The sequence below is a fragment of the Geotrypetes seraphini genome, chromosome 5, assembly GCF_902459505.1.
Source record: "Geotrypetes seraphini chromosome 5, aGeoSer1.1, whole genome shotgun sequence".
Taxonomy (NCBI): Eukaryota; Metazoa; Chordata; class Amphibia; order Gymnophiona; family Dermophiidae; genus Geotrypetes; species Geotrypetes seraphini.
Window position 1 is genome coordinate 245,826,546 of NC_047088.1, and position 121,896 is coordinate 245,948,441.

Below are 121,896 nucleotides of genomic sequence, written 5' to 3' on the forward strand. Positions count from 1 at the left end.
AGGCGGTTAACGCGCGGAATACCGCACGTTCAACCGCCTGCCGCGCTAGACGCTAACGCCTCCATTGACGAGGCGTTAGTTTTTAGGCTTGCCGCGGGGGTTAGCACATGATGAAATGTCTGACGCGCTAACCCCCGTAGCGCGCCTTGATAAAAAGAGCCCTAAGAGTTCATTAGAATATCACTGCACCAAAGCGCGCTCCCACTCGGTACTGCTCAGCGGCTGAAGACGGAACGGGTTAGCAGCGGGATAGGAGCACGGAAAGCTTGCTCCTGCCCGCTACACTTCTAGACCACCGGGGATTCCAGCAGCAGAGGAGGTAAGATGGACAAGGCAGGGAGGGGGGGATGGGATGCAAAGCCCGACGGAGGCCTGCAATGAGTCTGGGAGGGAGGGCGGGTGCGCGCTGGATGCTGGCCCGAATATAAACTGGGACCCGGGCCAATTTTTTGGCCCAAAATCCTGGTTTATATGCAAGTACATGCTGTCTGTTTTAATATTATATATGTTCTTATGGAAACTGCTTAGAGTTAAGCGATCTATAAATTATAAAAATAAATAAATAAATAATAAAACCCGGATAAACTCCCGGATTTTGGAAATCCTCCAGGCACCGAGACAGTCCTCTAAAACAGGGTTTCTAAACTCGGTCTCCCTTGCCAGTCTGGTTTTCAGGATATCCGCAGTGAATATGCGGGAAAGAAATTTGCATATAATGGAGGCATTGTATGCAAATTTCTTTCAAGCGTAATCATTGTGGGATTGGTGGAGAGGGAGAGATGGGGGGTCGCCATCAGAGTTTGTTGAGGTTGTTGCCATCTTTTTTAGCTGGTGGAGACTGAGAATTACACCAATTGTGTTGGGTTTGCTGCTGCTAAGCCTGAAGGAAAAAACCAGAAGTAAGGACATCTTTTCCGGGCTGTGTGTAGTCATGGGCGGTAAAGAAATGGTGGACTGGAAAAATTATCTCTAAGGGCCACAGTTGGGGGAGGCCTTGTTCAGAAGAAAGAGGAGCAAATACGACGAAAAAGTAAACAGACTAGGCTTCATCAGCTTGAAAAAGAGAGTGAGAAGGAATATGATAGAGGTTTATAGTATAGAATCCTGGAGTGGTGTGGACTAAGACAATAGGGAACCGTTTTATCCATGAAAGTAAGTGGCAGCAAATTTAAAAACTAGTTTTTGTTGTCAGAGTGCATATTAACTAAAGGTTAATAGGATGAAGAATGAACTTTATTGGATGCAGTATATATAACCTGGTGTGCAACGGTTGACCTCCCAATGTTAAAACCAAACCTTCTTATTTATTCTTTCAAACGAAAGTTAAGATGTATTTTTTTGAGAGCCTGCTGGATAGGTTATGATTAATGGTCTGGATTGGGAGAAGGAGTTAGGTTGGCTTAGATTGATGAGGGGTTATAATGAATTGTTTGCCTGCATTTGGGGGGGGGGTGTTAGAATTAATGTCTGGCCTGGATTTGGGGGAGGAGTTATAATTAATAATTAGTTTGGCATCCTATACCAAGAGGTATTCGTCTCTTTTTGAAGCGTGCACTACTGTTGGGCAAAAAGTCTATTTTGGTTCATTGGATGGCTGTTACTCCCCCAACATTGTCGCAGTGGCGATCTTTGATGATTTTTCAATTAAAGATGGAACGTTTGAACATTCCTGAGATGGATTCTGTTCAGGGACATAATTTACAGCTTATTTGTGAGCCTTTTTGGGCCTCCTTGACCGGGTATGCTCGTAGCCATGTCTTGAATATTTGATTGCATATATTTTGTGGCATCAATTCATTTGCTCTTATGTTGCCCCATGCCTCTTTTTTTTTGAGGGGGGGGGGGGGCCAGAGGGTGGTTGTTGAACTATTATAAAACTTGGTCAGTGTTACTTGTTCTTTTGCATTTGGATAGTGTTTTTGACCAATAAGCAGTTTTGAACATAATAATTAGTTTGGGTTGGAAAGAAAAATATATCATTGGTCTGGATTGGGGGAGGGGTTTCTGATGTTGAAACATTGATATCAGGATAAATTGATTAGTTAGGAGTTCCTGTATTCGTATTGTTGTTTTATTTTGTTTTCATGCATTTTTGCTTGCACATTCATGGTCTGTATTGTGCAACTTTCCTTGGGTTTAGGTTTCCAGATAACTTGGAGTCAGCCTCCATTGGGCTGTAGTGCAGGAACCTGTGGCATAGCTGTGAGAAGGCCTGGGTAGCCCACCCACTTCAGGCTCAGATTCATCCAAAATCAGCACACCCTTGCTGTGGCTAACGTGGATCCCCCAAACCTGCTAGCTAAAAACCTCCTCCTCTGGCAGCCAGAACTTGTCCAAGCTAAGCAGCCAGTGACAATGTCCCTGAACCACCACCATCACACCCCTCCTACCCCCATTGCAATCATGAGCATATACTGGGGAGGGGGGGGGGTGCTGGGGGGAGCACAGCTTAAAGCCTAAACTCGAACAGTTTGTTTTGAGTATTTTGGCTTTAAACTGTGCATTGTAAATCACAAAAACAGGTTTATTGTACAGCAGTAAAAAATAAATCCTTGCTCTTTCCTGGTGTGATGGATTGTGAGGGCTCACGATTGAACGGAGTCAAAATACCCTTGACACAAGCCAGGCCGCAGCAGGACAAGGAAGTAACTGGATGTGGAATGCAATTCTGCCCTTTCCCTTTCATAATTTTTAATTATACAGATTATTCTTGTGGACACTTCACCTTCACTGCTAGCGCAAGCTGGATCAAAGCCAAGCTGAAGAACATAGCATGTGAAACTGTAGTCATGGTTTGGCATTCGAGGGCTGTACAAAAGTATCAGACCTTAATTTTTCTTGCTTAAACAAATAAAGCTAGGGAGGCGTGGTATGGTGCATGTATGTAGGTGACCCTAATGCGCATGCTTGAATTTTTTTTCACGCCTGCAGAAGCTGTCAGTCGCCGGCAGACCGCCGATGAGTGAGGAAGTGTAAGTGAGCGCCGTCGGATTTTCTTTTTTGACAAAATGACAGAAAAAGTTGAACAACGCTACTGCATTAAATTTTGCATAAAGCTTGGCGATTCCCAAGTGGAAACGATCCGCAAGATTCAACAGGCCTTCGGGGACGAAGCAATGGGCACCACACAGATAAAGGAGTGGTACAACCGCTTCAGAGATGGCCGCACATCAGTGGAGAGTGAAGCGCGTTCTGGTAGGCCCTCAACGTCCAGAAATGAGATCGTCATTGACCAAGTGAGGACTCTGGTGATGCAGGATCGTTGAACCACCAAGGGGTACTACCAAGAGTTTCTGCGTCGCCTTCATAACGCTGTAAGAAGCAAACGGCCGGACCTGTGGGCATCGGGCAATTGGCAGCTCCATCACGATAACGCACCTGTCCATTCTTCACAGTTGATACGGAGTTTCCTGGCCAAACACAGCACACCTGTGATTCCTCAGGCTCCCTACTCTCCCGACCTGGCTCCGTGTGACTTCTGGCTTGTCCCCAAGCTGAAAAAGCCCCTGAAAGGGACCAGATTTCAGAATGCAGAATGTGACGGACCAGTTGCGAGCAATCTCAAAAGAGGCGTTCCAGCGCTGCTTCCGGCAGTGGCAGAACCGTTGGAAGAAGTGTGTGGCAGCCCAAGGAGACTACTTTGAAGGAGATTCGTATAAGATTGTTGTATCTGAATAGGAGTATTTTTTTTATGAATAAAGGTCTGATACTTTCTTTTTTTAAAAAAAATTCTTTATTGATTTTCTAAACTTCAAAAGTGCAATACACAAATCTATATCATATAATAAGTCTGATACTTTCTGAACAGCCCTCGTATTTCAATTGTGCAATGCAATATGGGAGTAATTTCATAAAGGTTTTCTTACATATAAAGTTTGTTTCACACATGGATGAAGCCTTTTTTTTTAAATAAAAAAAGAAGCTTGTAGGTATCGGGCATAAGAAGTGTGTGCACTGAAAGATTGTGTGTACTTTTATTAGGACAGGAAGTGGCATTTTCTGAGGATAATCTTGGCAGGAAACTGTGGTACATATGTGGTAAATATACAGTACATTTAGATGAACACAGAACATGTGCAAACATTTACACAAGTGGAGGAGGGGCGGGACCATGGCGCAGGAAGCAGCGCCTAAGCAGCACAGGGATCGCTGACGCTGACTTCGTGATCCTGCTGCGGCTGCTTCATAGGTGGTGCGGGGAGGCCAGGGGGGCGAGCGGTCCTTCGGGGTGGGTCGGGGCATCAGGCCTTCAGGGTGGGGCGGGCGGGCAGGCAGGCAGGCTTTCAAGGGGGAGGGGGGTGATAGGCAGGCAGGCAGGCCTTCAAGGGGGGACAGGCCTTCGGGGGGGGGGTGCAGACCTTCAAGGGGTGCAGACCTTCAAGGGGGGGGCAGGCAGGCCTTCAGGGGGGGTGCAGGCCTTCGGGGGGGGTGTAGGCCTTTGGGGGTGTGCAGACCTTCAAGGGGGTGCAGGCCTTCAAGGGGGGAAAGGCAGGCAGGCCTTCAAGAGGGGGGAAAGGCCTACAAGGGGGGACAGGCCTACAAGGGGGGGACAGGCCTTCGGGGGTGTGCAGACCTTCAAGGGAGTGCAGGCCTTCAAGTGGGGGACAGGCCTTCGGGGGGGTGCAGGCCTTCGGGGGGTGCAGACCTTCAAGGGGGGGACAGGCAGGCAGGCCTTCAAGGGGGGGACAGGCCTACAAGGGGATGGGACAGGCCTTCAAGGGGGGTGCAGGCCTTCAAGGGGGGACAGGCAGACCTATAAGGGGGGACAGGCCTTTGGGGGGGGACCATGATTTAGAAGTACACGGAGGGAAGGGGGTGTTCAAAGAGACGTGCATATGCCAAACTTTGGGGGGGGGGAAGAAATAATGGGTCTGAAAATAGAGGAGAGGGAGAGAGATGATGGACCATGGGATTTAGGAAGGGAAGGAACAGAAAGGGAGAGAAATTGGACACAAGGGATGGTGTGGAGGAGGGATAGAGATACTGGATAGGAGGGTAATTAGGAAAAGAAAGGGAGAGATGGTGGATTCTGGGGTGGGGGGGAAGGAGGGAGAGATGCCGGATGAAAGGGTATTTAAGAAAAGGTGGATCTGTGGAGGGAGATGAAAAAAAGGAAAGATACCAGACTTCCTGGGAAGGGAAGGGAAATGGAAAGGGAGGACAGAGTTGGCAGATAGATGGTTAACATGCAGAAAGAAGGAGACCCTGGCAAGCAAGTTATCAGAAGAAAACCAGAGCCTTGGACCAACAAGATTTGAAATATAATCAGACAACAAAAGGTAGAAAAATTAATTTTATTTTCTGTTTTGTGATTATAATATGTCAGATTTGAAATGTGTATCCTGCCAGAGCTGGTGTTGGACTGCAAACGTGAGCTAGGATTTAACAGAGAGAGGAAAAGTCCTTTTTGTTTCTTTATTTTATTTACACCACAGCGCCAGTGTGGTTAGGAGAAGCCAAAGGGGGTGAAAAAGCTATAAAACCCACCAGGAGTTTTGAAAAAAATCACCCAACTGGGCAGGAAAATCGAATTGAAAAACCAATTCAATAGGCCAGGAGTGTCCAATGTCGGTCCTCGAGGGCCGCAATCCAGTCGGGTTTTCAGGATTTCCCCAATGAATATGCATGAGATCTGTGTGCATGCACTGCTTTCAATGCATATTCATTGGGGAAATCCTGAAAACCCGACTGGATTGCGGCCCTCGAGGACCGACATTGGACACCCCTGCGAATAGGCTGAATTGAATCAAAAATTTTTTTCCTGAATCTGGTAGCATTAGTTTGCGCTACTGTCTTAGACATTAGGACCTGGGATTGGGGAGAGATGGCATCCTCAGTACTTTATAATGCAAGTGAAACGAGGATTTGGTTAGACTTTTGAAGGGTCTGCAGAAAAAAAATATTGTATAGGCTGGGGACATGAGACAGCAGGAAATGGGAACTTTTCTTCCTTCTATTTTTGTGAATGGAAAGGCTGAGGATGTCAGAGAGTTCAGTTAAAATATGTGTTTTATAAGAAAATATAATAATGTGTTTTATAAAGTTTATAGCATAGCTGGCCTACCCAGTGAGGTGTTCCTAGTGGTGGTGGTGGCAGCGTGTCAATGTGTTGAGAGGAAGAGGTGGTCTGGGAAATTCTGCTGAGCAAACTCCGGGCCCATTTCCACCCCCCAGTTAGTCCACTCCACTCAACTGGTTCACACACTGAGTGGGTCTTTGGGTGTTGTTTTGGGATCTCTTCCAGTGGTTTATCTCCTTCTGGTCCAAGGAAGGAAACTTTGTTATCCTTAGCATTGACCTACAGCATATGTTTGTAACAGCGCTGCTTGTGTGGCATTAGGCTATGTAGTGATCGAAAGAAAAAAACAGACCTTTGCACATTTTTGCACTATATGGTGGGTGTATAAGGAGATTCACATTTCCTGCACAGCTAAGTCCATGTGAAGTTACCTTGTGCTGTATTTAACATCTAGCAAGGTCTCTGTTTGAAAGGAAAGATCTAAACTTAAAAATGAAGTGGCCAGAAGTTATGGTAAAAGCAGATAGTGTAGCTGGTTTTAAGAAAGATTTGGACAAATTCCTGGAGGAAAAGTCCATAATCTGTTATTAAGACATGGGGGAAGTGTCTGCTTGCCCTGGATCGGTAGCATGGAATGTTGCTACTCTTTGGGTTTTGACCAGGTATTAGTGTCCTGGATTGGCTACCATGAGAATGGGCTACTGGGCATGATGGACCATTGGTCTGACCCAGTTAGGCTATTCTTATGTTATGTTCTCATCTGTAGGGGCCTTTGTTTTCACTTCTTATTTTAATGTATTTTTTTTCTGGGAACTTATCAGTGTTTTTTATAATGGGAACAAAAATGGAAGAGAATTAATGTGTGTGGGATGAGGGTGTAACTAATTTCTTCAGCTAAATAATTCAATCCACTTCAAACAGACATAGGAGAACTCACGCACCATTCACACACCCTCCAACCAAAAACGTCAAAAGAAAAAAACTGTTCGACAACCTCCTAGCCATTCGAGCTGCAACACTCGACCCCCAACTCTACAACCAATTGACATCGACCACAGACTGCAAAACCTTCAAAAAGAAATAAAAACCCTTCTATTCAAAAAACACATAAAACCGAACTAACACAATCAGAACTGTCCCAAGCATCACCTGCAACTACTCCATATGTACTTCTGATGTCATGACAATTCAGACATAATTTATGTTATGTTATGTTTGGAATATAAGAAAATTTTCACTGCCTGTTTCTATTCTGACCATTTATTCTGTTTCATGGTCATTACAAAAAATATTTTTTTACATGGGGGGGGGGGTGTCAAAAAATGATGGGCCCCGGGTGCCACATACCCTAGGTACGCCACTGCAACACACAATATTTCAGCCATGAGGTTTCCCAGGAAGTAGTAATGAGTGCCAAAATACAGGCTAGTCATTTAGATCAGAGTCAATGCAATGCTTAAGTTTTTACATATTGATACTAATCTCAAGTTTTTAGAGAATGACATGGGGACAAAGTGTGTCTCTGTCCCCAAGGGCTCTGTCCCTATCCTTGCCCCATCCCTGCAGGCTCTGTCTCTGTCCCCGCCCCACAGTTAACCACGGGAGAGCATCTGCCCTCTTTCTCTGTCCCTTCCATTTTTCTCTGTCTCCTATCCTTTCCCCATGCTCTGGCATCTCTGTCTTCTCCTTTCTTTCCCTCCTTCCCACCCCAACTCACCCCATGGTCTGACATCTGCTTCTCTTTCCTCATGCCCTGGGATTGCTCTTCTCTCTTCTCCTTCCATCTCCTCCTCTCCTTCCATGCTCTGGTATCTCCTTTCCTTCCTTTCTCTTCATCCCTTCCTTCCCGATGGTCTGGCATCTCAGTCTCCGTGACATTCTCTATTTTATATACACGCATATTGCAAAACACTTTAGCAAATAAAGAAACGATCAGGGGGATAGCAACATGGAGGAAACAACAGGTTACCCTCCACTTAGAACAAGATAGAGTGAATTCACAACAAATACAAAGAAAGAGTAACATATGACATATGGAAACTATAATAATACTATAAATACATAGATGGTATATACTGTATAAGTAAGATATACATATATTTAGCTCATGTATTGTAACACCATTATTGAAGCTCTTGTATTGTAACAGCTTTATTGAAGCTCATGCAAACTGCTCTGAATTGACTCCTCAGTCATTAGTAGCGGTATTGAAGTTTCCAATAAGCACGAACAAACATAAATATTATGTACCACCGAGTAACGCAGAACATCTGGGACTTTTTTACGAGGACTACATTGCTTGACAGTATGAGATGATAGATACGGTATCAAAGGAAAGAGCTGTAAAGGATGTCATTCTTTTCTGCCAAAGTCCAAGTTAATGATGAAAATAATTCATTCACCTGCACCTAAGACATGCCATGATCATAAAAGAACTATTTTTGTCATTTTTACAGTTTAATTGGCAATTCTGTTTGCGTAAACTGTTAGGCCTAGTTTTCTAAAGGACACACTGGAGGGGGATGGGGTTTGACATACCACCTTTCTGTGACAACAAAGTGGTTTGCAAATTATGGAAAGATACTTGTTTTGTACTTGGGGGCAATGGAGGGCTACGTGATTTGCCCAGAGTCACAAGGAGCTGCAACGGGAACTGAACCCAGTTCCCAAAATGAACGTGAAGATAAGTTGTTTCAAAGAGGAGCAGTATCAGACCCACATCAGCTGTCTACCAGTGCTGCCAATGGGCCGCTAGTCCAAGCATCTATCACCCTCCAAGTAAAGAAACATTTCCTCATTTCCTAGAATTAAAGGCTCTAAGATGAGACCTTGTATTGGACTAACTTCATATATTTCTTTGGAAAAACTTAGTTTTAAAGAGCTCCGAAGCAGGGTGTGAGTGGGGAACCCTCCCACTTTACTGTATAGTGTTCGCACTGCTGTTGGGGGTGGGGGTGGGGGTTGAAACCCTCCATTATAGAGAAAACTGAACTTTTTCCAATTTGGGGGGGGGAAGTTCTGTTTTCTCTATAATGTGGGGGGTTGCACCCCCACACACCCTGAACGGTAGCGCAAACACTATACAGTAAGGTGGGGGGTTCCCCCGCACTCCCCCATCGGAGCTCTTTAAAACTAAGTTTTCCTGCAGTGCGCTGGTGTCTAGCAAGCGATTATCCTGTCACCGACTCGGGTGTCACTAATAGCCATTACAGCTAAAGATGGAGTTTCTCTTTTCAGGCCCCTAGTGCAGGGTAGTTCCACCCTCTACAGTCTTAGGGCAAAGTTGTTCCAGCTGAGTATCCAATTGGGATACGCCCAAGGGAGAAGTTATCTGGAGGTTCTTTATATTATTTAAGGCCCCCAGTTTTGGAGGGAAAGTGTTTTTCTTCTGCCTTTTTACTGGTTAGGATGTGGCCATGGGTTGTGGCTCACTGGAAGAGTGGTTTCTTTGCAAGCAGAAAGATCAAGGTTCAGTCCCTAGCAGAGAAGGAACCCTGTCCGAAGTATGAATAAGTGCTATCAATTAATATAACCAATAAAACCAATAGGAGGAAATATTTTTTCACTCGGAGAATAGTTAAGCTCTGAAATGTATTGCCAGAGATTGTGGTAAGAGTGGATAGTGTAGCTGGTTTTAAGAAGGGTTTGGACAATTTCCTGGAGGAAAAGTCCATAGTTTGTTATTGAGAAAGACAAGGAGGAAGCCACTGCTTGCTCTGGATTGGTAACATGGAATGTTGCTATTCTTTGGGGTTCTAGAATCTTGTTACTCTCTGGGATTCCGGAATCTTGCTATTCTTTGAGATTCTGCATGGAATGTTGCTACTCCTTGGGTTTTGGCCAGGTACTAGTGACCTGGATTGGCCGCAGTGAGAACGGGCTACTGGGCTTGATGGACCATTGGTCTGACCCAGTAAGGCTATTCTTATGTTCTTATATCTTGTATTCTTATGTTCTTATATCTTGTATTCTTATATCTTGTATTTACAGTTTCTTTTATTGTAAACCGCCTAGAAGTTGCAAGATTACTGGCGGTATATAAGAATAAAGTTATTATTATTATTATATCTATTCTTTTTTTTTTTTTTTCTACCTCCAGTGACTGAGGAACAGGAACTTTCAGAAGAGAGAACAGAAAAGCAGGCTGCTCTCCGAAGCACCACAGAAATAAATCTTATTTTGCCTTATTTTGTTGGCGGGTGTAACTTTTTCTTACTTTGACCTTAAACAGATATCAGATTTTTTTGATAGCTAAAGAGGAGATTAGGGTGGCTGTATGATATTCCTATGGGGTGGGGAAAAAATCTTGCCGTTCTCGGGCTGAGACAATGATGTGGGAAAGCCTCCAGGAAATGATTTTCTTTTTTTTTCTTCTTTATTAATTATTTCTTGATATCTTGCATCTTGTTTCCGATAATTTGTGGACTGTGTGAACATCATTTTCTTTTCCTGATATTTTGATTATTTTTTTTTCATTTCTGTAATTTCATTATCATGGATATATTGAAGTGATTGTAAATTTGAAACATAAAAAAAAAAAAAAAAAAAGTTTAAAAATAAATAAATAAATCTTACATTAGAATGGTGCACCAAGCTTTGACATACAGCATTCTAAAGCATGCATTGGAAAACAGGATACTGGAGCTCTGGGTTCCGTAACAGAAGCACGGAGAACATTGGTACGCTGACAATCCTGCGCAGGACTTATGTGTGCCGCCTTAAAACAGTTCCTGTTAGTGCTGTGAGGGGGGGCTTGGGAGGGAACCCCCCCCCCAGTAAACCTCCCCCTCAGTAAACTTACAAGTGTGTGCTCTCCCATTGGGAGGGGAGTAGGGGGGTGGGGGAGGGAAACCCCCATTACACTGGAAACTGCTGTTTTCCTTCGGTTTTGGGGTATTTGGCAGTTTTTAGTGTAGTGGGGGGAACCCCAACGTGAGCATGAACACTTGTAAGTTTAGTGGGGGGTTCCCCCTCAACACACCCCCTCAGAGCGCTAACAGGAACTGTTTTAAGACGGTGCGTATAAGTCCTCCACCAATGTTCTGTGCGCTTTTGACGGGTCACTGAGCTCTGATGCAGTAAACTAATGTAAATGGCCAGGAAAAAAAGCGCACCCCACCCCCCAGAAATCTGCCACATCTTTCTGCATTGGGCATAAGAGCTGTCTTCCTTCCCTTTGGTGCCTGAGCAGGGACTGGCTCTTGTACCTACAGGAATTAAACAATTAAAATGCCAGTCAAAATTCAGGGGTGGCCCAGAGGGCCTCAGACCCCTGATCCCTACTCCTCAAATATCTCTTGGTGGCTCAGTTGACCCTGACCCTCCATCCCCACTCATAAACCTACCCTGGTGGGAGGGTGGGGGCCAAGATGTCTGGGAGATGAACCTTTCCTCCCCATTCTTTCTGGTGAGTCCCCCCCCCCCCGAAGTTGTCCAGTGGTGTCTTCCCATTATCATCTTCCAAAATAGCAGTTTCTGATTCTAGTGGTGTGTTGGGAAGCCCCAAATAAGCGAAGCAAATGGGATTGTAAAGAATTCTATGAGCTGGGGGGAGGGGCGGTATTTTCAATAGGATGAGTCCGCAAGTGGACGTTTTTGCCAGGATGTCCAAAAGTCGGGTCCAGAAAGCAATCATTTTTGAAACTGCAAGATGTCCCCCCCCCTCTCTCTGAAAATCATTTATCTAGATATCATTGCCTTTAGGACATTTAAGTTTGTTTGGCATTTTCAAACAGAAAAATGTCCAAATGCAAAAATGTCCATAAATAAGCCATTTGGATTTAGGTGGGGGCCATGTTTTATATTACACTGGCCATACGGACATACCGGAAGAGCAGTGGGACACCTTACAGGGCACTGCTGTGAACTTTACATCAAGGGTACCATCTCACCATAACCCCCGTTAGAATGTATGGGAAGCCCCCCAAAGCCTACTGTATCCTCCTGTGTACCACCACAATAGCCTTTATGGGTGCAGGTGTCACCTATATGGCAGTAATTCTGCGTCATTTTTAGCGAACGCTTTTTCTAGTGCATGCCTAAGCAATGTTAGGGCATTGATCGGGGTGCTCATTTAAATATTAATGATCTCATTTTAATATTAATATGGTTGTTTGCTTGGCAGAGTCGGAGGCTGTAACAAACACACAGAAAAGCCCGCAGTGAACCATTGTGGACATTGGTCGGTAACTTACGACCGCGGCTAAACCGGTTCAGCTGATGTAGCCACGATTGTTACCTGCATGGTGAGTTTAGTGCATCCATGTCTGGATTTTTGGGGAGAGTCACTGAGTGTGTGCTTGTGGATAATAGAACATCGTGGGAGGAGTTAGAGGCCCCCTTGCATGAGTGGGAAGGGGAACAGTATAAATGAGGAGTGAGGAGTGAAATCTAGGCTTTTGGTTATCCAGATCTCCCATCGGAGCCCTAAGACTGAAGGAGAGTCCTGAAGTATTGACTGCTTCTGGAGAGAAAGTCTGAGAGGGTTTGCCAGACGAGCAGACAACAGAAGGGGAGGGTGGTCTACCCCGGGCGCTGTTTTGGTGAGGATGCAGGCATCTGTCCTCTTCTCCGCCCCTTCTCCACCCCACCCCCATCCACTGCCTGCCGCACATGTATGCTGCTTCCCTCCCCCCGTACCTCTGTAACGTTCCTGGTGTGAGCAGCAACACCCAACCTGCTGTCACGCCAGTGTCTGCTCTTCCTTTGATGTCATTTCCTGGACCCGAACCTAGGTTAAGGCCTGACCCTATAATAGGCTAAGACCTGACCCTACTTGGTTAGACCTGACTCTATAATAGGTTAAGACCTGACCTTACTTGGTTAGACCTGACCCTATAATAGGCTAAGACCTGACCCTACTTGGTTAGGCCTGACCCTATAATAGGTTAAGACCTGACCCTACTTGGTTAGACCTGACCCTATAATAGGTTAAGACCTGACCCTACTTGGTTAGGCCTGATCCTATAATAGGTTAAGACCTGACCCTACTTGCCATGCCCTGAGGACCTTAGCTACAGAGGTGTAATATGACAGCAATGGCTGAACTGGCAAGTAGGCCGACCCATCAGGAAAAACTTTGTAGAGGTAGTAGATAAGTTCCACTCCAGAAAATATTACAATGTGACCCAGTTCTTTCGAGGGGGCTCCTTAGTGAAGAAGCCTGATCCTGTTTGGTATGGATGAAGAGACGATTCTGAACTCTTGGGATACCCTGTTGGTACAGTTTATTTGAATAGAGGGTAATAATTGGAAAAGAGAGGATTCGGGTTCTCTCCCTGAGTTTAGGTTAAGAGAAAATGTATAACAATGTGCTACCTCATAATCAAGAAAAAGATTCACATATTTTGCTTAAAGAATAAGGATAATGGTATTTATGTGTTAAGTAATAAAGTGAAGAAGCATTATTTGGAGAAACAATGAACAAAGAAGAGTAATGATGTATTTGACACAAAGTTAAGTGTTGGAGAAATGCTACTTTAGAATAATGTAGTAGATTTAAAGAAAACCAGAGAATATAGTTCTTCACACAGTGTATAATTAAACTCTGGAATTCATTGCCGGAGAATGTGGTGATATCAGTTAGAATATAAGAACATAAGAACAAACTTACTGGGTCAGACCAATAATCCATCAAGCCCAGTAGCCCGTTCTCATGGTGGCCAATTCAGGTCCCTAGTACATGGCCAAAACCCAAGGAGTAGCAACATTCCATACAGAATCTCAAAGAATAGCAAGATTCTGGAATCCGGAATCCCAGAGGGTAACAAAATTCTAGAACCCCAAAGAGTAGCAACACTCCAAGCAGTGGCTTCCCTATGTTTTTCTCAATAACAGACTATGGACTTTTCCTCCAGGAACTTGTCCAAACCTTTCTTAAAACCAGCGAAGCTATCCGCTCTTACCACAACCTCTAGCAATGTGTTTCAGAGCTTACTATTCTCTGAGTGAAAAAAAATTTCCTCCTGTATTGGCTTGTTAGAGTGTTTTTCGTTTGGACTTTTTATTTTTTGAAGATGGTCAAAAAAGATAGATGCACTAAAGGCGATCATGTCTAGAAAAGTCATTAAAAAAAAAGATAGATGTTTTTCTGACTTGAAAATGACCATTTTCTCTACTGGATTCTTGGACGCACTTCTCAAAATCTCCAAACTCAGACTTAGATGTCATATTGAAAATGTCCCTCTATATATTGTTTGACCTGATGAAGAATTGGGGATTTTTAGTATAAAACATATCCTCTAAAGCAGTGGTCTCAAACTCAAATCATTTGCAGGGCCACATTTTGGATTTGTAGGTACTTGGAGGGCCTCAGAAAAAAATAGTTAATATCTTATTAAAGAAATGACAATTTTGCATGAGGTAAAACTCTTTATAGTTTATAAATCTTTCCTTTTGGCTAAATCTTAATAATAATATTGTCATTTATAGCTAAAAAAACAAATGATCAAGAAACGGTTTTATTTTACTTTTGTGATTGTGATAAACATACCGAGGGCCTCAAAATAGGACCTGGCGGGCCGCATGTGGCCCCTGGGCCGCGAGTTGAGACCACTGCTCTAAAGGTAATCTGGAATATCATTATTAAGTGACTTGAAATTTCTATGTGGGTATATTTGTATGGCGAAGAGCATGGATGCTACTATCATAAACATTTATGTATGCAATAAGAAAAGACTGTCAACACCTACGTTATAGAATTCTCTTCCATGTAATTAGCTAGATTGTAGCTGCAATTCACCTAAATTTACTAGACTAAACATAGCCGGCTAGATTTAAGCCAGGTACCCTGTACAGAGGGCTGGCCTAACTTATCCAGCTAGCACAGAAAATTAGTTCTAGCTGGTTAAGTTACTGACCCCAACAATGTCCCCAGGTCAATCTACATCTGGTTGAACATTGGCTCCATGTAGGTTAAAGGATACTGAGATGAGGTATATGTTATAACTGCTGCCCTATGTTATAATTCCATGCAGGACAGACAATATGATCTCATTGTTTGTTCTTCATTTCGCATATAATGAACAAGTCTTTCAGGAAGCAAAATCCTGTAAGTAAAACCTTGCATGTTTAGTCATTACTGAGCAAGAACCAAGGGATCAGGAAGAAGGTGTAATATTATATTTAAATGACTTTTTATACTTCTGACGTCAACTAGAAGATGAACTCTGGACCTTTTATGATGATATTAAGCAAGGCAGCCTTGGGACGGAAAGCAGTTTCCTTTAGGATTACCTCTGGGCAACGAAAAAATGAGGGGCAGATTTTTACTTCTGTTGTGTAACCTGGCGTTTTGTTTGCAAGGTAAGAAATCTTAGCAGGTGCTTCGAGCTAGCAGCCAAGTCCATTCAATTCTGTGAAGTAGGAAGAGGGCAACTAGTTCAGCCTTGCATTTGCTTTGCTACCTGCAGTCTCTTCCTTCTGATTTCTATGGCGCTGCCAGACGCATGAACCATGATGACGAGACAATCCCTGCTGTGCTTGGTAATCTGGTTAACTGGGAATCAACCGTTTCTTGTTTTGGCTGAACGAAATCTGAAGGTATATGGCCCAGTGACTTTGGAAGCCCCTCACTGTTTCACTGTTAAAAACTGGTGAGCGAGTGTGCACCCACTTCCTGGCTGGACCGCAGCAAAGTTGCTGCCAGGTAGAGAGCCTGCCAGGGATCAGAAGGGGCTGAAGCACCCCAAGTTGGCTGACTCGACTCTTCACGGGAGATGGGGGAAATGTTCCAGCGTAGTGAAAACTGAGTTGGAGCCAAGTTCAACCACCTTTCAAATAAATTAGCTTTTAATTTTCAATAAAAATAGATCACATTTTCCAACCAGAAAAGCTTAATACAGCGTTAGAGATATTAACATTTTCAATTAAAGAGTTAGTATTGGTATATATATATATATATTTTTTTTTTCCTTGAAAATATCAGTCTACCAGCTGCTCGGTGCATATGTGAGCAAGTACTTACGTGTTCATGTAGTTTAATATGTGGTCTCTTAGACAAGGACTTGGGGGTCAAACTGATGGTCCAGGGGCTGCGCTATGCTAGGTCTAGGTTCTTCTCCTCAAACTAATTTGGGCTGAAGGTATGACAGAGGCAGCATTCCCTGAGGGACAAGAGCCTCAGCTGTTGTTCAACATAGACACCTAATGACTGGACTTAGGTTCACAACAGTAGGATTCTGGATGGAGCCCTGGTATATGACCCTCAGCTGAGGACCGTCACCAGAGTAACTGATCTCAGTTGGAAGCTGGATATAAAATAGAAAAAAAAAATCACCCCCATCTCAGGATAAGCTTGCAGATGGGTTAATTGCATAGGAATTTGTGGTGTTATTATTCTTGAACATATGATGCGATAATTTACAATAAACTGGCACTTTGTGGCATTACAATAGAGGTATCAGTCTCTGGACTTAGGTAGAACTCGTAAGGCTGTCAATTTTGAGGTCAGACAGTTGATTTTGGGATTTAAAAAAATGGTTGAATGGGAGGCACCAAAGAGTAGTGATAAATGGAGTATACTCCAAAGAAAGGAATGCTACCAGTGGTGTGCCACAGGGTTGAGTCCTCGGTACTTTTCAATAGTTTTTGTGTTCAATAATGTGGAAAGAGTGTCGGAAAATTTAGAAACCAAAATATGTAACAGAGTAAACTTTCTGGATGGTGTGGATAATACGAGGAAGAATCTAGAAATGTCCGAGGAATGGCAGCTAAGATTTAATACTTAAAAACGTAGGGTCGTGAATATAGACAGCAAAATCCGAAGGGAGTGGTTCACTCTAGGCGATTAAGTTCTGTGCATGAAAGAAAAGCAGGGTCTGGGGGGTAAATGTGTGATGGATGTAAGATGGCCAAACCGGTACGGTAAATAAGAAATGGTAAAGACAGAAGGATGCTCAGGTGGATAGGGAGAGGAATAACCAGCAGGAAAAAAGAGGCGGTAGTACTTCTTTTGGAGTTTGTGTATAGTTCTGGAGGTCGCACCTTCAGAAGGATATAAATCAGATGGAATCAGTTCAGAGGGCAGAATGGTCTTTGTCATAAAATATATGAGGACAGACGTAAAGATCTAAACATGTATATGCTGGAAGAAGTTGGGGCTAAGAGAAACATGATAGAGAAATTCAGATTCCCGCAGGGTATAAATACACAGGAGGTGGACCTCTCTCAACAGATATGAAGCCTGGGATCTTTGAGGGAAAAGAAGAAGAGATTGTAGAGTAGGGGCTGATATGCACAGCCAGACTGCATAGGCCATGCTTCTGTGTTGGCATGCATTGCACAAATGCACTTGTTATACCGACTGAAACCAATGTTAGTGCCATGTGATTTTTGAACTGTTTGTTCAGGCTATGGTTTTGTCGAGACTTGATTACATTACATTACATTAGTGATTTCTATTCCGACATTACCTTGCGGTTCGAGGCGGATTACATAAGAATTGTTATGACATTAAGCAGAACTTTAAGGAATAGTTTGAACATTTTGTGATTTGCCAAGAGGAGTTTGGAACATGTCTGGTTGTGTTATATTGGTTTTATGTATTTTTTGAAGAATAGGGTTTTTGTTTCTTTTTTGAAGGTTTTGAAGTCTGTAGTCGAGATCAGCAGATTATGTTCTTATGTTATTAGTGAGTTTTCGGTCCAGTTTCGCTGCTCTTGTGGCCAGTAGGTTGTCGTACATTTTTCTTCATTTGACGTTTTTGGTTGGTGGGTGTGTGGGTTCTCCTGTGTCTGGTTGAGGTGGATTGAATTAGTTGATTGTTCCAGTATGTTGGGCTGTCTCTGTTTATAGCTTTAAATAGTAGGAATTTGAAGTGTATTCTGGCTTGTATTGGGAGCCAGTGTGAGTCGTGGTATGCCTCTGTGATGTGGTCGTATTTTTTCACTGAATAGATAAGTCTTAAGGCTGTGTTTTGTATTGTTTGTAGTTGTTATCATGGTTGCTGGGCAATGCCCTGTACCTTGGAATAACAAAAGCAAGATGCAGGGCATTGCAGGTTATACAAAACGCAGCAGCACGATTGATAGTGGGATTATCTATATTTGATCATATTTCACCCATATCTCCAAAAATTGCATTGGCTTCCAGTCGCCTTCAGCGTACAATATAAAGCAGTGATGATTTGCCATCAATTCTTGTACGGAAACATCCCAGAATTGTTTAAGAATAATCTACTCAGCCATATACCAAAAAGATCTCGGCGTTCCGAGAATTTAGTTTTACTGAGGACGTCTGTGAAGCCAAGATTTGTCGAGACCGGTAAAATGACCTTCTGCTGCGCAGGAGTTAAGTTATGGAACTCCTTGGTGGGTCAGATAAGGAATTGCTGTGAAAAGGGCAGGTTTAGAAATCTACTCAAGACCCAGTTATTTGTACATGCCTTTTTATAAGCTTTTTCTGATAAAGTTGATGAATTATCCACGATTTTTATTATCTAACCTATGGTATCTTTCTGAGGATTGTTTGCATGTTTGTTTTATCAGATGTCTATTTTATTATGTATTTGTTTTATCATGTGTCTATTTTAAATACTACTAAGTATGTAAATTGTGTAAACCGCTTAGTTTTAAATCAGTGGTCTCAAACTTGCGGCCCAGTTTCTTGATCATATGTCTCTTTAGCTATAAATGACAATATTATTATTAAGACTTAACCGAAAGGAAAGATTTATAAACTATAAAGGAGTTTTACCTCAAGCAAAATTGTCATTTCTTTAATAAGACATTAACTATTTTTTCTGAGGCCCTCTAAGTACCTACAAATCCAAAAGGTAGCCCTAAGTAGATTAGAAACCTCTTACGCAGTTTTGTGAAAGGGGAGGGGGGTAATTTTTTTAATTGGCTTAATGGCTTAATCGGCACTGATAATGGAAAGCACCATTAAAAACCAATGTAAAAACTTCAAGGTAGGTGCTTACTGGCTAGTAGGCATGGTTAGGGGCAGATTTGGGGTGGATTTTGGGTGTGGTTTCACTTAGGCGTACGTATCTAGGCCATGAAAAACCTGAACTAAATGGCAGTGCACCTAATGTTTTAATACCTACTGGTGCCTAACAATGCTTAGGGTGCCTAATGGGTGATTGGTACCTGAGCTCAAGGGCACCAAGGTGCAAGGTGCTGTTTATAGAATCAGGGCCATTCTGGTCGCTGTATCTCAAAAAAGATATAACGGAATTAGAAAAGGTACAGAGAAGGGCGACGGAAATGATAAAAGGTCTGAAACGACTTCCCTATGAGGAGAGGCTAAAGCAACTAGGGCTTTTCAGCTTGGAGAGGAGATGGCTCGGGGTGATATGAAAGAGGTCTATAAAATAATGAGTGGAGTGGAAAGGGTAGATATGAATCGCTTGTTCATTCTTTCCAAAAATACCAGGACTAGGGGGATACGCGACGAAGTTACTAAGTAGTAGATTTAAAACAAACTGGAGAAAATATTTCTTCGCACAACGTGTAATGAAACTCTGGAATTCGTTGCCAGAGAATGTGGTGAAATCAGTTAGCTTAGCGGGATTTTAAAAAAGTCTCGATTCCCAAATATGAAAGGATTACACCTTACTTTGTTCAGTTTCTGTTAGGATCACTTATAAGGTCAATGTATTGGTTTTTAATATTTTACATGGCCTAGCTCCTCCTTATTGGTTGGATTTAGTTTCCTTAATGATTGGTAGACAACGAAATCAATTCTGTTTACAGTTTTCATTGCCTAAATCAATTAAGCTATTCCGTCAACTTAGTGCTTCATCTAGTTATCAAGCTCTGACTATTTGGAATAAACTTCCTCTCACTGTTAGATCAGAAACTAATTATTTAGTTTTTAGAAAGCTGTAAAAATAGTTTTATTTAAGAAATTTTTGAACTGTTTATTTTTATGATTTTTTTCAATATGTGCCTGTTGAACCAGGGTTGTTTCCAGTCATCTGCTTTATTGTAATCCGTCTGGAACTCGAAAGGGCTATGGTGGAATATAAAAAATGTAATGTAATAATTTCCTAAAAGAGAAGTCCACAGGCCATTATTGAGATGGCTTGGAGAAATCCACTGCTTATTCTAGGATAAGCAGCATAAAATCTGTTTTACTACTTGGGATCTAGCTAAGTTCTTGGGACCTGGGTTGGCCAATGTTAGAAACAGGATACTGGTCTTGAAGGACCTTCGGTCTGTCCCAGGATGCCAATTCTTATGTGAGGCCATCTTGGATCTCGTGAGCTCAAATTGTAAATAAAAGCAACCCTGAGGGTAGAAAAAACTGGCGCCAGCTCTGTCCTTTACTGTATGGGAGCACAGGAAAAAAAGACTCAGTTCTTGGAGACTTGCTATTTCCTGCTCCAGGGAAATCACCTTGGTTGCCATAAAACTTAATGATGACCTTCAGACCTCTCTCTGTGTTGAATTAGAGACGGAAATATAACATTGATAAACTGAGAATGCTGTACTTTGGTCACTGCCCAGAGATCGATCTCCAACCATAATTGAAATCTGAGAGTGACGTGACCAAAGGTGGCAAGACATCTGCAGGTGAGATCAACAGAAATTTGAAACGAAGGGAGTAGCTCAAAGGATCACTTTACTGACTGCCAAAGCCAAATAAGACAACCTAGAGAGGAAGTAAGAATTAGAATCAATTACACTAGTGCACATCTGTAGGGATATGCTCTGTGAATCAGTGTGTAATGGAAGAATTGGGCACTGTGTGATCTGACCTTGACCCAATGGGCATCTGTCCGTTGCGTGGTAATCCACACACAGACTGATCTCCGGCGTTCATCATTGTACAGGCTATAGTTTGTTTGCGGTTTCATTTGATCCCTTTACAACCTGGTACCCCTGATGAAGGCGTGTTTACTGAAACACGGACCGTGTTGGGTCCCCTTTTTTTTTTTGTTTTAAGGTGTTGTTTTTAACCGCATTTATTTATTTGATATAATAAATTCAGCCTGCATCATTGTACGTGTGTCTGCAGTTTTCTTTGTTTTGCACTGACGTGGAGGGGCATAATCAAAAGATGTAGGGATGTAGGGTGCTAGTTGCCCAAAGTCGGCAGCAGCAAAATGTCCATTCTGAAAAAGTATGTCCAAAATATTTTTTTGCCGGAAATCATCTACTTCTGCTTCCAGCCATTTGATCATATAGACAGCTAGTATGTCTATCTTTATACCACATTCTCATCCAAAAAATTGTCCAAGTCAAAAATGCCTAGAACAAGACCTTTAGGACGTGGGAAGGACCAGCAAAGCGATGGACTGGAGACACAGACATGGCAACAGAGTAGTGGGACACCTTATAGGGCACTGCTGTGAACTTCACAAAAAGGGTGTCATCAGAACTCCCCTGCAGGTCATGGTGAGCCCCCCCCAAAACCCACTATACTCATTTGTCTACAACCCCAATAGACATTATGGCTGCAGGTGGCACCTATATGGCAGTACAGTAGGGTTGGGGGGGGTTTGGTGGGCACACATTTTCCACTATGAATGTAGTGATTAGAGTGGCTTATGGGCCTGGGTCCTCCTCTATGATTCACTAGCCCACCCCCTAGACTACTTAAGCCATCTCTGTTCAGCTCTACTAGGCTTTCTTATGCCAAGTGCTGATGTTCCAGAGGCAGGTATGTACGTTTTTATTCTGAACTTTGTGGAGGGTGCGACATAGTCAGTGAACATGGGGTGTGTGTTTGTGGGTTTTTACTTTGCCCCTGCAGTGATTATCTGGTCACTTTGGATACCTTTTGGGCACTCATACCTGGTTTTAGATCACTTAAGTCGCAACTTATAAGTTCCGTCTAGGCAGCCTCGTCAAACTTTTGATTATCCCTGTAGTACGACTAAGTCTAGGTCGGCCCACATCCCACCCTAACCACTCATCCAAAAACGTTCCTTTCAGATCTAGGCACACAGCGGGATTCAGAGGCCTAAAAAGTCTCTGGATATGGCTATAAACCCGTTTTGATTATCGCCACTTGGACGACGTGTCTTTCAGATCGTCCAAGTGTCGACTTGGACGGATCTTTAGACATATTTTTGTTTTGATTATGAGCCCCTTAGTGCTTAAAGGAGAGCTTACTTCCAAATAATGGTGGAAAGTGCATTGTTTATAGGAGAAAGGGTCGAATCAAATAATAATAATAATAATAATTATTTATTTTTATATACCGCCAAACCATCAATTCGTGGCGGTTTACACAATGGTATTACACTAGGGAATAGAAATGCAAAGTCATAAAACAATTTTTTAAAATAGAAGAAAACACAATTTGGAATAAAAGTACTAGGAAAAAAATGCAACCTTGTCAAACTTGTAGAAGATAGTGATTACACAGTGCAATTAATTACAATATAGTAAATAGAAATTACACAAAACAGTTGATTGTACGAATAATCATAAATTGATTCGAAGCTTAATACCTTAATAAATTTAAAAAATAAAATCAATTTTGTATTTCATATTTTTTGAATAAATAAGTTTTAAGATCAGATTTATCATGCATCTTCAATGGAAGCTGAAGGTAAAGTACAGAGTAACACAAAAGACATATTAGGTTTAATATAAAATCATAAAATATACATCTTAAAAGCATATCAGAAGTCATAGAATATATACAGTAAAGAATAGTTATTAAAAAGACATGAATCACAAGGTACGCTGTTCACAGTGAGATAAGAAGCAGTCAGATTAATGAAAATAAAAAGATTATCAGGTCAATGCTTAAATTTCATAGACAGCATTTGCGTTGTTTTATTTAAATTCAGATAGCGAGCAGTGCTGACTATCTGTACAGAGCAGGGCGTACCACAGCTATCCTGATAGCAGCGATATCCAAACTATTATGGTGAGTTTTGGGGCCTATAATCTATTTGGAAGTTAGGTCAAATTAGGCTTTGCTACACAGCTGTCCAGATGACTGTATTTTATTAAAGAGAATTAAGCTGTCAGCAATACTGATCCCAGCTGGTATATCAAAGAACATTTCAACGTGGAGCTGGACTGTTTCTTCTTGGTGAGATCATGGGACAGAAAAACGATGGTGCCAGGTCCTTTAGGTCATGATGTTTTTGGACATTTATGTCCACCCGTGAAGGTGATCAGAGGGTATAAACATATCAGAATCTGAACACCTAACTAGATACGATTAGGACAGCAATATGTCTGTCCTACCTTTATCCAGGTAGCTATCTAGATAGCGGTCTGAATATCACCATTTTTTGGATAACTATTGGCTCCGCCCAAGCACCACTGTCTGGCTAGTGGTGATATGCATATATACTGCAGCGCTACCACCTATATGTTAGGTTAATCAAGTTTCAAGTTTATTAGGTTTTTTATATACCGCCGTATCAAGATTATCTAAGCGGTTTTTACAATCAGGTGCTCAAGTATTTTTCCCTATCTGTCCCGGTGGGCTCACAATCTATCTAATGTACCTGAGGCTATGGAGGACTGAGTGACTTGCCCAGGGTCACAAGGAGCAGAACGGGGTTTGAACCCACAACCCCAGGGTGCCGAGGCTGTAGCTTCAACCACTGTGTCACACCTTTAACTATTCAGGTCAAGGTTGGATTACATTACAAGAGGTTGGATCAGTTACCCAGGAAGTTACAATGGACAGATTGATGTGGACATTCAATAGGGTTGCTAGTATTTTCCCAACTTTACAAAGCCGCACTAGCATTGTTAGCGCCGACCTTGGCGGTAAGAACTCCAACACTCATAGAATTCCTCTGATCATTGGAGTCCTTACCGCGGTGGCCGGCACTAAAAATGCTAGCATGGCTTTGTAAAGGAGGGGGATAGGTAGATCAGTATAAGTATTAATACAGTTAAGTCATAGTTTCAGCTATATAGTTACAACTACAAGTAGGTCATTGTTGGCTACCATTTATTTTTTTATTTTATTTTAAATCTTTATTGATTTTCCTACTAACAAAAAGTGCAACACAATATTCGTATCAGTAACACTAACAGATAAGCACTTAAATACAATCAGTAGCAATGCAATAATATAAGCCCCCCCACCCCACAATTATATCAAGGAATCACACTAAAGATATATCCCTCCCCTCCCTCCCCGCCCCGGATGTGTCTGAATTATACCAATGAAAAGAAGAATAAAAGAACTATAACAATTGTACAAAGGACGTCAATGGACCCCCAAACTAAGTTAAATATCTTAGAATGCCCTAATATGTCAGCATTCATTTTCTATAGCTTAAACATAAGCTCGCCCGCCAAAAATAAAAATTAAGTTTTTCCAATTACAAGTTATCATCTCTATGGCTATCTCAGTCATACTCAGAAAAAGCTGGCATTTATAACGATCCATGGGGGGCTTAACATACAAAAGTGTTCCACATATAACTACCTCATATGTCAAATGAATTACAGATTCCAGAATGAGATTAATCTGTCCCCATATTGACTTCCAAAAGTTGAGTATCAAAGGACAATAGAACAACAGATGATCCAATGTCCCAATGTCTAGATCAATGGTATTCAACCCAGTCCTCAGGGACCACCTGCCCAGTCGGGTTTTCAAAGTCTCTGTCATCCGTATTCATTGTGGATATCCTGAAAACCCGACTGGCCAGGTGGTCCATGAGGACTGGGTTGAATACCACTGGTCTAGATGACAGTGCCAGCATCTATTAGATTTAGAACTGTCTAACTTTTATAACCTAACCGGGCTACCATTTCACTCTCTAATGCACATACCACTTACATCCCCCATCCCACATGACATATTCACACCCATAACCACCCCTTGTACACCCCTCCAACAGCCTCCCTGTAGATCCAAACAGCTTCTGTTATTCTACTGAGACATACTACCAGAGCCTTCCCACTGAGTCCTTCATACCAACATGCCAACAATGGAAGGGGGCATTCACCCTTCTGTCAAATTGTAAATGTGCATGTCCAGTTCATTACATTTTTAAATTGTTCCTGCAGTCTTGTTCAGAAGAGCCTTGCAGGTTGCTTGGTGCGTTTGCCTCACACACTCCATCTGATCATTATTTGATTTCTTATATACCACTATACCGTGAGGTTCAAAGCGGTTTACAATGAAGATAGATTAAAGATACATTAAAATAAAATAATAAAAGTGGTGCTTTGGATTTCCCTAGCTATAACAAACTTTGATAGGGTGAACTTCCCATGAGGCATACTAGGTAACTAGGGACAGATGCTGTTTCACCAAATGTGTTCTGGCAGCTGTGCCATCATACATCTCCACAAAAGTGGAAGTAAGGAAGAAGTAGGGAACTATAGGCCAGTAAGCTACGGAGTAATCTGAGGAAATACTTTTTTTACGGAAAGGGTGGTAGATGCGTGGAACAGTCTCCCGGAAGAAGTGGTGGAAACAGAGACTGTGTCTGAATTCAAGAGGGCCTGGGATAGGCACGTGGGATCTCTCGGAGAGAGAAAGAGATAATGGTTACTGCGGATGGGCAGACTAGATGGGCCATTTGGCCTTTATCTGCCGTCATGTTCCTCTGTTTCTATAACCATAAAGTTCTATGACATCACAATGCAGGTGTAAGAGCCTTAGCCTATAAGAAGAGGAGATGCAAATCTTAGGAACCTCAGCCAATCGGGAGAGAGATAATGGTTACTGCGGATGGGCAGACTAGATGGGCCGTTTGGCCTTTATCTGCCGTTATATTTCTATGTTTCTATGTATATATTCGAATATAACTGAGAATTTGGGGCCAAAAAAGGCCCAAAAGTGGGGGTCTTGGTTCATGGTCAAGCATCTTTTTTGATGAGGGTGCTTTTATTCCTTCCCTTCCCACCTCTGATGTCCCAAACGACTGTACTCTTAAAGATGTTTATCTGACTCGCTCCCTGTGCATGATTCAGGCTCCAAGTGTCTGCTAAGCCAGAACAATTAAACTAGAAGCATCTCACTGTACCCATATTGCCTTAGTCTTCTGTGTCTTGTTGTTAATTGTGATGTGCCTTCTTTGCTAACTATTATATATGTTACCATATAAGCCGTTCTGAGCTCCTTGGGGAAGACGAGATATAAATAAGGGCTCATGGACACACTCAGGTTGGCCATGATTTAGCTCTTTAAATGCCCACTGGGAGCAGGGTGCAGTAAGCACATAATTGTGTTCAAGGATGTGAAAAAAAAGAAGTGCTTACTTTTCAATAAGAGCATAAGAATTCCCATACTGGGAAAGGCCGAAGTTCCATCAAGCCCAGTATCCTGTTTCTAACAGTGGGTAACCCGGGTCAAAGATACCTGGCAAGATCACAAGGAGAAAAGCAGATTTTATGCTGCTTATCCTAGGAATAAGCAGTGGATTTCCTTAAGCCATTATCTAGGGACTTTTCTTTTAGGAAATTATCCAAACCTTTTTTTAAACCCTGCTATGCTAACTGATTTCACAGGTCAATATTCAACTAGGGCAGTCAACATTTTTAAAATGCCAGCCATCACAGATGAATTAAATCTGGATACTCAGAATCACGAGTTGAAAATTTGAACTCAAAGTCTTAACTAACAAACTGAAGTAACATTCATCTTCTAGATGCATTTTTAAAAGATATTAAAGAAATGCATGTTAAGATACGTTTTATTCTCTTCAAGGTCTCCACGCAACTAGCAGCACTGCAAGCACTAGCAAAGCTACTACAACATTGAACTCAGGTAAGAGGAATACTAAAAAAGACCCATTACAAAATGAAATGATTGGAATAGTTTGTGATGGTGTTTCAACTGAGGGGAAGAAAAGACTAACGGCTTTGGCTTATTTTGAGAGCAAACATGTTTGGTTTCAACCAGAGCTACATATTCCCATGCAATAATCCTAAAGAGCCCGTTGAAAATACAGATTTAGCAGTGACTAGTGCCATTCTCCAGATAGCAGTGATATTGAGCCTGCTATCCAAATAGCAAACCGGATAAAGCGACGATAGCTGTGTTCATGTCCTCTCTGGACAGTTCCTTACAAAATATAAAAAGTGCTCAGAACCAAATGAATGGTAAAAAAAAAAAAAAAAAAAAATCACAAACGGGGTTTTACCCCGTAAGCTGTGCCTTTTGTGTTCAGTCACTGCACTTTAATCGCTTAAGTGGTCGCTAAGCGATCCAAGATTTGTACTCATCTTAAAGAAGGTATCCGATTCCTCTGGGTTCTGGCACGTTTCGCCAGACCGGCTTCCTCAGAGAACCCACTGATGAATACTTAAATACGAATGTGATCTCATGTCCTTCAAAGTTTCAAAGAGGAAGTGAAACATTGGAGGACATGAGAGCCGGTCTGGCGAAACGTGTCAGAACCCAGAGGAATTGGATAACTTCTTTCTGGTAGGCACCTTTGATTGGTGTGATTATACAGTTCACCAATAAATTATAACGTGCAAATTTGAAATGATATTTGGGAAAGAGGGTAGCCTTCATCTTGTCAACAGATTCCATAAATGAGACACCTCAGTAACACACTTAAGAAATTGTTTGCAACTAAGTCCACCTTATCCTTCTTGGATCTAATTTTGAGGACTTGAGCTGAATTTAAGCTAAAAATTTTATTTTATTTTACTTGATTACCATGTATTTTACTTTTGAGTATTATTTTCCTGCTTTTCTTCAACTTTCTGTACAAGTGGATACTTGATTTATAACATGTAAAAATTTGATAAATAAATAATTAAAAAAAAAGAAATTGTTTGCAGTTACTACATCGAGTGGGCTTGATTGAAATGAACACATTTACAGGATTTGAAGAGTATTTCAGGCAGCTGTTTGAAACATAGAAACATGATGGCAGCCCAAATGCAAGACCTTGCGTTTCTTAGCATTAAACCATAGCGCCAAATTTCAGACCATTCTTCAAACTTCACTAGGTCCTTCCTCGTGCTATTCACACCATCAGGGGTGTCTACTCTATTGCAGATTTTGGTCTGATCCGCAAAGAGGCAAATCTTACCTGACAATCCTTCAGCAAAAAAATGTTAAAAAGAACAGGCCCATGAACCAAACCTTGAGGCACACCACTGGTAATATCCCTTTCCTCAGAGTGATCGCCATTGATCACTACCCTTTGACGCCTTACACTTAACCAGTTCTTGACCCAGCCTGTCACTTTGGGACCCACCCTGAGAGCACTCAGTTTATTTATTAGACGTCTGTGTGGAATACTGTGAAAGGCTTTGCTAAAATCTAAATACACCACATCTAACGCACTCCCTCTATCCAATTCTCTGCTCACCCAATCAAAGAAATTGATCAGATTTGTCTAACAAGACCTGCTTCTAGTGAGACCATGTTGCCTTGGGTCCTGTAATCCACTGGATTCCAGAAACTTTACTATTTGTTTTAAAAGTGTTTCCATGAATTTACCTACCACAGAAGTCGGTCTTACTGGCCTCCCTACTTCTTCCTTACTTCCATTTTTCCCTTCTCCAGTCCTATGGTACCACTCCTGATTCAAAAGAAGCATTGAAAAGGTTAGCCAGCAGAAATACCAGAACTTCCCTAGGTTCCTTCAGTACCCTCAGATGTACATCATCTGGCCCCATTGCTTTGTCCACCTTCCGTTTAACTAACTCCTCACGAACACAATCCTCTGAAAATCGATCAGGGTCTACCACACTTCTATCACTATGTGTGTTTGTCTTCTATGGTCCTGCTTCCGGCGCTTCAGCTGTGAATAAAGAACAGAAATATTTGTTAAGCAATTCAGCCTTATCTTTAACAGCTTCTCCATATTTCTCCCCTTCACCTTTGAGTCTCACCATGCCACTTTTGCACTTATTCCTATCACTAATATATCTTAAACTTGTCTCCGCTTTTTATCATGTCAGCTATTTTTTCTTCCATTTGTGTCTTTGCTTTCCTGACTACTTGACCAGCTTCTCTTTACTTTTCCAGATATTTTTGCCTCTCTTCCTCTTTCGGCAATCTTTTGTAGTTTACGAAAGCTTACCTCTTTTTCTTTACCTTCTCAGTGGCCTTTTTGTCCTCTTACGTTTACTTATTTTCCATACAAAATGGTTTGAGGGCCTCAATGAAGGACTTCAGGGGGCCAAGCGTTGGAAACCATTGATCTTACCTGTTTTGAGCAACATGTTTTTCATACATTAATCCTAAACAAACAGAGCATCATATCGGTACCTAACTTGAGCAACAGGATTCATCGGTGCTGATATTGGCACTCAGCACCTCACAATCAGCTTCAATTGGACAACTGAATGTTAGGCGCCTAACTTGAATAACTCAATTCTATAAAAAGTAGGCACCTAGCTCAAAGCGCCTCACTAAAAGTGGAGATGGTTGGGTTGCAGATCATGGGCGTGTTTTTGAGTTTGGAGCCTCTTTGTGAATTAGATGCTGCTGGGCTCTGATATCCTCACCTAACTTTAGGTGAAAAAAACCCAGGCATAAATTGGGGGCATCAAAGTGTTAGCATGTTGAGCAATGCCTAAGCATACTTAGCCAGTTCTAAGCGTGATTCTATAATGGGCGCCTTTGTTTTATAGAATCGGTGCCGATATCCGCACCTAACTTTGGGTGGACTTTATTGAATCAAGGCCAGAGGAGGGCGATGAAAATGATAGGAGGCTTGTGCCAGAAGACGTTTGAGGAGAGACTGGAAGCCCTGAATATGTATACTCTAGAGCAGGGGTGTCCAACCTTTTGGCTTTCCGGGGCTGCATCAGCCCCCAAAAAATTTTCTGGGGCCGCGCAAATGCTGCAGCAAGACAGAGGAGGGAGCCCTCAACTGGAGCCGAACAAAATATTTCACGGGGCCGCAGGTTGGACACCCCTGCTCTAGAGGAAAGGAGGGACAGGGGAGATATGATTCAGACGTTCAAATACTTGAAGGGTATTAACGTAGAACTAAATCTTTTCCAGAGAAAGGAAAATGGTAAAACCAGAGGACATGATTTGAGGTTGAGGGGTGATAGATTCAAAGGCAATGTTAGGAAATTCTACTTTACGGAGAGGGTAGTGGATGCCTGGAATGCACTCCTGAGAGAGGTGGTGGAGAGGAAAATGATGACGGAGTTCAAAGAAGAAAATAATATTAAAAATTGAACTAAGGCCAGTACTGGGCAGACTTGCATGGTCTGTGTCTGTGTATGGCCATTTGGTGGAGGATGGGCTGGGGAGGGCTTCAATGGCTGGGACAGTGTAGATGGGCTGGAGTCGGTTTTGACAGAGATTTCGGCAGTTGGAACCCAAGCACAGTACCGGGTAGAGCTTTGGATTCTTGCCCAGAAATAGCTAAGAAGAAAAAAAATTTAAATTGAATCAGGTTGGGCCGACTGGATGGACCATTCGGGTCTTTATCTGCCGTCATTTACTATCTAATATAATAAAATGATAGGCCGCGCATGCGCACTAAAAAAACGTGTTCCCTGGTCCGTCGCGAAAACACGAGTGCGCATGCGCGGGTTTCACGTCACAGCCACCTCACAATACGGAAGTTTCTTTACACGCTGACGATCGCCTTCACAAGCCTGCTCCGAGCCAGCCGACGATCGCCTCCACAAGCCGACTGGGGTACAAAGACCGCCTCCTCACCCCCCCCGGGACGATCCGAAAAGCTAACCCCGCCGCCCGGGACCCAAGTCCTTTGCCACCCCACCCTTCCCTTCCCGCGGACCCCAGGAGGAGTTGGTTTCCGTGTAAGCCAGATCGTCGTCGTCATCGCCCCCATCCCCCCCGGCGCACACGAACCCCTTCACGCTGTCTGACCGCTACCCTTACTCCCTTGCCGCCCCCCCCTTCACACGGTCCCCACAAACCTCTCGCCTCTAGCAGCGGCCGCAGCACTCTACACACGCTGCTTCACGCCCTTCAACTGCCCTGATTGCTCCACCGCGTCCCTGATGACATCATCAGAGATGCGGCAAATCAAATCAGGGCAGTTGAAGGCCGTGAAGCAGCGTGTGTAGAGTGCTGCGGCCGCTGCTACAGGCGAGAGATTTGTGAAGAGTTGCTGCTGACCAGGGGAACAGGAAAGAGAGACAGGGGAGCAGGGAAGATGTGCTGCTGAGCGGGGGATCAGGGAAGAGGGACCAGGGGAGCAGGGAAGAGGTACTGCTGAGCATGGAAGAGGTGCTGCTGACCAGGGGAGCATGGAAGAGGTGCTGCTGACCGGTGGAGCAGGAAAGAGGGACCGGGAGAGCAGGGAAGATGTGCTGCTGAGCGGGGGATCAGGGAAGAGGGACCAGGGGAGCAGGGAAGAGGTACTGCTGAGCATGGAAGAGGTGCTGCTGACCAGGGGAGCATGGAAGAGGTGCTGCTGACCGGTGGAGCAGGAAAGAGGGACCGGGAGAGCAGGGAAGATGTGCTGCTGACCGGGGGATCAGAGAAGAGGGACCGGGGGAGCAGGGAAGAGGTCCTGCTGACCAGGGGAGCATGGAAGAGGTACTGCTGACCAGGGGGAGCAGGGAAGATGTGCTGCTGACTGGGGAAGCAGGGAAGAGGAACCGGGGGAGCTGGAAAGAGGTGCTGCTGACCAGGGAAGCAGGGAAGAGGTGCTGCTGACCGGGGGAGCAGGGAAGAGGTGCTGCTGATCGGGGGCGCAGGGAAGAGGTGCTGTTGGACCGTGGTGGGAGGGAGGGGCGTAAAAATGGGTTTGGAGCTGGGGCTGAAAATAGGGCACATGTGAGGGAAGGAGGCTCTACTAGCACCCGTTAATGTAACGGGCTTAAACACTAGCGTTACTATGTTACCTGTGCGTAACTTTGAGCACCAGACTAATGCCTGGTGAAACGTGGTGTAATTCCCAGCAGCCAAGAGGAGCACAGAGATCCTTTATTCCGTAACCCTGAGCTGAATTTCTCAGAACACCCCTGACTTGCTGATGCCCCTACTTTTTGGGTTGCCTGCTTTGGCAATGGAACAGCAGGCGGGCAGAGGCACATGCAAATCAAAATTATTGGCAATTAACATCAATGATTCATTTGTTCACATCAATTAATCGATGTCAAATGTCTTATTAAACAATTTATTTGCATGCACATCTTTGATCCACACTGAAATTTCAGTGTCTATATTTGAGTGTCATATGTAGGATTCTGGGGGTAAGCGTGTATTTCTTTTTCATTTGAAGGCCGATGTGCTAAGATGCACATTTTTCAGTGTGTTCTATGCATGTTTAAATGTGCAAAACAGCCCAGAATCTACAAAAGGCTTTAAAATGAAAGGGGGGGGGGGGGTGTATTGCATACATGTATAGGGTTTGCAAACACTATTGTATAGCTGTTACATATGAAAGTGGAGTTAAATTAATTATTGCTGGATTTTTATGATGCAAAATCCTGCAAAGCAGTTAGGGAATCTTTTACAAAGCCATGGTAGTGATGCTGCTGTGGTGAGTACTGTCCATTCAATTCCTAAGGGTTTCGGTGCATTCAACTCGGCAGCATCCTTGCTGCAGCATTGCGAAAGGGACACTTAGGGCTTCTTTTATCAAGCCACGCTAGCGGTTTATCGCGCATAATAGCGCACGTTAAACCGCCGGCCGTGCTAGCAGCTAACGTCTGCCTTGAGCAGGCGGTAGTTTTTTGGCCAGCGCGGGGGTTAGCGCGTGATTAAAAGTCGCGTGCGCTAAACCCGCTAGCGCAGTTTGATAAAAGGAGCCTTTAGTTCATAATGAATTCTGTAGAGCTGTTTTCTCATAAAAGCTGAAATTTGGTTGAAAAAGAAGAATAAAATTTTCAAGTTATACAGTTCACCAATAACGTGCAAATTTGAAATGATAATTGGGAAAGAGGGTAGCCTTCACCTTGAGAATGCATTTTAAAATGTACTAAAGAAATAATGCAATTGTTCAAATGTCTTTCTTATACAGAAACAACTGTTTCTACAGCAGCTGGTAATGTAACCTCTGCAACAAGCAAGCCAGGTATGATTAATAAACAAATGTGTCATCATAAAATGAAATGGTTGGAATAGTGTGAAACGGGAGACAGACAATTGGTAGGACAAAAATTGGTAGGAAGACAATTGGTAGGATGTGAGAATTGGTAAGAAGTCAATTGGTAGAACAAACTGTATGCTTCAAAACGGCTAAAGAGCTTTATTTTTGTTCAAAAGTTGATTGTAAGTCCTACAACACCTGGTATTACAACCTCCACACCAAGCAAGCCAGATATGATTAATAAACAAAGGAGCATCGGAGCAGAGCGGAGCATTCAGTGCACTGGCTGGCGTTAAACATTGCATGCACGGTTGTATAAAAGGGGGATATGTTAAGTGCTTAACTTTATAAGCAATTTTTAATAATGCACTTTTTGTAGAATTTTCCCCAGATTGTTCAAACATTGGTGTGCACTATAGTTGTTACATATGAAATTTAAATTTAAATTAATTATACCTGGGCTTTTATGATGCTAAATCCTGCAAATCCATTAGTTAATAATAAGTTCGGAAAAAAAAACAGACACACGGAAAACACTTTCGGCCTCTTTAGCAAAGCCGCGCGGCAACAGCCCCAAAGCCCTTTAAATCTCTATGGGCTCAGGGTCGTGAGAGTAGCGCAGCAGCTAGCGCGGCGTTGTAAAAGAGGCCGTTTGTAGAGCTGTTTTCCCCAAAAAAGTTGATTAGTCCTCCACAGCTGACCTTTAGCAAAGAAATTAGAGTAAAATTACTAATTATACTTGCTGATCAGCAGCTCAACATGAAATTATAACATGCAAATTTGAAATAATAATTGGGAAAGAGGGTAGCCTTCATCTTGAGGATGCATTTTAAAATGTACTAAAGAAATAATGCAATTGTTCAAATGTCTTTCTTATACAGAAACAACTGTTTCTACAGCAGCTGGTAATGTAACCTCTGCAACAAGCAAGCCAGGTATGATTAATAAACAAATGTGTCATCATAAAATGAAATGGTTGGAATAGTGTGAAACGGGAGACAGACAATTGGTAGGACAAAAATTGGTAGGAAGACAATTGGTAGGATGTGAGAATTGGTAAGAAGTCAATTGGTAGAACAAACTGTATGCTTCAAAACGGCTAAAGAGCTTTATTTTTGTTCAAAAGTTGATTGTAAGTCCTACAACACCTGGTATTACAACCTCCACACCAAGCAAGCCAGATATGATTAATAAACAAAGGAGCATTGGAGCAGAGCGGAGCATTCAGTGCACTGGCTGGCGTTAAACATTGCATGCACGGTTGTATAAAAGGGGGATATGTTAAGTGCTTAACTTTATAAGCAATTTTTAATAATGCACTTTTTGTAGAATTTTCCCCAGATTGTTCAAACATTGGTGTGCACTGTAGTTGTTACATATGAAATTTAAATTTAAATTAATTATACCTGGGCTTTTATGATGCTAAATCCTGCAAATCCATTAGTTAATAATAAGTTCGGAAAAAAAACAGACACACGGAAAACACTTTCGGCCTCTTTAGCAAAGCCGCGCGGCAACAGCCCCAAAGCCCTTTAAATCTCTATGGGCTCAGGGTCGTGAGAGTAGCGCAGCAGCTAGTGCGGCGTTGTAAAAGAGGCCGTTTGTAGAGCTGTTTTCCCCAAAAAAGTTGACTAGTCCTCCACAGCTGACCTTTAGCAAAGAAATTAGAGTAAAATTACTAATTATACTTGCTGATCAGCAGCTCAACATGAAATTATAACATGCAAATTTGAAATAATAATTGGGAAAGAGGGTAGCCTTCATCTTGAGGATGCATTTTAAAATGTACTAAAGAAATAATGCAATTGTTCAAATGTCTTTCTTATACAGAAACAACTGTTTCTACAGCAGCTGGTAATGTAACCTCTCCACCAAGCAAGCCAGGTATGATTAATAAACAAATGCGTCATCATAAAATGAAATGGTTGGAATAGTGTGAAACGGGAGACAGACAATTGGTAGGACAAAAATTGGTAGGAAGACAATTGGTAGAACAAACTGTATGCTTCAAAACACCTAAAGAACTTTATTTTTGTTCAAAAGTTGATTGTAAGTCCTAGTATTTAAAAAAAGAAATTTAATAATATGTTTATTACAAATATTTTGAGGACAAATGTCTAGGCAGATTATGACAAAATTGACCCAAGGAATAAATTTTTGCATTGCGAGTTTGGAACAACTATAAATAAGCTTTGAACCATTTACCTTGATCAAATAATTCAGTTGAGGTATGGCATTGTCGCTTTCATTCCTTAGTTTGTTGTGATCACCCAACTATTTGGTGTCTGATTGCTGCTCTCAAAAGCGTACAGGCATATTTTGAACACAGAAATGAACAATTGTTAACGGGCCAGCAAGAAGAAAGGAAAAGGAAGTATGTTGACCTTGATAAGCACATTGTCCTCCTTACTTTGCTAGCTGTCAGCATTTTCTCTTGGCCTAACCAATGTCAGCAAAGGCCTATGGGAAATTTACCTAAATAAGATCTGATCCTTGGCATGTAGATGCAGATAAACCTTGGGCCTCCAGGTCATTAAGTCTCAGGCAAGACATTGGAATGACTTCTAAATTACCAATACTTAAGACTGACAAAGAGCCCTGACAGAAAGCTGAGTTGATCCACAGTTTTAATGGATGTGCTAAGGTCTGGTGCTTAAGGTCTTAAAAGACAGATAGTTATGGTCAATCAAGAGCCATTGTCACAGAAAGATACTGGAAACTACCAGAGTCTCAAATCTATGAGAGACAGGCCTTTAGTAAGATTTATGGTCCACTAATCAGTTACATAAACATATACATGCATGTTAGTTTCTAGGGAAGTCCATAATATCTCATCCAGGTTCAGCTTGCTTAGCCTACTTACACGACCAGACCCAGGCTAATGAGAAATACTTTTATTATGAAAATAGAAAAATATAATTCACAAGCCAGCAGCAATATCTAATTATTGTTCACAAAATTTCCGATTACATATATGAAACTCAGTACACAATTATCACAACACACTTGCTAGATAAATAAGTAAAACTAATTCTTACACTCTAAACAACTCCTTATAATAATAATTCCTGATTAGTAGCAATCTATTACAGTTATCACAGAGAGTAGCTTTACAAGCCTAATCCTATATCACAATTGGATACTTTATCTAACCCTAGCTGAAAGATAGATAAGTTCCTTATTCTCACCATACAATTAGGCCTTGGCACAAAATTAGGTGAAATGGAAGACGTCTCTCCTCAGCTTAGCAGATATAGAAATCCTTCTGTTACAGGAACAAGAGTTCGTCAGCCACTGGTACAGCTGTAATTTATGTTGGCAGCAAAGGTTTCCTTCATGTGATGGAATCTAGATCTGTTTAAGGTCTGATTCGGTTTCTCTCAAGCAGAGAGACACACGAGGTAACTTTTCAGGTCTTAATTATTATAAAAGATGTGCGTGAAGAACACCTGTGATGAGATGCCAGCTCCCTCACATCCTGGCACAGACTAAATTATAATTAGCACATTTCCCTTGGAACTCGTCAGATGACCTCTTCAGACAATCCAGAAACAGAACTTAGATGAATAGCCTTTCTGTATAAAGTCTCGAACTATCTGGGAGACAGAGGCTGCTTTGATAGATAAGCACAGCATAGGAGTATGCCTCCCCCAAGATTCACATGGGCAGATCACATAGGCATAGCTGGATGTCCTTGACTAGAATACAGTTCTGGTACATACCCAGAAGGCATCAAGCAGAAACAGCAAAGATGTGTTCTTCTTGCTAGGTTCAGGCTGGAATAATTTCTTGCAAATAATGGTTCAGGCTTGATGATGTCAGAGAGGCCTAACCTTCAGGTGCAAATAAGGAAACACCCCTACAGGCCCACTCCTGTTTTCCCTCTCTTTCTCGTCTCCTCTAGCCTTTTCACACCTCATACCTCTCCACCCATGCAGGTACATACACAGTATACAGATAAAACCTCTTGCCTACTTTTGACCTGCCGTTCTATCTTCAGCTTCATACACACAAATCTTCCCTTATCTCTTTCATTTCTCTCTCTTCCCATACACATCACTTTACCTATCCAGAAACACAAAGAAACAGGAATAAGGTTCCATGTTATGGTGAGTGAGGCCTAGAATTAGTAACTAGCCAATTTAATAATTAACCCCCACTTTTACAAAACCGCACAAGCAGGTTTTAGCACTGGCCAGCACCCTGTATGCTCTGCGCAGCTCCGATGCTCTTTGCAGTGTGTTGGCTGGCGCTAAAATCCACTTGTACAGTTTTACAAAAGGGGGATATGTTAAGTGCTTAACTTTATTTATGCACTTTTTATAGAATTTCTCAAAAACATAGGTATATAGTTGTTAAATATGAAAGCCGAATTTAAATTAATTATACCTTAACTTTTTTGATGCTAAATCCTCCAAAAACACTTTGTAGAGCTGTTTTCTCAACAAAGATGAGTAGTTCTCCACAGCTGACCTTTAACAAAGAAATCAGAGTAAAATTTCAAATTATACTTGCTGATCAGCAGCTCAACAACAAATTATAACATGCATATTTGAAATAATAATTGGGAAACAGGATAGCCTTCATCTTGAGGATGCATTTTAAAATGTACTAAAGAAATAATGCAATTGTTCAAATGTCTTTCTTATACAGAAACAACTACAGCAGCTGGTAATGAAACCTCTCCACCAAGCAAGCCAGGTATGATTAATAAACATATGTATTATCATAAAATGAAATGGTTGGAATAGTGTGAAACGGAAGACAGACAATTGGTAGGACGAAAATTGGTAGGAAGACAATTGGTAGGATGAAAGAATTGGCAAGAAGTCTTGATAGAACAAACTATACGCTTCAAAACTCCTAAAGAACTCTAATTTGTTCAAAAGTTGATTGTAAGACCAAGTATTTTAAAAGAGCGAATTTAATAATATATTTATTACAAATATTTTGAGGACAAATATCTAGGCAAATTATGACAAAATCAACCCAGGAAATAAATTTTTGCATTGCAAGTTTGGAACAATTATAAATAAGTTTTGAACCATTTATCCAGATCAAATAATTCATTCCTTAGTTTGTTGTGATCACACAACTATTTGGTGTCTGATTGTTGCTCTAAAAAGCAAACAAGCATATTTGGAACACAGAATTGAACAATTGTTAGCTGGCCAGCAGGAAGAAAGGGAAAGGAAGTATGTTGACCTTGATAAGCACATTGTCAGCCTTACTTTGTTAGCTGTCAGCATTTTCTCTTGGCCTAACCAATGTCAGCAAAGGCCTATGGGAAATTTATATAAAATAAGGTCTGATCCTTGGCATGTGGGTGCAGATAAAACATAGGCCTACTGGTCATTCAGTCTCAGACAAGACATTGAAATGACTTCTAAATTACCAATACTTAAGAATGACAAAGAGCCCTGACAGAAGGCTGGGTTCATCCACAGTTTTAACTGATTTCTTTGCTTAAGGTCTTAAAAGACAGTTAGTTATGGTCAATCAAGAGCCATTGTCACAGAAAGATACTGGAAACTACCAGAGTCTCAATTCTATGAGGGACAGGCCTTTAGTAAGAATTATGGTCCACTAATCAGTTACATAAACAAATACATGCATGTTAGTTTCTAGGGAAGTCCATAATATCTCATCCAGGTTCAGCTTGCTTAGCCTACTTATACGACCAGACCCAGGCTAATGAGAAATACTTTTATTATGAAAATAGAAAAATATAATTCACAAGCCAGCAGCAATATCTAATTATTGTTCACAAAATATCCAATTATATATATGAAACTCAGTACACAATTATCACACCACACTTGCTAGATAAATAAGTAAAACTAATTCTTACACTCTAAACAATTCCTTATAATAATAATTCCTGATTAGCAGCAATTTATTACAGTTATCACCAAGAGTAGCTTTACAAGCCTTATCCTATATCACAATAGGATACGTTATCTAACCCTAGCTGAAAGATAGATAAGTTCCTTATTCTCACCATACAATTAGGCCTTGGCACAAAATCAGGTGAAATGGAAGACGTCTCACCTCAGCTTAGCAGAAATAGAAATCCTTCTGTTATAGGAACAAGAGTTCATCAGCCACTGGTACAGCTGTAATTTATGTTGGCAGCAAAGGTTTCCTTGATGTGATGGAATCTAGATCTGTTTAAGGTCTGATTCGGTTTCTCTCAAGCAGAGAGACAGACAAGGTAACTTTTCAGGTCTTAATTATTATAAAAGATGTGCGTGGAGAACACCTGTGATGAGATGCCAGCTCCCTCACATCCTGGCACAGACTAAATTATAGTCTGTGCCAGGATGTGAGCACATTTCCCTTGGAACTCGTCAGATGACCTCTTCGGAACAAATCAGAAACAGAACTTAGATGAATAGCCTTTCTGTATAAAGTCTCGTACTATCTGGGAGACAGAGGCGGCTTTGATAGATAAGCACAGCATAGGAGTATGCCTCCCCCAAGATTCACATGGGCAGATCACATAGGCATAGCTGGATGTCCTTGACTAGAATACAGTTCTGGTACATACCCAGAAGGCATCAGGCAGAAACAGCAAAGATGTGTTCTTCTTTCTCTTCTTGCTAGGTTCAGGCTGGAATGATTTCTTGCAAATAATGGTTCAGGCTTGATGATGTCAGAGAGGCCTAACCTTCAGGTGCAAATAAGGAAACACCCCTACAGGCCCACTCTTGTTTTCCCTCTCTTTCTCGTCTCCTCTAGCCTTTTCACACCTCATACCCCTTCACCCATGCAGGTACACACACAGTATACAGATAAAACCTCTTGCCTACTTTTGACCTGTCCTTCTATCTTCAGCTTGATACATACAAATCTTCCCTTATCTCTTTCATTTCTCTCTCTTCCCATACACAGCACCTTACCTATCCAGAAACACAAAGAAACAGGAATAAGGTTTCATGTTATGGTGAGTGAGGCCTAGAATTAGTAACTAGCCAATTTAATAATTAACCCCCACTTTTACAAAACCGCACAAGCAGGTTTTAGCACCGGACAGCGCCCTGTATGCTCTGCGGAGCTCCGATGCTCTTTGCAGTGTGTTGGCTGGCGCTAAACTCCACTTGTACAGTTTTACAAAAGGGGGATATGTTAAGTGCTTAACTTTATTTACACACTGTTTATAGAATTTCTCAAAAACATTGGTATATAGTTGTTAAATATGAAAGCTGAATTTAAATTAATTATACCTCAACTTTTATGATGCTAAATCCTGCAAAAACACTTTGTAGAGCCCTTTTCTCAACAAAGATGAGTAGGCCTCCACAGCTGACCTTTAGCAAAGAAATCAGAGTAAAATTTCAAATTATACCGTACTTGCTGACCAGCAGCTCAACAATAAATTATAACATGCAAATTTGAAATAATAATTGGAAAACAGGATAGCCTTCATCTTGAGGATGCATTTTAAAATGTACTAAAGAAATAATGCAATTGTTCAAATGTTTTTCTTATACAGAAACAACTGTTTCTACAGGAGTTGGTAATGAAACTTCTCCACCAAGCAAGCCAGGTATGATAAGTAAACAAATGCATTATCACTAAATGTAATGGTTGGAATAGTGGAAAACATGAGACAGACAATTGGTAGGATGTGACAATTGGTAAGAAGTCAATTGGTAGAACAAACTGTATGCTTCAAAACACCTAAAGAACTCTATTTTTGTTCAAAAGTTGATTGTAAGTCTTAGTATATAAAAAAAATAATTTAATAATATATTTATTACAAATATTTTGAGGACAAATATCTAGGCAGAATATGACAGAATCGACCCAGGGAAGTAATTTTTGCATTGCGAGTTTGATGATGTCAGAGAGGCCTAACCTTCAGGTGCAAATAAGGAAACACTCCTACAGGCCCACTCCTGTTTTCCCTCTCTTTCTCGTCTCCTCTAGCCTTTTCACACCTCATACCCCTCCACCCATGCAGGTATACACACAGTATACAGATAAAACCTCTTGCCTACTTTTGACCTGTCCTTCTATCTTCAGCTTGATTCATACAAATCTTCCCTTATCTCTTTCATTTCTCTCTCTTTCCATACACATTACCTTACCTATCCAGAAACACAAAGAAACAGGAATAAGGTTTCATGTTATGGTGAGTGAGGCCTAGAATTAGTAACTAGCCAATTTAATAATTAACCCCCACTTTTACAAAACCGCACAAGCAGGTTTTAGCACCGGACAGCGCCCTGTATGCTCTGCGGAGCTCCGATGCTCTTTGCAGTGTGTTGGCTGGCGCTAAACTCCACTTGTACAGTTTTACAAAAGGGGGATATGTTAAGTGCTTAACTTTATTTACACACTGTTTATAGAATTTCTCAAAAACATTGGTATATAGTTGTTAAATATGAAAGCTGAATTTAAATTAATTATACCTCAGCTTTTATGATGCTAAATCCTGCAAAAACATTTTGTAGAGCCCTTTTCTCAACAAAGATGAGTAGGCCTCCACAGCTGACCTTTAGCAAAGAAATCAGAGTAAAATTTCAAATTATACCGTACTTGCTGACCAGCAGCTCAACAATAAATTATAACATGCAAATTTGAAATAATAATTGGAAAACAGGATAGCCTTCATCTTGAGGATGCATTTTAAAATGTACTAAAGAAATAATGCAATTGTTCAAATGTTTTTCTTATACAGAAACAACTGTTTCTACAGGAGTTGGTAATGAAACTTCTCCACCAAGCAAGCCAGGTATGATTAGTAAACAAATGCATTATCACTAAATGTAATGGTTGGAATAGTGTAAAACATGAGACAGACAATTGGTAGGATGTGACAATTGGTAAGAAGTCAATTGGTAGAACAAACTGTATGCTTCAAAACACCTAAAGAACTCTATTTTTGTTCAAAAGTTGATTGTAAGTCTTAGTATATAAAAAAAATAATTTAATAATATATTTATTACAAATATTTTGAGGACAAATATCTAGGCAGAATATGACAGAATCGACCCAGGGAAGTAATTTTTGCATTGCGAGTTTGAAACACCTATAAATAAGCTTTGAACCATTTACCTTGATCAAATAATTCAGTTGAGGTATGACATTGTCGCTTTCATTCCTTAGTTTGTTGTGATCACCCAACTATTTGGCGTCTGATTGCTGCTCTCCAAGGTCCAAAAGGCCATCTTCTCAATAACAAAACACGTATTCTCATCATCACGAATCCAATGCATTCCCAGAAAAGAACCTAGACTGCAAATCCCTCTCCACCTTCTTCTACCACAAAATATCAAAGATACGCGCAAATCGGGACTTAGAGTCCAAAGCACTCCCATACATCCCAGAGACCACCCAAGATGACAATCCACTCAAGACGGAAACCTTGAACAGTTTCAAACCGATCTACCACAACAACCTCAAAACCATAATCAACTCCGTCCGCTCCGTAACCTTGATCCTGGACTCATGTCCCTCCACTACACTCCTGGACACAAATGAGGTATTCCTGGAATCCATGCTATCCCTAATTATCGAGTCCCTTACAACAGGTGTAGTTCCACAGAGATGGAAATATGCTATAGTAAAACCACTCCTGAAAAAAACAACCATGGACCCAGACAACCCAAGCAGCTTCAGATCTGTCTCAAACCTCCCATTCATCTCAAAAATATTGGAAAAGACAGTACTCATGCAATTGCAAGATTTCGTGGAGACAAACGTCACACTCTCCAACTTCCAATCGGGCTTCAGGAAACACCACAGCACAGAAACTGTGCTTTTGGACATCCTAGATGACTGCTGGAAAATCCTAGACATCGAAAATGATGCATTGCTGGTACTATTAGACCTCAGTCAATAAATAACACATTCACAAAAGAAATGTGGAAAGTGAATAAAGCTACAGCACAAGTCAGACCGGCTCTACCGGGAGAAAAAGCCTCAAACAAAGCCCTCCCACCACCACAACTGTGGTTCAAGGTGTTCAGGCGGAGAACCTCATCGGCATAAAAACCTCCCAAAGGGGTGTTGAGCAAAACCTAGCAAAAATCAATAAGTGAATTGAATAAATCTATCACTAGATGGTCACATTTTCATAAATAATTTGACTCAAAAACTTATATTTTGTAATGAGCTTGGTCGGAATACCAACTATGGCCAGTGTTTCACATAAAGCTGCCTCAGGGTTTACCTTCTGATCATAAGCTCTTAAAATGGGACAAGAACTCTGTCGTCTTCTTATGATCGGAAGGTACTCCCTGAGGTAGCCTTATGTGAAACGCTGGCAATAGTTGGTGTTCCAACCAAGTTCATTACAAAAGATAAGTTTATTGAGTCAAATTATTTATTGAAATGTGACCACCGGGTGATAGATTTATTCAATTCACTTATTGATTTTTGCACAACACAGAGCATTTGGCCCTCTGGGAGGTTTTTATGCCGATGAGGTTCTCTGCCTGAACACCTTGAACCACAGTTGTGGTGGTGGGAGGGCTTTGTCTGACACTTTTGCTCCCGATAGAGTCGGTATGACTCGTGCTGTAGCTTTATTCACCTTCCACATTTCTTTTGTGAATGTGTTATTTATTGATATTATAAGTGGAAGTTCGCAGTTTCTGAGTTCTTGATACTATTAGACCTCAGTGCCACCTTCGACACCATCGACCACTCTCTCCTCTTGTCCAGGCTAAAGTCCATCGGAATCCGTGACAATGCACTTCAATGGTTCTCTTAATTCCTGACCAACAGATCGCAGAGAGACTACTAGTTAAATCCTTAGCTGAACCCAAACCACTCTACTATGGAGTGCCTCAGGGAGCCTTACTATCACATCTCCTCTTCAACCTCTATGTCAAACCAATACTGGACATAGCGGGATAAATACCGAATCAGAATCCACTCTTTCGCTGACGACCTACAACTCTATCTTCCCCTAGGTCGTCACCGAGACACACAAATCTATAACCTCCAATCTTGTTTAACTGAAATAAAGACCTGGATGACCGGGAACAAGTTACAGTTAAATGAATCCAAGACAGAAATTCTCTGGATCCACAAAAATCTATGTGTATATCCCCGCCCATCTTTTTCATGGGGCACAAACACCTTACACCCAAAGACAATGTCCGCAGCCTAGGAGTAATTCTTGACTCTAACTTATCAATGACAGATCACTTATCCAAATTAGCATCATCCTCCTTCTACTACCTCCGCCAGCTAAAACCAATACGTGCATACTTCTCAGAACCTGAATTTGCCCAATTACTCTATGCTTTTGTACTATCCCACGTAGACTATTGTAACACTCTAGTAGTGGGCCTGCCTACCAAAACTCTCTCCCGCCTCCAAAGGGTACAAAACGCTGCAATCCACCTTCTGAAAAACCTAGACATCCGCGACCATGTTACCTCTGCATTAGCTTCCATGCACTGGCTGCCCATTCAAAAACGCTGCACCTTCAAGGCCCTGACCCCGCTTTTAAAACCTTCCATGAAACGATTCCGTACTACATGAAAACTAAACTACAAATCTACTTCCCAAAGCGACCACTGAGGTCCCAAGGAGAAAAATGACTGACCATACCACCTGGCTGCTCCCTCAAAACTGAAACAGCCCACAAACGCTCCTACTCACATTTCATACCCAGACTTTGGCATACCATCCCCCTATCTGTTAGATCACTATATGGACTCTGGAACTTCAGGAAGGCCGTGAAAACCTTCCTCTTTACAAACCCAGCGCCTTAAAGTCATTCACCCAGAAATGCCACTCAGTCAACACTCCTACGCTACCTAATCTCACCAGATGCTAGTTAGTGCATATGTTTAATTGTCATATCTATATTGTAAATTATTGTCATGTCTATATTGTAATTTATGTAAATTATATCATCTCTATTCTTTCTCGATTATTATGGATGTACTATGTAACCCGTTCTGGGCTCCTTTGGGAGGATGGACTAAAAAATTGAATAAATAAATAAATAATTATATAATATCGAACAGGCATATTTTGAACAAAGAATTGAACAATTGTTAGCTGGCCAGCAGTAAGAAAGAAAAAGGAAGTATGTTGACCTTGATAAGCACATTGTCAGCCTTACTTTGCTAGCTGTCAGCATTTTCTCTTGGCCTAACCAATGTCAGCAAAGGCCTATGGGAAATTTATATAAAATAAGATCTGATCCTTGGCATGTGGATGCAGATAAACCTTAGGCCCCCTGGTCATTCAGTCTCAGGCAAAACATTGGAATGACTTCTAAATTACCAATACTTAGGACTGACAAAGAGCCCTGACAGAAGGCTGGGTTGATCCACAGTTTTAACGGATGTGCTAAGGTCTGGTGCTTAAGGTCTTAAAAGACAGATAGTTATTGTCAATCAAGAGCCATTGTCACAGAAAGATACTGGAAACTACCAGAGTCTCAAATCTATGAGGGACAGGCCTTTAGTAAGAGTTATGGTCCACTAATCAGTTACATAAACAAATACATGCATGTTAGTTTCTAGGGAGGTCCGTAATATCTCATCCAGGTTCAGCTTGCTTAGCCTACTTACATGACCAGACCCAGGCTAATGAGAAATACTTTTATTATGATAATAGAAAAATATAATTCACAAGCCAGCAGCAATATCTAATTATTGTTCACAAAATATCCAATTATATATATATGAAACTCAGTACACAATTATCACACCACACTTGCTAGATAAATAAGTAAAACTAATTCTTACACTCTAAACAATTCCTTATAATAATAATTCCTGATTAGCAGCAATTTATTACAGTTATCACCAAGAGTAGCTTTACAAGCCTTATTCTATATCACAATAGGATACTTTATCTAACCCCAGCTGAAAGATAGATAAGTTCCTTATTCTCACCATACAATTAGGCCTTGGCAGTGCACTAAACCAGGTGAAATGGAAGACGTCTCTCCTCAGCTTAGCAGATATAGAAATCCTTCTGTTACAGGAACAAGAGTTCGTCAGCCACTGGTACAGCTGTAATTTAGGTTGACAGCAAAGGTTTCCTTGATGCGATGGAATCTAGATCTGTTTAAGATCCGATTCGCTTTCTCTCAAGCAGAGAGACACACGAGGTAACTTTTCAGGTCTTAATTATTATAAAAGATGTGCGTGGAGAACACCTGTGATGAGATGCGAGCTCCCTCACATCCTAGTACTGACTAAATTATAATTAGCACATTTCCCTTGGATCTCGTCAGATGACCTCTTTGGACAATCAAGAAACAGAACTTAGATGAATAGCCTTTCTGTATAAAGTCTCATACTATCTGGGAGACAGAGGCGCCTTCGATAGATAAGCACAGCATAGGAGTATGCCTCCCCCAAGATTCACATGGGCAGATCACATAGGCATAGCTGGATGTCCTTGACTAGAATACAGTTCTGGTACATACACAGAAGGCATCAGGCAGAAACAGCAAAGATGTGTTCTTCTTTCTCTTCTTGCTAGGTTCAGGCTGGAATAATTTCTTGCAAATAATGGTTCAGGCTTGATGATGTCAGAGTGGCCTAACCTTCAGGTGCAAATAAGGAAACACACCTACAGGCTCACTCCTGTTTTCCCTCTTTTTCTCGTCTCTTCTAGCCTTTTCACACCTCATACCCCTCCACCCATGCAGGTACATACACAGTATACATATAAAACGTTCAATCTTCAGCTTCATACACACAAATCTTCCCTTATCTCTTTCATTTCTTTCTCTTCCCATACACATCACCTTAGCTATCCAGAAACACAGAGAAACAGGAATAAGGTTCCATGTTATGGTGAGTGAGGCCTAGGATTAGTAACTAGCCAATTTAATAATTAACCCCCACTTTTACAAAACCGCAAAAGCAGTTTTTAGCACTGGCCAGCGCCCTGTATGCTCTGCGCAGCTCCGATGCTCATTGCAGTGTGTTGGCTGGTGCTAAAATCCACTTGTACAGTTTTGTAAAAGTGGGATATGTTAAGTGCTTAACTTTATTTACGCACTTTTTATAGAATTTCTCAAAAACATTGGTATATAGTTGTTAAATATGAAAGCCAAAATTAAAAAAATTATACCTCAGTTTTTATGATGCTAAATCCTGGAAAGCCATTAGTTAATAATAAATTCTGAAAAAAAAACCAGATACATGGAAAACACTTTGTAGAGCAGCTTTCTCAAAAAAGTTGACTAGTCCTCCAAATTTCATATTGCTGATCAGCAGCTCAACAAGAAATTATAACATGGAAATTTGAAATGATAATTGGGAAAGAGGGTAGCCTTCATCTTGAGAATGCATTTTAAAATGTACTTAAGAAATAATGCAATTGTTCAAATGTCTTTCTTATACAGAAACAACTGTTTCTACAGCAGCTGGTAGTGAAACCTCTCCACCAAGCAAGCCAGGTATGATTAATAAACAAATGTGTCATCATAAAATGAAATGATTGGAATAGTGTGAAATGGGAGACAGACAGTTGGTAGGATGTGAGAATTGGTAAGAAGTCAATTGGTAGAATAAACTGCATGATTCAAAACACCTAAATAACTCTATTTTTGTTCAAATGTTGATTGTAAGACCAAGTATTTTTAAAAAGCGAATTTAATAATATATTTATTACAAATATTTTGAGGACAAATATCTAGGCAGATTATGACAAAATCAACCCAGGGAAGAAATTTTTGCATTGCGAGTTTGGAACAACTATACATAAGGTTTGAACCATTTACCTTGATCAAATAATTCAGTTGAGGTATGGCATTGTCGCTTTCATTCCTTAGTTTGTTGTGATCACCCAACTATTTGGCGTCTGATTGCTGCTCTCCAAGGTCCAAAGCAGTTTGAAAGCCATCTTCTCAATAACAAAACACGTATTCTCATCATCACGAATCTAATGCATTCCCAGAAAAGAACCTAGACTGCAAATCCCTCTCCACCTTCTTCTACCACAAAATATCAAAGATACGCGCAAATCGGGACTTTAGAGTCCAAAGCACTCCCATACATCCCAGAGACCACCCAAGATGACAATCCACTCAAGACGGAAACCTTGAACAGTTTCAAACCGATCTACCACAACAACCTCAAAACCATAATCAACTCCGTCCGCCACGTAACCTTGATCCTGGACTCATGTCCCTCCACTACACTCCTGGACACAAATGAGGTATTCCTGGAATCCATGCTATCCCTAATTAACGAGTCCCTTACAACAGGTGTAGTTCCACAGAGATGGAAATATGCTATAGTAAAACCACTCCTGAAAAAAACAACCATGGACCCAGACAACCCAAGCAGCTTCAGATCTGTCTCAAACCTCCCATTCATCTCAAAAATATTGGAAAAGACAGTACTCATGCAATTGCAAGACTTCGTGGAGACAAACGTCACACTCTCCAACTTCCAATCGGGCTTCAGGAAACACCACAGCACAGAAACTGTGCTTTTGGACATCCTAGATGACTGCTGGAAAATCCTAGACATCAAAAATGATGCATTGCTGGTACTATTAGACCTCAGTCAATAAATAACACATTCACAAAAGAAATGTGGAAAGTGAATAAAGCTACAGAACAAGTCAGACCGGCTCTACCGGGAGAAAAAGCCTCAAACAAAGCCCTCCCACCACCACAACTGTGGTTCAAGGTGTTCAGGCGGAGAACCTCATCGGCATAAAAACATCCCAGAGGGGTGTTGAGCAAAACCTAGCAAAAATCAATAAGTGAATTGAATAAATCTATCACTAGATGGTCACATTTTCATAAATAATTTGACTCAAAAACTTATATTTTGTAATGAGCTTGGTCGGAATACCAACTATGGCCAGTGTTTCACATAAAGCTGCCTCAGGGTTTACCTTCTGATCATAAGCTCTTAAAATGGGACAAGAACTCTGTCGTCTTCTTATGATCGGAAGGTACTCCCTGAGGTAGCCTTATGTGAAACGCTGGCAATAGTTGGTGTTCCAACCAAGTTCATTACAAAAGATAAGTTTTTTGAGTCAAATTATTTATTGAAATGTGACCACCGGGTGATAGATTTATTCAATTCACTTATTGATTTTTGCACAACACAGAGCATTTGGCCCTCTGGGAGGTTTTTATGCCGATGAGGTTCTCTGCCTGAACACCTTGAACCACAGTTGTGGTGGTGGGAGGGCTTTGTCTGACACTTTTGCTCCCGATAGAGTCGGTATGACTCGTGCTGTAGCTTTATTCACCTTCCACATTTCTTTTGTGAATGTGTTATTTATTGATATTATAAGTGGAAGTTCGCAGTTTCTGAGTTCTTGATACTATTAGACCTCAGTGCCACCTTCGACACCATCGACCACTCTCTCCTCTTGTCCAGGCTAAAGTCCATCGGAATCCGTGACAATGCACTTCAATGGTTCTCTTAATTCCTGACCAACAGATCGCAGAGAGACTACTAGGAAAATCCTTAGCTGAACCCAAACCACTCTACTATGGAGTGCCTCAGGGAGCCTTATTATCACATCTCCTCTTCAACCTCTATGTCAAACCAATACTGGACATAGCGGGATAAATACCGAATCAGAATCCACTCTTTCGCTGACGACCTACAACTCTATCTTCCCCTAGGCCGTCACCGAGACACACAAATCTATAACCTCCAATCTTGTTTAACTGAAATAAAGACCTGGATGACCGGGAACAAGTTACAGTTAAATGAATCCAAGACAGAAATTCTCTGGATCCACAAAAATCTATGTGTATATCCCCGCCCATCTTTTTCATGGGGCACAAACACCTTACACCCAAAGACAATGTCCGCAGCCTTGGAGTAATTCTTGACTCTAACTTATCAATGACAGATCACTTATCCAAATTAGCATCATCCTCCTTCTACTACCTCCGCCAGCTAAAACCAATACGTGCATACTTCTCAGAACCTGAATTTGCCCAATTACTCTATGCTTTTGTACTATCCCACGTAGACTATTGTAACACTCTAGTAGTGGGCCTGCCTACCAAAACTCTCTCCCGCCTCCAAAGGGTACAAAACGCTGCAATCCACCTTCTGAAAAACCTAGTCATCCGCGACCATGTTACCTCTGCATTAGCTTCCATGCACTGGCTGCCCATTCAAAAACGCTGCACCTTCAAGGCCCTGACCCCGCTTTTAAAACCTTCCATGAAACGATTCCGTACTACATGAAAACTAAACTACAAATCTACTTCCCAAAGCGACCACTGAGGTCCCAAGGAGAAAAATGACTGACCATACCACCTGGCTGCTCCCTCAAAACTGAAACAGCCCACAAACGCTCCTACTCACATTTCATACCCAGACTTTGGCATACCATCCCCCTATCTGTTAGATCACTATATGGACTCTGGAACTTCAGGAAGGCCGTGAAAACCTTCCTCTTTACAAACCCAGCGCCTTAAAGTCATTCACCCAGAAATGCCACTCAGTCAACACTCCTACGCTACCTAATCTCACCAGATGCTACTTAGTGCATATGTTTAATTGTCATATCTATATTGTAAATTATTGTCATGTCTATATTGTAATTTATGTAAATTATATCATCTCTATTCTTTCTCGATTATTATGGATGTACTATGTAACCCGTTCTGGGCTGCTTTGGGAGGATGGACTAAAAAATTGAATAAATAAATAAATAATTATATAATATCGAACAGGCATATTTTGAACAAAGAATTGAACAATTGTTAGCTGGCCAGCAGTAAGAAAGAAAAAGGAAGTATGTTGACCTTGATAAGCACATTGTCAGCCTTACTTTGCTAGCTGTCAGCATTTTCTCTTGGCCTAACCAATGTCAGCAAAGGCCTATGGAAAATTTATATAAAATAAGATCTGATCCTTGGCATGTGGATGCAGATAAACCTTAGGCCCCCTGGTCATTCAGTCTCAGGCAAGACATTGGAATGACTTCTAAATTACCAATACTTAAGACTGACAAAGAGCCCTGACAGAAGGCTGGGTTGATCCACAGTTTTAACGGATGTGCTAAGGTCTGGTGCTTAAGGTCTTAAAAGACAGATAGTTATTGTCAATCAAGAGCCATTGTCACAGAAAGATACTGGAAACTACCAGAGTCTCAAATCTATGAAGGACAGGCCTTTAGTAAGAGTTATGGTCCACTAATCAGTTACATAAACAAATACATGCATGTTAGTTTCTAGGGCGGTCCATAATATCTCATCCAGGTTCAGCTTGCTTAGCCTACTTACATGACCTGACCCAGGCTTATGAGAAATACTTTTATTATGAAAATAGAAAAATATAATTCACAAGCCAGCAGCAATATCTAATTATTGTTCACAAAATATCCAATTATATATATATGAAACTCAGTACACAATTATCACACCACACTTGCTAGATAAATAAGTAAAACTAATTCTTACACTCTAAACAATTCCTTATAATAATAATTCCTGATTAGCAGCAATTTATTACAGTTATCACCAAGAGTAGCTTTACAAGCCTTATCCTATATCACAATAGGATACTTTATCTAACCCCAGCTGAAAGATAGATAAGTTCCTTATTCTCACCATACAATTAGGCCTTGGCACAAAACCAGGTGAAATGGAAGACGTCTCTCCTCAGCTTAGCAGATATAGAAATCCTTCTGTTACAGGAACAAGAGTTCGTCAGCCACTGGTACAGCTGTAATTTAGGTTGACAGCAAAGGTTTCCTTGATGCGATGGAATCTAGATCTGTTTAAGATCCGATTCGCTTTCTCTCAAGCAGAGAGACACACAAGGTAACTTTTCAGGTCTTAATTATTATAAAAGATGTGCGTGGAGAACACCTGTGATGAGATGCGAGCTCCCTCACATCCTAGTACTGACTAAATTATAATTAGCACATTTCCCTTGGATCTCGTCAGATGACCTCTTTGGACAATCCAGAAACAGAACTTAGATGAATAGCCTTTCTGTATAAAGTCTCATACTATCTGGGAGACAGAGGCGCCTTCGATAGATAAGCACAGCATAGGAGTATGCCTCCCCCAAGATTCACATGGGCAGATCACATAGGCATAGCTGGATGTCCTTGACTAGAATACAGTTCTGGTACATACCCAGAAGGCATCAGGCAGAAACAGCAAAGATGTGTTCTTCTTTCTCTTCTTGCTAGGCTCAGGCTGGAATAATTTCTTGCAAATAATGGTTCAGGCTTGATGATATCAGAGTGGCCTAACCTTCAGGTGCAAATAAGGAAACACACCTACAGGCCCACTCCTGTTTTCCCTCTTTTTCTCGTCTCTTCTAGCCTTTTCACACCTCATACCCCTCCACCCATGCAGGTACATACACAGTATACATATAAAACGTTCAATCTTCAGCTTCATACACACAAATCTTCCCTTATCTCTTTCATTTCTTTCTCTTCCCATACACATCACCTTAGCTATCCAGAAACACAGAGAAACAGGAATAAGGTTCCATGTTATGGTGAGTGAGGCCTAGGATTAGTAACTAGCCAATTTAATAATTAACCCCCACTTTTACAAAACCGCACAAGCAGTTTTTAGCACTGGCCAGCACCCTGTATGCTCTGCGCAGCTCCGATGCTCATTGCAGTGTGTTGGCTGGCGCTAAAATCCACTTGTACAGTTTTGTAAAAGTGGGATATGTTAAGTGCTTAACTTTATTTACGCACTTTTTATAGAATTTCTCAAAAACATTGGTATATAGTTGTTAAATATGAAAGCCAAAATTAAAAAAATTATACCTCAGTTTTTATGATGCTAAATCCTGGAAAGCCATTAGTTAATGATAAATTCTGAAAAAAAACCAGATACATGGAAAACACTTTGTAGAGCAGCTTTCTCAAAAAAGTTGACTAGTCCTCCAAATTTCATATTATACTTGCTGATCAGCAGCTCAACAAGAAATTATAACATGGAAATTTGAAATGATAATTGGGAAAGAGGGTAGCCTTCATCTTGAGAATGCATTTTAAAATGTACTTAAGAAATAATGCAATTGTTCAAATGTCTTTCTTATACAGAAACAACTGTTTCTACAGCAGCTGGTAGTGAAACCTCTCCACCAAGCAAGCCAGGTATGATTAATAAACAAATGTGTCATCATAAAATGAAATGGTTGGAATAGTGTGAAATGGGAGACAGACAGTTGGTAGGATGTGAGAATTGGTAAGAAGTCAATTGGTAGAACAAACTGCATGATTCAAAACACCTAAAGAACTCTATTTTTGTTCAAATGTTGATTGTAAGACCAAGTATTTTTAAAAAGCGAATTTAATAATATATTTATTACAAATATTTTGAGGACAAATATCTAGGCAGATTATGACAAAATCAACCCAGGGAAGAAATTTTTGCATTGCGAGTTTGGAACAACTATACATAAGGTTTGAACAATTTACCTAGATCAAATAATTCAATTGAGATATGGCATCGTAGCTCTTATTCCTTAGTTTGTTGTGATCACCCAACTATTTGGCATCTGATTGCTGCTCTCCAAGGTCCAAAAGGCCATCTTCTCAATAACAAAACACGTATTCTCATCATCACGAATCCAATGCATTCCCAGAAAAGAACCTAGACTGCAAATCCCTCTCCACCTTCTTCTACCACAAAATATCAAAGATACGCGCAAATCGGGACTTAGAGTCCAAAGCACTCCCATACATCCCAGAGACCACCCAAGATGACAATCCACTCAAGACGGAAACCTTGAACAGTTTCAAACCGATCTACCACAACAACCTCAAAACCATAATCAACTCCGTCCGCTCCGTAACCTTGATCCTGGACTCATGTCCCTCCACTACACTCCTGGACACAAATGAGGTATTCCTGGAATCCATGCTATCCCTAATTATCGAGTCCCTTACAACAGGTGTAGTTCCACAGAGATGGAAATATGCTATAGTAAAACCACTCCTGAAAAAAACAACCATGGACCCAGACAACCCAAGCAGCTTCAGATCTGTCTCAAACCTCCCATTCATCTCAAAAATATTGGAAAAGACAGTACTCATGCAATTGCAAGATTTCGTGGAGACAAACGTCACACTCTCCAACTTCCAATCGGGCTTCAGGAAACACCACAGCACAGAAACTGTGCTTTTGGACATCCTAGATGACTGCTGGAAAATCCTAGACATCGAAAATGATGCATTGCTGGTACTATTAGACCTCAGTCAATAAATAACACATTCACAAAAGAAATGTGGAAAGTGAATAAAGCTACAGCACAAGTCAGACCGGCTCTACCGGGAGAAAAAGCCTCAAACAAAGCCCTCCCACCACCACAACTGTGGTTCAAGGTGTTCAGGCGGAGAACCTCATCGGCATAAAAACCTCCCAGAGGGGTGTTGAGCAAAACCTAGCAAAAATCAATAAGTGAATTGAATAAATCTATCACTAGATGGTCACATTTTCATAAATAATTTGACTCAAAAACTTATATTTTGTAATGAGCTTGGTCGGAATACCAACTATGGCCAGTGTTTCACATAAAGCTGCCTCAGGGTTTACCTTCTGATCATAAGCTCTTAAAATGGGACAAGAACTCTGTCGTCTTCTTATGATCGGAAGGTACTCCCTGAGGTAGCCTTATGTGAAACGCTGGCAATAGTTGGTGTTCCAACCAAGTTCATTACAAAAGATAAGTTTATTGAGTCAAATTATTTATTGAAATGTGACCACCGGGTGATAGATTTATTCAATTCACTTATTGATTTTTGCACAACACAGAGCATTTGGCCCTCTGGGAGGTTTTTATGCCGATGAGGTTCTCTTCCTGAACACCTTGAACCACAGTTGTGGTGGTGGGAGGGCTTTGTCTGACACTTTTGCTCCCGATAGAGTCGGTATGACTCGTGCTGTAGCTTTATTCACCTTCCACATTTCTTTTGTGAATGTGTTATTTATTGATATTATAAGTGGAAGTTCGCAGTTTCTGAGTTCTTGATACTATTAGACCTCAGTGCCACCTTCGACACCATCGACCACTCTCTCCTCTTGTCCAGGCTAAAGTCCATCGGAATCCGTGACAATGCACTTCAATGGTTCTCTTAATTCCTGACCAACAGATCGCAGAGAGACTACTAGGAAAATCCTTAGCTGAACCCAAACCACTCTACTATGGAGTGCCTCAGGGAGCCTTACTATCACATCTCCTCTTCAACCTCTATGTCAAACCAATACTGGACATAGCGGGATAAATACCGAATCAGAATCCACTCTTTCGCTGACGACCTACAACTCTATCTTCCCCTAGGCCGTCACCGAGACACACAAATCTATAACCTCCAATCTTGTTTAACTGAAATAAAGACCTGGATGACCGGGAACAAGTTACAGTTAAATGAATCCACGACAGAAATTCTCTGGATCTACAAAAATCTATGTGTATATCCCCGCCCATCTTTTTCATGGGGAACAAACACCTTACACCCAAAGACAATGTCCGCAGCCTTGGAGTAATTCTTGACTCTAACTTATCAACGACAGATCACTTATCCAAATTAGCATCATCCTCCTTCTACTACCTCCGCCAGCTAAAACCAATACGTGCATACTTCTCAGAACCTGAATTTGCCCAATTACTCTATGCTTTTGTACTATCCCACGTAGACTATTGTAACACTCTAGTAGTGGGCCTGCCTACCAAAACTCTCTCCCGCCTCCAAAGGGTACAAAACGCTGCAATCCACCTTCTGAAAAACCTAGACATCCGCGACCATGTTACCTCTGCATTAGCTTCCATGCACTGGCTGCCCATTCAAAAACACTGCACCTTCAAGGCCCTGACCCCGCTTTTAAAACCTTACATGAAACGATTCCGTACTACATGAAAACTAAACTACAAATCTACTTCCCAAAGCGACCACTGAGGTCCCAAGGAGAAAAATGACTGACCATACCACATGGCTGCTCCCTCAAAACTGAAACAGCCCACAAACGCTCCTACTCACATTTCATACCCAGACTTTGGCATACCATCCCCCTATCTGTTAGATCACTATATGGACTCTGGAACTTCAGGAAGGCCGTGAAAACCTTCCTCTTTACAAACCCAGCGCCTTAAAGTCATTCACCCAGAAATGCCACTCAGTCAACACTCCTACGCTACCTAATCTCACCAGATGCTACTTAGTGCATATGTTTAATTGTCATATCTATATTGTAAATTATTGTCATGTCTATATTGTAATTTATGTAAATTATATCATCTCTATTCTTTCTCGATTATTATGGATGTACTATGTAACCCGTTCTGGGCTGCTTTGGGAGGATGGACTAAAAAATTGAATAAATAAATAAATAATTATATAATATCGAACAGGCATATTTTGAACAAAGAATTGAACAATTGTTAGCTGGCCAGCAGTAAGAAAGAAAAAGGAAGTATGTTGACCTTGATAAGCACATTGTCAGCCTTACTTTGCTAGCTGTCAGCATTTTCTCTTGGCCTAACCAATGTCAGCAAAGGCCTATGGGAAATTTATATAAAATAAGATCTGATCCTTGGCATGTGGATGCAGATAAACCTTAGGCCCCCTGGTCATTCAGTCTCAGGCAAGACATTGGAATGACTTCTAAATTACCAATACTTAAGACTGACAAAGAGCCCTGACAGAAGGCTGGGTTGATCCACAGTTTTAACGGATGTGCTAAGGTCTGGTGCTTAAGGTCTTAAAAGACAGATAGTTATTGTCAATCAAGAGCCATTGTCACAGAAAGATACTGGAAACTACCAGAGTCTCAAATCTATGAAGGACAGGCCTTTAGTAAGAGTTATGGTCCACTAATCAGTTACATAAACAAATACATGCATGTTAGTTTCTAGGGCGGTCCATAATATCTCATCCAGGCTCAGCTTGCTTAGCCTACTTACATGACCTGACCCAGGCTTATGAGAAATACTTTTATTATGAAAATAGAAAAATATAATTCACAAGCCAGCAGCAATATCTAATTATTGTTCACAAAATATCCAATTATATATATATGAAACTCAGTACACAATTATCACACCACACTTGCTAGATAAATAAGTAAAACTAATTCTTACACTCTAAACAATTCCTTATAATAATAATTCCTGATTAGCAGCAATTTATTACAGTTATCACCAAGAGTAGCTTTACAAGCCTTATCCTATATCACAATAGGATACTTTATCTAACCCCAGCTGAAAGATAGATAAGTTCCTTATTCTCACCATACAATTAGGCCTTGGCACAAAACCAGGTGAAATGGAAGACGTCTCTCCTCAGCTTAGCAGATATAGAAATCCTTCTGTTACAGGAACAAGAGTTCGTCAGCCACTGGTACAGCTGTAATTTAGGTTGACAGCAAAGGTTTCCTTGATGCGATGGAATCTAGATCTGTTTAAGATCCGATTCGCTTTCTCTCAAGCAGAGAGACACACAAGGTAACTTTTCAGGTCTTAATTATTATAAAAGATGTGCGTGGAGAACACCTGTGATGAGATGCGAGCTCCCTCACATCCTAGTACTGACTAAATTATAATTAGCACATTTCCCTTGGATCTCGTCAGATGACCTCTTTGGACAATCCAGAAACAGAACTTAGATGAATAGCCTTTCTGTATAAAGTCTCATACTATCTAGGAGACAGAGGCGCCTTCGATAGATAAGCACAGCATAGGAGTATGCCTCCCCCAAGATTCACATGGGCAGATCACATAGGCATAGCTGGATGTCCTTGACTAGAATACAGTTCTGGTACATACCCAGAAGGTATCAGGCAGAAACAGCAAAGATGTGTTCTTCTTTCTCTTCTTGCTAGGCTCAGGCTGGAATAATTTCTTGCAAATAATGGTTCAGGCTTGATGATATCAGAGTGGCCTAACCTTCAGGTGCAAATAAGGAAACACACCTACAGGCCCACTCCTGTTTTCCCTCTTTTTCTCGTCTCTTCTAGCCTTTTCACACCTCATACCCCTCCACCCATGCAGGTACATACACAGTATACATATAAAACGTTCAATCTTCAGCTTCATACACACAAATCTTCCCTTATCTCTTTCATTTCTTTCTCTTCCCATACACATCACCTTAGCTATCCAGAAACACAGAGAAACAGGAATAAGGTTCCATGTTATGGTGAGTGAGGCCTAGGATTAGTAACTAGCCAATTTAATAATTAACCCCCACTTTTACAAAACCGCACAAGCAGTTTTTAGCACTGGCCAGCACCCTGTATGCTCTGCGCAGCTCCGATGCTCATTGCAGTGTGTTGGCTGGCGCTAAAATCCACTTGTACAGTTTTGTAAAAGTGGGATATGTTAAGTGCTTAACTTTATTTACGCACTTTTTATAGAATTTCTCAAAAACATTGGTATATAGTTGTTAAATATGAAAGCCAAAATTAAAAAAATTATACCTCAGTTTTTATGATGCTAAATCCTGGAAAGCCATTAGTTAATGATAAATTCTGAAAAAAACCCAGATACATGGAAAACACTTTGTAGAGCAGCTTTCTCAAAAAAGTTGACTAGTCCTCCAAATTTCAGATTATACTTGCTGATCAGCAGCTCAACAAGAAATTATAACATGGAAATTTGAAATGATAATTGGGAAAGAGGGTAGCCTTCATCTTGAGAATGCATTTTAAAATGTACTTAAGAAATAATGCAATTGTTCAAATGTCTTTCTTATACAGAAACAACTGTTTCTACAGCAGCTGGTAGTGAAACCTCTCCACCAAGTAAGCCAGGTATGATTAATAAACAAATGTGTCATCATAAAATGAAATGGTTGGAATAGTGTGAAATGGGAGACAGACAGTTGGTAGGATGTGAGAATTGGTAAGAAGTCAATTGGTAGAACAAACTGCATGATTCAAAACACCTAAAGAACTCTATTTTTGTTCAAATGTTGATTGTAAGACCAAGTATTTTTAAAAAGCGAATTTAATAATATATTTATTACAAATATTTTGAGGACAAATATCTAGGCAGATTATGACAAAATCAACCCAGGGAAGAAATTTTTGCATTGCGAGTTTGGAACAACTATACATAAGGTTTGAACAATTTACCTAGATCAAATAATTCAATTGAGATATGGCATCGTAGCTCTTATTCCTTAGTTTGTTGTGATCACCCAACTATTTGGCATCTGATTGCTGCTCTCCAAGGTCCAAAAGGCCATCTTCTCAATAACAAAACACGTATTCTCATCATCACGAATCCAATGCATTCCCAGAAAAGAACCTAGACTGCAAATCCCTCTCCACCTTCTTCTACCACAAAATATCAAAGATACGCGCAAATCGGGACTTAGAGTCCAAAGCACTCCCATACATCCCAGAGACCACCCAAGATGACAATCCACTCAAGACGGAAACCTTGAACAGTTTCAAACCGATCTACCACAACAACCTCAAAACCATAATCAACTCCGTCCGCTCCGTAACCTTGATCCTGGACTCATGTCCCTCCACTACACTCCTGGACACAAATGAGGTATTCCTGGAATCCATGCTATCCCTAATTATCGAGTCCCTTACAACAGGTGTAGTTCCACAGAGATGGAAATATGCTATAGTAAAACCACTCCTGAAAAAAACAACCATGGACCCAGACAACCCAAGCAGCTTCAGATCTGTCTCAAACCTCCCATTCATCTCAAAAATATTGGAAAAGACAGTACTCATGCAATTGCAAGATTTCGTGGAGACAAACGTCACACTCTCCAACTTCCAATCGGGCTTCAGGAAACACCACAGCACAGAAACTGTGCTTTTGGACATCCTAGATGACTGCTGGAAAATCCTAGACATCGAAAATGATGCATTGCTGGTACTATTAGACCTCAGTCAATAAATAACACATTCACAAAAGAAATGTGGAAAGTGAATAAAGCTACAGCACAAGTCAGACCGGCTCTACCGGGAGAAAAAGCCTCAAACAAAGCCCTCCCACCACCACAACTGTGGTTCAAGGTGTTCAGGCGGAGAACCTCATCGGCATAAAAACCTCCCAGAGGGGTGTTGAGCAAAACCTAGCAAAAATCAATAAGTGAATTGAATAAATCTATCACTAGATGGTCACATTTTCATAAATAATTTGACTCAAAAACTTATATTTTGTAATGAGCTTGGTCGGAATACCAACTATGGCCAGTGTTTCACATAAAGCTGCCTCAGGGTTTACCTTCTGATCATAAGCTCTTAAAATGGGACAAGAACTCTGTCGTCTTCTTATGATCGGAAGGTACTCCCTGAGGTAGCCTTATGTGAAACGCTGGCAATAGTTGGTGTTCCAACCAAGTTCATTACAAAAGATAAGTTTATTGAGTCAAATTATTTATTGAAATGTGACCACCGGGTGATAGATTTATTCAATTCACTTATTGATTTTTGCACAACACAGAGCATTTGGCCCTCTGGGAGGTTTTTATGCCGATGAGGTTCTCTTCCTGAACACCTTGAACCACAGTTGTGGTGGTGGGAGGGCTTTGTCTGACACTTTTGCTCCCGATAGAGTCGGTATGACTCGTGCTGTAGCTTTATTCACCTTCCACATTTCTTTTGTGAATGTGTTATTTATTGATATTATAAGTGGAAGTTCGCAGTTTCTGAGTTCTTGATACTATTAGACCTCAGTGCCACCTTCGACACCATCGACCACTCTCTCCTCTTGTCCAGGCTAAAGTCCATCGGAATCCGTGACAATGCACTTCAATGGTTCTCTTAATTCCTGACCAACAGATCGCAGAGAGACTACTAGGAAAATCCTTAGCTGAACCCAAACCACTCTACTATGGAGTGCCTCAGGGAGCCTTACTATCACATCTCCTCTTCAACCTCTATGTCAAACCAATACTGGACATAGCGGGATAAATACCGAATCAGAATCCACTCTTTCGCTGACGACCTACAACTCTATCTTCCCCTAGGCCGTCACCGAGACACACAAATCTATAACCTCCAATCTTGTTTAACTGAAATAAAGACCTGGATGACCGGGAACAAGTTACAGTTAAATGAATCCAAGACAGAAATTCTCTGGATCCACAAAAATCTATGTGTATATCCCCGCCCATCTTTTTCATGGGGCACAAACACCTTACACCCAAAGACAATGTCCGCAGCCTAGGAGTAATTCTTGACTCTAACTTATCAACGACAGATCACTTATCCAAATTAGCATCATCCTCCTTCTACTACCTCCGCCAGCTAAAACCAATACGTGCATACTTCTCAGAACCTGAATTTGCCCAATTACTCTATGCTTTTGTACTATCCCACGTAGACTATTGTAACACTCTAGTAGTGGGCCTACCTACCAAAACTCTCTCCCGCCTCCAAAGGGTACAAAACGCTGCAATCCACCTTCTGAAAAACCTAGACATCCGCGACCATGTTACCTCTGCATTAGCTTCCATGCACTGGCTGCCCATTCAAAAACGCTGCACCTTCAAGGCCCTGACCCCGCTTTTAAAACCTTACATGAAACGATTCCGTACTACATGAAAACTAAACTACAAATCTACTTCCCAAAGCGACCACTGAGGTCCCAAGGAGAAAAATGACTGACCATACCACCTGGCTGCTCCCTCAAAACTGAAACAGCCCACAAACGCTCCTACTCACATTTCATACCCAGACTTTGGCATACCATCCCCCTATCTGTTAGATCACTATATGGACTCTGGAACTTCAGGAAGGCCGTGAAAACCTTCCTCTTTACAAACCCAGCGCCTTAAAGTCATTCACCCAGAAATGCCACTCAGTCAACACTCCTACGCTACCTAATCTCACCAGATGCTACTTAGTGCATATGTTTAATTGTCATATCTATATTGTAAATTATTGTCATGTCTATATTGTAATTTATGTAAATTATATCATCTCTATTCTTTCTCGATTATTATGGATGTACTATGTAACCCGTTCTGGGCTGCTTTGGGAGGATGGACTAAAAAATTGAATAAATAAATAAATAATTATATAATATCGAACAGGCATATTTTGAACAAAGAATTGAACAATTGTTAGCTGGCCAGCAGTAAGAAAGAAAAAGGAAGTATGTTGACCTTGATAAGCACATTGTCAGCCTTACTTTGCTAGCTGTCAGCATTTTCTCTTGGCCTAACCAATGTCAGCAAAGGCCTATGGGAAATTTATATAAAATAAGATCTGATCCTTGGCATGTGGATGCAGATAAACCTTAGGCCCCCTGGTCATTCAGTCTCAGGCAAGACATTGGAATGACTTCTAAATTACCAATACTTAAGACTGACAAAGAGCCCTGACAGAAGGCTGGGTTGATCCACAGTTTTAACGGATGTGCTAAGGTCTGGTGCTTAAGGTCTTAAAAGACAGATAGTTATTGTCAATCAAGAGCCATTGTCACAGAAAGATACTGGAAACTACCAGAGTCTCAAATCTATGAAGGACAGGCCTTTAGTAAGAGTTATGGTCCACTAATCAGTTACATAAACAAATACATGCATGTTAGTTTCTAGGGCGGTCCATAATATCTCATCCAGGCTCAGCTTGCTTAGCCTACTTACATGACCTGACCCAGGCTTATGAGAAATACTTTTATTATGAAAATAGAAAAATATAATTCACAAGCCAGCAGCAATATCTAATTATTGTTCACAAAATATCCAATTATATATATATGAAACTCAGTACACAATTATCACACCACACTTGCTAGATAAATAAGTAAAACTAATTCTTACACTCTAAACAATTCCTTATAATAATAATTCCTGATTAGCAGCAATTTATTACAGTTATCACCAAGAGTAGCTTTACAAGCCTTATCCTATATCACAATAGGATACTTTATCTAACCCCAGCTGAAAGATAGATAAGTTCCTTATTCTCACCATACAATTAGGCCTTGGCACAAAACCAGGTGAAATGGAAGACGTCTCTCCTCAGCTTAGCAGATATAGAAATCCTTCTGTTACAGGAACAAGAGTTCGTCAGCCACTGGTACAGCTGTAATTTAGGTTGACAGCAAAGGTTTCCTTGATGCGATGGAATCTAGATCTGTTTAAGATCCGATTCGCTTTCTCTCAAGCAGAGAGACACACAAGGTAACTTTTCAGGTCTTAATTATTATAAAAGATGTGCGTGGAGAACACCTGTGATGAGATGCGAGCTCCCTCACATCCTAGTACTGACTAAATTATAATTAGCACATTTCCCTTGGATCTCGTCAGATGACCTCTTTGGACAATCCAGAAACAGAACTTAGATGAATAGCCTTTCTGTATAAAGTCTCATACTATCTAGGAGACAGAGGCGCCTTCGATAGATAAGCACAGCATAGGAGTATGCCTCCCCCAAGATTCACATGGGCAGATCACATAGGCATAGCTGGATGTCCTTGACTAGAATACAGTTCTGGTACATACCCAGAAGGTATCAGGCAGAAACAGCAAAGATGTGTTCTTCTTTCTCTTCTTGCTAGGCTCAGGCTGGAATAATTTCTTGCAAATAATGGTTCAGGCTTGATGATATCAGAGTGGCCTAACCTTCAGGTGCAAATAAGGAAACACACCTACAGGCCCACTCCTGTTTTCCCTCTTTTTCTCGTCTCTTCTAGCCTTTTCACACCTCATACCCCTCCACCCATGCAGGTACATACACAGTATACATATAAAACGTTCAATCTTCAGCTTCATACACACAAATCTTCCCTTATCTCTTTCATTTCTTTCTCTTCCCATACACATCACCTTAGCTATCCAGAAACACAGAGAAACAGGAATAAGGTTCCATGTTATGGTGAGTGAGGCCTAGGATTAGTAACTAGCCAATTTAATAATTAACCCCCACTTTTACAAAACCGCACAAGCAGTTTTTAGCACTGGCCAGCACCCTGTATGCTCTGCGCAGCTCCGATGCTCATTGCAGTGTGTTGGCTGGCGCTAAAATCCACTTGTACAGTTTTGTAAAAGTGGGATATGTTAAGTGCTTAACTTTATTTACGCACTTTTTATAGAATTTCTCAAAAACATTGGTATATAGTTGTTAAATATGAAAGCCAAAATTAAAAAAATTATACCTCAGTTTTTATGATGCTAAATCCTGGAAAGCCATTAGTTAATGATAAATTCTGAAAAAAAACCCAGATACATGGAAAACACTTTGTAGAGCAGCTTTCTCAAAAAAGTTGACTAGTCCTCCAAATTTCAGATTATACTTGCTGATCAGCAGCTCAACAAGAAATTATAACATGGAAATTTGAAATGATAATTGGGAAAGAGGGTAGCCTTCATCTTGAGAATGCATTTTAAAATGTACTTAAGAAATAATGCAATTGTTCAAATGTCTTTCTTATACAGAAACAACTGTTTCTACAGCAGCTGGTAGTGAAACCTCTCCACCAAGTAAGCCAGGTATGATTAATAAACAAATGTGTCATCATAAAATGAAATGGTTGGAATAGTGTGAAATGGGAGACAGACAGTTGGTAGGATGTGAGAATTGGTAAGAAGTCAATTGGTAGAACAAACTGCATGATTCAAAACACCTAAAGAACTCTATTTTTGTTCAAATGTTGATTGTAAGACCAAGTATTTTTAAAAAGCGAATTTAATAATATATTTATTACAAATATTTTGAGGACAAATATCTAGGCAGATTATGACAAAATCAACCCAGGGAAGAAATTTTTGCATTGCGAGTTTGGAACAACTATACATAAGGTTTGAACAATTTACCTAGATCAAATAATTCAATTGAGATATGGCATCGTAGCTCTTATTCCTTAGTTTGTTGTGATCACCCAACTATTTGGCATCTGATTGCTGCTCTCCAAGGTCCAAAAGGCCATCTTCTCAATAACAAAACACGTATTCTCATCATCACGAATCCAATGCATTCCCAGAAAAGAACCTAGACTGCAAATCCCTCTCCACCTTCTTCTACCACAAAATATCAAAGATACGCGCAAATCGGGACTTAGAGTCCAAAGCACTCCCATACATCCCAGAGACCACCCAAGATGACAATCCACTCAAGACGGAAACCTTGAACAGTTTCAAACCGATCTACCACAACAACCTCAAAACCATAATCAACTCCGTCCGCTCCGTAACCTTGATCCTGGACTCATGTCCCTCCACTACACTCCTGGACACAAATGAGGTATTCCTGGAATCCATGCTATCCCTAATTATCGAGTCCCTTACAACAGGTGTAGTTCCACAGAGATGGAAATATGCTATAGTAAAACCACTCCTGAAAAAAACAACCATGGACCCAGACAACCCAAGCAGCTTCAGATCTGTCTCAAACCTCCCATTCATCTCAAAAATATTGGAAAAGACAGTACTCATGCAATTGCAAGATTTCGTGGAGACAAACGTCACACTCTCCAACTTCCAATCGGGCTTCAGGAAACACCACAGCACAGAAACTGTGCTTTTGGACATCCTAGATGACTGCTGGAAAATCCTAGACATCGAAAATGATGCATTGCTGGTACTATTAGACCTCAGTCAATAAATAACACATTCACAAAAGAAATGTGGAAAGTGAATAAAGCTACAGCACAAGTCAGACCGGCTCTACCGGGAGAAAAAGCCTCAAACAAAGCCCTCCCACCACCACAACTGTGGTTCAAGGTGTTCAGGCGGAGAACCTCATCGGCATAAAAACCTCCCAGAGGGGTGTTGAGCAAAACCTAGCAAAAATCAATAAGTGAATTGAATAAATCTATCACTAGATGGTCACATTTTCATAAATAATTTGACTCAAAAACTTATATTTTGTAATGAGCTTGGTCGGAATACCAACTATGGCCAGTGTTTCACATAAAGCTGCCTCAGGGTTTACCTTCTGATCATAAGCTCTTAAAATGGGACAAGAACTCTGTCGTCTTCTTATGATCGGAAGGTACTCCCTGAGGTAGCCTTATGTGAAACGCTGGCAATAGTTGGTGTTCCAACCAAGTTCATTACAAAAGATAAGTTTATTGAGTCAAATTATTTATTGAAATGTGACCACCGGGTGATAGATTTATTCAATTCACTTATTGATTTTTGCACAACACAGAGCATTTGGCCCTCTGGGAGGTTTTTATGCCGATGAGGTTCTCTTCCTGAACACCTTGAACCACAGTTGTGGTGGTGGGAGGGCTTTGTCTGACACTTTTGCTCCCGATAGAGTCGGTATGACTCGTGCTGTAGCTTTATTCACCTTCCACATTTCTTTTGTGAATGTGTTATTTATTGATATTATAAGTGGAAGTTCGCAGTTTCTGAGTTCTTGATACTATTAGACCTCAGTGCCACCTTCGACACCATCGACCACTCTCTCCTCTTGTCCAGGCTAAAGTCCATCGGAATCCGTGACAATGCACTTCAATGGTTCTCTTAATTCCTGACCAACAGATCGCAGAGAGACTACTAGGAAAATCCTTAGCTGAACCCAAACCACTCTACTATGGAGTGCCTCAGGGAGCCTTACTATCACATCTCCTCTTCAACCTCTATGTCAAACCAATACTGGACATAGCGGGATAAATACCGAATCAGAATCCACTCTTTCGCTGACGACCTACAACTCTATCTTCCCCTAGGCCGTCACCGAGACACACAAATCTATAACCTCCAATCTTGTTTAACTGAAATAAAGACCTGGATGACCGGGAACAAGTTACAGTTAAATGAATCCAAGACAGAAATTCTCTGGATCCACAAAAATCTATGTGTATATCCCCGCCCATCTTTTTCATGGGGCACAAACACCTTACACCCAAAGACAATGTCCGCAGCCTAGGAGTAATTCTTGACTCTAACTTATCAACGACAGATCACTTATCCAAATTAGCATCATCCTCCTTCTACTACCTCCGCCAGCTAAAACCAATACGTGCATACTTCTCAGAACCTGAATTTGCCCAATTACTCTATGCTTTTGTACTATCCCACGTAGACTATTGTAACACTCTAGTAGTGGGCCTACCTACCAAAACTCTCTCCCGCCTCCAAAGGGTACAAAACGCTGCAATCCACCTTCTGAAAAACCTAGACATCCGCGACCATGTTACCTCTGCATTAGCTTCCATGCACTGGCTGCCCATTCAAAAACGCTGCACCTTCAAGGCCCTGACCCCGCTTTTAAAACCTTACATGAAACGATTCCGTACTACATGAAAACTAAACTACAAATCTACTTCCCAAAGCGACCACTGAGGTCCCAAGGAGAAAAATGACTGACCATACCACCTGGCTGCTCCCTCAAAACTGAAACAGCCCACAAACGCTCCTACTCACATTTCATACCCAGACTTTGGCATACCATCCCCCTATCTGTTATATCACTATATGGACTCTGGAACTTCAGGAAGGCCGTGAAAACCTTCCTCTTTACAAACCCAGCGCCTTAAAGTCATTCACCCAGAAATGCCACTCAGTCAACACTCCTACGCTACCTAATCTCACCAGATGCTACTTAGTGCATATGTTTAATTGTCATATCTATATTGTAAATTATTGTCATGTCTATATTGTAATTTATGTAAATTATATCATCTCTATTCTTTCTCGATTATTATGGATGTACTATGTAACCCGTTCTGGGCTGCTTTGGGAGGATGGACTAAAAAATTGAATAAATAAATAAATAATTATATAATATCGAACAGGCATATTTTGAACAAAGAATTGAACAATTGTTAGCTGGCCAGCAGTAAGAAAGAAAAAGGAAGTATGTTGACCTTGATAAGCACATTGTCAGCCTTACTTTGCTAGCTGTCAGCATTTTCTCTTGGCCTAACCAATGTCAGCAAAGGCCTATGGGAAATTTATATAAAATAAGATCTGATCCTTGGCATGTGGATGCAGATAAACCTTAGGCCCCCTGGTCATTCAGTCTCAGGCAAGACATTGGAATGACTTCTAAATTACCAATACTTAAGACTGACAAAGAGCCCTGACAGAAGGCTGGGTTGATCCACAGTTTTAACGGATGTGCTAAGGTCTGGTGCTTAAGGTCTTAAAAGACAGATAGTTATTGTCAATCAAGAGCCATTGTCACAGAAAGATACTGGAAACTACCAGAGTCTCAAATCTATGAGGGACAGGCCTTTAGTAAGAGTTATGGTCCACTAATCAGTTACATAAACAAATACATGCATGTTAGTTTCTAGGGAGGTCCATAATATCTCATCCAGGTTCAGCTTGCTTAGCCTACTTACATGACCAGACCCAGGCTTATGAGAAATACTTTTATTATGAAAATAGAAAAATATAATTCACAAGCCAGCAGCAATATCTAATTATTGTTCACAAAATATCCAATTATATATATATGAAACTCAGTACACAATTATCACACCACACTTGCTAGATAAATAAGTAAAACTAATTCTTACACTCTAAACAATTCCTTATAATAATAATTCCTGATTAGCAGCAATTTATTACAGTTATCACCAAGAGTAGCTTTACAAGCCTTATCCTATATCACAATAGGATACTTTATCTAACCCCAGCTGAAAGATAGATAAGTTCCTTATTCTCACCATACAATTAGGCCTTGGCACAAAACCAGGTGAAATGGAAGACGTCTCTCCTCAGCTTAGCAGATATAGAAATCCTTCTGTTACAGGAACAAGAGTTCGTCAGCCACTGGTACAGCTGTAATTTAGGTTGACAGCAAAGGTTTCCTTGATGCGATGGAATCTAGATCTGTTTAAGATCCGATTCGCTTTCTCTCAAGCAGAGAGACACATGAGGTAACTTTTCAGGTCTTAATTATTATAAAAGATGTGCGTGGAGAACACCTGTGATGAGATGCGAGCTCCCTCACATCCTAGTACTGACTAAATTATAATTAGCACATTTCCCTTGGATCTCGTCAGATGACCTCTTTGGACAATCCAGAAACAGAACTTAGATGAATAGCCTTTCTGTATAAAGTCTCATACTATCTGGGAGACAGAGGCGCCTTCGATAGATAAGCACAGCATAGGAGTATGCCTCCCCCAAGATTCACATGGGCAGATCACATAGGCATAGCTGGATGTCCTTGACTAGAATACAGTTCTGGTACAAACCCAGAAGGTATCAGGCAGAAACAGCAAAGATGTGTTCTTCTTTCTCTTCTTGCTAGGCTCAGGCTGGAATAATTTCTTGCAAATAATGGTTCAGGCTTGATGATATCAGAGTGGCCTAACCTTCAGGTGCAAATAAGGAAACACACCTACAGGCCCACTCCTGTTTTCCCTCTTTTTCTCGTCTCTTCTAGCCTTTTCACACCTCATACCCCTCCACCCATGCAGGTACATACACAGTATACATATAAAACGTTCAATCTTCAGCTTCATACACACAAATCTTCCCTTATCTCTTTCATTTCTTTCTCTTCCCATACACATCACCTTAGCTATCCAGAAACACAGAGAAACAGGAATAAGGTTCCATGTTATGGTGAGTGAGGCCTAGGATTAGTAACTAGCCAATTTAATAATTATCCCCCACTTTTACAAAACTGCACAAGCAGTTTTTAGCACTGGCCAGCACCCTGTATGCTCTGCGCAGCTCCGATGCTCATTGCAGTGTGTTGGCTGGCGCTAAAATCCACTTGTACAGTTTTGTAAAAGTGGGATATGTTAAGTGCTTAACTTTATTTACGCACTTTTTATAGAATTTCTCAAAAACATTGGTATATAGTTGTTAAATATGACAGCCAAAATTAAAAAAATTATACCTCAGTTTTTATGATGCTAAATCCTGGAAAGCCATTAGTTAATGATAAATTCTGAAAAAAACCCAGATACATGGAAAACACTTTGTAGAGCAGCTTTCTCAAAAAAGTTGACTAGTCCTCCAAATTTCATATTATACTTGCTGATCAGCAGCTCAACAAGAAATTATAACATGGAAATTTGAAATGATAATTGGGAAAGAGGGTAGCCTTCATCTTGAGAATGCATTTTAAAATGTACTTAAGAAATAATGCAATTGTTCAAATGTCTTTCTTATACAGAAACAACTGTTTCTACAGCAGCTGGTAGTGAAACCTCTCCACCAAGCAAGCCAGGTATGATTAATAAACAAATGTGTCATCATAAAATGAAATGGTTGGAATAGTGTGAAATGGGAGACAGACAGTTGGTAGGATGTGAGAATTGGTAAGAAGTCAATTGGTAGAACAAACTGCATGATTCAAAACACCTAAAGAACTCTATTTTTGTTCAAATGTTGATTGTAAGACCAAGTATTTTTAAAAAGCGAATTTAATAATATATTTATTACAAATATTTTGAGGACAAATATCTAGGCAGATTATGACAAAATCAACCCAGGGAAGAAATTTTTGCATTGCGAGTTTGGAACAACTATACATAAGGTTTGAACAATTTACCTAGATCAAATAATTCAATTGAGATATGGCATTCTTAGCTCTTATTCCTTAGTTTGTTGTGATCACCCAACTATTTGGCATCTGATTGCTGCTCTCCAACGTCCCAAGCAGATCGAAGACCATCTTCGCAATAACGAAACACGTATTCTCCTCATCCCAAGGTCCAATGCATTCCCAGCAAACGAACCTAGACTGCAAATCCCTCTCCACCTTCTTCCACTACAAAATATCAAAGATACGCGCAAATCGGGGCTCAGAGTCCAAAGCACTCCCATACATCCCAGAGACCACCCAAGATGACAAACCACTCAAGACGGATACCTTGAACAGTTTCAAACCGATCTCCCACAACAACCTCAAAACCATAATCAACTCTGTCCGCCCCGTAACCTTGATCCTTGACTCATGTCCCTCCACTACACTCCTGGACACAAATGAGGTATTCCTGGAATCCATCCTACCCCTAATAAACGAGTCCATTACAACAGGTGTTGTTCCATGGAGCTGGAAATCTGTCATAGTAAAACCACTCCTGAAAAAACCAACCATGGACCCAGACAACCCAAGCAGCTTCAGACCTGTCTCATACCTCCCATTCATCTCAAAAATATTTGAAAAGGCAGTACTGATGCAATTGCAAGACTTCATGGAGACAAACGTCACCCTCTCCAACTTCCAATTAGGCTTCAGGAAACACCACAGCACAGAAACTGTGCTTTTGGACATCCTAGATGACTGCTGGAAAATCCTAGACATCGGAAATGACGCATTGCTGGTACTATTAGACCTCAGTCAATAAATTACACATTCACAAAAGAAATGTGGAAAGTGAATAAAGCTACAGCACGAGTCAGATTGGCTCTACCGGGAGAAAAAGCCTCAAACAAAGCCCTCCCTCCACCACAACTGTGGTTCAAGGTGTTTAGGCGGAGAACCACATCGGCATAAAAACCTCCCAGAGGGCCAAAAGGCTCTGGCACTAGTCCACCACAGCTGACCTTTAGCAAAGAAATTAGAGTAAAATTGCTAATTATACTTGCTGATCAGCAGCTCAACATGAAATTATAACATGCAAATTTGAAATGATAATTGGGAAAGAGGGTAGCTTTCATCTTGAGGATGCATTTTAAAATGTAGTTAAGAAATAATGCAATTGTTCAAATGTCTTTCTTTTACAGAAACAACTGTTTCTACAGCAGCTGGTAATGAAACCTCTCCACCAAGCAAGCCAGGTATGATTAATAAACATATGTATTATCATAAAATGAAATGGTTGGAATAGTGTGAAACGGGAGACAGACAATTGGTAGGACGAAAATTGGTAGGAAGACAATTGGTAGGATGAAAGAATTGGCAAGAAGTCAATTGATAGAACAAACTATACGCTTCAAAACTCCTAAAGAACTCTATTTTTGTTCAAAAGTTGATTGTAAGTCCTAATATTTTAAAAAAGCGAATTTAATAATATATTTATCACAGATATTTTGAGGACAAATACCTAGGCAGAATATGACAAAATCGACCCAGGGAAGAAATTTTTGCATTGCGAGTTTGGAACAACTATAAATAAGTTTTGAACCATTTACCTAGATCAAATAATTCATTCCTTACCCAAGTATTTGGCGTCTGATTGCTGCTCTCAAAAGCGAACAGGCATATTTTGAACACAGAATTGAACAATTGTTAGCTGGCCAGCAGGAAGAAAGGAAAAGGAAATAATGCAATTTGTTCAAATGTCTTTCTTATACAGAAACAACTGTTTCTACAGCAGCTGGTAATGAAACCTCTCCACCAAGCAAGCCAGGTATGATTAATAAAGAAATGTGTCATCATAAAATGAAATGGTTATCCCTCTCTTCTGGAACTCCTCTAACCCTAATTCCACTAGATCCTCCCAAAAACTGAAACTATCATTCCCCTCTGCAAAAGGCATATCCCGCGTAGGAAAACTAGGAACATTCCTCCCCTTTAGAACCACAGAACTCTGGAACAACCTCACATTCCCGCTCAGAATTTCAAACTCCCTCCAATCCTTCCGCAAACACCTGAAATCTTGGCTCTTTTCAAAAATCTAACACCTCCTGCTCTTTGGCACCCTGTCCCTCTTTATCTTCCTAGCTCCTTTCCTATAACCCTTCTTTGTAGCTCCTTTTCAACCTAACCCTGTAATCCATGCCGAGCTCTATGCTTGTGGAGATGGCGCGGTATAGAAACCTAAGGTTTAGTTTAGTTTAGTGTGAAATGGGAGACAGACAATTGGTAGGACGAAAATTGGTAGGAAGACAATTGGTAGGATGTGAGAATTGGTAAGAAGTCAATTGGTAGAACAAACTGTATGCTTCAAAACACCTAAAGAACAACTATAAATAAGTTTAGAATAATGTACCTAGATAAAATTCAGTTGAGGCATGGTATTTCCGCTTTCGTTCCTTACCCTCTCCTTTACTAACTCGTAGCACGGGTTTTAGTGCTGGCACCGGCGGTACTGCTGCAGTGCTCAAAGAATTGCTATGAGCGTTGGGGTAGTTACCGGCGCTTTCAGCGAGAAAAACCATCGCTACGCATTAGTAAAGGAGTGGGGTAGTTTGTTGTGTCTGTCATAAAATGAAATGGGGTTAGAATAGTGTGAAATACACCTCAAGTGAGTAAGAACACAGGTTATACTTTTGCCTGTTTGAAGCAAGGCTTCTTTTGTCTGTGGCAGTAGAGTAGAGTTTTTTTTTAATGGGTGGGAGGAGGGGTTGGTGGGCACACATGTTCCACCAAAAATGTAGTGATTAGAGTGGCTTATGGGCCTGGGTCTTCCTCTCTGAAGTTCACTAGGCCTCTACCCAGGCTACTTAAGACATCTGTGTGCTGCTCTACTAGGCTTTCCTATAGCTGGCTTTCTTTATGTTCTGGAGACAGGTATGTACTTTATTATTATGAGCTTTTTTTTGGGGGGTGAGGGTGTCAGTGAACACTGGGGGGGGGGGAAGGTATTGACTTTGTCTCCGCAGTGGTTATCTGGTTAAAAAAAATAAATGCCTCTCCACACATGTTACAGTGAGTCCCTGCTCAAGACAGCAGACAAACAAGAGACATAAAGATTCAAGAATTTGAATTGTACTTTATTATTAATTTGGATATATGTGGGATTTATTGCATATAATCAAATTTCACTTATATCTGTTTATTGTATGCCCCTCAGCATAAAGGCGATTCAGATCAGCAGTATATAAAAAATATGACATAAATAAATATAGCCGTGAATTAATAGTGAATATGGCACCTGAAAAACTCTTCACAGTCCTGCTTTCTCAAGAAAAGACAGTTACCGGTACATCTGCAGGGGAGGAATTGTCTTTTATGGCTATCCTCTGAACTCAAGTCCGGCTATAAATTACCAAGTTATCTTTGCTGCTCAGCATTTTGCCAAAATTGACCGAGAAAGATTTAAGCAGAATTCATGACTGTTGTTGAAATTGTAATGAATAAACTGGGAAACCTTCCTGATGCCATTTTTAAAAGTATTAAAGAAATGCAAATGTTAAGATATTTTTCTTCTCACACAGAGATCACCGGTCCAACCAGTGAAATGACATCCAGTGAAGCCACATCTTCAACAGTTAGCCCAGGTATGAGTAGCAGTAAAATCTGCCCGGTATAAAATGAAACGGTTGGAGAAGTCTGAGACGACATCTCAAGAGGGGAGAAACCAGAGTTTAGCAAGCCCTGAAACTTGTAATTTTATCCAGCGGTGTAGCAAGTAGTGGGACAATAGTGCCCGTCATCACCATGTCCCCACACTCCTCCCTGCTATGCACTCCCCCTTCCCTCCTGTACTTCTTCAAATCTTCACCAACAGTGAACAGCATCTCCTATCTGCTGCTTACACTGGCAGAGCAGAAGGTACAATATGCTGCTCACTGCTAGTGAAGATTTGTTCAACAGAGAGGAGAAGAGGTGCCAGTGTCCCCACCAAGACAGCACCCAGGGTGGTCCACCCCCCTGGCCCCTTCTAGCCAAGTCAATGAATTTTCATCCATGCCATGAACGTTGCACTGCTGACTGGAGGGAAAATAAAGAGGGGAGGGGGAGAGAATGCTGCACCCAATTTGGGAGAGGGAGGGAGAAGGAAGACCAGGGAAGTGAGAGGAGATGAGAGATCCCCCGAGAACATTAAGATCTGCATCACAGCATCTTCTTCATGTCCCATCCCTAAAAAATTATTAGTACCCCAAACAATATGGAATTCGTTACCATCATATTTAAGGTCTGAACAGAATTTGGATAAATTCAAGGGTGGCCTCAAAAGCTTTTTATTTAAAGACGCATATGACTGTTAATTGATCTATGGGACTTTCCTAGCTCATTTTCTACACTTAAATTGATTTTTCCCTTTCCCCATGTTATTATCCTTAATTGTTCTCTCTTTCTTTAAGAACATAAGAACATAAGCAGTGCCTCCGCCGGGTCAGACCATAGGTCCATCCTGCCCAGCAGTCCGCTCTCGCGGCGGCCCAAACAGGTCACGACTTGTCTGAATCACCAGAAGGGGCCCCCTTGCCACCTTGGTTTCCCATTGAAGTCCTATCTTCCCATCGAAGTCCTAACCCTCCGGTCTTGCACATTCACGACCTGGTTGGGTTTCTATACTTATTACCTGGTTAGCTTTCTATACCTGTGTTACAACCCAGCACCTCTCTCAGTATCCCACGATCCCTTTATCCCTCAGGAATCCGTCCAATCCCTGTTTGAATCCCTGTACCGTACTCTGCCTGATCACTTCCTCCGGTAGCGCATTCCAAGTGTCCACGACCCTTTAGGTGAAAAAAAACTTTCTTGCATTTGTTTTGAACCTATCTCCCTTCAGTTTCTCCGAGTGCCCCCTCGTACCTGTTGTCCCCTTCAGTCTAAAGAATCTGTCCCTATCCACCCTCTCTATGCCCCTCATGATCTTGAAGGTCTCTATCATATCTCCCCTGAGCCTCCTTTTTTCTAGAGAGAAGAGCCCCAGCCTATCCAACCTCTCGGCGTATGGGCAGTGTTCCAGCCCTCTTACCAGTTTCGTTGCTCTCCTTTGGACTCTCTCAAGTACCGCCATGTCCTTCCTGAGGTACGGCGACCAATATTGAACGCAGTATTCCAGATGCGGACGCACCATCGCTCGATACAATGGCATGATGACTTCCCGCGTCCTGGTTGTTATGCCCCTCTTTATGATGCCCAGCATCCTGTTGGCTTTTTTCGAGGCTGCTGCGCACTGTGCAGATGGCTTCAGTGATGCATCCACCAGCACACCCAAGTTTCAAATTGTATTTCTCCTCCCATCCTATTGTCTCATGTAAGTAAAATTATGTCATTAATAGTTTGTTAACTGGACCCCTTTTAAATTTTTTTTTACTGTAAAACGCGTGGAGGGGCATAATTGAAGGGGACATCTAAGTCTGTTTATGTCCATTTCGCAAGTCGTCCAAAGAGCCTTAGTCCCATTTTCAAAAGAGACGTCCAACGTCTTTTGACTTTCGAAAATCGTCCAATTATATGTCCTGAAGATCTGAGCGTCCAAGCCGCTAAAACGTCGGTCTTTAAAGCACATTTTAGTCCAACTGTCCGTCCAAGTCCAAAACGACTAGAACAAGCCCTGTTGGACGTGGGAGGGGCCTGCAAAGTGATGGACAGAACACCCAGACAGGGCACCTAAATAGTGGGGTACCTTACAGGGCACTGCTGTGAAATTCACAAACAGGGTGCTATGGCTTCTCCTCACTACAGCTCCCTTATAGGTGACGGTGAGCCCCCCAAACCACCTCCAGAATCCCCTAGACCCACTTATCTACCACCCCAATAGCCCTTATGGCTATAGGAGCCACTTATAATAATAATAACTTTATTCTTATATACCGCCAACAATCTTGCGACTTCTAGGCGGTTTACAATAAAAGAAACTGTAGATACAATCAAGAGAAACTTTACGTACAGCGAATTAGATACAATCAAGAGAAACTGTAAATACAATCAAAGAAACTGTAAATACAATCAAGAGAAACTTTACGTACAGCGAATTAAAGAATATATCAGTGTGTATCTCGTACAATGAATTAGAGAGTATAGCAGTGTACATCTGATAACATTAATAGTGTTAACGTCAGTTTGTGTGTTGCAAGGCCAGGAAGTGCCAAGTTGTTTACACAGAAGTAGAAATATTCCTTAAGTTCATAGAGTGTTCATATTTAGTGAATAGGGGTTGGGGTTAACAGTTTGCACGTTCAGGTATGTGGTGATGTTAAGAGGGGGGTTGATGTTCCGGTTCGTTACCTAGGTATTTCAAGAATAGGTAAGTTTTTAGGTGTTTCCTGAATTCTTCATAGTTGTTTGTGTGCGCGATTAGTTTTCCTAGGTCTTTACCCCATATGGCTGCTTGACATGATAGCAGTTGTTGATGGTGTCTCTTATATTTGCACCCTCTAGCCGGTGGGGAGACAAATTTCATGTGTGTTTTTCTTTCGTTTCTGTTGGTTGGGAATGAGAAGAGGTCTGTAATGTATTTTGGGGCTAGACCATTTAATACTTTGAAGCAGAGACATCCTAGCTTGAACTTCGTGCGCGCCTCCATCGGCAGCCAGTGCAGGAGTCAGTAAAAAAGGGTTTTGGGGGTGTATAAGGCAGAGCACATGTTTAAGTATCAATGCAGTTATTACAGGGGCTTATGGGCATGGGTCCTCCTCTCTATGGGTCCCTAACCCACCCCCAAGATGATTTAAGCTGCCTCTGTGCTGGACGACTAGAATTTCCTATGCCAGGCGGTCAGATGATGATGGTCTGGAGGCTGAAATTTAAAGTTGTGATTAAAATTTTTTTGGAGGTTGGGGGGAGGGGGGTCGATGACCACTGGGGTAGTGTGTGGGGGTCTGTTTTATGTGTTTTCAATGCATATCTCGTGAGTTTAGGTAGGTTTTTGTAGACTTAGACCATGTTTCAAATGGTCTAAGTCACAACGTCCAAGTTCCGTCAATTGTGGGCTGTATCACTTTTGGTTATACATGCTGTACGACTAAGTCTAAGCCGGCCCACGTCCCGCCCAACTCCCGCCCTCGACACGCCTCCCGAAACACCCCATATAGCTTTGGACATTGAGCGGCACTATGAGGGCCTAAGTCGTTTAGAAATACGTCCAAAACCCGGTTTGATTATCGGCGCTTGGACGTTTTTGAGAAATGTTCGTCCAAGTGCCGACTTAGGCCGGTTTTTGTACGTTTTTATCTTTCGATTATGAGCCCCTTAGAATTTATGATTAGCGTTCTATCAAATTTTTAATAAACTTGAAACTTGACATCACCATTTTCCAAGATGGTGGCAGATTATAGTGAATGATGATTGGGAATATTGTAATTTTCACCTTGATTTTATTTGAGTGGCTCATATTTATGCAGTGGTTGGTCACCACCTACGAAACCACACCCATCATGAAATATCAAATACCGCCCATCTTAACTTCTGATTAGGATCCATAGAGCAAGCGCCATAATGAGTTTGCTTTCTTTAAGCATTTAAGCGCACAGAGGGAATCTGGCGGGTCAAAAGAAACTCCAGCCTTTTATAAATCTCTGTATTGAATATTATTGTATAGTACACATGGAAGTCAGTGTTGGGTTTTTTTTTACATGCACGCAGCAACTCGGAGTATTACACAATGTTTAACCACAGTAATAAAAGTACACTCAAATTTCTCTGCCTATTCTAAAATGCTTAATAAATAATCTTATGCTGTAGTATCAAGTCACGTTGTGATTATTTTTTTTGTCTAATAAAAGTATCAAATCTTTTATCCTATAGCGCCCTGTGATGAAAACCCGTGTGGAAACGTCAAGTGTATAAATACAGCAAAAAGTTATATTTGCCAATGTCCATTTGCCTATTTTTTTAATTCTACGGAACAAAGCTGTGATATAGGTAAGGGAAACTATGCCTGAAAGTGCCCTTTGAATACATTTCTTATGATTCTAGTATGTTGTTTTAGGGCAAAAATCTCTGTTTTATTACAATACCAACAGCTATTCTTGTACTGCATTTGAAGAGCTCCAGGGTTCTACCAGTGGGACTGTCATCACTGTTCCCTCTAAGCTAGGGGTGTCCAAATCCCTCCTCGAGGGCCGCAATCCAGTCGGGTTTTCAGGATTTCCCCAATGAATATGCATGAGATCTATTTGCATGCACTGCTTTCATGGTATGCTAATAGATCTCATGCATATTCATTGCGGAAATCCGGAAAATCTGACTGGATTGTGGCCCTCGAGGAGGGACGTGAACACCCCTGTTCTATGTTGTGCGGCTGCACAGCCGCGCTCCTTTTGATAGGAGGCTGCACAGTCCCTTTGCACCAGGACCCCCCTGCCTTTCTCTGCCACTGCTGCTGCCCCCCTGGACCACCAGCAGTAGCAGCGAACTGAAATCCAGCAAACGCGAGACCTTCCTGCACCAACTCGTGGCTTTCAGTCCGTCCCCCTCCAACCTCAATTCCTGGTTCCAGAGTAGAGCCGGCAGCCGCGGGGGTGTGTAGGAAGGTTTCACGTTAGCTGGATTTCAGTGTGCTGCGCGCGTGGTGAGAGGAGGAGTAGGAAGGTAGCGGAGGGAAGGAGGGATGCTGGCACCCCCACCAACATGGCGCCTCACCCCTCCTTCTACGCCACCATGTAACACTTACCCAGATAAGTGGCAGAAAAGGGATTGAGTGCATAAGTAGCATAGAGATACTTTTGCTAAGCTGCGTAAGGCACAAATACTCACCTAAAGAAGCTAAAAATGGAGGACCATGAGACATTTTCAAGTGTCCTGCGGTAACTTTGAAATGTGCCTACCAAACACTAACTCCCCCTTCACAATACTGCAAAAGTGTTTTTTTTAGTGCCAGCTGGCGCGCTAAATGCTCTGCGCTGTTCCAAAGCTTATAGAGTTTCTATGAGCATCAAGGGCAGCGCAGAACATTCAGTGTGTTGGGGCTAAAAACACTTTAGTAAAAAAGGGATTAAAATATTTTTCTGGGGTTTTTTTTTTTTTTTTTAGGGGACACGTCAGGGGCAGAGAGTGGGCATGCCTGTGCCAACCAGTTAGGGGAAAATTCTAAATATGGGTCCTGACTATAAAGGGTGCAATGATGCCAAACTACCAGTTATTTTTTTTAATTACTTTTTAATAGCATTTTTCAATTAATGGCACCAATTAAGCTTAATTGAATTATTAAGTTAGGCATCTAACCTAAGGTGCCATTTATAGAATCTGGGCCATGGTGCCCAAAAAATTGGAACAACAACAAAAAAAAAGGTTAGCGCTATTCTATAAACCACACCTAAATTTAAGTGCTGGGACCTGTGACTAAGGCTCTCTTATACTAAGGTACGCTAACCAATTAGCGTACACTAATCGATTTAGTGCACGCTAAACGCTGATGCGTGCATGTTAGTCTATGGACGCGTTAGTGTTTAGAGTTCATTAATCGGTTAGCGCACTTTAGTAAAAGAGGGGGTAAGTTTAGGCACAACCTTTTACACTAAAACCTGGTGTAAATCCCTTCTCCTGGTACAATTAGATTGCAAGCTCTCTTGAGTAGAGACTGTCTCTTCCATGTTAATGTACTGCGCTGCAAGGGTCTGGTAGCACTATAGAAATGATACGTCGGAGTACGAGGAGTAATACAGGCAGTCCTCGAGTTACAGACGCTCGACTTAAGTATGACTTGTACTTAAGAACGCAATTGCAGCCTCATTTGATTTCACTGAGCAATATTTCCAGTGACATAGATTCAGAAATGATGCGTGGCCACATTAAGAGCAGTGTGAGGTTGTTTATGATGTACCTTAGAGGGACAGTTGGCCCTTTTGTCAGCTGGGAGCAGAGGTAAGCGGCAAGAATTTTAGCATCTACTGTACATGTTCTGAGTTACATACAAATCCGACTTAAGAACAGCTTCAGAAACGTAACTCGTTCTTAACCCGGGGACTGCCTGTAGTAGCTTTTCTTTTCTTACTGTCCCTTGTGCATTTTGGTTTCCCTCTTCATTGTTTGAATAGGGTGTAACACATGTTTCATTTTAATTTCAGGAAAGAGTTTTTATGGAAAACTCACCCTTAACGAAACCTATAATGCAACAGTACAAAACACGTCATCTTTGACATTTCAAACTCTATATGATAACGTCACAAAATTTGTGAGTAATTTATTACATATCTTTGTATATTTATTCACTTTTAAAATATGGACCCATTTTTGGGAATTTCTTAACAGAATGAAAAGAAAACCACCAATTACCTTAAAAGAACGCATTGGTAAGCCTGTGGTAATTAGGGTTACATTCCAGTAGGGTGACTGAAAAATAAATAGCCTGATTTTCAAATGCAAGGTATCTGCATAATTTGAGTTAGAATATCCAGTTATTATGCCACTTAATATATACCTGTTCCATAATGGCAGCGTAAAATTTTATGGGTAAGAACATAAGAATTTGCCATACTGGGACAGACCAAAGGTCCATCAAGCTCAGTATCCTGTTTCCAACAGTGGCCAACCCAGGTCCCAAGTACCTGGCAGAAACCCAAAGAGTAGCAACATTCCAAAGCTGAGATTGTGATGTCATAAAGCCTCATTCCACCAGTGTCTAAGAGCCAACCTCATCAGTGATGTCACAATGGCTTGATTGTTCTAGAGCATAAGAATTGCCCTACTGGGACAGACCAAAGGTCCATCAAGCTCAGTATCCTGTTTCCAACAGTGGCCAACCCAGGTCCCAAGTACCTGGCAGAAACCCAAAGAGTAGCAACATTCCAAAGCTGAGATTGTGATGTCATAATGCCTCATTCCACCAGTGTCTAAGAGCCAACCTCATCAGTGATGTCACAATGGCTTGATTGTTCTATACTTGGCTCACATAAGAGCATAAGAATTGCCCTACTGGGACAGACCAAAGGTCCATCAAGCTCAGTATCCTGTTTCCAACAGTGGCCAACCCAGGTCCCAAGTACCTGGCAGAAACCCAAAGAGTAGCAACATTCCAGAACTGAGATTGTGATGTCATAAAACCTCATTCCACCAGTGTCTAAGAGCCAACCTCATCAGTGATGTCACAATGGCTTGATTGTTTCATATTTGGCTCACATAAGAGCATAAAAATTGCCATACTAGGACAGGACGAAGGTCCATCAAGCCCAGTATCCTGTTTCCAACAGTGGCTAACCCAGGGTAGATGACATGCCACTGACAATTAATATTACACACATGCCCTCTAATTCTATAAAGATGTACGCCTGTCTTTGCGACTAGCGTACAAAGTTTTATATGCAAATTGTAGGATAAGGAGAGTTGCACACTTAACTTACCCCCTTCTTTTACAAAAGCGCAGAACAGGTTTTTAGTGCTGGCTGGCGCGCTAAATTCTCTGCGCTGTTCTGATGGTCATAGAGCTCCTTTGTGCATCGGAGCAGGGCAGAGCATTCAGCGCGCTGGCCAGTGCTAAAAACCTCTTCCGCACTTTTGTAAAAGGGGGGCTTTAATTAGCTAATGAGCAGCTCATTGGCATTAATTGGTACTAATTGGCCGTAATTAGCCGTTGCACTCATCACTGCCCCTAGTCTGTATTCGATAAATTGTGTGCGCAAATTCCAGAGCTGCAACGGTTAGGAAGGGCATGAGCAGGTCAGGGGTGTGTCTGGCAGTTGTGCACGTGGGCTATAGAATTCCTGCAGTTAACCACTGCGAGGAGATATGATCGAGACCTTCAAAATAGAGCAGGAAAAAAAATTACTTACAATGTCCAATGTGACACGGAAAGAGGACATGGACTGAAACTAAGGGGGGACAAGTCCAGGACAAATATCAGGAAGTTCTGCTTCACGCAACGAGTGGTTGACACCTGGAATGCTCTCCCGGAGGAGGTTATCGCGGAATCGACCGTCCTAGGATTTAAAAGCAAACTAGATGCACATCTCCTTACGAGAGGCATAGAGGGATATGGGTGACTAAAAATTACGCCAGGTGTACGCCTGGCTGGGCCTCCACGTGTGCGGATCGCCGGACTTGATGGACCGAAGGTCTGATCCGGAGATGGCGCTTATGTTAATTAGGGTAGTATTCTATAATGGCAACTCCGCACACCATTGCGGTTACAGAACACATGCTCGGTACACAGTATCCCAGCACCCGTCTTTAGGCAAACTTATGAGAATTACCCCTGCAGATTCATAACTTGCCTTCAAAATGTCCCTTGGAACGCTTCTAATTTTTTAGTAGCCAATATACTATGAATTTATCTGTAGTTTTAGGTGGCTGAAAATCTATTTAAATGCCTTTGGCCAACCTGTAATACATATCTAATCTAATCTAGTATTTCTGCGTCGCGCTATGTCTAAACAGGTTCAAGGCAACTTATAATATTTTGAATTACAGAATGAATATACTGCATTATACACTTCCTCCTCCGTATTCGTGGGGGTTAGGGGCAGAGCCAGCCCGCGAATATCAAAAAACCGCAAATAATATTTGGGCCGGTTCTGCCTCTAACCCCCGCTTCCCCCGGCTATTTTAAGCCCTCAAAGCCCCCCCCCCCTTAAGCCTTACCTGGTGGTCTAGTGAGTTTTCGGGACAGGAGCAATCTTCCCACGCTCTTGCCCCATGCAGATCGCTCACAGGAAATGGCTGCCTTGAGCTCCCGTAGTCTCTCGAGCCATTTCCTGTGAGTGATCTGCACGGGGGCAGGAGCGTGGGAAGATTGCTCCTGCCCCGAAAACCTGCCAGACCACCAGGTAAGGCTTAAGGGGGGAGGGATTACAGGGCTTAAAATAGCCTGAAAAATGAAAATGTATTTTTTTATTTAAAACCGCGAATAAGCGAATCCGTAGATACGGAATTCGCAAATATGGAGGGGGAAGTGTAGTAATTTGAGGAGGACAGAATTATGAATAGGCTAATAGGGATGAGAGAACGGAGGTTCTTTGATTGTTTTGAGTAGAGGGTGAGATTTAGTGATATTAGATATTTCAAGTTATTTGTCTACAGTGTGTACGCTTTCAAAGAAGAACGTTTTCAATTTCTTTTCGGAATCTGTTGTAGAATGCTTCCATCCTGATGTCAATCGGGAGGTTGTTCCAGGTCTTGGTGCCAAGATTTATGAAGAGCGAGTCGAATACACATTTGCATTTAACCCCTTTGGGAGACGGGTCTTTTTACTAAGGCATGTTAATGGATTTAGTACATGCTAACGAGTGGCATGCGCTACATTCAAGGCACTGCTTAGGTGTCACTAGGTATCCTAGAGGTAGGCGCCAGTATATTAGGGCATCTTTTACTTTGCCTAATTTACCAGTGCCTAACTTGGATGCTAGCAATGCCTAAGTCCACCACGTCTATTCCACCCCCCCCCCTAACCATGCCTACTTTTGAGGTAGGTGTCGTTAGGTGTCCGAGGGTGCATCAATTTAGGCATCGCTAGGCGTCCTAAGAGTTTGGATCCAAACTCTTAATTGTTAATTTTTTTTTTTTTGATTGGATGAAAACTGACATGGTCAATTACCATACCAATTACACCAATTTTTTTTTTTTTAAAGTTGCACGTAGGTATTCCTCCTGCCGGGGATTATTTCGGGGGTTCCGGCAGGAGGGAGTGGGCATCCCTCTTGCCACAGACAATGGGGGCAGGTCATGGGTGGTGGCGGTAGGGAGTGGGCATCTCTCCTGCTGGCCGACTTGCAGTGGGGTTTTGGGGTTTCCTGCCACGGCTGCTCAACTGACCACGGCAGGGAGATTTCCTTGCCGCAATCAGTTTAGTGGCTGCTTTTATTTGAAATGTAGGCCTACATTTCAGGTGCCTACTGTGGCCCTAGGTAAACACCTAGGGCTACTTAAGCTCACCTAAGGCCACTTCTGGGTGAAACCATGCCCATGCCCAGCCTTGGGCGAGCTTAAACGTACCTAGGCACCTCCCTGCATCTGCAACTTACACCTACCTGCCTTGGATTTTTTTTTTTAAGAAATGTGCGTCCCGATTGGTTGGTAGGATGCCTACTGCTGCCTACAATCAAGACGCCATTTATAGAATTTGGCCCTTAGTGTCCAGAAAGATCTGCAGCTTGTAGCCCCTGGTTGAGGGCTATTGATATGATAGATGATTTGGAAGGGGCATATGAAAATAGGAGAAATTCCTTGGGTAGTGTCCAACGAAAGCAGAGACTGCTTCCAGTTGAACCATTGAGCCTATTGCTGTTCCCCCTGGAAACAGCACTTCTGTGCAGTCTAGTTATTCAGTGTTTTTCTCCCTTTGCTGTTGGAGGCTGGAAGCAGCACTCATGTTCTATGGGCAGGGCTATGCCAGTTCTGTAACTTCCACATTAAACGCATATGCACAAGACCATCCTTGAGGAGAAAACACTTTTCAAAGTGACTTCCATAGGTAAAAAGTATTCTATGCATGGAAATCGGATGTCTGAAAGTTGCCTACCCTAGGTATACCAAAAGTATGTGGCTAGTTTCAGTACCCGTGAGTTACCCATATTTGTGGAAGGTGTTCTTGGAGGAAGGGTTAGGGCAGACACTGTAACCTCATGCATGCTTTTGTATTTTCAAATGTGTATGTGTCAATTCAAATGAAAAAGGACCTACACAGAAAGGGGGCTTCTATCTCTATAGGTGCTTTTTCCTTATACAATTTTTCAAAGTTAAAGTGCCTGTAGACTTTGCAATCATGCAGGTGGTGTGAAGATTGCTGCCATAATTATATAAAAAAAAAAAGATCTGATAAACCCCCAGGAGAGCACAAAATGTGCCAAGACTGCAGTGCTAGGCTTTCCACACAATAATACCAATGAGCCTTACATAGTTTAAAGCAGGGGTGTCCAACCTTTTGGCTTCCCTGGGCCACATTGACCGAAAAAAATGTTTCTGGGGCTGCGCAAATGCTGCAGCAAGACAGAGGAGGGAGCCGGCAAGACATTAAACACCGGGGGGGCAGAAGAGGAAAAAACTGCATTGCCCTCGATCAGGGCCGCACAAAATACTTCACGGGGCTGCAGGTTGGACACCCCTGGTTTAAAAGTAAGTAAAATGGGGCAAGCATTTAAGGATAGGGAGTTTGGCATGACTATAGCTAGTGAGAAAGAGAGAAGGGGCAGGATGGAAATGAAGACGGGAGATGGGGCTGTCTGTGTAAAGACCAAAAACATGGAGGGTGTACGTGGATGCTGAAATCTCATTTGTTCTTTTACAGTTTAAAGACTGCTTCAACAGAAGCGATTATGGGCAGACCGTAATAAGTGAAATTGGGTAAGTTGGCACGTTTCCTCTTCCAGAGTCCTCTTCTACACGATCACCGTCTTTCTCTCTTCCCTGTTTCCGATGAAGCCTAACGAGTAGCGAAGAATAAACCAATCAGAGCACTTCTTTCGCTTGAATCCTTCACACAGGCCTGCAGAGCCTGTGTGAAGGATTCAAGTGTCTCACAGCTGCTAGGGTGTGGAAAGGAGGGGAGGAATAGGTTTATGTTTATTAAAACTACTTGATTATCCGCTGTTCCTGAGAACAGGCAGTTGCTCACAGGCAAATCTTGGCATCGACTGGATCAGCGTTTAAGTCTAGCAAGAGCACTCATCTTCTTTCTCCTCCATAGTGATTCCTCTGTCCTATTAATCTCTTTCTCCTCAACAACGCATTTCTGGTCCTATTAACTCTCCTCTTCCCCCCTCTTAAATTCAATCAATTTGTACCTCGCTTAATCTATTGTAAACCGCATAGAACTTAACGGTATTGCGATATATAAACTGTTATTATTATTATTATTATTATTAACAAGAATTGCCCAGAGATAGATCACGGTCTGTGCTCCATATGTGGTGATTCGGTGTAGGATGGGCTGGGGTGGGCATCAATGGGAACTCCACGAATATGGAACATGTCACTGGCTAGACTTTACAGTAGATGTCCTGCAAACAATGGGATGGTTGAATAAGTTGGAGTGAGCTTGGACGGCAACTTCAGCATTTGGAACCTAGGACAATTCCAGGGTTCATAGACAAAACCACTGAAGACAAAGGTGCGCGCCGACAACTGAGTGCAAGACGGAAGTGTGCGCCGAAGAAAAAGTGTTTTTAGGGGCTCCGATGGGGGGTTTTGTTGGGGAATCCCCCCACTTTACTTAATACAGATCACGGCGGCGTGGGGGGTTTGGGGGGTTGTAACCCCCCTCATTATACTGGTGTTTCCCTGTTTTTAGGGGAAAAGTGAAGTTTTCAGTAAAATGTGGGGGGTTACAACCCCCCAAACCCCCCACAACGCCCCCACAAAGCGGCGTGATCTGTATAAAGTAAAGTGGGGGGGTTCCCCCCATACTCCCCGTCGGAGCCCTTAAAAACATTCATTTTCTTTGGTGCGCGGCTCCGCATTGCGCTCAGTTGTCTGCGCGCGCCTTTGTCCTGGCGCGCTTTTGACCTGACACCCAATACCAGACTTCACAGTCTATGACCCAGAAATACCAAAGAAGAGACAAGATAGTCTAATCATGTATTTTTTAATGGGTATAACTAATGGGCAGACTGGATGGACTGTTCTGGTCTTTATCTGCCGTCATTTACTATGTTACTATGTTACCTGGCAGAAACCCAAAGAGTAGTAACATTTCAGAGCATAGATTGTGATGTCATAATGCCTCATTCCACCAATGCCTTAGAGCCAACCTCAGCAGTGATGTCACAATGGCCTGATTAGATGGCAACTTCAGTATTTGGACCCTGGACAATACCAGACTTCACAGTCCATGGCCCAGAAATATCAGATCTTTATCTGCCGTCATTTACTATATTACTACGTCTTATCTTTTATTTTAAAAAATAAGCATTTCTACTTGTGTTCTCCCTAAGTGCGTCTATCTTTTTTGACCATTAAACCCCCCCCCTCCACAAATCGTCCATAAGAAACCCACACACAAACAAGCTATTAGGACATAGGAGGCCACACAGACATCTCAGCAGAGCAGAGGGGCACTCTAGTGGGTACTGCAGTGGCCGTCACATAAAAAGTAGAGAGTTGCGCAGAGACAGAAATCCCACCCATCCCCGCCCATCCCCGCCAGGATCCTCTCCGTCCCCACCCGTCCCCGTCACGATCCTCTCTGTCCCCACCCATCCCTGTCAGGATCCTCTCCATCCCCACCCGTCCCTGTCAGGATCCTCTCCGTCCCCACCCGTCCCCGCAAGGAATTACCTCAATCCCCGCCCGTCCCCATAAAAAGCAGCAATTACTTCTGACAGGATCATCTATTCCTCATTTTCTTTTGTGTTTGCGCTACTGTTTTCCTTGTGGAATCTCTTTGGTGGAACCCTTTTTTTGTTTTCTGTTCAGGTAATTAACTTATAAACCTCCTCTTTTACTACGGCTGACGTGTCCATTATATTATATGGATGAACCCTGCTTTCAAAGCCTTCCATCCCCGTGGGAGTCCCGTGGGCCAGAGGGGGGTCCCGTGGGAGTCCCGTGGGTTAGGGGGGGATTCCCACGGGATTCCCGCGATCCCCTTTCCCGTGCAGACCTCTAATAAAAAGTCCCAGGTACACATCTCACCATAACCAGCTTATATTATATGTTGAGCCCTCCAAATACCACCTGAAACTTACCGTACCCACCTCCACACCACAACAATTGCCCTTATGCCTGCAAGTACGATATAAGCAGGGCAGAGTTTGGGCATGGATTCAGTCAGGCGCCAGTATATTAGGCCAACAGCACTCTGGCTTAATTTGCAGAGGCCTGAGTTTAATTAAGTGCCAGTAGGTGCAGTTCTACAAATGACGCCTAATTTTGGTTGACATGGGATAGGTGCTGCTTTTCTAGGCATCTACCTAGTTAAGTGCCATTTGTAGAATCTGTTCCTTTCTGCTGAGAACTACAAACGCTTCCTAAGAAGCAACCCCCTTCCTTTCGTGACTTTCCACTCCTCCCATCACTTTTATTTTATTAATTTAAAAATTTATATACCGCATACAACTATGCGGTTTCCATATCACAAACATAAAATCTTATTTCCCTACGATTGTCACATATAACATAGACGTAAACAACATCATTAATCGATGTAATTATATTCCCCATTGTTCTCTCTCATGACCCTGTCTGTTCATGCCTGTTTTTAACCCCAGTTTTATTATATCATGCCGGATATTGTTTTTAATTTCTTTTTTTTGTTGTTGTTTTAATTTTACTTATATTATGCCTATTGTAAACCGTTTAGCTATTGTTCTCTCAGGGTATCCGCAGCTGCGAGACCCGGAAACTTGCAACAAGTGTAATGCCAGCTGCGGAAATCCTGAGAGAACATCTAACCCAGCTCCTTGGGAAAAATATCTTTAAACCTACCACAGACTTTTTCCATTCTATGGACTTTCACAACAAAACTCAAATTTCTGACCAACTGACTTTCCCGCCAAAATTCAAATTGGTGGAAGCCCTGTTCCTAATCAGGTCAGTGAACCCACTATTTACAGAGTCACACTGCAGACTTCAGAGCATACCCTGAAGAAAGACACAGCATGGTGGCTGAAATGTGTAGCTATTGCTTGATAGACAGTATATCAAATAATAAAGAAACATGGAAACTGAGAGGTCAGTAAGTGCTCATGCAAAAATGACTACACACTAATGGGAAAATCAGCGCATTACCATTTTTTTTGGGGGGGAAAAAAAGGAAAATTGTCCTATTCCTGGTAGTCCTAAAAGCAGAGCTGTGGAGTCAGAGTCGGAAACAATTTTGGGGTTACTGAAGTCGGAGTTGGTGAAAATGTGTCAACTCCGACTCTTAATAGAGTTAAATTGTATGTCATGCAAATATTTTCTTATTTCCCAGATAATAATTTGATAAACCCATTTTTCAGGAGATGTTTTACTTTTAGAATATATTTTGATATCAAGTTCTTTGATGATTACAAAATGTATTATATTTTATGATATCTATATTAGTGAAAGCGACATCTAGAAAATGACACGGGGACAAAATTTATCCCGGACCCCACGAACTCTGTCTGATCCCATCCACACAAGCCTCGAATAGTTATGATTTTATATTGAAATCATTTTATTAAAGTGTAAAAAGAAACAATATTCTGTACAACTGTCATTTTATAAATCACAAATACAGTACAAGGATCAACAAAACCCCTATCTCTCCTGCCCTCCCCCCTCACAAATATCCCCTCCACTTATCAAGACAACTGAACAAGCCAAATTAATATAAAATGCTGCATAGAAAAATCATGTTAACAGTGAGCCATGTCATAAGTAACACTTGTCACTTATGACATGGCTCACTGATACTAGTCTGCTATGTCTTCATTGTAAACCACCACTGCCTATCTCTAAACCTTACGGTCTACTGCTGATGCTAAGTTATATGGCGGGACCTTGTCTTTAATCTTCTCACCGCTTTGTAACTCCGCTGCAAATCTCCTTCTCGAGTCTTATTGTAGCTCACTGACACTGGTCAGTTTTGTCTCTATATAAACTGCATAGAACCACAAGGGTTCATAGACAAAAGCGCGCAACGACAAAGGCGTGCAACGACAAAGGCGTGCAGACAACTGAGCACAATGCGGAAGCGCACCAAAGAAAACCAGTATTTTAAGGTGCTCTAACAGGGGGTGTTGGTGGGGAACCCCCCCACTTTACTTAATAGAGATCGCGCCGGCGTTGTGGGGAGTTTGGGGGGGTTGTAACCCCCCTCATTTACTGGAAACTTAACTTTTTCCCTCTTTTTTAGGGAAAAGTGAAGTTTTCAGTATAATGTGGGGGGTTACAACCCCCCAAACCCCCCCCAATGCTGGCACAATCTCTGTTAAGTAAAATGTGGGGGTTCCCCCCACGCCCCTCCACACCCCCGTCGGAGCCCTTTAAAATACTGTTTTTCTTCGGCACGCTTCCGCCTTGCGCTCAGTTGTCTACGCTGGGTTGTTGGCGCGCCTTTGTCGTCGCGCACTTTTGACCTGTCACCAACCACAAGATTTATGTGATATATAAATAAAAATTTATGTTATGTTAATACCTCAGTCACACACACTGAACACAAATGCCAAATCCATAATAGCTGACCAAATATGATAAACATAAACCAAAATCCCAGGAAGCCTCACCTTTTATGTAGAGGGGTGCTGAAAAATTCTCAGCCCAACCAACCAACTTCCTAAATTCTGAGCGTTATTCTATGTTTTGACAATGTTTCAGATCATTGATTGGACCATATCCATGTCCTTCTCTTCTTGGTTGGGTTGAGAACTTTTCAGCACCCCCTCGTAGTGTGAAGAGTTTCGGTCTCTGGTAACCAGTGCTGAGATTGAGATGTCATAATGCCTCATTCCACCAATAAGAGCAAACCTCATCAGTGATGTCACAATGACTTGATTGTCCTATACAGTGGTACCTTGGATTACGAGCATAATCCGTTCCAGGAGCATGCTCGTAATCCAAAATGCTCGTTTATCAATGCGAGTTTCCCCATAGGAAATAATGGAAACTCGCTTTGATGCGTTCTCCCCCCCACGAGAAACGGCATTGCTCCCCCCGAAGGCCCCCCCTGCAATCCAGCACCTCCCCCTGTGATTTGGCACCCCCCCCGCCACGATCCGGCACCCCCCCCCGATGCGATTGGGCACCCCCTCCTGCCACGATCTGGCACACACACCCCCGACGCGATTGGGCACCCCCCGCCGCTTCTTATCGTCATCTGGGCACCGGCATCGGAATGTCCTGTGCTTGGTGCCGGTGCCCGAAGATCGGCCTCCTCTTCTGCTGGGCCTTGAGCATCTGCGCATGCTTAAGGCCTGCGAGTTCACGTTCTCTTAAACTTAACTTTTTCCTGATTTTTCCTGCCCCCAACAGCAGCACAAACAGTGTGAAGTAAAGTGGAGCTCATTAAAAGTCACTTTTTAGGCAGCGCACTGGTGTCATGCGCTGAATTGTCGGCGCTGCAATGTCGGGGCGCTGAAGTCTCATGTGCGAATGTCCCGTCACCGACTCCACAGCCCTGCCTAAAAGTGACCTTAGCAGGTGAGATAGTGCTGCTTTGTAAAAGGGCCTCTAATTTTTGTAAATACGTTTATAAATGTGATTGTTGCCTGTCTAAACTGTGCTATTCTGATTTCAGACCAGAAACACCAAGCTCTAGAACACGGAACGCAGCACATGGAACACATGTAAAAGTAATTAACATGTTTAGACAAAACTCTAACATATCAGAAGACGAGGTGGATGCAAAAATAAATGAGATCATAAAATCTTACAACTACATTCAAACCTTCAAAAGTAAGTGTTACACAGATTTCTATTTTTCTCTTTTTTTTGCATAGAAAAGTCACATGTTAAACAGCTGAAATATAAATCAGGATTCCTCCAGGTCCTGATCTGGATCTTCCCTTCTCATTAGTCTATAACCCACTGCTGGGTTGTTTCATAGATTCAGGTAGGATTGTCAGATTTTCCAATCAGAAAATCCGGACCCCCTAGACCTGCCCCCCAGGCCCATCCAGTTTTACCCTGTAGCGCCCTAATCCCGCCCCCAGTCCTGCCCTAGCCCCACCCCTTGCTGCCTGCTCTTGCCCGATGCGATATGAGGAGGCTTTTCAAAACCCAAAGTGCCGTGTTTTGAAAAGCCGTCCAGACCCCCAGACATTTCGTCAAAAGGAGGACATGTTTGGGAGAATCTGGATATCCGGTAACCCTAGATTCAGGGATCTGAAAATGCCGAATGAGGTACAAATTCAAAGGGCTGAAGAAAGTTTCTCCTAATGGCAGAGCCATAGTAGACTTTGTCCCCACTTTTGGACCTTTTGTAGCAAAACAGTTTCATTAATTCTGTCCTGAGCTGAGGGGGTTTTGGCCTCTGAAAAGCTATTCAATAAAATGTATTAAGTTAATCCAGTAAAAGTTATTTTCCTTTGTAATTTTTATTAACTTTTACAGTAGACTAACAAAGCTACTGCACTAATTTATCCATTAGTACCCCAGACCTCATCTGCCCTCCTGTACCAGGAGGAAACGTATTTAATGCTGCATGAAAAGCTAAGTCTGTTTTGAAGCTGAGCATTTAAAAAGACAAAAAGTATTTAAAAGAGATTTAAACAAAAGAAAAAAGTGAGAGAGTATTAGATTTATAGACTAGTCATTAAGCCCGTTACATTAACGGGTGCTAGAATACTGTTCACCCTCTATGTTGCCCCTTCCATTCACTGCCCTCTCTTCTCTTTCCATCCAGTGTCCGCCCCCTCTCTCTCTGTCCCATATGGCCTCTCTCCATCTCCTCTTTCCTTTTCCCTTGGTCTGGCATACCTTCCTCCTTCCCTCCATGTCCTGCCATCTGTTCTTCCCTCCAAGCCATTCTCTCCCCCTCTGCTCACTTTCCTCCTTCAACTACTTCATTGGGCAACAGCAGCATTCACAATTCATTGCTGTTGCTGGCTTCAGGTATTCCTCTCTGGCGGGTCCTGTGTTCATGAAAACAGGAAGTAGGCAGGACCCGCCAGAGAGGAAGGCCTGAAGCCGCAACAGCAGCGAATTGTAAACGCTGCTGCTGCCTGAAGCACCCGAGGCAGACGCTTCTCTCCCCTCCCAGCCCACTCCCCGCTGACTCTGCGACCCTCCCCTACCAGCCCAACCCCCGCTGACTCTGCGACCCTGCCGGCGAGATGACTTTAATAACAAACCTCCCTCCAGCGTTGGCAGCCGCAGCACGCTAAACAGGCTGGTTCGCGGCTTTCTTCTGCCGTTGAATTTCTCTGTCGCGTCATTGATGACATCATTAGTGACGCGGCAGAGAGACTCAACGGCAGAAGAAAGCCGCGAACCAGCCTATTTAACGTGCTGCGGCTGCCAACGCTGGAGGGAGGTTTGAACCGGTATGTGCAGAAGCGATATGTCTTTCCCCCTCCAGTACCTGTGCAGCACTTTGCTGCGGTGCATCCTCCCATCCTGAGTCGGCCACAGCGCTCGAGTCTGTTTCTCCCGCTTTGTCTAGCCGCCGCATACGAACTCTGGCCACGGACCTACAGATCACGGATCAGGGATTACAGATCACGCAGGTCTGAGTGCGCATGCGCGGCTAGCGTTTTATTATATAGGATATTACAGGGACCAGTGCAATGATTGAGAATTGAGCCGTATCAGGTTCTCTGAGCACTGAGAAGTGTTAGAAGGTGTGTGTTAAAATCACCTGTGTGGACATATAGTTATATTGAAAGGTCACTTTGGGCAGCCAAAAAAACCTAGAGACTTGAAGAAGGCACAGATAGTTTATTAGCATATGTATGTGACTCCCGAGCGCCAAGCTGGCTTCAGAAGTGCCGAAAACAGGACGTTACAGAGATATTTATACATTCTTCTGGCTATACAACTGAATTCTAGAAAAAACTTTTCACGTGTTACTTTTCTTAACAATCATTGGTGCTCAGCTCACACTAGCAGGTCACTAGCAAGTCACTTATTTAGGCCCTGCAGTCTTTCTGTTGCATGTCGTTTATGCTGAGATAGCCATAAGAAGTTAGAATGTCCAAGCTAACACCCAGTACAGGCAGGCTAGAACATGAGATAAGTTAGGTCTGCAACTAAACATAATTCAGCATTTTATTAAAGAGAAAACTTAGTACAACACTTAGGAAAACCAGTCCCAGACTCCTTCAGTACTTGGAAAACCAGTCCCAGACTCCTTCAATATCTGTTTTATTTATTTGGACATGACACTGGCCTTTTGTCAGTTGTAGCTCAAGGCGAATTTTATTCAGGTACAGTAGATATTTATAAGCTCCAGTGTTTCTTATTTATGACTGCTGATTCGCTGAAATACTGTCCTGGTTCACTGAAAATTGGCTCTATGCAGTCCCTGCAGTTCTTGGCAGACTATGAGGCTCATAATCAAAAAATAGACATCCAAAAAACGTCATAAATCAGCACTTGGCCGTCTTAATCATTGGGACATCTAAGTGCCGATTTTCGAAACTGTCTTTCAAGATGTCTTGCAAGGCGTCCTAGCTGCTGTGCCTCCAAAGCTCAAGGGGGAGGGGCTTGTTGGAGGCGTGTTATGGGTGACCTTAGACTTGGAAGTCCTGCGGTTATAATCGAACCTTTCCTATGATGTCCTGGAGAGAGCTTACACACTTTGAAAACAGGTTTAGGTCAAAACGTCTAAGTGTCAAAAAGGTACCGAAACTAACCAAATGACCACTGGAGGTATTAAGTACTCACCCCCACACTCCCCCAGTGGTCACAACCCCCCCCAAATTTGCATAAAACAATACATACCTGTCTTAAGTTGACCGGTGAGTGGACTAGTGAACGTTAGAGAGGAGACCCCAGGCCCATAAGTCACTCTAACCACTACATTTATGATGGAAAGTGGGAGCTAACCAAAACCCACCAGAATCCTACTCTACTGCCATATTTGTGTCACCTGCAGTCATAAGGGCTAGTGGTGTGGTAGACAGGTGGGTCTAGTAGGTTTGAGGGGAGTTTTGGTGGGCTCATGGTGAGATGTACAAATGGCACTCTTTAAGTGAAGTTCACAGCAGTGCCCTCTGAAGTGCACCACTGCTCTATTGGGATGTCTATATGGCTAGTCCGGATTTGGACGTTTTCAACTTGGATGCTTTTGTGGTTGAAAAGAGCGAACAAATTTAGGCAACTTAAGGTTGGACAATGGATATCCTAACGGCCAAGACAGCCAAATAGATGATTTTTGCAAAAAAAAAGTTGACGTCCAGTGGTTTCGAAAATGGACATTTCTCTGCCCCCAACTTTGGATGTCTTGCAGCAAACGTCCCAAGTTGGACTTAGATGCACTGTCAGGAATAGCCCTCCACAGGCCCTGCACAGAGTCAAATTTAGTGAGCTGGTGTTGCATGTTGTAAACAGGGTAAGGGAACACTTTTTCACTTGGTTATAGGTGGCATGTTGCTACAACACTACCCAGTGTGCATGAAAAGCATTCATTTGGGCTTAATTTTATAAGACAACACCTATGTGAGAAGTGCAAAAAGGCACCTATTTTATAAAGACAACAACAAAAAAAATCCTATACAGTGAAAAAAATTATAATTTCATCAAAAAACCCCACAGCAATCCTCAAATCATCTTCAATAAGAGGGGACATGATCGAAACATTCAAGATATTGAAGGGAATTGACTTAGTAGAGAAAGAGAGACTGCTCACCCTCTCCAAGGTGAAGAGAACGAGAGGGCACTCGCTAAAATTAGAAGGGAAAAGATTCCGTACAAATGTAAGGAAGTTCTTCTTTACCCAGAGAGTGGTAGAAATCTGGAACGCTCTTCCGGAGGCTGTTATAGGGGAAAGCACCCTCCAGGGATTCAAGACAAGGTTGAATAAGTTCCTACTGGAACAGAACATACGCAAGTAAGGCTAGACTCAAATAGGGGACTGGTCTTTGACCTAAGGGCTGTCGTGTAAGTGGACTGCTGGGCACGATGCACCACTGGTCTGACCCTGCAGCGACAAATCTTATGTTCTTGAAACCAATTAATATGGACCTTCAAAACAGAGATAAATCAATGTTGTCGAATGAATTGATCACAAAATCGTTGCCAAGCACTCTTATATCTTCTATCATCGATCCAATAATTTATGTTATGTTATGCACATTCTTATATCTTGCCAAATCCTCATTAATTAGAGTTCTAGGCAAGTTACAGGTAACATATTGTTACATAGAATTTTGTATAGCGTTAAATATGTTACAAAAAATTATACATGCCCCAAAAAGGCCCCCTTTTACAAAGCCGTGGTAGAGTTTCTACCATAGGCCATCGAGGTAAATGCTCCGATGCTCATAGAATTCCTATAAGTGTCAGCATTTATCTTTTTTCACTGCAAGGTCGTGTTGGTTTGTAGCGTCACAAGATTCGGAGCAACAGTTTGATCATTGTGTTTTAGAGCATATTTATCCAATTGATACCCAAAGACTCCTAAGACTCCTGATGCAGGCCGGGTGGCCGAAACATGATCGTCGAGTCATTGAGTTACTTTGGATGAATGAGTTATTTTGGATGAATAAAGACATTTGGATTTATCAGATGAGTTGAAAGACACTTTTAGTGCACCATTCTGATTGGACATTTCCACTTTTGCTCTTGCTTGAGCATTTATCTCTACCGCAGCTTTGTAAAAGCCAGCAAAAGTTATCAAATAGTTATCAAATTATGCGTACAGTCTGAGGTAATATTTCATAATTAGCAGGTGACCAATAACATTGTCTTTGTTTCGGGTGACTTGAATTATTAGTCTGAGTTTCATTGGTAGGGATTTCTTAAGCAGCCATGTTTTAAAATTTTTGCAAAACAGCGTGTATACTGTGGTTGTACGAATTTTGATGGGAAGTCAGTTCCACACTTTTGCTATTTGGTAGTTGAATGATTTGCTGTGAGATCAAGACATCAGGTTCACCACGAAAATATTGCAGACCAATATGTAGCAGGAAAAAAAAGCCCTTTTAATGCAAGATGTTAAGCCCTTAACGTGTGGTTTGCATGCATAAATAGGCAACCGCAGGTATTTTGCCTGTTTGCATACACTAATTTACGTATTACTAATTTTTAAAAAATATTTTGGAGAGGGGGGGCATGTCATTGGCAGATTGTGTCACACTGTTATCACAGCTCTAATAATAATTAATTGTTAATTATAAGTACAGTGCTCAGACCCTTCAACCAAAATTGTTTAGTGATGTCACTAAACTATGGCTGCTGTTGGGACCATAAGAACATAAGAATAGCCTTACTGGGTCAGACCAATGGTCCATTAAGCCCAGTAGCCCGATCTCACGGTGGCCAATCCAGGTCACTAGTACCTGGCCAAAACCCAAAGAGTAGCAACATTCCATACAGAATCTCAAAGAATAGCAAGATTCCGGAATCCCAGAGAGTAACAAGATTCTAGAACCCCAAAGAGTAGCAACATTCCATACAGAATCTCAAAGAATAGCAAGATTCCGGAATCCCAGAGAGTAACAAGATTCTAGAACCCCAAAGAGTAGCAACATTCCATACAGAATCTCAAAGAATAGCAAGATTCCAGAATCCCAGAGAGCAACAAGATTCTAGAACCCCAAAGAGTAGCAACATTCCATACAGAATCTCAAAGAATAGCAAGATTCCAGAATCCCAGAGAGCAACAAGATTCTAGAACCCCAAAGAGTAGCAACATTCCATACAGAATCTCAAAGAATAGCAAGATTCCAGAATCCCAGAGAGCAACAAGATTCTAGAACCCCAAAGAGTAGCAACATTCCATACAGAATCTCAAAGAATATCAAGATTCTGGAATCCCAGAGAGTAACAAGATTCTAGAACCCCAAAGAGTAGCAACATTCCATGCTACCGATCCAGGCCAAGCAGTGGCTTACCGCTCTTACCACATCCTCTGGCAACGCGTTCCAGAGCTTAACTATTCTCTGAGTGAAAAAAATTTCCTCTTATTGATTTTAAAAGTATTTCCCTGTAATTTCATCGAGCATCCCCTAGTCTGTAATTTGTGACAGAATGAAAAATTGATCCATTTGTACCCGTTCTACTCCACTCAGGATTTTGTAGACTTCAATCGTATCTCCCCTCAGCCGTCTCTTTTCAAAGCTGAAGAGCCCTAACCGTTTTAGTCTTTCCTCGTACGAGAGGAGTTCCATCCCCTTTACCATCTTGGTCGCTCTTCTTTGGACCTTTTCTAGCTCCACTATGGGCTCCTTTTACAAAGGCGCGCGAGCGCCTTTAGCGCACGCACCGGATTAGCAGCCGAAAAACTACCACCTGCTCAAGAGGAGGCGGTAGCGGCTAGTGCGTGCGGCATTTTAGCGTGCTAAGCGTGCACTAAAACCGCTAGCACGCCCATTGTCTTTACTATTCCAATGCCTTCCCTCATTTGTCTCACTGATATCACCAAGTGGAATATCACAAGATAAGATAAAAGAAACAGGAACAAACTTGTCTTGGATGTTGTTGAGAAGGCTAGATGAAACCACTTTGGGCAGCCATAGACTGAAGCTTGTGAAAGTGCTAATGCTCATAGGTGAATGCAGCAAAATGCCATTTGAGAAAAATGGCCACCCCCGACTCGAGTTTCGCATTCTTCCTCAGGAGAGGGCCACTGTCAGGTAAATACAAAATATATACTAAATACTCATGGACTCCTACTCCTACCACCACTAAAACAATTCCCAACTCAAACTGAATTAAATTATCTTAACATAAATTGGTTTATAATTCAATAGCTCACATACCCAGGGATCCTTTTACTAAGGTGCGCTAGCGTTTTTAGCGCATACACGAAATTACCATGCGCTAAACCATGCGGTACGCTTCTAGAATAACACCAGCTCAAAGCTGGCGTTAAGGTCTAGCACGCAGGGCAATTTAGCGCGTGCTATTCTGCGCATTAAGGCCTTAACGCACCCTAGTAAAAGGAGCCTCTAGTCTTGGCAATTTCAAACTCGGAGGACAGGAAAGACTGAGCTGCGTTTGAACGCCTGCTGTTACCCCACCCTCTTTAATGCTCTCTTTAACGGACTCCCGGAAATGACGTCATCCAAGACGACCAACTGAAAAACAAAAAAACTAAATAGAAAAAAGAAAACTAAACCGAAACCGAAAAATTTAAACTAAACACATTTATAAACTAAAAAAATATTAAAATAAAATATAAATAAATAAAATAAAAGGAACAAAACGAGCCTCGCACGAAAGAATAACAAATGGGCATATTGTAGACATGGAAGCATTAACCATCTAGGGGTCCTTTTATAAAGGCGGAGTAGGGGTTTAACGCGTGGAATACTGCGCATTAAACCGCCTGCCGCGCTAGTCGCTAACGCCTCCATTGACCAGGCATTAGTTTTTTGCTTGCCGCGGGGGTTAGCGTGTGATGAAATGTCCGACGCGCTAACCCCGCTAGCGCGGCTTGATAAAAGGACCGCCTAGTGTGTTACACTTAGAGCACACTAATTGGCTAACGCAGCGTTAACACGAGAGCACTTAGCGCCCTCCCCCAATAGGTGATGGCTATGTCACTCGAAGCCCAAATGCTGAAGTTACGACTATCTTATTTTGGTCCCACCGTCAGAAAAGAAAGATTTTTTTGCAGAAGGACATCATGTGTAGGAAGGCAAAGAGGGCGACCTGCAATCAGATGGCTGGACACGTTGAAAACAACCACCGGGATGGCGCTGGAGGATCTTACCGTACTGGCACAAATCTGATTTCTTTTTAGATCTGTAATTCATCAAGGCGCCAGGACTCAAGCACGGTGTCAGGTCAAAAGCGCGCCGGGACAAAGGCGCGCCCAGACAATTGAGCGCAGCGTGGGGGTGCGTGCCGCAGAAAATTACTGTTTTTAGGGCTCTGACGGGGGGAGTGTGGGGGGGGTGTGGGGGGGACCCCCCCACTTTACTTAATAGAGATCGCGCCGCGTTGTGGGGGCGTTGTGGGGGGTTTGGGGGGTTGTAAACCCCCCACATTTTACTGAAAACTTCACTTTTTCCCTGTTTTTAGGGAAAAAGTTAAGTTTACTATAAAATGTGGACGGTTACAACCCCCCAAACCCCGGCGCGATCTCTATTAAGTAAACTGGGGGGGCTCCCCAACAAAACCCCCCATCGGATCCCCTAAAAACTGTAATTTTCTTCGGCGTGCGCCTCCGTCTTGCGCTCAGTTGTTGGCGCGCGCCTTTGTCTTTCGCGGGGTTGTCTATGAACCCTCAAGCACGAGTCGATGGCACCTAACCCAAGTGCTCTCGCGTTAATTCTAGACAGATATCACACATACATAACAACATTAGTGCATGACCTGCAATAATATATATTACAAAAATCTCCCAAAAGTTCTGCATTAAATCCGAGCTTATCATGCGGTATAATCCTGTATTAACCACAAGTTAAGAGCAGATTCTAGCACATTTCCCTAAAAGGGCACCACAGTGCTTTATAACATCGCTTAAACCCAGACAACTATAAAAGATCCAGTAGCCTGCAAAGGCACTCAAAAAACCTTGTTGGCAATCAATCCTACTGGCGATCTTCCTATATTCCAGTGTCTCAAACTGTGTGCCACGGCACAGTGGTGTGCCCCGAAGAGATTCCGGGTGCGCCACGAGAGATTCCAAATTTTTCTTTATTTTTAAAAATTCCCTTCATAAGTCTACACTAGAATAGATGACATGTATGTCGCTTACGCAAGAGTCTGTCAATGTTATAAGCGTCTGTGGGCGTAAGGATACATCCGCCCAGACAAGCATCACTCTTTGACGTGATTGGTCCTTAAAAACTAACAGCAAGTAACTTTAGTTTGGGGGGGGGTTGTATTTTTTTATGCAGTAGTTATCCTACCTTGAGCACCAAAGCAATCAGGGCTTTGTATCCATTCGGATCTTCTTATCTTGGCGAACTTGGATTTTCAGCTCTAACAGCTCACTTCCCATCAAACCACCGTATTTTTCACTGTTTTGCAAAAATCTAAAAAAAAAAAAAAAAATGGCTTTTTAAAAAAACCCTACCAGGGATCCAAAGAGACTCAGGTTAATAATATAAGTCACTCGCAACAAAGACATTATTAATGTTCAGATACTGTTTTTGAATTACTACCTCAGTCTGTATGCATAATTTGATATCATTTTGATAATTTTATGTTGCACGGATAAATCTCTGTAGCATGTTTTAACTCCTGTATAATAATGGGGTCCTTTTACTAAGGCGCACTAAATGCTAACACATATATATAATATTGCTGAAGAACTGTCGGGTAAGATTTGCCTCTTTGTGGATGATGCCAAAATTTGCAATAGAGTAGAAATGCCGGATGGTGTGAATAACATGAAGAAAGACCTGGCGAAGCTTGAAGAATGGTCTGAAATTTGGCAGCTAAAACTGAATGCAAGGTCATGCATTTGGGCTGCAAAAACCCAAGGGAATGGTACAGTTTAGAGGGAAGAACTTATGTGCACGTCAGAAGGGCGGGACTTGGGTGTGATGATCTTAAAGTGGCCAAACAGGTTGAAAAGGTGACAGCGAAAGCTAGAAGGATGCTAGGTTGCATAGGGAGAGGTATGGCTAGTAGGAAAAAGGAGGTATTGATGCCCCTGTATAAGACTCTGGTGAGATCTCATTTAGAATATTGTGTACAATTCTGGAGGCCACACCTTCAAAAAGATATAGAAAGGATGGAGTCGGTCCAGAGGAAGGCTACTAAAATGGTGGTCTTCGTCAAAGGCGTATGGGGACAGACTTAAAGATCTCAATCTGTATACTTTGTAAGAAAGGCGGGAGAGGGGAGATATGATAGAGACATTTAAATACCTACGTGATGTAAATGTGCATGAGTCGAGCCTCTTTAATTTGAAAGGAAATTCTGCAATGACAGGGCATAGGATGAAGTTAAGATGTGATAGGCTCAGGAGTAATCTAAGGAAATACTTTTTTACAGAAAGGGTGATAGATGCATGGAACAGTCTCCCGGAAGAGGTGGTGGAGACAGAGACTGTGTCTGAATTCAAAAGGTCATAGTAACATAGTAACATAGTAGATGACGGCAGATAAAGACCCGACTGTTCCATCCAGTCTGCCCAACCTGGGATAAGCACGTGGGATCTCTCAGAGAGAGAAAGAGATAATGGTTACTGCGGATGGGCAGACTAGATGGGCCATTTGGCCTTTATCTGCCATCATGTTTCTGTGTTAGCATTTAGCGCGCACTATATCTGCTAGCACGCCTTGGTAAAAGTACCCCCCAATATGTTGCTTGTAACCCGCCTAGAGATCAAATTAATGAGGATTTGGCAGGATATAAGAATGCACATAACACATGCAGAGAAGCTAGCTCAATGGGACTTATCTGTTTAGGAATGGCTCCTACCAGGTAAGCTAGTTTTTCTTAAGTATAGGAGTTGTTTGTTGTTGTTGTTTTTTTTGGGGGGGTGGGGGAATTGAACATATCTGAATTCAAAATGCTGTACATGGGGTTGCAAAGAAAACCAACAGAGAATGGAGATACCAATAGGTCAAACAGAAACTAGTACCAGTCCTTATAAATGTCTTTATTTTAAATGATTCTGTTCCATGTATGGGAGGGATTATTTTATAAAAAGTGTCAACAAGACAATGTGTAATGTTGCAGATCAATACATAAAAAACATTTTGTGCAGTCTTATCCAAATATTTTGTTTTTATTTAGAATCAGATGTTTGTGGCGGACGTTTTTATTGTGACATTGAAACAACAATCTGTAATATCACTACTGCACAATCTACTCCTATTTGTGCATGCAAGGACGGGTATTACCCTAATGCTCTGGTGGTGACAGCTTGCAGAGGTAATCCTGATTTTTTATGATCTGAGACTGTAACTTCTTGCTTCCTGTCCTTTGTGGTCCATACCGCCACTGTCTGGTTGCTTCCTGGGCTAAACATTCTTGGTTGGTCACATGATTCTTTTCTGTTCCTGACCTCTCAATGTAAATTCCAGCAATTGGTGCTTCTAGAAAGGGACACAGGAACCTCTAGGGAGAGGTCCTCCTCTAGGGTTACAATATTTGCTACATCAAAAAAAAGATACCTGACCCCTCCCACAAACCCACCCCTTGCTCCACCCACAGTGCCAAGCCCCACCCCTGCCTCCTTCTAGCCTCGTCCTTAAACTGCCCCACCTCCCCAGTGCAGCCGCTCTCTCTTTAGCCCCCCCTGACCCAGTATCTCCTCTGGCACCGCAATTTCAAAACGTAAGGCAGCTGGCAGCAATAGTAACATGACCCTTCTGCCATTGACCTGTCCCAAAAGCCTTCTCTCTGCAGCACTTCCTGTTCCCGTGTAGGTGGAACTCTGCAGAGTGAAGGCTTCTGGGGTGGGCCAACAGCAGAAGGATCACATTGCTAACGCTGCCAGCTGCCCAAAGTTTTTAAATTACAGCGCTGGAGAAGTTACTGGGGACAGGGAAGACTCACAAAAGGCATACCTGACTCCGGTGTGGGGGGCTGGACTGGAGTGAGTCCAAAACCTGGACAAACTCCCTCCAGTCTAGCAAACCGTCTGGACACCTGGCAGTTCTCTAAGAGGAGGACTTGTCCAGGTAAATCTGGACGTCTTGTAACCCTATCCTCGGCCCCCTCCTCTTTTTCTAGCTTCCACCGAAGCTCCAGGATAATAGTCACAATGTCTTTGCTTCTGGGGTACTTTCTTGGTATATTTTCCTCCAGGATAATCCACAGGCAGGGAAATTCCACCCAGCTTGTTCTTAATTAGAATAGTCTGGGTGAATAAAATTAGCACTAAAGTTTTGCAAATGAATTCCCATGTGAAGAGGATGGGAATGTACTTCTGTTCCATAAACACAGGAGTCTGTGTGTTAGGTGATTAATCCGTGCTCGCGAACTGTTGCAAAAAGATGTCAATCACATCTTTCAGCTCCTCCTCCTTCATCAGTAGAGTACACTTCTCCCTCCAAATTTACGGGGGTTAGGGGCAGAGCCAGCCTGACAATGTGGAAATATCACAAATAACTTTAGTATTGACTCTGACTAACCCCCCGCCTCCCTCCCAGACCTTCCCACACCTTACCTGGTAGTCTAGCGATGAAGCGGTGTAGAGTCATGAACAAAAATGACTGCCGTGAATGCCCGTTGTAGTGTCGTGCGACCACGGGAACTCACAGAAGCCATTTTTGTTCACGTCTCTGAACAGGGCAAGAGTGTAGGAAGATCGCCCCTGCCCTACTTCACTACATGGCCACCAGGTAAGGTGTGGAGAGGTCTAGGATATGGAAGGGAGGCAGGGGTGGGTCAGGGTATAGAAACTCGCGAATCCTAAACCCGTGAATTTGGAGGGAGAAGTGTATAGTGCCCTCTTCAGTTTTTCATTCTGAGAGCGAACCGAGGAGGTGTGTTCTGATCTGCTCTATTCAGTTTTTATTATTTTGGGGTATTTTTTCTTCCGTTTCGTGAGACTTTGGTGTGAAGAGGACCCCCATAATTAAGGCTACTCTGCCTGGGAGAGGATGCGGACCCCACAAGAGTGGGCTGCAGCTCACAGGGCAACTCCCAAGTGTACCTGCTGAGCCAGCCTGCTTGGTGCTTCTTCGAGGCTCAGGGTTTGTTCCCCTGGGAGCCAGCTTGCCTTCTGATTTATTAGAGGCTTGAGTGCTGGCTGTGTGGCCCCTGTGTGAATTCCATTGGGTTTTGGGGAGCTGGTTGCGTTTTAATCTCCCCTGTTGCACCACAAGGATCTGTGGGGATAGGGGGTGGAGTTCTCAGTCACTGTCTGTCCGACTGGCAGCCCAACGATCTCCAGTTGTGGATGGATTCCAACAAGGATTTGAGGCTGAAAGTCTTCTCTGTTCAGTCAGACTGAAGAAAAGCTGACGGAAAGAGATAATGCTTACTGCGGATGGGCAGACTAGATGGGCCATTTGATCTTTATCTGCCATCATGTTTCTATGTTAGAGGCAGGCACCAACACAGCACAGTGAGTACAGCCTGTTATTCCCTATGGGGAAAATGGGGGGGAGGGGTGTAAAAAAAAAAGAAGACCTAAAACAGAAGCAGAACTGGCACTTGATGTCACTTGATGGCACTTGATGTCAACGTTCATTATCATTGTTCTTCACAAGTATTACAAATGGTGCAGGTAAAACCAATCCATATAACACACATCCATGGGTTGTGGTGTGGACCCCACAGACTAGACCCATGGGAGTGGTCACTGTCCCAAAGAGCATTCAACTTCATCGCTCAATGCTGGGGAAAACTGGCGATGAACTTGATGGCTTCAGCCAAGAACGCAAAGTCAAATCGCCTCTACAGCCGAATAGATGAACCAGGAAGCGCAGGGTTGGACGTGTTTGATTCAGCCCTGGCGTGACATCATCGCATGGCATCCGCACATGCACGGCTGCCCTCCTGCCCGAGAGTGATTTGTTCCATGCTTTTCAAAACCCGGACAAAGTGCCTTGTGTAGAAAAGCCATCCGGACCCCCGGACATGTCCTCGAAAGGGGAAATCCAGACGTCTGGTAACCCTACCCAAGGCTTTAGCCCTTTTGTCAACCTAATAATCCAGGCCTCGTGTCCATGCAGTAGACCACTGTGGCTTAAGGGTGAGCTCTGATCAACTGCAGATTACTTGGAATTATGTCTATTCTTGTGCATTAGATAAAATGTATTATGAATTTTAGACCACAAGACTTTACATCAGCCAAAGATTCTAATTTGTCCTGAAGTTTATTGGACAACTCCCTCTCGGAGCACACCACCAAAACCCTTATACACATCCTTATCACCTCACGCCTCGACCACTGCAACTTGCTTCTCACAGGTATTCCTCATAACCACCTCTCTCCCCTTCAATCCATGCAAAATTCTGCTATATGACTTATATTCAGCCAATCGGTATACCCATATCATCCCTCGCCTCAAATCACTCCATTGACTCCCTATCCATTGCCACCTACAATTCAAACTCATCTTACTGACTTACAAATGCATTCACTCCGAAGCTCCTCATTATCTCTCCTCTCTTATCTCTTCCTATATTCCTTCCCGGGAACTCCGTTCACCTGGTAAGTCTCTCCTATCAGTACTCTTCTCTACTATTGCCAATTCCACATTCTGGTTTTTCTCTCTTGTTGTGCCATACACCTAGAACAAACTCTCTGAAACCCCACACCAAGCTCTGTCCCTGGCTGTATTCAAATCCAGGCTCAAGGCCCACTTCTTAGAGGTCCACTCGCTGTAGGGCAGGGGTGTCAAAGTCCCTCCTTGAGGGCCGCAATCCAGTCGGGTTTTCAGGATTTACCCAATGAATATGCATGAGATCTATTTGCATGCACTGCTTTCATTGTATGCTAATAGATCTCATACATATTCATTGGGGAAATCCTGAAAACCCAACTGGACTGCGGCCCTCAAGGAAGGACTTTGACACCTCTGCTGTAGGGCATTCATGCCTGATGAACTCCCCAACCCCCTACTTGTCCTGTTTGCCTGTAAGCTCTTCTGAGCAGGGGCCATGTCTTGAATGTTCTAATGTACAGCACTGTGTACATCTAGAAACGCTATAGCAGGGCTGCCCAAGTCTGGTCCTCAAGATCTACTGGCAGGTCAGGTTTTCAGGATATCCACAATGAATATGCATGAGAGAGATTTGCCTGCACTGCCTTCTTGGTATGCAAATCTCTCTCATGCATGTTCATTGTGGATATCCTGAAAACCTGGCCTGCCAGTAGATCTCGAGGACCGGACTTGGGCAGCCCTGCGCTATAGAAATGATAAGTAGTTGTAGTAGTAACTTTGAGCAATGTTTCTGTTTTATTTATTTAGCCTGTGAGGCAGATTGTGGAGCTACTGGTACCATGACGTATTGCCAGTTACAGGATACACCAGTTTGTAAGTGCCAGCCCAATTATTCCAACACTACTGGAAAATGTGAACCGTAAGTAACAGCAGCTCTCCATTTTGTATTTTGCACTTCTTTTGCTTTAAAGATCTCATTTCTGGTACACATGCATGACATGTTGAGATTTTGAAAACCAGAGCCAATATAGAAACGATCACTTGTACAGTTTCCTCTTTTGCAAGAGTTGGGTTTGGCAGAACGAAAATGAAAATTAGGGGGAGAACAGCAGGCAACAAACAGAAACCAGGAGCCTGAAAACCTACAACACTCAAGGCAAGCTAACATTTCAGATGAATTTACATTCTTTTCTGGAATGTCCCCCACCTGGTACTATGGAATTGTTCTTTTCAGCAGATCCAGCTGGTAACTCAGAAGGACTTAGAGTCGGATTACAGAACATTGTTATTGGAGGATCAGACTTTATTGAATGAGCAGGGTCTAAACACACCACAGCGGTTAGTGGTCTGTAAAACTATCTTCCTGGACACAGGAAGGAGATATTCCACTGAAATAACCCGATTTGAACTTTGTTACTACAAACATACTACGCATCCTGACGTCCTGGCTTATACAGCCCTGTGGAAAGCGTATTTACATCTTCCCCTAGTCTCTCGCACAGGGTGGGGGGGGGGGGGGTATGACTGTTTAGTGTGTGGCTGGTGCAAGTGTGTGAAGTTCTCCTTAGCAGCACCTGGGGTGGCTGAGGAGACCTTTGGGTGAAAAGACAAATGAAGGGTCTTGGACAATGGGCATACTCTTAAGGATGGAGTAGGACACAGTACTAACTCGAAAGGGTCCAGAGAAGAGCGACTATAATGGTTAAGGGGCTGGAGGAGTTGCCGTATAGCGAGAGATTAGAGAAACTGGGCCTCTTCTCCCTTGAAAAGAGGAGACTGAGAGGGGACATGATCGAAACATTCAAGATAATGAAGGGAATAGACTTAGTAGATTAAGACAGATTGTTCACCCTCTCCAAGGTAGGGAGAACGAGAGGGCACTCTCTAAAGTTGAAAGGGGATAGATTCCGTACAAACGTAAGGAAGTTCTTCACCGAGAGAGTGGTAGAAATCTGGAACGATCTTCCCAAGGCTGTTATAGGGGAAAACACCCTCAAGAGATTCAAATAGGGGAAACACCCTCCAGGGATTCAAGACAAAGTTGGACAAGTTCCAGTTGAACCAGAACGTACGCAGGTAAGGCTAGACTCTAGTAGGGCACTCACTAAAGTTAGAAGGGAAAAGATTCCGTACAAACGTAAGGAAGTTCTTCTTCACCCAGAGAGTGGTAGAAAACTGGAACGCTCTTCCGGAGGCTGTTATAGGGGAAAACACCCTCCAGGGATTCAAGACAAAGCTAGCCAAGTTCCTGCTGAACCAGAACGTACGCAGGTAAAGCTAGTCTCAGTTAGGGTGCTGGTCTGAAGGTTTATCAATGGTTTACTAAGTGATGTCCAATTGGAGTAGATTGACGCCTTATATACTTTCATGCAGTGTATTTATATATGCGTTCTGTATCTGCATTGTTGTATATTTCCTGTGGCTTGTACTGTATAGTTGTGTCTGTTCTCCTTTGATTCCTTAATAAAAATTGATTTATAAAAAAAGATTCATTTGGTGTTGGAAGAGAAAAATCAGAATTTTTTTTTAAAAAAAACTTTATTTAGGGGTCTTTTTATCAAGCCGCGCTAGCGGGGTTAGCGCGTCAGACATTTCATCACGCGCTAACCCCCATGGCCGGCTAAAAAACTAACGCCTGCTCAATGGAAGGCGTTAGCGGCTAGCGCAGCAGGCGGTTTAACGCACGGTATTCCGCGCGTTAAACCCCTACCGCGGCTTGATAAAAGGACCCCTTAGTTTTTAATGCCAACAAAAAGTGCAATACAATTTATATACAAATAATGATAATCAACCAAGCACTTATAATCAATCAGCATCTCTACAAAAGATAAAAATTCCCTCCCCCATCCATCATTACCATCAGGAATTGGTATTTCTAAAAGCATTAACCGGGGAATTTCTGGAAGAAAGCAAGTAGGAGTATGTGCATTTGTTACATTTAGTTTTATTCCCAAAATAACAAGAAAAAAGCCCAAATGTCATTTATTTCTTCTGTCATTAAAAATGCACACTTTTTCAAAGGAGTTCGTACTATTAGCAAAAAGAATGCACTCTTTTCCAATAGTGTGTGCATACATGAACCATGTGTTCGTGTGTGAATGCTGCATGAATACAGTGGCGTAGTAAGAGGAGGTGGTCCGCCCCAGGGGCCGTCTTGGTGGGGGCGCCAGCCGTTGTCCTTCTCTTTCCGCCCCCTTCTCCTTCCTGACCCCCCCACCACCACACGCGTGCGCCCCTTCCCTCGTACCTCTTTCATTTTCCGAGAGCACGCAACATCTCGAACTCGCTGCCCACGTGTCGGCTCTCTATGATGTCGCTTCCGGGTCCCGCGCCTAGGAAGTGGCGTCAGAGGGGGAGCCGATGCGGCGCGGGCGGCAAGTCCGCATTGCTGTCCGCACCAGAAAAATGAAAGAGGCACGGAGGAAGAGGAGGGGGGGGGCGCGCGTGCAGCATGAGGGGGGTCGGAAAGGAGCGGGAGAGGGGCGCCACTCACTCTCGCTACGCCATGGCACACGTACAATCGGGAAAGAATGCATGCTCTTTCAAAAGAGCGCACTTTTTCTGATGTGCCCATTATGTGCTAGCAATAATTCTAGAAACCCCCGCAAAGACTCCTCCCCAAAATGACACTAAGTACATTAAGTACATGGGAAACAATATTAATGAAAGAAGCACCCACCCTAGGAAATAGTCTCATTTATGCCTAACAGAAGGAACATCTGCTGCCTAACCCTCCCTTATATAAAACCATAGCGCGTTTTATTTTTTGGGGGGGGAGTTCTAAAACAATTTATTGAACGACAACCCTGGTACTACTGGCTTCCGCAGCTGGTTGAGTATTTGGCTTTTTTTTAGTTCAATTTTATATGGTAACATACAATAAAGCAGGAGAAATTAAACAAATTGCCCATAAACCTATTAACACAAAGCTTAGGATATTGAAAGACGAAATGTTTGAAATGAAAATCCCTCCCCCCACCCCCCAACCATCCCATTTGGAGAGAGTGAAAAACCAACATCCATCCATATCTACATGCGTACATCTCCGTTCTTCTTGTTTGGGGTACCGCTGACAGTTTTTTCTGGCACTCTGTAAATTGTTTCGGAATTGCACTAATAATGAGTAATGGTGTAGAGCAGTGTATCGCAAACTGTGCCCTGGCAGATTCCAGACGTCCGGGGATACGTCTGGGATCCGGACGGCTTTTCAAAACCCGGCACTTTGTCTGGCAATGAGTGACTTGCCCAGGGTCACAAGGAGTAGTGTATGATTTGAACCCACAACCTCAGGGTGCTAAGGCTTTAGCTCTAACCACTGCCCCTGCCAAGAAAACATTTCCTTTGATGTCTTATTCTATATAACAGTACACATCATCCTTCTGAGAACAGACATTTCAGCTTTCTCTTCTTTTTTTTTTTTTAATTAGCTGTTCGTTTGGATACTCTGGCGAGGACTGTAAAGACGGTAAGTATTTTAAATGTTCACATTTCTGAATTTACCCCCTCTTTTACAAAAGTCGGCAGCACGATGAATGCTCAGATGCTTACAGGAATTGAATGAGCATCGGAGCGTGCAGCTTTGTAAAAGGAGGCCTTCTATTCCTATCCCTAGAGAAATAAGTGTTAGCATTCCCTGTTGTCCAGTACATTAAATCTGCTGTGAAGCCTGATTTTCTTTCACTACGTTGCCTCGGCAGTGTGGGTCTTCTTAGCAGTCAAAATCATCAGTCAATTCAGACATTCCCAGTATGTAAGCCTCGTCTCACTTGGACGTCATTGCTGGAATCCAGGGTTTTAGTTTGGCCATTTGGATTCAACTGCTAGAACCTCAAGGCCAGATTCTATAGGCAGTGCCTATATTAGGCTCCACTAGGCATCCTAGTCGTGGCCACCTAGCAATGCCAAACTTTGAAATCCATGCACAACTTTTTTTTTTTTTTTTTTAATTGGTTTAATTGGCCTGGTAATTGATCATGTCAGTTTTCAGCCAATAAAAAAAAAATAATAATTAAATTACCAATTAAGAGTTGGTTGCTGAACTCTTAGGATGCCCAGCATAGAGTTACCAGATTTTTTTCTTTGTAAAAAGAGGGCATGTGGCCCCGCCCCATCCTGGCCCCTCCCTGTTCCGCCCACAGCCCTGCCCTGTTCCATCCCCCAACCCTGGCCCTACACAAACCTCGTCTCTTAAGGGTCACGTCTGGAGGGTCTCTGCCCATGCACGGATACAACGCAATGACATCACATACATGTGTATGCGTCAAATCTGCGCATGCCTAGAAACCCTCCAGATGCAGCCCCAAGTTCAACGCTTTTTAAGACTGGGGTGTAACGGGGTGGGGATGGGGTGGGGCTAGGGCGGGACTGGGGTGTAACGGGGCGGGGATGGGTGGACCTGGGGGGGGGGGGGGGGGTCTAGGGGTCCGGATTTTACTAAAGTAGAAATCCAGTAACCCTACCCTGGGCTAGAGATCCTTGTTGGGGGGAGGGGAGGAAATATGGTGTTTCTTCTGCCTGCTATCCCTCCCCTGACAGTGAATATTTTTCTTTACCTGAAGAGGGCACTCTATGCGAGTATTCTACATATTATGCAGTGATGCTATTGAGATGCAGTCAAGAAATAAGAATAAGCAAATCTGCTCTCTCTGATTTTTTTTTTCAGCTGCCTTGTTAATCGTGGTCATCGTGATCGTAGTGTGTGGTGTCATCATGCTGGCACTAATTGGAGCAGTTATTTCACTGAAGTAAGGATAATATTTAGCTTGCTGTTACTCCATCATTTCAAAAATAACAAATGTTGTTATATTATGTTATGTCCCACTGAATCCTCATTAATTAGAGCTCTAGGCGAGTTACATGCAACATATTGTGACATATATATGTGAAAATGCTGTTGCTACACAGGGAAGTGGGGTGGGGGGAGGGAAATGTTGCTGCACAGGGAAATATAGGATGAGGGAATGCTGCTATGGCTGCTGCACAGGGAAGTGGGGGGAGGAAAATGTTGTTACTGCTGCACAGGGAAGTGGGGTGGGGGGGGAGGGAAATGCTGCTGCACAGGGAAATGGAGGGGGAAGGAATGCTGCTGCGGCTGCTACACAGGGAAGTGGGGGGAGGAAAATGCTGTTGCTGCACAGGGAAATGGAGGGGGAGGGAATGCTGCTGTGGCTTCTGCACAGGGAAGTAGGGGGGGAAGAAATGCTGCTGCTGCATAGGGGGCAGGGCGAGAGTTTTAGAAAGAAAGACAAACAGCGGGAGGGAGGGAGACAGAAAGGAATAAAGACACAGGGGCAGGGAGAGAGACAGAAAGACAGATAGACAAAGAGGGCCAGGGAGAGAGACAGACAGAAAGAAAGACAGCGGAAGGGAGAAAGATAGAAAGAAAGAAAGACAGACAGACATATATTCTAGCACCCGTTAATGTAACGGGCTTAAAGATTAGTATAACATAAACAGGACCAAGGGAACAGGGGGTAGAAATACAATGTATGACTGTAAATGAGACGAGTAAGGGATGGAACAATAGGGAGGGATTAAAAAAATAAATCAAAAGCTGGAATTAAAAAGTGTGACCTAAGTATAAAAAAACTAGCAGTCAAAAGCATCTTTAGGTCAAAGGCAGAGCTCATGTCAAATTGCATAATCAGTGCGTTAAGCCTCTACTGAACAAGGAGCGTAAATTATCCAAGATGGCCGCGATTACTGTCTCAGTGCTAAATAGAGGTCTGACACCAGATTGATCAAGATATTCCATCTGTTGGTTGTGTACCAATCCTTCCATGATTTTTACAAAAAGTGGAATGGATGCTACTGGTCTATATTTGGTTGCGACTGCTAGTGATTCTTTATGATTTTTTAGTGATTTCTTTACGATTTTTTTCTTTAGTACTACTTATCATTTCTATAACAGTACTAGATGTAGGGTTACCAGGCGTCCGAATTTCCCCGGACATCTCCTCCTTTTGAAGACATGTCCGGGGATCCGGCCAGCTTTTCAAAACCTGGTACTTTGTCCAAGTTTTGAAAAGCTTTTGGCAACAAGCGACATCGGGACAGCATTTGCGCATGCATGGATACGACGCCTTGATGTTGCGTGCGTGCTTGTGACATCATCACATCATACCAGCGCGTGCGCGAATGCCGTATGACGTCGCTCTACCTCTGGCCTGCCCACACAACAGCCTGTTTTGAATTTAGGGCTCAGAGAGGATTTATTCGGAGGCATTATCTGGATAAATACCACTGAATATTCTCTAAGGGCCCAGTCAGCGTGCGTTAAATGAATAAGAGTCTCTCAGAGGGCCTCTTTTATGAAGCTGCGCTAATGAGTGCAGCGCGACAAAAGCCTCAAGGCCCTTTAAATCCCTTTTCTTGTGATGCACGAAAGGCAGCTCTGGAGCCGCCAGTAGCCGCCAGTAGCCGCCAGTTGTATTCACACAACAGAAGCACAGGGCTGCCGATTCGTCCTGATCACGGCTCTGGAGCCACGATTAACCGAGTGACAGGGGAAGCCCTGACTCTGCCGATCAGAAGCTTCAAGGAGTCCAGCTGAAGCAGGAAAAATATGGAGCTGACTGGGATGGGGAGGGGAGGAGCTGTGTCTAGCAAAGTATTCTGAGCAGGCGGCAGGCATAGTTTCTCCCCCTTTTGCCGATGCTGCTCTGCAAAAATAGCATGCATATAATATTCATGCCATTGTGCTGAGCATCACCTGATTTAAAAAAAATTGCTTCTAATAGTTTACATGAATTTATTCAGGTACTCAAGTATTTTTCCCTGTCTTTTGTCCCATTGGGCTCACAATCTATCTACCTGGGGTGATGGGGGGGATTAAGGGCCTTGTCCAGGGTCACAAGGAGCAGTGTGGATTTGAACCCACAACCTTAGGGTGCTGAGGCTGTAGCTTTAACCAGCGCATCACACTCTTTCTGCAGATTTCCGTTATGGCAATCAATGCCAAAGGAGTCAATGCTTCAGGAGTCACATACCTTAAAACAGCGTGCTGCAAACGTTTTGCAGCCGTGGCACATTAAACTCGGTGCTGCGGCTGCTGGGCATCTCGAAACGCAAGGAGTTGATGTGATGATCTCACGCGCGTGCTTGATGTCATCACGTCGACATCTGTGCATGTGCGGAAACCCTCCAGACGGGGGTCCTCAGCTTGCAATTGCTATGCCGGATGCAGGGAACATAAGAACATATCATAAGAATTGCCGCTGCTGGGTCAGACCAGCGGTCCGTCGTGCCCAGCAGTCCGCTCACGCGGCGGCCCCCAGGTTGCTGCAGGAGGAGAGGTGCGGAGAGGAGAGGAACTGGTGCACTGCCTGCAGGATGTGGCTCTTGCCGCGAGAGGTACGTTCTGTAAGCAGTCTGCCGGCACCGGTGCCTCTCCTCACCAGCGTCTCGCGACACATGTCGAAATCTCACCGTACATAGTTTGCGATTTGCTGCCTTAAACTATAACCATTGTAGTGTCTAGCATGCCTCCATGAGAAAATAGCCTCCATGGGAAAAATGTATACACTTAGAACAGGAGCGCATGAACCACCAAACTCCCGCTTATATTTAACCCTTTTTTTGGCATTGTTGCTCAGAAGCAACATGCGTCTTCTATGGCTCTTACGGGCGATCTGCATCTCCAAATGCCTGTTACCTTGGCACGGTTGCTCTCGTTCAACATCAAGTTACGGAAAGCCAGCCGTTCTCACCAGCTTGCAGTCCAAAGCGTGTTCGTGGGGAACGCCTCGCCGCTTGAAGCAAAGAGGGCTCCATCTTTATTAAGCTTCGGGAAATGAATTAAAACGATACCGTTCGAGCGTTATTATTCTGTTGAACTCGTCCTTGGTATTATCATTTTGAGATGAAGCTGACTTTTATGTTGATGCATTGTCTGTTTAAGGTCGTTGCTATGTTGAGAAACATGTCTCAATGATGAATGCTCTTTTGTGACTCGCACAGAGTTGTAGGATGTCGTACATAAGACATTTTTAAATCAAATCAATCAATCTGCCAATTAAAAGATTAAGGTATAATAATAATAATAATAACAGTTTATATACCGCAATACCGTTAAGTTCTATGCGGTTTACAGAAGATTAGTGGGGTACAAGTTGAGTTGACGTACAAGTTGAGTTAACTTAAGGGATGTGGGAACAATGGGGAGAAAGGGCAAGAGAGGGTATGTGACTCCTGACAAAACACAGATCTTTTCCAAATCCACTTGCTTCTTTATAATCCCCCTGGTGAAAACCAGTTTATTTTGGGGTCCTTTTCTGCTACCATCTGACCTTCTGGTACTTCTCATTTATGGGTGTTTGGAAGGTCTACGTACCACCCCTATGTCTGCCTTTTCTTCAGAGATTTTTATGTGCCACTGTCTAATAATGTATAGTGCAAGTGAGTGAGTTCACGCTTTCCTCCGATGACAAAGTCCATCCAGGTTGCAGGTCGCATTGGGCATAGGGGTGTCAGGTCAAAAACACGCCGGGACAAAGGCACGCGCAGACAATTGAGCGCAGCGCGGAGGTGCGCGCCGCAGAAAATTACAGTTTTTACGGCTCCGACCGGGGGGGGGGCGTGGAGATCGCGCTGCGTTGTGGGGGCGTTGTGGGGGGTGTGGGGGGTTGTAACCCCCCACATTTTACTGAAAACTTCACTTTTTCCCTGTTTTTAGGGAAAAAGTTAAGTTTACAGTAAAAGGAGGAGGGTTACAACCCCCCGAACCCCCCACAACGCCGACACGATCTCTATTAAGTAAACTGGGGGGGCTCCCCAACAAAACACCTCGTCAGAGCCCCTAAAAACTGTAATTTTCTTCGGCGCGCGCCTCCGTCTTGCGCTCAGTTGTCGGCGCGCGCCTTTGTCTTTCGTGCGGTTGTCTATGAACCGGGCATAGGTATGGAAAAAGTCTACAATGCAATCCATTGGACTATTCCAGATCTACTTTGAGGTTTCTAAATAAATACTTTTAGGGGTTATTAAGGACTTGTTCTTGGATCAGCACTCAAGATGCAGACTCTTAGAAGGATGATTTACCTGTTTCGGATTCTTCAAAGAGTTTTACGTTTTCATTATAGATTGAAGAAAAATGGAAGCAGTCAGGAAAAGAGATACCTGCTGAGCAACCAGGACCCCGTGGACCGCATCAATCCCACAGGCCCATTTACCTTCCCCAAAGTTCAAATGCAAAATGCAGCAGCAGCAAACAAACAGGCATCGAACCCGTATGAAAGAGAAGCGCAGTTTACAAGACATGTGCCTAAGCGAGACTACGATGATGAGGAGGTAGGTTTTCTCATTTGCTCGGCTCTAGACATCTATGAGAAATGAACAGGGCAGTTCCGGGGCAGTATCGCTTAAAATAATTTTGATGTCTGAGGGACACCTGTCAGACGAGAATCGTTATGACGATCTCCTGACAAAAGCCGTTGTCTAAAGTAGGCGAAAGAAAACCTTCATAAGGAAGTGCTTTAGATTGCTACAATAAAAATGGCAAAAAACCAAAAAGAAGACCCAAAATTCCACAGTGAGAACAATCCAAATGGTAAAAAAACAAAAAGCTGTGGCAGTGGTTGTTCTGAAAGATGATTTATGTATCACTCTTCACAATAAAAACAAATACAGACGCAAGTTGATAGTCCTACCGGACCCCACACAGTCTGTGTTTCGGCGAACACGCCTTCCTCAGGGGTCCAGTTGATATAAAAATCTCAGATAAAAAATGTAGACTAAGGTGCGCTAACTGATTAGCTCGCGCTAATCGAATTAGCGCATGCTAAATGCTAATGCATCCATAGACTAGCCTGCACATATTAGCGTTTAGCACGCGCGAATCGGTTAGCGCACCTTAGTAAAAGAGGACCTACAAACAGTATAGTTGTCTTTGAACAGTTCACCAATAGATAACATTTGGGAAGGGATTTTGGCTTTAGCTCACACCTTGTTTAGGCACTTCCCCGTCTCCAGAGGAGTCGCAACCTAATTTTGTACCGGAGGCAATGGAGAGTCAAAGGGTAACACAGTTGACATAGTCTACGCAGGTACTTTCTTTGTCCCTGCTGGGTTCACACAGTTGCGTAGCAAGGATAAGAGGCCTCCGGGGCAGAGTTGCCCCCCCCACGCCCTCCTCTCCATCCCCCCACTCCTTCTTTGCCCCCCACACCATACTCATGCCTTTCTCCCCCCCCCCTCCTGGTACCTCTTTAAATTTTTGCCAGCATGAGCAGCTTCTGTGGCCTGCTGTTCGCGCCAGCGTTGGCTTTCCCTCTGATGTCATTTCCTGGACCCACGACCCAGAAGTGATTTCAGAGGGGAGCCAGGATGGCGCAAGCAGAAGGCCGTAGGAGTGTCAGAGATATAAAGAGGAACAGGGGTGGGGGGAGAGGAGGAAAGAGGGAAGAGAGGGCGCGTTTGAGGTTGTTATTTTATAATAGACATAGGGCTCCTTTTATGAAGGTGTGTTAGGGCCTTAACGCGCGGAATAGTGCGTGCTAAAATGCCACACGTGCTAGCCGCTACCGCCTCCTCAAGAGCAGACGGTAGTTTTTTTGGCTAGTGCGCGCTAATCCAGTGCACTAAAAACACTAGCATACCTTCGTAAAAGGAGCCCATAGTCTTCATTAAGTTGTAATAATGTGTGTATTATTATTATTGTTGTGTTGTACTTATTGGAAGTGTATATTTGAAAATAATAAAAAGTATATATATATATATTTTTTTTTTTAATTGACCAAATAAATTATAAAGTCAGCTGTTGAATATTGCCAATGATCAGCATACAATCCTTACTTCTGCCTTCCTTTATCTCCTTGGTTAGCATTTGCGGTTTCAGTATTCGTGGTTTCAATTATTCACAGTTTTTAGCATGCTGGCTCCTCCCCCCAAATTACATCAGCTTGCCTAGAGAAATAGCTGATTCCAAGCGTTTACAGAGAAAATCGCCGATTCCCAGCACTTTCTTCACCGTGTTTTGCCTCCTTCAGGAACAGGCCAGGTCTCCTGCCGTGTTATTCATGGTTTCACTGTATTACCGATGGTTTTTAATAGAAAAGAGCAAATAACATATGAAAAAGTTATTCACGGTTTTTCTGTATTTGCGGTTCTGTTAATCCCCGATCACCATGAATACAGAGGAAGAAGTGTAATTCCTACCAAACATTCAAATGTCTTCACTTTCTCCAGCACAATTGCCTCAATAGACTAGAATATTTTCAAATAGAATAATAATACTCATCTTCTGTCATTATGTTCTGTCATTGTGTTGCACTGTTAATATTTGAAAATTAATGAAGATAAGTAGGAGTAGACCTCAGCGGCTACATCTGTATCAAGATAAATCTGATATGATACAGACTAGACTCCTCATCGGTCAGACTCCAGCCACCTTCAGTTTTAGTTATACTGTATTCTTTCTCTTTCTGAGGTCTACTCCTTATTATCTCTTTTTTTTTTTCCTTTTTTTAAAATCTTTATTCATTTTCAAATATTAACAGTGCAACACACAGGTACAAAAATATAATGACAGAAGATGGGAGGGATGTTATTAAATGAGAGTACCCAAGAAAGGGACTTGAGGGTAATGGTGGACATGACATTGAAGCAGACAGCACAGTGCGCAGCGGCCGCTAAGAAGGCAAACAGAATGCTAGGCATAATCAAGAAGGGTATTACAACCAGAAAGAAAGAAGTTATCCTGCCATTGTATCGGGCGATGGTGCATCTGCATCTGGAATACTGCGTCCAATATTGGTCGCCGTACCTTAAGAAGGACATGGCGTTACTCGAGAGGGTTCAGAGGAGAGCGACGCGTCTGATAAAAGGGATGGAAAACCTTTCATAGGCTGAGAGATTGGAGAAACTGGGTCTCTTTTCCCTGAAGAGGAGACTTAGAGGGGATATGATAGAGACTTACAAGATCATGAAGGGCATAGAGAGAGTAGAGAGGGACGGATTCTTCTAATTTTCAAAGAATTAAAGAACAAGAGGGCACTCGGAAAAGTTGAAAGGGGACAGATTCAAAACAAATGCTAGGAAGTTCTTTACCCAACGTGTGGTGGACACCTGGAATGCGCTTCCAGAGAGCGTAATAGGGCAGAGTACGGTACTGGGGTTTAAGAAAGGATTGGGCAATTTCCTGCTGGAAAAGGGGATAGAGGGGTATAGATAGAGGATTACTGCACAGGTCCTGGACCTGTTGAGCCACCGCGTGAGCGGACTGCTGGGCACGATGGACCTCAGGTCTGACCCAGCAGAGGCATTGCTTATGTTCTTATGTTTATTATTCTATTTGAAAATATTCTAATCTATTGAGGCAATTGTGCTGGAGAAAATGAAGACATTTGAATGTTTGGTATGAATTAATGGGAATTTTTTTAGTAAGTAAGGATCATATGCTGATCATTGGATTTTGTATTCCTTACTTCAACTGTTTGTTTGTTTTTTAAAATTTGCCAATTTATCTTGTGAATATTACCAATGAGCACAGAACTTTTTGTCCTGTTCTCACTCTGCCCCAAGCCAGGCCCCTTTTCTTGGTCTATAGCTTAAGCCATTTTGCGAATAAAATGGGCAAAGTTATACAGAGATCCACTGTGGATTTTTATTAAAGCATGTATATGACTTTGTTTATGATCATTTTGCTTACCTTAGCTTCTCATTTATGAATACATATGGATGTCCTTTACTCCCCTAGATGGGGCTATTTCACTTTGCTTGGGTCTAAAACATTGCTTTTGTGGATTTTGGTGTATTTTTCATTTATGATATTAAAAAGAGCTATTGCCTATGCAGTTGGCACTTTAATTGGCTGCATCAGTGCTTTTGAATATTCACTCAAATTTCTTGCACAAGCCATAGATGTTTGCCTTATTAACCCTATTTGATTTGACTTACTGTAATTTAAAAAATAAAGTCATTGCTCCAAAACTTCTTTCTTCTTTTCTGTTTAAGGGTCATTGGTATGAAATGACGAACAATAATACAAAGAACCAGTTGAAGTTCTGAACATGGTGGAGACAGGGAGTTTCACCACAAGTAAAAGGGGTGGCCAGGTTGCAGAAAAGCATGAAAATAATACTCTGCAGCTCGCTGAAGGTTCTTTTGTACTTAGCTACGGGGACTTGAAAATAAACCAGTGCATTGAAAATTGTTTCAGCAGAATTAAACGGACGGTCCTGGACAATTGTAGGAAAAGTGCATGCGAGTGAAATTAATGGTCGGCTGAATCTTGTTGATTTTAAACAATCTTTAGCAGAGCGAAAGCTAAGGCAGCCATGTTAAAATGTAGATCGGTGCGTAAGTCTGAATTTACAATCAAAGAGATCCCATGACTTAAAGGTAAATTTTGAAAAGCTATGGGGTTCATAATAAAAAAAACCCGTCTAAAAAGTGTCCTAAATGGCTACTTGGACGATCAAAAAGCTTGGGCTCCCTCTTGCCCCGATGTTGTCGGGAGGGGGGGGGTCGCGGTTCAACGGGGCAAGAGGGCTTGGGCTCCCTATTGCCCCGATGTTGTCAGGGGGGGGGGGTCGCGGTTCAACGGGGCAAGAGGGCTTGGGCTCCCTATTGCCCCGATGTTGTCGGAGGGGGGGGATTTCACGGTTCGACATGGCAGGAGGGCTTGGGCACCCTCCTGCCTGGATCGTTGGGGGGGGGGGGGGTGTTTTTGACAGACACCGGTTACAGAATCCAGCTTTTAGGCGAAGGACTGGCTCCTCCTTCGCCTAAAAGCCCTTGTGTTGGACGTTTGGGGCGTAGGTGTTTTTTTTGGTTCATTATGGGCAAAAAGTGTAGACGTCGTCGTGTATTTGTAGACGTAGTGGTGATCTGGGCGTTTAGTAGAGGCAGGCCATAATCAAAACAAGGATGTTTGTTTTGGTTATGGACACTTTCCCTGATTCTGCTTTGAACGTTTAAGGGGACTTAGACGGTTTTTTTGATTATGCCCCTCCACGCCAATTTCAGGCATATTTTTCAAGCATATGTCTTAAATTTGTGCTAAGGATGTTGTCAGCCACAAAACATACAAAACTTTGGCTGCACTAAAAACAAATTTTCAAGGAGTTCATTATTGGGACATTTGTATGCGTAAATTCCTAACGTACATTTTCTAAAGTTATGTGTATAAGTGGCAGGCCGTTTACATGCAGAACTTTGTGCCCCCATTTTGTAATGTCATGTATATTTTCATGTAAATTTTTAAATTAAATTAAATTAAATAAATAATGAGTGAACTTGTGCGTGCTTCTATTGACCCACATAACACCGCAATAAGTAATCCTGATGGAGGCAGATACTTTCTTTTTGGAAATCAGGTTGTCACGCTCAAGCTTTCATCTTTTATGCAGGATGCATTGGAAAAAGTTTCTTTTTTTAAAGATTTTTATTGTTTGTTTCCTTTTTTTGTTTAAATTTAATACACAGTAAATCACATTTCCAGACAGTAAACCTTAACAAAACATCACTGAGATTTTGTTGTGTGGGATCTTTTCACATTAAGAAACCAAAAAACTTGTGGAGAATCGATGTCCAAGTTGATGGCTTTATTAAGGCAAACAAATAATCCACACAAATACGTCTAGGGCCGGAACCTCTAGAAACATATGGACCCTACACGGTCTGTGTTTTGACACAGTTGTCTTCTTCAGAGGTCCCTACTAGTCCTAAAAATGAACTTGTGGATTAAAACAAAAGATCTCTATGTAAAACCGATGTGCTCAAACTGACAGTGTCGTGCTCCAAGCTATCTACCGTATTTTCACGCATATAACGTGCGCGTTATACACGATTTTACAAACCGAGCATAACCATGCGCGTTATATGCATGAGCACGTTGTACAATTTTTTTTAACATAGTTTCCCCCCCCTGACGTCCGATTCATCCCCCAGCCCTGAAAGCCTGATGCCCCACCCTGAGGGACTGCTTGCACCCCCACCCCGAAGGACCGCTCACACCCCCACCCTGAAGGACCGCTCGCATCCCCCCGATGTCCGATTCATCCCCCAGCCCTGAAAGCCTGATGCCCCACCCACCCTGAAGGACCACTTGCACCCCCACCCCGAAGGACCGCTCGCACCCCCACCCTGAAGGACCGCTCACACCCCCACCTTGAAGAACCGCTCACACACC

At 42.4% G+C, this 121,896-nt stretch overlaps 1 protein-coding gene across 14 annotated transcripts; it reads left to right on the forward strand.

The window, feature by feature from the left end:
- The first annotated feature begins 15,216 nt into the window (after positions 1-15,216).
- On the forward strand, positions 15,217-119,833 carry MUC13 (mucin 13, cell surface associated). Of its 14 annotated transcripts, XM_033944687.1 has the most exons (26): positions 15,217-15,322; positions 26,612-26,671; positions 32,829-32,882; positions 33,779-33,832; positions 34,728-34,781; positions 37,551-37,598; positions 40,393-40,446; positions 41,584-41,637; positions 47,236-47,289; positions 52,899-52,952; positions 58,552-58,605; positions 64,206-64,259; positions 69,859-69,912; positions 71,415-71,468; positions 71,987-72,040; positions 73,791-73,853; positions 78,055-78,171; positions 80,316-80,422; positions 85,466-85,521; positions 91,379-91,536; positions 102,445-102,582; positions 106,578-106,689; positions 110,198-110,235; positions 111,433-111,514; positions 115,847-116,054; positions 119,718-119,833. In XM_033944687.1, exons 1-26 carry the CDS (start codon positions 15,271-15,273, stop codon positions 119,769-119,771), a joined length of 1,941 nt encoding a protein of 646 aa, XP_033800578.1. In that variant the 5' UTR covers positions 15,217-15,270; the 3' UTR covers positions 119,772-119,833. The 14 variants fall into 14 exon arrangements, with proteins under 14 accessions (XP_033800578.1, XP_033800581.1, XP_033800579.1 ...); XM_033944690.1 differs by lacking the exon at positions 41,584-41,637; XM_033944688.1 differs by lacking the exon at positions 37,551-37,598.
- The last annotated feature ends 2,063 nt before the right edge of the window (positions 119,834-121,896 follow it).

Coding starts and splice junctions, on each gene's coding strand:
- MUC13 (XM_033944687.1), top strand. CDS start 15,271: ATGAGGGGCAGATTTTTACTTCTGTTGTGTAACCTGGCGTTTTGTTTG. Junction 69,913..71,414: donor CTCTCCACCAAGCAAGCCAG/GTATGATTAATA, acceptor TTTCTTTTACAG/AAACAACTGTTTCTACAGCA. Junction 85,522..91,378: donor ACCGTAATAAGTGAAATTGG/GTAAGTTGGCAC, acceptor TTCTGATTTCAG/ACCAGAAACACCAAGCTCTA.